The sequence below is a fragment of the Musca autumnalis genome, unplaced genomic scaffold (genome assembly GCF_047663935.1).
Source record: "Musca autumnalis isolate F117 unplaced genomic scaffold, ASM4766393v1 scaffold_3, whole genome shotgun sequence".
In the NCBI taxonomy this organism is placed as follows: Eukaryota; Metazoa; Arthropoda; class Insecta; order Diptera; family Muscidae; genus Musca; species Musca autumnalis.
The window spans coordinates 212,317,658-212,461,836 of NW_027411866.1; the positions used below are offsets into that span (position 1 = coordinate 212,317,658).

At 36.0% G+C, this 144,179-nt stretch overlaps 1 protein-coding gene across 1 annotated transcript; it reads left to right on the plus strand.

Moving 5' to 3' along the window:
* The first annotated feature begins 19,794 nt into the window (after window positions 1-19,794).
* Window positions 19,795-96,422, plus strand: Mco1 (Multicopper oxidase 1). Its single transcript, XM_073976490.1, has 5 exons — window positions 19,795-20,481; window positions 50,728-51,246; window positions 80,793-80,974; window positions 81,047-83,344; window positions 95,801-96,422. Exons 2-5 carry the CDS (start codon window positions 50,844-50,846, stop codon window positions 96,200-96,202), a joined length of 3,285 nt encoding a protein of 1,094 aa, XP_073832591.1. The 5' UTR covers window positions 19,795-20,481; window positions 50,728-50,843; the 3' UTR covers window positions 96,203-96,422.
* The last annotated feature ends 47,757 nt before the right edge of the window (window positions 96,423-144,179 follow it).

The following is a 144,179-nucleotide window of genomic DNA, read 5'->3' on the forward strand; positions in this document are numbered from 1 at the left end:
TAGGTCCATGTTTCAGAGTAGCGCCCATGTAAAGGTATCTCCTGATTTCACCTATATCGAGGGTCTTAACAGCATTTCCAAAAACCATTTGGCTGGAAATTTATATTTTGTATTTTATATTTGGTTTCTTTCGGACTAGAACACCTTCCGGTAAGCGGGCAAATGGCTCCCAAAAGGTTTTTATATGTAGTGCCACAAAAGTTCAAGATGGACATCACTATGTGATTAAATGTTTTATATAAAATTTTTAATCCATAATCATAGCGTGCGATATAATCGTACTATGTATAAGCAATAAGCGAAAAAAGACTTCCTTAAATCGTTTGGATACTTTTCACGCCAAACATTTAAGCAATAATCGTTCAATGCGTTTTCAATGTCGTTTACTTTATTTTCCGAAGTCGTTTGGCTTTTTTCTTCTTCGACATTGCCGCTTGTTTATGAATATTTGCTGCATAACATCTTCATCTTCTTGAATTCCGGGAACAACTTTTATTATCTTTTTTGGTATGGTGAAAATATTCTTTGTATGTAATGGGAGACGCGATAAGCTTAAATAATAGCCGGAAAAGGAATGTGATGTAAAAAAAACAACATCATCACAAGCGTCATTACATCCCCGATCGAAAGCAAAAAAAAGAGGAAAATAAAGTCAAAATCTGTTCAAAGCTTCTTCAAGAGTTTTAATGCTTCTTAAAAAAATACAAGCGCACATACACAGTTATGGCCGATAGCGAGAGAATTTTTCTTCATAATATTTTGTTTAAAGCGAAAAAGTTTTTTTGGTGGATTTTATGAGGTAACCGTTTCGCGTAAGAAACAGATATTAATCGTTGGGTTGGCCTTTACCGACAGCGTTTGTGGTGTTATTGGCGGAATTTTATGGTGGTGGCAATGGGCAAAATAATTCACATTTTTGTTTCTCATCAACCGATAAATGCTTCCGAAAAATTAGACCATTAAATGAGCCATGAAACATAACAGCCAAGATTTCCATAGATTTGTTAATAAAATAATAACGAACAAATAATTTTTTCAAGATTTGAACATTGTCAATAATTAACGAATGGATTATTTATAATTAAAGAACGTCATTATTTTTAACTTGTAGCTAATAATTGTGGAACAAAAAAGATAAAATCATATAAAAAGTATCAGTCGGTAGATAAATACCTTCAGCCTGAGAAAATGCACAAAACCAGGATGGTCGTTCAGACCAAAGATATATTTACAAGTTTAGAAAAAATATGAGAGGTGTCCTTTCTATTCTAGTCGATTTTAATGCCAAATTTGGTAAGGAGATTATCTTTGATCCACTATTCAGTATCCACAGTGAAACATCTGAAAATGAAAAGAGGTTTTTTTGATAGACTTCTCAGATGCAAAAAACATAGCAGCACCAGAAACACATCGACATTCATAAGGGCACGTGGCTAAAACCAGATCAAACAAGTAAAAAAGTATCAGTCGGCTTTGCCGACAGAGATATACACTCAGCCTATCTGAATTTAAACTTGATCTACGGACAGATCGAATGTATGTCTTTTTTGAATTTTGTGGCCTTTTTTAGACATATGAACTTGCCGACAAAAATGTGGATTATGATTAAAGTTCAAAAGTGTTGCGGAGGAGGTACTTGAAGGAATGGACCGACATAGTCCATTATGGAAGTTCATCATATTTTGGGGGTCATATCTTTTCGATTGATATAGCGCCCACTAGTCATTTCAGTGGGCCATCGTATCATTTTTGGACCAGTATGCCAGTAAGCAGTATGCCAGTGACGTAGGGGATGGAATATACCAAGGAACGGTCCTGACCGGTTTTAACATGGCAAAGCCCACGATTTATCTTGGTCCCTCTCTCATCTCACTGACCTCCCCGTGGTGTCACCTGGGGAGCTGCCTTTAACACGCGTTAAAGGTAGTGAACTAACATGTGCCGCGCGTTCAACCATAAGAACGTTAAAAACTTGGGTTTGGGCGCCGGGTTAGTAACCCTCCCCTAGAAAAAACAGCCTACTATGAAAAAACAAAAGAAAAGAAAAACAAATCCCTCTAAAGTTGACGATGTTGACGTTTTAAGGACCATGATCTGCGAATCTGCACCTGGAATGTTCGCACACTTTATAGAGAAGGTGCAGTTTAGGCATTGGCAGATGTACTTGAAAAGTACAAGGCCGACATTACTGCCATACAGGAAATACGATTGAAGGGGAAAGGCGTCACAACAGCACCTAAAGGTGACGCACTGTATTATAGCTGCCATGACACAAAGCATGAGTTTGGATGCGGATTTGTAGTTGGTCGGAGGTTAAAACATCTCGTCTCCAGCTTCACCCCAGTGAATGAAAGACTCGCTGCGAAGAGAAAAATGCGGCATATAGGGCTACTCTACAATCAGTAGCAACGCGTAGCGCACGAGAGAAGCTGAAGAATAATAAGGCAGCAGGAGCCGATGGCTTGCCAGCCGAGCTGTTCAAAACCGGAGGCGACACGCTGATCAGGTGTATGCATCAGCTAGTTAGCACCATCTGGCAGGAAGAACGCGTACCCGACGTTTGGAACGTGAGCATCCTATGTCCATTCCACAAGAAGGGAAATAAGACTGTGTGCTCCAATTACAGGGGCATAAGTCTGTTCCCTATTGCAAGATAGTATGTGGCATATTGTGTGAAAGACTAAAGAATATTGTCAATGAAATTATTGGACCCTATTAGTGCGGCTTTAGACCGTGCAAATCCAGTATGGACCAGATATTTACCTTGAGAAAAATCCTGGAAAAGACCAAGAAATGCAGATCGACAACTTCCATCATTTCGTCGATTATAAAGCAGCCTTCGACAGCCCTATACGTTCAAAGGTGTTCCAAGCCATGTCTGATTTTGGTATTCCTGCAAAGCTCATTCGGATTTGACATCATGGGTCGATCGGTACAAGAAGTAACTGACACCTTTGCAAATGTCGAAAGGGAATCTGCTAAAGTGGGTCTGGCTGTAAACGGCGAGAAGACCAAGACCAATGCGTCCAAAGAGATCGGGCCAACTGTTGACGTTGGTTCCTATAATTTTGAGGTAGTAAAGGACTTCATCTACTTCGGCACCGCCGTAAACACAACCACCAACATCAGATGTGAAATACGAAGAAGAATAGTGTTGGCCAACAGATGCTACTTCGGTCTGAGTAAGCAGTTTAGGAATAAAGACACATCTCGTCAAACGAAAACAACGTTTTACAAAAGACTGATACTACTCGTGCTGATGTATGTTTGCGAAGCCTGGGTACTTGCGTAAGCAGACAAGGCAGTGCTTGGTGTGTTTGAGAAAAAAATTATTCGATCTTTGGACCAATCTGCGCTGACGGTGAATATCGACGTCGTATGAACCACGAGCTGTTTCTGCTATACAACGACATCAATATAGATAAACTTATCGAGATGCAACGATTGCGTTGGCTAGGCCATATCAGAAGAATGAGCGATGATGAACCCGCTAAAAGGGCGTATAAATACGTGCCACATGGCGGTGTACGCAGAATTGGCAGGCCTAAGCTTAGATGGAGCAAACAAGTGGATGAAGAGATAAAAAGGCGCGGTATTCCAGAAAGCGAAGCAGTAAATAGAGAGAATTAGAGATCTTTTCTTAGTTAGGCTTATAGAACAAATGTTCTGAAATGGACCAGCTAACTTAAGTTAAGTTGCCATTTTGGTCGGTGCCGTCAGGGTTTCTTGGAACTTTTAGGCCAATATCTCAGGAAGTGTGGAATAGCGCAAGAAAAGCGAGCCGTAAAGGGAACCTATTGAAAAAAATTTCAAAGCTATCTAAGAGGAGCTCGTAAACTTCACTTTATTCGAATGTTGTGTGGGAAGTACCAGAAGGAGTGGACCGATATAGTCCATATTCGAAACCGATCTATATCTGAAAGGAATAATACGATGTGCAAAGTTTTAGCAAATCAATTGCTCCTTCGAGAGTTATCGTTCACACCATTTTACAGAAAAATTTAGAACTTTTGTGGGGGAGTTACCTGAAGGATTAGACAGATAGGGCCCATCTTCGAACTTAAACTAAGTTTGGACAAAATATTAAATTTGGTTCTAATCGGTTGATCCGTTCGAGGGTTATCGTGCGCACCAGCCGGACAGACAGTCCGACATAGCTAAATCGACTCCAAATTGTCTGAAACGAATTTCGTACAAACATACTTTGGTTCTTAAAAAGTTATTTCAATTAGGCACATTTTTGGTCGTATCAGAGTGTATATACCCTCACTAGCCTAAAGGCTGAGGGTATAAAAAACCATGCAATATATGTTTTTTGCTGTGGTCTTTCTATTCCCTTTTACACTAATTTAGACGATGTTTATGTTGTAAAAATGTCTGTTTGGAAAATATAAAAACTAATCCATTTTTTTTTTAATTTTCGTATTTTTTTTTTTTTGTGAGACACACATTTGTGGAATAAAAAATATTTTGGTCGAAAACGTCCAAAGCTACTTTGCTGTATTCATTTCATCTGGCAAGCTGTTTCTTCAGCTGAGTAACAGAGGTGAACACAAAGAGAATAACAATTAAACACCTGTACTCTTCAGAAAAACGCACTAGTATTTCTCTTACCTGCTCTGTAACACGTTAAAAACATACATAACACTGTTAAAATCATCTCTGCTGTTAACATTTCCTCAATACTTAACATTTTCCAAACTTTACGTTATCATGGCCTTAATCATCATCAAAGTGATCGTGAAAATGAACATGCTTAACTTAACGTTGTTTTTGTTGTTATAGCAATATGCTTCTATTGTTGTTGGTAACGTGTTTGATGTGACTGATTAGTTGGCTGTTTGTTTTTCATGTTAACAACATAATAAACAACAATTATTTGATGTCAGTTTATACAGTCGTCGCTAGTGATAAACACAATGAGGCCTATTAAGCAGTTCATTCAAGCATGAGGTTATCTCACTTTGACATGTAATAGAGGTTTATGGCAGGGAAAAATGTAAACAAATCATTGATCTTAAATACATGGCATTTTTTTTTTTTTTTTTTTGCTTTGACATTGACCCACAAACAATTTAATGATCCCAAAGGTTTGATGGAGTAAATGGAGGAGTAGGCAACGTGCCTAACGTTTTATGTCTCACTTTGATTTCGCTAGTGTTTAATCAATTTATTGATATATCTTTCCAATGTTTTCTACAATGGGGAAATAAATATAAGTGTTTTTGCTCTTGTTTGTTCGTTGCCCCGTGCCTTCTTTTTCTTAAATGACAAATGACTCTGCATATCTGTGAAATTAATTACCCCCGGAATGGTTACACAGCCTATCATCATGATATTATGTAAATATTTTGATTGCCCCAAGTTGATCATGACTTTTATGGCAACCCATTTTTTATCGCCGCACTGCAAACAACCGGTAATACCAATCAGGGAATAGGGAAAAACAAAACCAATACTGTTGGATCTGTTGTGCCATTCTTGTTATCATCGCATTGTTTGACAAGGGCAATTCCATTTGTCAATAATTTCCCGACATGCTAGTTTTTAATTAGAAAAAAACTTGTGGTGTGGAAATGATTTCAACTGGGAAAAATTTAGAAGTGATTCACATGATGGATGAGATATCATTTTTCATTACAGAAGAAATGTTATAAAAAAGTTTTGCTTGTATTTTTTTGTTAGAAGATGGTGAATTTTTCAATCTTCCGCATTTTTACTGTAAATATTGCAATGTAAACTGTAATCATTAACGATCGAATGAGAAGATTTTAAGATAGGAAAATGGTTCCGTGGTGCTTGCTCAGAATTCCGGGTGTAAACACAGTTTTGCAAAAAAAAAAAATAGCTGATCTTTTGGGCGGTATGTTTATGAAGAAATGGCTTTTAATATTGGGATATTTCCCATATAGATGAACTCTTAATACCCTCCACCGTAAATAATTAAGGAACCAGATTTCAGCAATTTCGGTTGGATGATGTGGTTGAAACTTTAAGAAGTAAAAAACCGTTAAGTTCGGCCGGGTGGAACTTTTTATACCCTCCACCATAAAATATACTGAACTAAACTTGAATAATTTTTTTCGTTCCTGTCCACAATTTTAGTTGGAGATATTATTTGACCACCCAAAATTTAGGTATAAGAAGTTAAGTAGCGTTAAGTTTGGCCGGAACGAACTTTTTATACCATGAATTACTCTAAGCTAATATGGAATTATCAGTTTTCTTTCTGTTGCGAAGGTACATATGCCCACAATTGAAGAAGTTACTTGACTAATAGAAACCCTAAATTATAGCTAGTTCGGCTAGGAAACAAATACAATACCTGAAATCGGCAGTACCTTTATATGAGGTTGTAACTTTTGGTGCAGAAGTTTCTTGGTCACTGGGAACCCTAAATGTTAAATTATAGCTAATTCGAGTACCGTTATATTGGGGGCTACACCAAAACGTGAACCGATATAGCCCATCTTCGAACTTGATCTAAGTTCGGACCAATCACACATGTGTACAAAATGTCAGTCGTGTCGCTTATCTCATTCGGAAGATAAGGTGATTACAACAGACGGACATGGCTAAATTGCCTTCGCATTTTTAGGGTCCAAAATCATTATTTTTATGAGTTACAAACGGAATGACAAAGTGTATTCTACTATACTACCTTCATACACGGGCGTATGGTGTTACCGTTCAATTGGTTTATATAACAAGTAAAAAAGTATCAGTCGGCTTTGCCGACAGAGATATACCCTCAGTAGGCAGGGGCGATTTGTATGGAAGGAAAAACCTTAATGGGCCCTTCGCGTTTCTGATTCCTGGGATTGAACTGAGCAAAAAAGTCCACTAGACCAAAGGTTACGGTGAAAATCGAGTCTCCTAAAAAAATAAAACGAAGTGGCCCTAGCGAACTAAAGGCATTTTCTTTGTCCATGGATCCCAACACGATAGAATTTTGCATCAGAACGCTTGAATATTTTTCTAGTCAACTTTTGTAGCACAGTGCCATTTATCGACATTTTCCGAAAAGTTTGCACTTTCTCAAGGCCAAAACTGCCTGAAGGAGCATTCCAATACTTTTGCGATATACTAGAGAGGTCTTAATTATTGTGTTGGCTACAATTTTAGTCTTTGTATTGGATAGTAAATCTCAATGGTTTGGCTGTTATATGCAAAAATATCCAAAAAAAACTTCAAGTTAAAATCGAGAGGCTCGAGTTCAATCCCAGGAATAAGAAACTCGAAGAGCGCATTAAGGTTTTCAAATCGCCCCGGCCTAACCCTCAGCCTGTGTATATTGGAATACTTTTTTCCCAAAAAAAAACATGTATTTCGGGAGTTTTCAAAATTTTGGGCGTATGAACCGATAAAAGTATGGAAAGGATCGACAGATAGGGCTTTTTTTATCACACTAGCCTACGAAAAACATAATATCGCTGTAAACAGGGCCACTAGGAAAACCTTTGATAAAAATGTCCAAAGGATCCTCGAACCACACAAAAATGTTGAACATTTGTATGGGTGGTACCACAAGGATTGGACAGATAGGGCGCAAATTAGAACATAAACTAAGTTTCGACAATATTTAGAGATCCAAAGTTTGGACCAAATCGGTTGCTACGTCTATGAGAAACCGCCGTACCATTTTAGCGAATATTTTCTAACTTTTGTGGGGGAGGTACCGGAAGGAATGAATTTCATCTAATATTCGAAGAAATATTACAATATCCAATGTGTGGACGAACGCAGTACTCGATTCGAGCTCTCCAGCCACTACATATGGTGCCATAGGGGTTTTTTATAACTTTCGGGTTGTTTTCTCAAGAAGTATGGACTTGCCCCTGAAAAACTTTCACTGCCGTAATTGAGGCAGTGAATGCAAGTTGCTTCAACAAAAATCAAAGTGATTCGAGAGCAGGTCTTAAAGTGAATTTTGTATGGGAGGTACCCGAAGGAGTGGACAAATATAGTCAATATATAAAATATGGACCAAATCGGTCACTCCCATCAAGACTTATAGTGCGCACAATTCCAAACATTTTTGAACTTTTGTGGGGGAGGTTCCTGAAGAAGTGGACCGATATGGCTTATCCTAAAACTTAAACTATGTTTGGACAAAATATTACTAAGGCCAAATTTGGACCGAATCGGCAGATCCGTTCCAGAGTTATCTTGCGCTCCAACCACCTCACACGGTGTCATTGGGGTTTTTGCAACTTTCATGCTATTTTCTCAGGAAGTATTATGGACTTGCCTCTAATGAAACTTGTACCATCGTATGGGGGGCAGTAAATACAAGTTGCTAAAACAAAAATCAAAGCGATTCGAGAGCTGCCCTAAACTGAACTTTTCCGAAATTTGGTGTGGGAGGTACCAGAAGGAGTGGACTGATTGAGTCCATATTAAAACCTCCAAATTGTCTGAAACACATTTCGTCCATTATATCGATGAAGCACATTTTGCCCGTATGAAAGTGTATATGCCCTCGTTAGCATAAATGCTGAGGGTATAAACACTGTTAATTAATTTTTATACCCTACACCACACTGTGCTATTATGTCTTTGTGGATTTGTATGTAACATACAAAAGGGAACGAGATATGCCCATAGTTCTTTCTAGGCATATACATAGAATTACTTTCTGAGACGATTTATGCATGTCCGTCAGTCCGTCCGTTCGCAACGTACAGGACGCATTTATTGTCCGATTCAGCTGAAAATTAGGGAATATAAGTTTTTAGCCATAGGAAGAACGCTATTGCTATTGGTGAAAATCGATTCAGATTTGGATACAGTTACCATATATATTTTTCGCCGATTTTACGTATTTACTGATACAAGCTCGCTATATACGTCCGATTTTGATGAAATTCGAAATGTGTGACTGAGTTCGGTCCAGAAATAAATGTGCCAAACTATATCGAAATTGGTTCAGATTTGTATGTAGCTCCCATACATATATATTTTCGCCCGATTTTATGTTTTTGCTGCACAAAACAACCTATATCTGTCCAATTTTTATGAAATGTGGTCTAGTAATAAATGTTCCATATTATATCGAAATCAGTTCAGATTTATATATATCTCCCAAATTTATTTTACCGCCCCGCCGGACTTTGATCCTTTCATTACTGATTTTAATTATATTTTCACGATGCTCTTGAACCAAATTTAAATGGAAGATGAACATCAAAAAACAAAAAAATCGCCGAAGCGCTTTTTAAATTAATCGCGATTCAAGTTGACATTTTTAAGGGTTTTTTAGGTTTTCACGATTATGCTTGGAAACCGCAAGTCCTAACGAAATGGGAGTAAAGAAAATGTTGTAGCTATGAAAATTTTCTCAAGATAGATTTTCATGGCTGCAATATTTTCTTTAGTCCCATTTCGATAGGACTTGCGGTTTCCAAGCAAAATCGTGAAAACCTAAAAAACTTTTAAAAATAAAACCTTGAATCGTGATTTATTTAAAAAACGCTCTGGCGAATTTTTTTTGTTTCTTGATTTTTCTCATCTGTGAACATTGTAGTAACAGAATCCGCAAAAACTTTCCAGGTGTAAGCACTTTCCATTTAAATTTGGTTCAAGAGCATCGTGATTTTATTTTTAATTTTTTAGTAAATAGATTTTACTATTCCGAAAGCTTTCTCCGGACAATCTCCACCGAAACTCCACAACCTATTCCGAGTTTCCGAACAACCTTCTCCGAACTTCCAAACAATCTCCGCCGAAACTCTGAACTTCAACTTGCGCCTTCCACCTTCAACGGAACACCATAACCAAATTATAGCTAATTTAAGCCAAAAAAAAAATGTAGATGAAACAAGTAAAAAAGTATCAGTCGGCTTTGTCGACAGAGATATACCCTCAGCTTATGCGAATTTAAAAATTCATCTACGGACAGATCGAAAATACCCTATCACAATTTTTTGGATATTTGAGCTTACCTACAGAAATGTGGATTCAGATTAAAGTGCAAAAGTGTTGCGGAGGAGGTACTTAATGGAATCGACCGACTTGGTCCTTAATGGAAGTGGATATTATTTTGGGAGTCATATCTTTTCAATAGACCACGCGCACACTATGCATTTCAGTGGGTCATCGTATAACTTTTGGACAAGTATGCCAGGAAGTATGACTTCTCCACAGAAAACATAATATTTCTGTAAACAGGACCACAATGAACAGCATCAGTATAGATTTCCCAAGGATCTTCGAACAGACCCCAAACTAACTGCACTTAGACACAGATGTTAAACTCTTGTGGGGAGGTACCGTAAGAAGAGGACCGATATGGGCCATTGAAAAGTTAAACTAAATTTAGACAAAATATTAGGAGATCCAAAGTTTGGACCAAATTGGTTGCCCCGTTCAAGAGATATCGCGCATACCATTTCAGTGAAATTTTTTTATATATTGGGGGCAGTACCGGAAGTTGTGGACCGGTATTGTATTGACCGCTGTATGTAAGAAGTATGGACCTGTCCCTGAAAAATATATTAGGTGTGGACAAATATAGTCCATATTCAAACCTGATCTATATCTGGAAGATGTATTAGGATGTGTGAAGTATGAACCAAATAGGTGACTCCGTTCAAGAGTTATCGTGAGCACAATTTTTGCGAAAAATTTTGAACTTTTGTGGGGGAGGTACCTGAAGGAGTGGACCGATATGGCATATCTTCAAACTTAAACTAAGTTTAGATAAAATATTTCGAAAGCCAAATTTTAGACCGACTCGGCAGATCCATTCGAGGGTTATCTTGCGCTCCAACCACTACATACGGTGTCATACGGGTTTTTTGCAACTTTCAGACTATTTTCCCAGGAAGTATGGACTTGCCTCTGATGATACTTGTACCGTCGTATAGGGGGCAGTAAATACATGTTGTAGCAACAAAACTCAAAGCGATTGGAGAGAAGGTCTTAAACTGAAATTTTCCGACATTTTGTGTGAAGTCCACTGAGTCCAGATTGGAACCTCATCTAAGTCTGCTAGAAATTTCATGATGAGCAAAGTATTAGTCCCTTCAAGAGTTATCGTGCGCACAAATTTTCTGAACTTTTGTGGGGGAGGTGCCGGAAGGAGTGGACCGATGTAACCATCTTCGAACTTAAACTAAGTTTGGACAAAATATTGTGAAGGCCACATTTTGGACGGAATTGGTTGTTGCATTCGAGAGCCAGATAGCCAGAAATTGTCTGAAACGGATTTCGTCCAAACATACTTGGGGAAATCATGATTTCGATGAGGCACATTTTGCCCGTATGAAAGTGTATATAGAATAAATGCAGGGGGCAAATATGCAAAATACCTGAAATCTGATGAGTCCATAATGATTTTGGTGTATAGTCATGTATTGTCATCCAAATCGGAAAAGTGTGCTAAGTCTCAGTTCGATTGGTCAACTGCAACTGTGTAGAAAATGAGTAAACGGACACCAAATCAAGTTATAACAAGTACAAAAGCGTTAAGTTCGGCCGGGCCGAACTTTTCATACCCTCTACCATAAAATATTCTGAACTAAAATGGAATAATTAGTTTTCATTTCTGTCCCCTACTTCAAGTGGGTACGTTAAAATGTTAAATAATGTACATAAAATGCTTCATTCGGGAGGCACTTTTATATGGTGCTTATATCTAACTATGTATGTTGACAATTTTTGGTGGGATAGAAATTGGGAGGTACCGTAATATAGGGGTTATAATAAAACATGGACCTATTTTTACAGTTATTAATGGGAGCCTTTTATGTCAAATAACTCCTACTTCGGTTAAAAATTGTAGCTAAAATCCTCAAAATACCGAAAAATCGGTACATAAAGTGGGAACTTCAAATGCCATTAACAGCTAGTTCGGAGGTACCCCCATATATGGGATATACGAAAATATGAGCTAAAATAAAAATTTTCGTTGCAGAATTTTTGTTGGCTCTTAAATTTCAAATTACAGAAAGTTCGGCCAAAATATGGACCTACGTTCGGTTAAACATTTTAAGTAAAATCCTCAAAGTACCGAAGATCGGGAGGTATATTGGGGCTATATCCAAACATGGACCTATGTTGAAAATTGTTGATGTAGATGTTTGGTGACCACTACAACCTTCAAATGTCAAATTTCAGTTAGTTCGGTTAAACATTTTAGCTAAAATTGCCAAAATATAAAATAGAAAATGTAGCCAAAAACGTCAAAATACTGTAAATCGGGGGGTACTGTTATATGGGGGCTATACCAAAACTTTGACTGATATAGCCCATCATCGAACTTGACCTGCCTGCAAATAAAAGATGCATTTTCCCACAATTTCAGCGTCCTATCTCCATTTTTGTGGATGCTAGAATGATTACCACAGAGTGACGGACGGACATGCACAGATCGACTCAGAATTTTACCCTGATCAAGAATATATATGGGGATTTCTGAGTGAAATCGGACACTTTCTCAAGATGAGGTTTTTGATTTCCTTTATTTTTTTTCTGTGGTGATGCTGCTTGTTAGCAAAACATATTAGTATATTTTCAGATTTTTCTTGACTAACGGTTCCAGAGATATCGCGCTTGAAAAAGTCAAATTCTGTAAAAACTACATGCAAAGAAATACTCATAACTTCTTTAATATTGGTCCAATTTGAAAAAATCTTTTTTTGTATGTTTTGTTGTTTTATGAGCTTTAAACAAAAAATAGCAAAAAAAAATGCACAGTGGGTTTGGATGCTATTTTCGCGATTTAATATTTAAAATCAATTTTTAAAGATGTTCGAACCCTTCGATATTCTTTAAATTTTTTGTATTAAACTACAAAAATTACAAAAATTTTGAGTCCTATGTGGTAATAGGGTTCGGACGATTACTCTTTTTTTTAATTTTTTAAAATTTGTCAATTAAATTTTTCCTTTATAACTTTGTGCAAAATTTATTATATTATTAAAAAACAAAAATTAAAGGTTTCATTTATAAATATTTGTTTTGATTTTATATTTATGAATTTATCTCAAACATTTTAAAACTGCGTCATTTTTCGATTTTGAAAATGCATCAGCGAAAATTCCATTAAAGCCCACTGTGCATGTTTTTCTATCTTTTTATGATAAACATATAATATATAATGATAAATATGTACTCTTAGCTTCAAAAATACAGGAAATACAAATTTTGGACAAAATTTTTGAGGAAAATTTGTATTGACAAATTTTAAAAAAATTCAGAAAAATTAGTAATCATCCGAACCCCATTACCATAAAGGACTTAAAATTTCTGTATTTAATCTTAGTTTTATACAAAAAATTTAAAGAAAATCGAAGGGGTCGAAAATCTTTAAAAATTGATTTTAAATATTAAATCGCGAAAAAAGCATTCAAGCCCACTGTGCAAACTTTTTTTGCTATTTTTGATTTAATAGCTGATAAAACAACAAAACATACAAAAAAGATTTTTTCAAATTGGACCAATATTAAAGAAGTTATGAGTATTTCTTTGCATGTAGTTTTTACAGAATTTGACTTTTTCAAGGCGCGATATCTCTGGAACCGTTAGTCAAAAAAAAATCTGAAAATGTACTAAAATGCTTTGCTAATAAGCAGCATCACCACAGCAAAAAATAATGGAAATCAAAAACCTCATCTTGAAAAAGTGTACGATTTCACTCAGAAATCCCCATATACTTTATAGGGTCGCAAGTGAATATTTCAATGCGTTACAAACGGAAAAACAAACTTAATATACCCTCCATACTATGGTGGAGGGTTAAAAAAAACACAGTAATAATAAACTAATTACGACTATCCTATCCTAACGAATAAAATAAATTAATATTTGTATCTTTTATTAACATATACGAGTATATGACTTACATTTTGCTTAATTTCAAGAACAACGACTCCAATTTGATTTTTTTTATTGTTGGTCTTTGATATTTTTCCGTTGTATTTACATTTTGATAACCTTCGAAGTGATTTATAAACAACAATAAATAAATGTGGTTACAATAGTTCTAAGAAGAATTCAGGTGTAACTCTATATTAAAGTAATTTAGATTAACGCCATAATAAATTTATTAAATATTTACCATCATTTCATTGAGACCATATTGTTTACATTCTGTTTATGTAGCAAACAGCTGAGTAATTGTTAGATGAAGTTTTCAAATTTTATTTTACAATATCACTAAATGTCGCTTTTTAAAGAGTTACAAAAGCTTTTGCAGGACTGCCAATATCGAAGAGAAAATATATGGATCGCCTTTCTAGGACAAATAACAATCTTAGCTTTATTCTAACAGAAATGCTTTCGCATTTTTGGAATGAAATATAAAGGTACTGCATCAAAAACATCTGTTCTTTGATCATACCTCCACCTCATAAGCTATCTTGTTGTTAACTTTCATCTAACGATGAGAAGAAATAAATAACCTGATCTTCTGAATGTAAAGTAACAACCATAAATTTACCATTTAATAACCAAATGGAATTTTGAATGATAATGTCTTTGAATTGTCGCCGCTGGCTTTAAAATACTGACGTTTCGACAATCATTTGATTTGTTAACACATTATATACATGCTTACAAAATGTTCAGATATTAACTTGTAAAAAAATTAAAATACATAAAAGACAATACAAAATAAAAATATCTCTAAAAAAACAATCTTGTGATTATAAAACTGAATTCCGAAGCTGATTGTGCTGGATAGTATTCAACAATTATGTTCTAATTGTTCGTTCTAGTTATAAACTTAGGGTAAATTAATTTTAAATTTACATTCTTCCACCAAGCGAGGACATCCTTGATTATCATCACTTAAGAGATTTATTTGTACGAGAAAACCATAATATCGCAGTAAACAGCACCATAACTAACAGCATCGGTATCCATTTCCAAAGGATCTTCGAACAGACCTTAAACTGCACGTAGACACAAATGTTGAACTTTTGTGGAGAAGGTACCCTAATGTTCCTCCATTTTAGAAGTTAAACTAAATTTGGACAAAATATTAGGTTTGGACCAAATTTGTTCAAGAGATATCGTGCATACCATTTATGTGAAATTTTTTTAAAAATTTCGGGGCAAGTACCGGAAGTTGGGACCTGTATTGCCTATCTTTGAACTGGAACAATGACAAAATATGATGAAGGCCAAATTTTGGACCAAATCGGGTGATCAGTTCGAGAGTTATCGTTCCACTACATATGGTGCCATAAAGTTTTTTTGCACCTTTCGGGCTGCTCTCTCAAGAAGTATGGACTTGCCCGTGGAAAAAACTTTTACCGTCGTAATTCAGGCTGCGAATTCAAGTTGCTTTAACAAAAATCAAAGTGATATGAGAGTAGGTCTTAAAGTGAACTTAGCCGTAATTTTGTGTGATAGGTACCCGAAGGAGTGGATAAATATAGTCCATACTCGAACCTGATATTTATCTGGTAGATATATTCGGATGTGTAAAGTATGGATCAGATTGGTCACTCCCTTCAAGAGGTATCGTGCGAACAAATTTTCCGAATATTTTTGAACTTTTGTGGGGGAGGTACCTGGAGGAGTGGACCGATATGGTTTATATTCAAACTTAAATTATGTTGCCGAAATTTTGTTTGTGAGGTACCCGAAGGAGTGGGCCGATCGAGTCCATATTGGAACCTCATCTAAGTCTGGTTGAAAATTCACGATGTGCAAAACGTGGACTAAATCGGTTACTCTCTTCAAGAGTTATCGTGCGCACAAATTTTCCGAACATTTTCGAACTTTTGTGCGGGACGTACCGGAAGGAGTGAACCGATATAACCCATAAGTTTGGACAAAATAATGCGAAAGCCAAATTTTGGAATGAATTGGTTGTTCCGTACGAGAGTTATCGTGGGCTCCAGCCAGCAAGCCAGACAGACGGACGGACATTGCTAAATCGACTCCAAATTATCTGAAACAGATTTCGTCCAAACATACTTGGGGTCTAAAACCATTATTTCTATGAGGCACATTTTGCCCGTGTATATACCCTCGTTAGCATAAATGCTGAGGGTATAAAAAACGATAACAGGAGTGGTGAACCTAAATGTATTTGGCCTTGTCCAAACTTAGTTTACGTTCGATGATGCCACATCGGTACACTCCTTTCACTCCTTCATTGTGCCCAAAATAAATCTTGAAGGAAGTAACCGATTTGGCCCATACTTTGCACATCGTGAAATTTCTACCACACATAGATGAGATTTCAATATAGACTCTATCGGTCCACTCCTACAGTTTACCTGCTATCGAATCGCTTTGATTTTAATTGTAACAACTTGCATTAGCTGCAAGTTTAGCTGCCCCATGTTTTTTGAGGGGCAAGTCCGTACTTCCTGAGAAAATAGCCCGAAAATTGTAAATAAACCCCTGTGGCTCGAGCGCACTATAACTCTCGAACTGATCAATCAATTTGGTCCAAACATTGGCCTTCGTTTTATTTTGTCTAAACCTAGTTTAAGTTCGAAGATGGGCAATATCGGTCCACAATTTTCGGTACCTACCCCCCTTAAAAGTGTCACTAAAATGGAACATGCTATATCCGTTGAAGAATGCAATCGATTTGGATCACCTAATACTTTGTAATTTGCTATTTAAGACTCTCTGCAATCTCAAAACATCTTCACCAACAAATTTCGATATAAGTTTGGTACCTCCCTATTTAAGGCATTTTGATAATTATAGAAGAAGCATATGACCGTTGTCCTGCCCATGACATTAAAATTATTCTAGGCGATTTTAATGCCAAAATTGGAAAGGAAAATATCTGTGGCCCAACAGTCGGAAAATGCAGTCTCCACAGTGAAACATCTGACAATGGTATGAGGCTGATAGACTTTGCAGGGCAAAAAACATGGTAGTTAGCAGCACCAGATTTCAACATCCATAAGGGCACCTGGCTGTCTCCAGATCAGAAAACAAGAAATCAAATTGATCACGTTGTGATAGATGGAAGACATTCAACGATCGTGTTGGATGTGCGTACGTTCCGAGTAGCAATCATAGACTGGGACCACTATCTTGTTGCAGCAAATGTACGCATCCGGTTAAACGTAGCAAACAAAGTACGAACAGACACAAAACGAAAGTTTGACATCGGTAATACCGCCCAGTCAAGATGAGGTAAAGAAAGCTATAAATCGGCCGAAAAATAATAAGGCAGTAGAAGCCGATGGCTCACCAGCCGAGCTGTTCAGAACCGGAAGCGGCACGCTGATAAGGTGTATTCATCAGCTAGTCAGCACCATCTGGCAGGAAGAACGAGTATCCGACGATTGGAACCTGAGTATCCTGTGTCTCGTCTACAAGAAAGGAGATATACAGTAGCATACAGTAGCTCTAACTATAGGGACATTAGTCCACTACCTATTGCCTACAAGATCGTGTCAGGGATATTGTGCGAACGACTAAAGCCTACGGCCAACGAGATAATTGGGTCATACCATTGCGGCTTTAGACCTGGCAAGTCCACCATTGACCAGATATTTACCCTGCGGCAAATCCTGGAGAAGACCCAAGGGATGCAGATCGACACCTACTACCTTTTTGTCGATTACAAAGCCGCCTTCGACAGCCCGCTACGTTCAAAAGTATTCCAAGCTTTGTAAAATGACTTTAACTGACACTAGATCCTCAGTTAAAATAGTAAAGAACCTCTCCGAAGAGTTTTGTACCAAAACAGGTTTCAGGCAGGGAGACAGCCTTTCGTGTGATCTCTTCAACATCCTGCTGGAAAAGGTTATACGAGAGATAAACGTCAAAAGAAGTGGCAATCTACATCAATAGTCACATGTTGCTTGCTTATACTGATGCTATAGACATCATGAGATGATCAGTAAAAAAAGTAACTGATACCTTTATGAAGGTCGAAGGAGAATCTGCTGAAGTGGGTCTGGCGGTGAACGGCGGGAAGACGAAGTTGATGGCGTCCATTAAGCTCGGACCAACTGTAGAAGCTGGTTCCTGTAATTTTGAGGTAGTAAAAGACATCGTTTACCTCGGCACCTCCGTTAACACAACAAACGACATCAGTTGTGAAATAAAAAGAAGAATTGTAGTGGCCAACAGATGCTACTTTGTTTTAAGTAAGCAGTTTAAAAACAAAGTCACATCTCGTCAAACAAAAATAATGCTCTACAAAACACAGATACTACCCGTACTGATGTATGGTTCCGAAGCCTGGGTACTTGCGCAAGCAGATATGGCAGTGCTTGATGTGTTTGAGGGAAAAATTCTTCCAAAGATCTAAGGACCAATCTGTGTTGACGGTGAATATTGACGTCGCATAAACCACGAGCTGTATCTGCTATACAACGACATCAATATAGTTAAACGTATCGAGATGCAACGATTGCGTTGGCTAGGCCATATAATAAGAACGAGCGATGATGAACACGCTAAAAGGTCAAGGAATAGATGGCGCAAACAAGTGTATTAGGAGACGAAAAAGCGCTGTATTTCAGAAAGCGAAGCAATCAACAGAGAGAAATGGAGATCTTTCCTTAGTTCGGCCGATGGAACAAATGTTCTATAATGGGCCAGCTAAGTAAGTAAGTAAGTAAGATAATTATATGGACACCGTGGTGCAATGGTAAGTGTAATGTTAATCGCCTTGCATTCATAAGATCTGCCGGACAAAATCATCATACTTTCCAACTGTGGCAAAATACCCCTCAGTGTAATGTACTATTCAAGCCATGTAAAACTTATCTATAAGTCGTGTCGTAAGTCACACCGTTCGGATTCGATGATAAAAAGTGGGTCCGGCCACTTTTTTAATTTGTTCTCATCTGTTTGTTGTCACAAACAACCTTAATGTCCACTTGCTTTGATTTGCAAACCTTCACTTCCATTCATGGTAGAACAAGAAAAGGTAGCAGCAATACCCAGCTGACTGAACTGGGTTGTAGTGTTAGTGTCAAATTCCATTCGACATTTTATGTATTTATTTCTATGTTCGATGTATATTAGGGATATATATTTTTCAAGAACAAATTTATTCATCAGAAAAAAAAACTATTTCCCATAAAGACGGCTTCATATCATTGACATGTAACCTCCTCCAGGTCCAAACGACATGCCGCACACTAAAACACCGCTTATAGAGGCGGTACAATATTTGTTAAAATGCAAATGATTGAAACAGCTTCTCTTTTTTCAATGAATTACCAGCGACCCGAAACATGTTTGCAAGTATTCTACTTTCTGCGAGAAATTATGCATTTAGTGGAATGATATGGAAACATTCAAATTGAAAATCTAACGAGTTTTCATTCATGTTTTCCAAAATATTCAATCAAATGTGAAAAATTATTAGTTTTTAAATTCCAATAATTTATAGACATTTCCTTGTTTTGTTTACATTTACGTTGACACTAAGGTTTACAAACGAAAACAAATTCCTTTGTGGTTGTTGTTCGAGTTGTATTTGTTGTAGTATTAACTTTACCTTGTATTTGTTCTACCATGACTTCCATTTATAATGATAAGAATGACACGTTAATAAAAACTACATCTCAATATTTAACGTTTTTCATTAAATACAATTCATTGACATCACTTAACGTCTTAACAAATGCCGCAAGAAGCAGGTTGTTTACCCATCCATCATAATTAAAAAATTACCGGCTAAAATATTTCTCGCGATCATAACCTTACTCTCTCACTCTCTGTTAACCGAATGCGAAATAAAAACATTACATCCACCTGTTTACATTAAGCAACAGATTACCTAGTGGACTTACTCCACAAAACACAAATGTTTTTTAATGCTCTTTTGCTGCTGTTACACTGTCACTGGTTGGTACTGCTAACCAACAGTACCAACCAGCAGCACGACGATCTGTTGTTGTCGGTCGGTTAACTTCTTTGAATTGGGCCAAAAAGCAATCGTAGTCAGTAAGTTGCAAACAACACGAATGCCAAACAACAATTTTATTAACTGTTTTGATTCGTTTGTTCATTCATATAACCGCGAATGAACTTTGTGATCGTTTAGTCGCGTTCAGAACGTTAAACGCCGAAGTCAAAGCACGGATCTTCAGTAATTTATTTTCGGAAAATTTTAAGGATTTGTTTTGCGAAAAATTTTGAAAAGCAAAAATATTTCAATTAATATGGCAAAATATAATAAATTACAGATGTGAAACGTAATAGAGGTGACAATTGTTATGTGGTTTATGTTTAAAAAATTGAGCATCCAAAATTAAAAACGTCATTTATTTCCAAAAGAAAAAAAGATAAGAAATATCAAACAAAAGATTTGCTTAAATAAACCCAGTTAAAACAATAAAATATTTTTATAATAGCAAAAAAACATTTTATGATAGTCTAATTAAGTGTAAAATACAAAGCAGGAACTACATAACGTAACAGCAGCAAAAGCAACAAGTCATCGTCTTCAAGCCATCACGCTATTTGGCATCTCTTACATTTGCCCCATAATTCTGGTTTTTACTGATTTCAACGAGAGGGAAATCCCCACAAAAGGTAAGCCATTTGTCGAAGGCATGTTAACGTCCTTCACAGTTTTATTATTTTGACAAGTTATTTCTTACGTTCTTTACGATTTATATTTGTAAAGACTTTGTTTGCTTTTGTTCTTTAAATTCCATTTGTAACGTTTGTGATGAAATTCACTTGGAACTTTAAGTAACAACGAAAACCCAAATATGTTTTCTTCTTTTAAGAACAAGTGATGACAATTTTGTTAAGATGCATACATTTTTACGAATTATGTAAATTAATACTTAAAGCAGACACCGCAGATCAATGCCGGCCAAACTTCTCTTAAATAAAGTCATTCGAAGTTCCTGGATATTTATGGAAGAAGAAGAAGTGGCCGCTACTTAGTATGCGGACAGAATATATATAAAACAAGTGAGAAATGCTACAGTCGGGTCGGGGCCGACTATGTGATACCCTACACCACTACCCTTGTTCATAAGCTTTTGACTAATAAAATTCAAAATATTAAAATTGGGATAGCTTAGCGCCTTTGCTCTGAATGTCTTCATTAACACAGGTCAATTTTTTTGAAACACATTTAAGTGCATCGACAGTACAACCCAAATAAAAAATGGAAAAGTGGGATGTATGCCAACCATCAATATGCTTCTTTCTGTGTTAGACCCCCATCAACCCCCAAAATTTCGTGAGGATCCGATCAAAATTTCGTAGTGTGATAGCACAAATATGGAAAAAGGGATGAATTACCGACTATTGCGATATCTCTGTTGTTTGACCACCTATGACAACCTACTTCACATTGTTGTAAAGGTGATATTTTCTACTTTCCTTGCCAGGTTTTGCTTTCGATATACCTCCTACAGAAGGAAGATATTAACATTGAAATAAAACGTTGGCCTTTTTCCAAATATTTTTTTTGTCACATTCCGACCCCTGAATAATATCAGACCATTATCAAAAATCAAAGGTTTTTTTCCTCTGTGGAACCCCCAATAACACCCAAAATTTCGTGACGATCCAATTAAAATTGCGACCTGTAGCGTGATTTCCAAAAAAGTGGAAAAATGGGATGTATTAGCGACTATTGCGATATCTCCGTTATTTGGATACCTACGCCAACCTGCTTTACATCATTGTAATGATGGGATTTTTTACTTTCATTGTCAGACTTTGCTTTTGGAAGGTCCGGAACCAAAGCTGTGATATTCGTCATTATTATTAAAATCGCAAAAATGAAAAGTTGTGTGCGATATCATCGTTGTTTGACCACCTACGACAACCTAGATAACATCGTTGCAAAGGTGATACTTTCTACTTTCATCAGCAGATTTTGCTTTTGATATACCCCTTTTAGAAGCAGAGATATTCGCTTTGAAATAAAACGTTGACTTTTCCTCCAAATAAGTTTTTTGCCCATTACGACCTCTAAATATTATCCGACCATCACCAAAATCAATAGGCTTCTTTCTCTGTATGATCCCCATTAGCCACCAAAATTTCGTGACGATCCGATTAAAATTGCGACCTGTAGCGTGATTACAAAAAAATGAAAAAATGGGATGTAATGCCGACTATTGTGATATCTCCGTTATGTGGCAACCTACGCCAACCTACTTTGCATCACTGTAAAGATGGGATTTTCTACTTTCATAGTCAGACTTTGTTTTTGGAAGATCCCCAACTGAAGCTGTGATATTCGTCATTATTATTAAAACCGCAAAAGTAAAAAAGTTCGGTTCTATTAGCGGCTATTGCGATATATTCGTTGTTTGATCACCTACGATATCCTACTTTACATCATTAGAAAGGCGATATTTTCTACTTTTATCGTCAGGTTGAGCTTTTGGTATACCCAGTATAGAAGCTGAGATATTCGCTTTGGAAAAAAACGTTGTCTTTTTATCCAAGTTTTTTGCCCATTCCGACCCCTAAATATAACCCGACCATCACCAAAATCAATAGGTTTCTTCCCCTCTGGGACCCCCATCAGCATCCAAAATTTCGTGACGATCCGATCAATATTGCGACCTGTAGCGTGGTTACAAGGTTTAGACGGACAGACGGACGAACGGACGACACACATAGCCAGATCGACTCAGCTCGTCGAGACATTCATTTTGGTATGTATAAGTGTAGGTCTACGACCATTATTTCGATGCGTTACAAACCAAAACCAACTTATAATACCCTCCCCACATAGTGGTGTAGGGTATAAAAACAAATAAACAATATTTAATATGGATTTTAAATTATTTAACTTCTATTTAAGTACTGTTCGTGCCACTTAAGTTCAGCCGTATCTCACCCTTACACACCAACAGCAAGCCCAATTTTTTGAGGCATTTTAATTAAGGATTTTTTGTCATCATAAGGTAAACCATTCTTGTAAACAAGTAAACCCAAGTCCAATTTTAGTACTTTTTGTGGCCTATAGTAGGTATTTCCAATACCATTTCAGCCATCAGTTACCCGCATACCAAATTTCAGAATTTCAAAAAAACTCCTTAAAACTCGTTCATGCAATAACAAAATGGTACCAAATTTAGAACTTTGCGTACACCTGGGTATAACCTCAAAAAAAGTACCTCCTTATATCAATCATTTATACCAAATTCGAATCTCATGTCCAGCTCTATCAGTTATTGCCTAACCAATAATAGTAATTTACATATAAATACACATGTATGAATTTCCGAAACCTCCTCCTAAAATTTCAAAAATTCCTGCTAACCCCTTTACACCATAAAAAATTATTTAAAATTATGTACCATTTAGTACTTTTGATAGTATGCATTTCCAAAATCATCTCCATATCTTAACCCCACATACCAATAGTGACTCTAAGAACAAATTTTAGAATTTCCAACTCTGATCCTACACCCGATACAACATTTAGACCGCTCAGGTACTTTTCGTCAATTTATGGTACGTATTTCTTAATACACTAAATTCAGAACTACCTCAATCCTTCACTTTAACAGAAATCTTTATTCCAAATTTCAGGATTCCAGCTTTATCCGTTCGCTCAGATCCAAATTGCACCAAATTAAGTATTTCCGTGCCCATAAGTACGAATTTCCAAAACTACCTTAATCCCACACTCCAGCGGCAATCTTTATTCCAAATTTCAGGATTCCATCTTTATCCGTTCACCCCAATCCAAATCAGGGTTTCGGATTCTAGGTATTTTTGGGTCGACTCCGACTCCAGACCAATTTTTTTCACGAATCCGACTCCGGGTCGACTCCGAGTGTAATTTAATAATGTAATAATTTGAAATTTTTCGTATATTTGGGCCCATATAGGCTAATCTGTTGGGTTTTCCTAACTTATTCTTTAGAAAGAGCATTCGTTCGGATATAATACTCAACTACAGAACATAAATATGAAGTAAAATTAATACCTATATTGTTTCGTCTGAATCTTACTTTAAAAAACGGCAACAAAATACAAGATATAAAGTATTTGTCGGTTTTACCGGTTTTTTTGCAGGAGTATATTCTGGAAGGAACTCTTCCCCTTAAAAAATGTTTAAGCTTTTAAAATATGTGAAAATGAAGGGGCAATACAAAATATAAGTACTACATGCGATAAAAACAATTTATGACCAGGTTTTAAAATGGAAGTAATCCAACATTTTAGAGTGCTTCGAGAGCATTTAGGGGTGACATCCAGTTGAAAGCCAAATAAAAGCCATTTTCATGATTTGTGGTCAAGAAAACTTTTGTGACAGATGTTTTCTTCATCAGAATGAGCATAACATAATCGGCTTTCTGAATTTTTTGTTGAAAAATATTAAGAAGTTTTGTGGCAAATGGCCGTCTATGAAACCCTGTTTGTATACCCTCCACCATAATATGGAGGGTATAATTAACTTTGTCATTCCGTTTGTAACACATCGAAATATAGTAACACCCTATAAAGTATATATATTCTTGATCAGCATAAAATTCTAAGTCGATTTAACTATGTCCGTCTGTTAAAATCAAGATACAGCTCGCAAATTTTAAGATAGAGATCTATAATTTGTTACAGAAGTTTCTATTACTCCTAGGATGGTTGGATTGAAAATGGGCTATATCGGTCCACGTTTTGATATAGAACCATAGAACCGTACCTCCAAACTTTCGGTATTTTGAAGGTTTTAGCCTAATTATCCAACCGAAATGGTTGCGGGTATACAACTTTCCTTCTAAGATTTGTTGGTATAGGTCCATGTCTTCATATAGGCTCCATAGAATGGTACATCCCGATTTTCGGTATTTCCAAGGCTGTTGCCTAAAATGCATGAAATTGAAATTTGGTATTTAGTATTCCATGGGGATATAAAATATTCTAGTAGAGAATTATAAATATATTTTCATGTCATCATATAGCCCCTATAAAATCGTCCTTCTCGATTTTTGGTATTTTTAAGATTGCGCTTCCAATAATCGAAACTGCTGAAATTTGGTATTTAGTCTTCGTTTGGGGTTGTACAACTTTCCACCTAAAATTTGTCGGTATTGCTCCACGGTTTTCGGTATTTTGAAAGTATAAACACATTGTTCAACCGAAATGACTGCAATTTGGTATTTAGTCTTCGTTGTTGTTACAAAACTTTCCTCCAGAAACTTCTCGCTAGAAGTCTTCGTAGAACGGTACTCCCTAATATCGTGATGTTGAAATTATTCTTTGGTAAGGTTACAGAACATTGCAAAAAATCAGACAGTATGGGTCCACGTTGCAGTCTAGCCCCCACATATATTTGTAGCCCCCATTTCTGTTTTTCTTAAAATTTATTTATCGATCGATTTTGTAAAAATATTAGATTTTACGAAAATGGTAGTCAGAAAAAGGCAAAAATTTAATTTTTGGCTTAAAAAGCTGAAGTTTTTGGTCATACATAAAAAGGACAAACAAAATTTGAAAAATAAAATCAATCGATTAATTATTAGATTTTGATGTCCTTATTAATTTTTTTAAAACTAGGATTTTATATAATCTTTTGTAAAAGCTCATCACAATATCATATAAGGATATGAGGTTGTAAAAAATTCATAACCCGTAACGATTTTTGATCAAAATAGAGGTGAAAAGACTAGACTTCAAAGGATAGTAAATATGCTGTAAATCTTCCTCTAACTTAGTATAATATACCGTTTGCTTGTATGTTTTCTTATAGCTTTTTTAAAAAATAAATAATTATTTTTGAAAAAAAAATTTGGTATCCCGAATTTTAATGTGATATTTTTTTATAATGTAAAAGAAAATTTGCCCGGAGTCGGAGTCGAGTTATTTTTTTCGACTCAGACTCCGACTCCGACTCCAGCAAAATTGCTCGACTCCGACTCGTAGACTCCGACTCCGAAACCCTGATCCAAATTGTACCAAATTATGGTACTAGTACTTTCCGTACCCATAAGTACGAATATCGCAAACTACCCGCATATCGCAATCCTAAACTCTGTCAGTAATCCTAATTCCAAATTTCAGGTTTCTAGCTCTATCCGTTCACCCAAATCCAAGTTGTACAAAATTTAGTACCATTTAGTACTTTTCGTACACATAAGTACTAAAACTACCCCATATATCAAACGTACACTTCAACAGTTATCTTAATTCCAAATTTCAAGTTTCCACAATCCGTTATCAATCCGTTCACCCAAATCCAAAGGTGTACTAAATTTAATACTATTTAGTACTTTTCGTACACATAAGTACGAATTTCCAAAACAACCCCCATATCTCAATCCTATACTCCGTTAGTAATCTTAATTCCAAATATCAGGTTTCCTGCTCTATCCTTTCACCCAAATCCAAATTGTACTCAATTTAGTACCATTTAGTACTTTTCGCACATATGAGTACGAATTTCACAAACCATTTCCTTTTATAAACACCACTTCCCAACCTTCATTTCCATACCAAATTCCAAGTTTCTAGCTAAATCCGTTCAAAATATACAATTAGTACTAAATTTAGTACTTTTCGCACACTTAGAGGTCGAATTTCTAAAAACCTTTTGGTACATCTTTCTAACTCTCCATCAATTACCCTCATTCCAAATTTTAGAATTCTAGCTCTTCACGTTTGCATAATAGAAAGGGTATCATATTTAATATATTTTAAAACTTTTCGTACCCTAAGCCAAATTTCCAAAAACCCAGCCTTATCTCAATTACTTACTTACTTAGCTGGCCCATTACAGAACATTTGTTCCTTAGGCCGAACTAAGAAAAGATATCCAATTCTCTCTATTTGTTGCTTCGCACTCTAGAATACCTAGCCTTTTCATCTCTTCACCCACTTGTTTGCGCCAACTTGCCATCGTGGCCGGCCAATTCTGCGTACACCACCAAGCGGTCCGTATTTATACGCCTTTTTAGCGGGTTCATCATCGTTCATTCTTATGATATGACCTAGCCAACGCAATCGATACATCTCGATACGTTTAACAATATTGATGTCGTTGTATAGCGGATACAGCTCGTGGTTCATGCGACGTAGATATTCACCATCAACGCACATTGGTCCGTAGAACTTTCGAAGAATTTTTCTCTCAAACACACCAAACACTGCCATGTCTGCTTGCGCAAGTATCCAGGCTTCGGAGACATATATCAGCACGGGTAGTATCAGTGTTTTGTAGAGCGTTATTTTTGTTTGACGAGATGTGGCTTTGTTTTTAAACTGCTAACTTAAACCAAAGTAGCATCTGTTGGCCAATACAATTCTTCTTTTTATTTCACAACTGATGTCGTTTGTTGTGTTTACGGAGGAGCCGAGGTGGACGAAGTCTTTTACTACCTCAAAATTATAGGAAACAACTTCCACAGTTGGTCCGATCTCAATGGACGCACTGCGCGTCGACACCATCAGCTTGGTCTTCTCGCCGTTTACCGCCAGAGCCACTTTCGCAGATTCTGCTTCGACCTTCTTAAAGGTATCAGTTACTTCTTTTACTGATCGTCCCATGATGTCTATATCATCAGCATAAGCAAGTAATATGTGACTATTGAAGTAGATTGTGCCACTTCTTTTGCCTCTCGTATAACCTTTTCCAACCGGATGTTGAAGAGAACACACGAAAGGCTGTCTCTTTGTCTGAAACCTCTTTTGGTACAAATCTTTCCTATTTTAACGGAGGATCTCGTGTCAGTTAAAGTCATTTTACAAAGCCGGATGAGCTTTGCGGGGTTACCAAATTCAGACATGCGGACTGTCGAAGGCTGCTTTATAATCAACAAAAAGGTGGTAGGTGTCGATCTGCATCTCTTGGGTCTTCTTCAGGATTTGCGGCAGGGTAAATATCTGGTGAACTTGCCAGGTGCCGCATTGGTATGGTCCAATTATCTCGTTGACCATAGGCTTTAGTCGTTCACACAATATCCCTGACACGATCTTGTAGGCAATAGGGAGTAGACTTATTCCCCTATAGTTAGAGCATACAGTCTTATCTCCCTTCTTGTGGACGGGGCACAGGATACTCAGGTTCCAATCGTCTGGTACTCGTTCTTCCTGCCAGATGGTGCTAACTAGCTGATGAATACACCTTATCAGCGTGTCGCCTCCGGTTTTGAACAGCTCGGCTGGTAAGTCATCGGCTCCTGCTGCTCTCTCACCCACAAACTGACAATTGCCGCAAGTAAACTCGCCTAATGTAAATTGGGACTTAGCACACTATCTGTATCAGTTACCAAATTACCCTGCTGGTCTCTACAGGAGGATGTGCCTGTACCAAAGCCATCAGTTTGATGCTTGACTCTTTGGTAGAATTTTCGGACTTCATTCGGTTTTCTGTACATCTCGATTTTTTCACACTCCCGCTTATCCATCTCTCTCTCTTTTTCCTGCGGAAAAGACGTTTCTCCTCTCTCCTTTTCTCCCGATATCTTTTTCGTGCGCTACGCGTTGCTACGGATTGTAAAGTAGCCCTATATGCCGCATTTTTCTCTTCGGTAGCAGCACGACACTCCTGGTCATACCATGGTTTCCTTGGTGGAGGTCTCTGGTATCCAAGTATGGATTTTGCGGCTGTTTGCATGGAGTGGGCAATACTTTGCCATTGCGCTGATATGTTATCGGGATGAGGGGTGCTTTGATTAAGCAATTGGGCCAGTTGAGTGGAATATGCTGTGGCTATCTTTTGTGATTGCAGCTTACCGATGTCCAACTTCCTTGTTGTGTCTGTTCGCAATTTGTTTGTTACATTTTATCTGGTACGTACCTTTGCTGCAACAAAGTAATGGTCCGAGTCTATGTTTGCACCTCGGAACGATCGTACATCCAACACGCTTGATGCATGTCTTCCATCTATCACAACGTGATCAATTTGATTTCTTGTTTTCTGATCTGGAGACAGCCAGGTGCCCTTATGGATGTCAAGATGTTGAAATCTGGTGCTGCTAACTACCATGTTTTTATCGCTGCGAAGTCTATCGGCCTCCTACCATTGTCAGATATTTCACTGTGGAGACGGAATTTTCCGACTGTTGGGCCAAAGATATTCTCCTTTCCTATTTTGGCATTAAAATCGCCTAGTATAATTTTAATGCCATGGGCAGGGCAAAGGTCATTAGTTTCTTCTAAGCGCTCGTAAAATATATCTTTGGTCTGTTCGTCCTTGTCTTCAGTGGGAGCATGAGCGCAAATAAAGCTGATGTTGAAGAATTTTGCTTTTAATCAAATTCCAGCGATTCTTTCATTCACTGGGGTGAAGCTGGAGACCAGATGTTTTAACCGCCGACCAACTAAAAAATCCGCAACCAAACTCATGTTATGTGTCATGGCAGCTATAATACAGTGCGTCACCTTTAGGTGTTGTTGTGACGCTTTTCCCGTTCCATCGTATTTCCTGTATGGCAGTAATGTCGGCCTTGTACTTTTCAAGTACATTTGCCAATGCGTAAACTGCACCTTCTCTATAAAGGGTGCGAACATTCCAGGTGCAGATTCGCATATCATGGTTCTTAAAACGTTTGCAGGGTTCGTCAACTTTAGAGGGGGGTTTTTTCTTTCGTTTTTTCATAGTAGGCGGCTTTTTCTAGGGTAGGGTTACTAACCCGACACCCAAACAGAAGTTTTTAATGTTCTTATGGGTGAACGCGCTGCACACTCACTACCTTTAACGGGTGTTTACGGCAGTTCCCCAGGTGACACCACGGGGAGGTCAGTGTCCACTTGAAATAAAAGAGGGACCAAGATAAATCCTGGGCTTTGACATGTTAAAGCCGGTCAGGACCGTTCCTTGGTATCTTCCATCCCCTACGTCACCCTAAACTATTGAAAAAAAAGGGCCAGTATTCCCTCTTCTACCTTCAGCTTTATTAAGAGATTATCAACCTAAAATATGATACATATCATCAACGACAGTTACTTCTTTACTTGTTATTCCCACCATCAACATGAATGTTGGTTATTATTACAGCAGTTACACTTCAGATTATTTCATTAAAAAGCTATAAGTAGATCTTTAGGTCATTGGCAGCAGCTTAAATTAAAGCTTGTTCTCAGCATAATACGCTGCCTATTCGCAAAGATTTTACTTAGCAACAGGTTGCTAAATGGCAATATACAAACATTCTCTGGTAGTTATGTACACATATGGTTAGAACAGCATTACCGAGAAAACGTGTTTCAATGCACGTACAAAGTACATTATCAATTGGGAAATAAAATGTTGCAATAAGCAATTCACTTGTTTCCTAAAATGTTGTTCAAACACACACACACAAATAACAAACATTGTTATAATTGTTTTTAAATGACGTAGAAATTAAAAACCTATTCGTTGTATTAAAATGATTTTGTCAAACCTGTATTGAATTAATAATATTAAAAATTATTCGCTCGCCATTTGTTCTACCAAAAAAAAGCTCATCATTCTTTCATTAAATAGCATTAAATTCAAAAATCAAGTTAATACATCTTCTTTGCTTGTCCGGTTGTCCGACAATGTCATTAACAAAATGCAAGTAGAGCACCAGCAAAAAAATAAACGAACACCACAAAAAACCCATATTTCTTTTTCACACTTTTTGCCTGCAATAAAAATTGACAGAAGCGACACTTCAACAAGTAGACATAAATTATTTTATAATTTCGGATTTGGTTCATATAGCCAGCCGCCTTGGAACAAAACACGTTTTGTCATTACTTAAAAAAAATATTCGTAGTTCAGACGTTCCTGAAATTATAATTTCTTAATTTTTATTTTCCTCCCTGTCACATGATAAATACCAGGTTTTGAGTTTCTAACACAAGGGCAATAAGACCGTACATTTTTAACTGTTCGATGATAAACTAAGAACACTTTATTCTTTTGCTTTGTCACTGAATTTCAAAAAAAGTTAATTGAATGTTATAAAATGATAGTATGTAGTTTTGTCCCAAATATTATGCAATTGTTTGATTGTCTGTATTTTTTAATAATGGTTTATCACCGAAAAATGTACATATCGGCAAATTCTCAGATATCTTGTTTATCTGAGGATTAGACCAATAAAAATTGCCAGTTTATTTCACGATGCTAAAGCATGCATGGTACGCCTTTTGAGCGCAAAAAGACGACTATATCTTCTTTTATTAAGTGAGAACTAACTCGTTATAACTCTGTAAGATTTAAACGGTGGAACACAAAGCGTTATACAAAGAAGATAACTACAGTCGAACTTCTCTTTAAAGTTCCATTTGGGGGACCGATAAATTACTACGATACAGAGAAAATTATGTAAAAAGTAAATTTCACATACTGTAGTACGACACGTTAAAAATTTTCTAAAAATGCAATATTCTACTAAAATTTTTTATGTATGCAAATTGCTAGAAATGTTAAAAATCTGTATGTATTTAATTTCATATTAAGAACATACCAGACAAGTAAGAAAGTATAAGTCAGCTCTGCTGACGATGATATACCCTCAGCCTCAGACCAGAAACGAAGCAAACACATAATTATTGTGTGCCGTAATTATTGTTATGCCGTATTATATATTTTATATTACGAGTTTGGAATCTGTAATGTTATACCAAATTATTGACAAATACCAAAAATTTTTACAGCGTTTTATTCAACTTGCTTTGGTGTCCGTTTAGTTCAAATCTGGTAACTCATTTTAAACCCAGTTACAGTTGACCAATCGAACTGAAACTTTGTACACTTTTCAGATTTGGATGACAATACATGAATATGAAACCAAATCCAACATGGGTCCATTTTTTTCTATAGCCCCCATATAGCGGTACCACCCGATTTAGTTCAAATCTAGTAACTCATTTTTAACGCAGTTGCAGTTGACCAATCGAACTGAAACTTTGCACACATTTCAGATTTGGATAACAATACATGAATATGTGCCCAATTTTTCCTAAACGTTTACCATCGTAATTGAGGCAGCGAATGCAAGTTGCTTCAACAAAAATCAAAGTGATTCGATAGCAGGTCTTAAAGTGAACTTATCAGAAATTTTGTGTGGGAGGTACCGGATGAGTGGACAAATATAGTCCACATTTTAAGCTGATCTATATCTGGTAGATATATTAGGATGTATGAAGTATGGACCAGTTCGGCCACTCCCTTCAAGAGTTACAGTACGAACAATTTTTCCGAACATTTTTGAACTTTTGTGGGGTTGGTACCTGAAGGAGTAGACCGATATGGCTTATCTTCGGACTTAAACTATGTTTGGACAAAATGTTACTAAGGCCAAATCTTGGACCGAATCGGCAGATCCGTTCGAGAGTTATCTTGCGCTCGAACCACGTCACACGGTGTCATAGGGGTTTTTTTGCAACTTTCAGGCTATTTTCTCAAGAAGTATGGACTTGCCACTGATGAAACTTTTACCGTCGTGTAGGAGGAGGTGAATACAAGTTGCTAAAACAAAAATCAAAGCGATTCGAGAGCAGGTCATAAACTGAACTTATCCGAAATTTTGTGTGGGAGGTACCCGAAAGAGTGTACCGATTGAGTCCATATTGAAACCTTATTTAAGTCTGGTACACGTTTCACGATGGGCAAAGTATGGACCAAATCGGTTACTCCTTTCAAGAGTTATCGTGCGCACAAATTTTCCGAACATTTTCGAACTTTTGTGGGGGAGGTAACGGAAGGAGTGGACCGATATAGCCCATATTCGAACTTAAACTAAGTTTGGGTAAATATTACGAAAGCCAAAATTTGAACCGAATCGGTTTATCTGTTCGATCTAGGACCATTATTTCGATGAGGCACATTTTGCCCGTATGAAAGCGTATAGACCCTCGTTAGCATAAATGCTGAGGGTATAAAAATTGTCATTCCAAATCTGTTTTCGTTACCAACTTTAATCGTTGCGCGCAAAAGATATTACCGTTTTAATTATGCTAATTAGAAAAAATTCTAAAAAATCGCGGCTTAATATAGTAGGCTGTTCTAACCTATTATCGTTAACTGAATTCGCACCCTTTGCGATGATGCAAAAAAATCGAAAAGTTTCAATGGATTCGCAAAAATTTAATTTATTAAATAACTTCACGTATCTACAAACATATTTTTGAAACAATAGCGTTTATACTTACAAAAAATATATATAAAAAAATTATAGCAGCATCCAGACATTGTGAGGAATAAAATGAAACCTAATTCGTGAAGTTTGGAGCTATATTATTCATGTTATTTGCAAAAATACAAAGAAAACTTGACGAAAAAAATAAAAATCATATTATTCTAATTTTATATTTTTATGATTTTATAGGAAAAGTTGAAGAAAACTTGTTTGAGTTCTTCGTCATTTTCGTCCAAACTTCACGCAATAATGAAGATATTCCGTTGCAACAAATTTTTCGCTTATAGTTTTCCTATTGGCAAATATTTTTAGAACATTATATTAAACCACAAAGATTTCCACTTGTGGCATAACATTAAAATAATGTTATATTGAATATTACAACATTTGAAACGCATATAAACCGCGTAATAGTGAAAATAACATGATGCGCATCCGATTTTCCAACACAGCGAATCAATCCCTTTTATTTGGTGTACAGTTTGTGAAATTCTATTTGGCGACCACGATGTAGCGTCTGTTGCATATTAGGGCGCAAAATACAGTTAGATGGTCATGATTTCCACGAAGTTCATTTACATTTTATGCGCATCCGATTTCGATGATAACCTTTAAAAATACATCATTTGATGTCGTTTCCTTGCGATCCATCAAGAACCGTGGATGTAGCATCGCACTTAATTTTTAGAAAAAATCAATTGTATCTCCGGGTTAGCGATAGTTTTGAAATATATGTTTTCGCACATTTTAAACAGGCATATAGCTCTATTTATTTCAGTGGCTACACGCCCGAGTAATCGTAATCGCGAGTACTACAATCTCATAATCAGTTTTTAAACGAGTACAGTTGCGCGTCCCGATTAGAGCAAAAATTCCAAAAACCCAATTTTTCAGTCTTCAAAATGTCAGCATCTGTTTGAGATTGATGGAGTGGTTATATTAAAAAATCTTACATTAGAAACTTCATCTCAGTGTATTCTATAACTTCTTCTTTGAACATTATACTCTACATTGTATTGTAGAGCCACTAATTGAAAATTTACTTAAAAAAACTCGTTTCCTTCAAAGATTTTTCCCTATTTTTATACCCTCAGCATTTATACTAACAAGGGTATATACTAGGCCGGGGCGATTTGTGTGGAAGGAAAAAAACCTTAATGGGCCCTTTGCATTTCCCATTAAGGTTTTCAAATCGCCCCGGCCTAGTATATACACTTTCATACGGGCAAAATGTGCCTCATCGAAATAATGGTTTTAGACCCCAAGTATGTTTGGACGAAATGTGCTTCAGACAATTTGGAGTCGATTTAGCAATGTCCGTCCGTCTGTCTGTCTATCTGTCTGGTTGGTTCGTACGATAACTCTCGAACGGATGAACCGATTTGGTCCAAAATTTGGCTTTCACAATATTTTGTTCAAACTTAGTTAAAGTTCGAAGATGGGTTATATCGGTCCACTCCTTCCGGTACCTCCCCCCCAAAAGTTCGGAAATGTTCGGAAAATTTGTACGCAGGATAACTCTTGAACGAAGTAACCGATTTGGTCCATACTTAGCACATCGTGAAATTTCTACCAAACTTAGATGAGGTTCTAACATTGGAACGCTCCTTCAGGTAGTTATGGCCTCGAGAAGGTGCACATTTTTCGGAAAATATGGATAAACGACACTGTGCTACAAAATGGAACTCAAAGTCAGTGGGTGGAAATTTTCTTTTGGAGATGAAAGCCCTTGGTGAGTGTACTGAGAACCCAAAAGGAAATTTTCACCATAGGTCAAGTTTCCGAGATATTGCGTGATTAATGGTTTAATTTTGGCCCCTTAATTTGTGATCAAATAGCTTTATATCTCTCTAAAGCGTTATTGTAGCTTCATTTTGACATTAAATGTCTTCAGTCAAATCGAATGGTGAATCTTTTTGTAGAATATTCCATCCCTCTAACTCAATTCCTTTCATGTCCTTTTCGTCCTTTATTTTTTGAACCGTAGTAAAAGTACCACAAGGCGAGATTTTACAGCATCCATAAATTCTACAAAAATGTTGTTCAGAAGATTTTAGGTACGGTTCTCATTGATGACCAATCGATATTTCCTCGTTTTCATGGTCCTTTTTGACATTTTACCGGTTTTTGTTCAGAAAACTATGTTTTGTTTTTATGTATATTCGTTATTGGTCTGTGGTGCTTCTGAAATACTTACCATAAATAGCTCTTGTAATGACGAACACGTTAATAACAAATTTTATTGGAGGACAGATCCGGTTATCTAAATTTTTGAACCGGATATTCTGATATTAAAACCGATTTTGGAACCGGTTTTAAGTAACCGATTAACCGTATATTTTTATTTTGTTTTGTTCAATATTTATTTTGAAAAGCTTCGTAACCAACAAAGTTGTAATCAGCTACTTGCTGTCATTTGATTGACAATTTTATTAGCTTTCTAATGATATACATATTCGGTTAATCGGTTACTTAAAACCGGTTCCAAAATCGGTTTTAATATCAGAATATCCGGTTCAAAAATTTAGATAACCGGATCTGTCCTCCAATAAAATTTGTTATTAACGTGTTCGTCATTACAAGAGCTATTTATGGTAAGTATTTCAGAAGCACCACAGACCAATAACGAATATACATAAAAACAAAACATAGTTTTCTGAACAAAAACCGGTAAAATGTCAAAAAGGACCATGAAAACGAGGAAATATCGATTGGTCATCAATGAGAACCGTACCTAAAATCTTCTGAACAACATTTTTGTAGAATATATGGATGCTGTAAAATCTCGCCTTGTGGTACTTTTACTACGGTTCAAAAAATAAAGGACGAAAAGGACATGAAAGGAATTGAGTTAGAGGGATGGAATATTATACAAAAAGATTCACCATTCGATTTGACTGAAGACATTTAATGTCAAAATGAAGCTACAATAACGCTTTAGAGAGATATAAAGCTATTTGATCACAAATTAAGGGGCCAAAATTAAACCATATATCACGCAATATCTCGGAAACTTGACCTATGGTGAAAATTTCCTTTTGGGTTCTCAGTACACTCACCAAGGGCTTTCATCTCCAAAAGAAAATTTCCACCCACTGACTTTGAGTTCCATTTTGTAGCACAGTGTCGTTTATCCATATTTTCCGAAAAATGTGCACCTTCTCGAGGCCATAACTACCTGAAGGAGCGTTCCAATGCTTTTGCGATGTACTAGAAAGTTCTTTACTATTGTCTTGGCTACAATTGTTGTCTTTGTGTTGGATCGAAAATCTCAGTGGTTTGGGTGTTATATGTCAAAATATCCAAAAATCCTTGAAAAAAAACTTCAAGTCAAAATCCGGGGGCTCGATTTTCACCGTAGACATATGGTCTAGTTGACTTTTTTGCTCAGTACAATCCCAAAAATCAGAATCTCCAGGCGCCCGATAACACTTTTTTCCTTCCATACAAATCGCCCCGGCCTAATGTATAGGTTTCCCACATATTTTAAGCATAATTCCATATTATTAAAATTGTTATTGTACCTGCACAAATTGTGTTAAGGAAATCAATATGCCACTTCTTGTTAATCATTAATAATGTCAATATTACAAGCAGCAATCGCAATCAGCAGTAAGTGGCACAAACACTTCATGTTTAGATAGTGCGGATATAAATCAATTTCCTTTTCCTAGAAATTGGCAACAATTGACCACAAATTGTTGTTCATGTGATGTATTCAATCAAAACAGACACAAGACATAAACAAACTCCAACCATGTAATAATCAGATAAAAAAATATTAAATTCATTCACTTGTCTGGCGACTGGGGCTTAAGTGGACTCACAAAACTCCACCTTAATGTCTCACTAAAATTTACAATAAATGTATGTACGAGTATATCTGTTTAAACAAATGGTAGATCAATATGTATGTAACAACTGACAATACATAATAACAACATCATTTAAATTAAATAGCAACAAAACAAAATATAAATGATTCATTTATTTATATTCATTTATTTGCCATTTAATTTGTTCAACATTAACATAAAATTGCATAATTTCAATTCGGTTATTTGTTTGTAATGATGGTTGTTGGTGTTGTTATCGTCGTCGATGTTCATGGTGGTGTTTTTGTTTTCATTTCTTATTGTTATGTTCAACATTTATTTGTTTACATTTCGCTTCGTTGATATTGTTGGTTGGTGTGTTGCTGTTGTTATATTTACATTGTTGCTGCTATATAAATTGTTATTGTTGCTATAACAATGTTTGTAGTTTGTCGTGTGGTTGGTGTTGTTGTTGTTGCTGCTGTTGATTTTCATTAAAGATGCATTGTTATCACCGGCAATTATTACACGTTTCAACGCTTAAATGATACTTTTAAATCTGACATTCGCTTTGTGAATTTTAACACGCATTCTTCATTCAATTCAATTCGATCGTCGGTCATCGTAACAAGTGCTCGTTAACTAGTTAAACATGATTAACTCAAGTGTAGCAGCTACCTTTGAAACGATGACAAATTTGAGGCAGTGAGTGTTCAAGAAGTTGTTGTTGTTGTTTAAAGCAGTATAATTGATTTATAATCATAAATTGTAAATATATTTCACGAGAAGTGTAATATTTTTAGAGGAAATTAGAGTTTAAAGACAGGAAAGCAAAGAAACAAGTAATAAAATATCAAGCAGCAGTGCCGACAGAGATATACCCTCAGCTTCTGGTCTAAAAAAAATAAATAAAGACAATAGGTACTTCTGACTTTTTTTTGAGTTTATGGGCCAATTTCTCAGGAAGTATGGACTTGCCCCTGACAAAAATGTAGTCAATATTCGCACATAATCCGAGTCTTTAAGATATAACATACAACGTTTGACCCAAATCGGTTTCACCCTTCGAGGGTTATTTTAAGTACTACCCAGCTTAGTTGGTCCCGACAGGCTGAAGCGTTTGATCTCAGGAAATATGGACTTGCCAATGCTACAATAACTTGCTGCAAAAAATGTCAAAACGATCCGAGACGAGCTGGTAAACTGAACGTTTTTTTACAAACTTTCTGTAAGAGGTACACGAATGACTACATCGACTTATTCCATATTCAAGCCTGATCTATACCTGGAAGTAATATTACCATATATAATGTTCACGGTGAATCTACTGTAAACAGAAGATGCTAATGCCTTGAAAGTTTTTGCGGATTCTGAAATTACAATGTTCATATGTGTGAAAAATAAAAAACAAACAAAAAATCACTGGACCGCTTTTTAAATAAAACCCGATCAAAACTCAAATTTTTAGGAGCTTTTTAGGTTTTCACGATTTTGCTTGGAAACCGTAAGTTTTATCGAATGGAATTAGAGAAAATGTTGTAGCTGTGAAAATTTTCTACAAGATTGACCTCTAAAATATTTTCGTAGGTTTCACGATTTTGCTTGGAAACCGTAAGTTTTATCGAATGGAATTAGAGAAAATGTTGTAGCTGTGAAAATTTTCTACAAGATTGACCTCTAAAATATTTTCGTAGGTTTTACCATTTTTGAGAAATAGAAGTCCAAATTTAAATGGAAACCGCTTACACCTGAGAAGTTTTTGCGGATTACTTACTTAGCTGGCCCATTACAGAATATTTGTTCCATAGGCCGAACTGAGAAAAGATCTCCAATTCTTTCTATTTGTTGCTTCGTTCTCTGTAATACCGCGCCTTCTCATCTCTTCATTCACTTGTTTGCGCCATCTATTCCTTGGCCTGCCAATTCTGCGTGCACCGGTCCGTATTTATACGCCTTTTCAGCGGGTTTATCATCGCTCATACTTATGATATGGCCTAGCCAACGCAATCGTTGCTTCTCGATACGTTTAACTATACAGATGTCGTTGTATAGCAGATACAGCTCGTGCTTCATGCGACGTCTATATCTTTCGAAGAATTTTTCTCTCAAACACACTAAGCACTGCCATGTCTGCTTGCCAAGTACCCACGCTTCGGAGACATACATCAGCACGGGTAGTATCAGTGTTTTGCAGAGCGTTATTTTGGTTTGACGAGATGAGTCTTTGTTTTTAAACTGTTTACTTAAACCAAAGTAGCATCTGTTAGCCAATACAATTCTTCTTATTATACCCTCAGCATTTATGCTAACATACGGGCAAAATGTGCCTCATTGAAATAATGGTTTTAGACCCCAAGTATGTTTGGACGAAATCCGTTTCAGACAATTTGAAGTTGATTTAGAACCGTCTGTCTGTCTGGCTGGCTGGAGCGCACGATAGCTCTCGAACGGATCAACCGGTTCGGTTACAAATTTGGCTTTCGTAATATTTTGTCCATACTTAGTTTAAGTTCGAAGATGGATTATATCGGCCCACTCCTTCCGGTACCTCCCCCACAAAAGTTCGAAAATGTTCGGAAAATTTGTGTGCACGATAACTCTTGAACGGAGTAACCGATTTGGCCCATACTTTGCACATCGTGAAATTTCTACCAGACTTAGATGAGGTTCCAATATGGTTAATCGGTCCACTTCTTCGGGTACCTCCCACACAAAAATTCGGAAAAGTTCAGTTTTGGAACTGCTCTCGAATCGCTTTGATTTTTGTTGTAACAATAGCTCCTGAGCAAAAAGCCTGAAAATTACAAAAAAAAAACCCTATGACACCGTGGGTAGTGGTGGTTGGAGCGCAAGATAACTCTGGTACGGATCTGCCAAAATGTGGAATTCGTAATATTTTGTGCAAACTTAGTTTAAGTTCGAAGATAAGCCATATCGATCCACTCCTTCAGGTACCTCCCCCACAAAAGTTCAAAAATGTTCGGAAAAATTGTGCGCACGATAACTTTTGATTGGAGTGACCGATTTGTTCCATACTTTACGAATCCTAATATATCTACCAGATATAGATCAGGTTCGAATATGGACTATATATGTACACTCCTTTGGGTATCTATCACACAAAATGAAGACCTGCTCTTGAATCACTTTGATTTTTGTTGAAGCAACTTGCATTTATTATGGTAAAATACGTAAAAGCTCCTATGGTGAACATATGAAGTGGCTGGAGAGCACGGTAACTCTCGAACTGATAAACCGATTTGGTCCAACATTTGGCCTTCGTCATATTTTGTCATAGTTTTAGTTCGAAGATGGGCAATACCGGTCCACAATATTTACAAAAAATTTCACTTAAATGGTATGCACGATATCTCTTGAACAAATTTAGTCCAAACTTTGGATCTCCTAATATTTTTTCAAATTTAGTTTAACTTCAAAAATACCTTAGGGTACATCCCCCACAAAAGTTCAACATTTGTGTCTAAGTGCAGTTTAAGGTCTGTCAAACCGATGCTATTCGTTGTGGTCCTGTTTACAGCGATATTATGTTTTCCGTGGACAAGTCCATGCTCACTGGCAAAGTTATACGATGACGCACTGAAATGATTGGTGGGCGCGATATCTATCGAAAAGATATGGCTCCCAAAATAAGATCCACTTCGTTAATGGATTATGTCGGTCCATTCCTTTAAGCACCTCCTCTGCAACACGTTTGATGTTTAATTTTAATCCGCATTTTCGGCGGCAAGTTCAAGTTTCCAAAAAAAGGCCAAAAAATACTGAAAAGACCCTTAATACATTCGATCTGACCGTAAATGAAAGCTTCAATTCACATAGGCTGAGGGTATATCTCTGTCGGCATAGCCGACTGATACTTTTTTATTTGTTGCATAATAAAATGGAATGAATGTTATTTTAGGCATTTATAGGCAAAGTTCATTCATTCTCACTACAGGAAATCATTTAAAAAAATCAAAAATTCATAACCCTATTGTACACAGCATATATCTGGCAATAACGTTAGACATTTTAAATGGGATTTAAGTTCCTCAGAAATGCTAGCCACTTTCCATTATATTTCGGGCACAAAACCTCTCTGTAAATGAAAAGAATTAGCAGTTTTCATATCATTGAACTAAAAATATAATCTTGTAGCAAACTTTGTTGCGGCATAACCCCTTTTTTCTCTCCTCCCGAACGAAGATGAACTTTTGTATATGCATAAATACAGTTAGACAACAAATGTATTGCAAGACCAAAATTGTAAAAAATTTCATATTAATTGCTCGTTTATGGCAACAAATTGTGTACAAAATAGACAGTTTTTTACAGTCTCTTGCTATTGGTCTCCAAAACAATATTCCGTCAAAAGATGCAAGGTTTACTTGCGATTTATAAAAATTCCGTTAAAAAAATGAACTACTATTTGGGGTGACAATAAAAGTATTGCAAAAATTACCAAATCGATGGTTTTTGGCAGAATTACCAAATGTGTGTTCCTTAATTAGTTGTCTATCCGTCTATCCACTTTGGACATTCATTGGAGCTTTAATGAGCTTAGTTAAACCAAAAATTAAGGCTCGGCATTTTACACTCTAAGGGTACTGGTTCTCCGATTTTTATTAAATCTTGATCTTTCGTTGGAGGACCTTTTTCGAGTTTTATCCATTTAGTAATAATGAAGTCATTCCAATAATATTGACAGAGGAAAGAGAGTTTTGCTGCAGGTCGTTTCATAATACTACACTGATGGTCTATTTTTCCCTATAGTTACCAGAAGTATTTTAATGTTTTCCAAGCCAAAATCGGACTGTTTTGCTTTGTTCCATTATCCGACAATACATATTGAGTCAAATATTCATTCTTTGCATACTTGTCTGAGGCCGATTTGCCATTGTGTATTCTTAATATGGTCCCTTGCGTTTTTTACCTGTATGAAGACCCTCCATGACGGCTTTTATTTTATTTATTATATTAACTAGTAGTAAATACAAAGTTAATAAGAAGGCAGCATTGGCCACTAAGGCCATCAGCTAGACGGCTTTTATTATCACTGAACTTTATCACATTAAGTACTGTTAGTCCATTATTAGCCGCAAAAGTCATACATACTCGTAATACATTATGACTCCAAAAATTTACAAAAAATATTAATTTTATAGTACTGCTTTTCCCGTTGCAATACATTTATTGTCACCTCAAATAGTAAAGGGTGTTTTTTTAAGCTAGATAGAACTTAAAATTGTAAAAAGTAACACAAAAAATTAAATTTTGATTAAACTTTTTTTTATTTGTTTCAGTATACTCTGAAAAATCATCATGAATAGACTCACGCTTGAACAACGCTACGAAATTATCCAAATTTACTTTGAAAATCAGTCGTCGATTCGCGCAACTTATAGACGACTTCGTCATTTGTATGGCGTTCAGCGATGAGGCGCATTTTTGGCTTAACGGGTTTGTTAATAAGCAAAATTGCCGCATATGGAGTGAGACCAATCCACAAGAGACCCTACAGACTCCATTACATCCAGAAAAATGCACCGTATGGTGCGGTTTTCACGCTGGTGGCATCATCGGACCTTATTTCTTCAAAAATGAGGCCGGAGCTCGCGTTACGGTCAATGGAGATCGTTACCGCACCATGATCAATGATTTTTTGTTTGAAAATATGGATGACATTGATCCGGAGGAGATGTGGTTTCAACAGGATGGCGATACGTGCCATACGGCGAACGCAACTATCTACTTATTGAAATCAAAATTTGGCAATAAGTTGATTTCGAGAAGTGGACCTGTAAATTGGCCTCCAAGGTCATGCGATTTGACACCTCTCGATTATTTCCTGTGGGGCTACGTGAAGTCACTGGTGTATGCTGATAAACCAGCAACAATTGATGCCTTGGAGGCCAGCATTGTTCGTGTTATTCGTGACATACGGCCAGGAGTGCTCGAAAAAGTGGCCAAAAATTGGACGTCCAGAATGCACTTCGTCAAGAACAGCCGCGGTGCCCATATGCCCGAAATCATTTTCAAATGTTAAAGTCACGTATAGATCTTTCGAATAAAAAAAAATGATTATAATTTAATTTTTTGTGTTATTTTTTACAGTTTCAAGTTCTATCGGGCTTAAGAAAACACCCTTTAGATAATTCTTATTTTAGTCCGCATTTGTTATAAATCGCAAAAAACCTTTGTATATTTTGACGGAATATTGTTCCGAGAACCAATAGCAAGAATTATGCACAAAAAACCGTATAGTTTTTACATAAGTTGTTACCATAAACAAACAATTAATATGATTTTTTTACAATTTTGGCCTTTGCAATACATTTGTTGTCTAACTGTATGTTATGTTCTATTTATTTATGTTTTAACTATGAAATGACCTTGTCGTCTTGTTTGACACTGAATTTAGATATCTTATTTGCATGTTTGTTCGTTTTTATTATGATCGTCACAGATATTACAGCAACTGTTCAAATAGTTCATTCCCTACGCTATATTAACCGTGATATTTTATTTTCGACAAACAAATAAATAAACATGTATTTTAAATAGTGCTTTATTTTGTATTAAAAGAATTCAAAATTCATATGACGCTCATTTGATGGAATTTCCCATATGTATTACTCGATTATAATAAAATAAAACGTTAATTTTTATCGCTACTGCTCAACAATCACGAATATGATCGAAATGCATAAAATATGGTTTTCCACGAATGTGCATAATAATCTCTTGCTGAAATCAGTGGATTTTTGAAGTGTGATCGAACAATAATTGAAATTACTTGTCATGGAATGCATTTTGGAATATTAATGATGACACGTTTTTGCTTTCATTTAATAATATCTGATCGTTTAGCGAAACAAAAAAAAAAAAAAAATACAAAAATAATTGTTCCCTCAGAAACAAACGTGGCATAAGTATAGATTAAAATTGATGTATTAATAAATATTTCTTAGAGGTTACGGATTTACGTTAAATCAGTATGTATGGATTTAGCAATCAAACTATTTTTAGCAAACGGCACAATATGAGGTGATATTTGAAAGGACTGCATCTGAGATCATGTGAGGTAAGGCTCTATAAATTTCGTACCTTCATAAAGGAGCGCATTCATCCCTGAAAATGATACAAAAAATGGTATGGATATTAGAGCTATAACCAAAAAACACTACGCCATAACCATGTGGAGAATATTGTCCTTATAACGAAAACGCGTGCTAACGCGTGATAACGAAAACACGCGTGCTTGTGTCGTCACAAAATTGGGAAAGAGTTCTTTGTTTCAATACAAAGAAGTAAGAGAATTGCTGGGGGCGAGTGGCCTTGACCAAAACTATAATTTTCTCTGCCTTTCTTCAAAGTAAATCAATTTGAACGACTTCCCACTTTAAAAACTTGTTGTTTTAATACCCTCAGCATTTACGCTAACGAGAGTATAAACACTTTCATATGGGCAAAATGTGCTTCATGAATAATGCTTTTAGACCCCATGTATGTTTGGACGAAATCCGGTTTTGTCAGTCTGGCTGGAGCGATAACTCTCGAACGGATCAACCGATTGGGTCCAAAATGTGGCGTTCATATTATTTTGTCCAAACATAGTTAAAGTGCAATCTAAGGCCTGATCGATTGCAAATTTTTAGACAAAGTACTTCTTTTGACAGCGATATGTCTTTCGTGGGAATGTCTATGCTTCCCGACATATTGTCTTTTATTTAATCTACGGTGACCACCTAAAATGGTACAATCTTTGCGCATCGTAATTGTTCTTGCAAACTTATACCAAATTCGAAGATCGGCCCCTTTTTCTGGTACCTCGCCCAATTTCAGGCGTGTTCGCGGATAAATTTTAAACTTTATGTCATACAGTTCCCGCAGTGCTTATTAGAACCGTGATGTTTGGAAAAACAACCTATACTGGGTTTGCGTCATTTCCTTATGTCACAGGCTGAGGGTACATCAGATGGCGAAGACGACTTGTACTTTTTTTACTTGTTAAAATTTAAAAATAACAAAACTGAGATTAAGCTGCATTACAAACACAAATCTATATAAATAAAAATCAAATGTCGTTCGTTGGCAATGGCATCAGTTGAGAACACGCCCACGTTTACGCCCACATTTTTTAAATCTAATCTTTTCTACAAAAACTACTAAACTGATTTTCCTGAAATTGTCATGGAATGTACAGGCATGTCCCCCGGTGAAAATAGACTACATATTTTGTTGTGTTTCGGAAGGGGCGGGGTACTTCCCCCATACCCAATTTCTTTAAAAATGCTATATTTACAATAATTACGAATGTATCGGTTTGGAAATTAATTTGCGAGACAATTGTGGTTGTGTCTCTGACCTTACCTACTTATTTGGGGACCAAAGACTTGACCGCGTAAATTTTTTAAAATGTGTTACATCTACAAAATTACTGAACCGATTTTCTTGATTTTGAAGGAGGAGGTAATAGCTTAGTTTTCATTAAAAAAATAGCGTTTTAGCGTGTTGTGGAATTCTAGTCAATTCGATCATATACTTAAATTTGACCTAAGGTTTTATTCATGATGCCCACCAGTGCCCACCTCGGGAATAATTTTCCAAAGTAGGTCATGGGTTTAAGATTATTGAGTATTAAAATCAGCTGCCATGGATATATTAGCGTATAACTCTGTTATCTGACCACGTACATTAACATTATTGGCATCAGTGGCAAGATGAAGAAATCTTCTTCCAAATTTGTCTTACGTTGGCGGTACGAGCCTTCCAGGAAGAACGCTGTAAGATCTATATTAAAAATGTTACAAATTTTCAGACAAAAATATTGATTTTTTTAATCCGCTAAATTGGTTGGAATTTATGTTGTTTTGGAGATGGTTTTGTTTCCCCAAGCCTATTTTTGCATCTAAAGATAATCGGGACCTTTGTTCATGTCATTTTGTATTAACAGCAGAAAACTATTTTTAGCGTATAACGCCTCCAGAGGTGAAAGGGGGGAGAATGTTACGCTCGTGGTTTCTTAAAACACTCTTCGCAGCAGCACAAAGCTGTAACCGGCGCATTGGCTTGATTTTTATACTCTAAATATTTTTGGCCACTTTCTCCATACAAGTGGATCCACTGTGCAATGGCTGAAAATTGGTATTTAGTTTTCATTGAAGGTATAAAACTTTCCACCTGAAATTGGTCGCTATAGATCCACGTCTTCATTTGAAGGTTGTGGCCTCAATATCCCACCGAAATGGCCAAAATTTGGTATTCAGACTTCGTTAGCGCAGACATATGTATGGCACCCATAGAATGTTACCAACCGATTTTCGATAAATTGGTGAAATTTAGTGGTTGGTCTTCGTTGGGGGTATACAACTTTTCAACTGAAATATGTTCTAATAGATCCACCTCTTCATATAGCCCCCATAGAACGATCCCTCCCAATGTTCGGTATTTTGAAGGTAAAACGTCCCTTGCAAAAATTAGACTGTATAGGTCCACGTTTTGGTGTAGCACTCATATAAGCCCTCATATACGATTTTTTGAAGATCTTAGTCACATTTTTTACCGAATTAATTGTTAATTGGAATTGTTTAATATGGATCTGGGTCTATCTCCAGTTTTAGGAATGTGGCGGCTTCGATGAGATGTAACCACAAATTTTCTGGAGTTAGCTGAGTGGGTTGGCAGGGCAGTTGAAAAGGTGCAGTATGTTTTGCACGGTATCATCTATCCTTGCACTATAGGAATTCAGACGGCTGCACCAAACTACTCTGGTTTGTCGAGGCAGCTGAAGCTCCTCAGCTGCGATAGATGGAGGACACGACAGTTATTTATGGTATCTGCGACTGCATCCGTGTGAACGCTATTTAAACCTACTTGATAGGCTTGTTGATCTAGGGGTTCTCTCTTGTAACACTGAATCTCCCATCCTAGATGATGCAGATCCCTCCTGACATGCCCAAATGGTCCAGGTGATTAGGATGGATCTCATGGTAACACCCGGGCAAGTACTTCAACGCAAGCATGCAACTGTGTTGCTGAACTTTAGGAATCCTTGTCTTCTCATGTAGATGGATGGCACCCTGTTCGAGTTCTAAGGGTGGCATTCTGACAGATTTGAATATTTGTCCATCGCATTGGATTTATATTCGAGGACCATACTGGCGCCGCATGGCTTACCTTTTCCCTATAACTCAGCTTGTCGCAAACAGGTATGGCATGCGTGGACCACATGAACATGATGATGTGACCCCTAGTATCTTGAGGTAGTTTGTTGTAGAAATCTGCTACCATCAACCATTACATTCAACTCAGTTCTTACCTCTGCCATCCATTTGAGAACTGAGTGGCCGTAAATTTAGTGGCGGATATTTGCATATTCCTCAGTTGAAAAATGTAAAATGGCAAGATCAGTAAAATGGACGTTTAGTAAATCAAGCCGCACTATCACTGTTCTATTTCACGCCTTGATCTGGTTATACCCTCAGTATTTATGCTAACGAGGGCATATGTGCCTCATCGAAATAATGGTTTTAGACCCCAAGTATGTTTGGACGAAATGTGTTTCAGACAATTTGGAGTTGATTTAGCACTGTCCGCCCGTCTGTTTGTCTGGATGGAGAACACGATAACTCTCGAACGGATCAACTGATTCGGTCCAAAATTTGGCATTCGTAATATTTTGCCCAAACTTAGGTTAAGTTCGAAGATGGGCTAGGTCCCCTCCTTCCGGTACCTTCCCCACAAAATTTCGGAAATGTTCGGAAAATTTGTGCGCACGATAACACCTGAAGGGAGCATCCGATTTGGCCAATACTTTGCACATGGTGAAATTTCTACCAGACTAACATGAGGTTCCAATATGGACTCAATCCACTTCTTCGGGTACATCAGGGGCGTGTCCATACTTCCTGAGAAAATAGCCTGAAAGTTACAAAAAAAACCCTATGACACCGTGTGTAGTGGTTGGAGCGCAAGATAATTTTCGAGCGGATTCGATACAAAATGTGCCCTTCGTAATATTTTATGCAAACATAGTTTAAGTTCGAAGATAAGCCATATCAGTCCACTCCTTCAGGTTCCCTCCCCCTACAAAAGGTCAAAAACGTTCAGAAAAATTGTCAACATGATAACTCTGATGGGAGTGACCGATTTGGTCCATACTTTACACATCCAAATATACCTAGCATATACAGATCAGGTTCGAATATGGACAATATTAGTCCACTCCTTCGGGTACATCACACACAAAATTTCGGATAAGTTCACTTTAAGACATGCTATCGAATCACTTTGATTTTTGTTGAAGCCGCCCTTAATTACGACAGTAAACGTTTTTTCAGGGGCAAGTCCATACTTCTTGAGAAAACAGCCCGAAATGTTTAAAAAAAAACCTATGGCACCATATGTTATGACTGGAGAGCTCAAACCGAATACTGCGTTCGTCCACCCTTTGGATAAAATAATAATCCTTCGAATATTAGGTGAAATTCGAAGTTCGAAAATATTCGCTAAAATGGCACGTGCAATTTCTCATAGACACAGCAACCGATTTAGTCCAAACTTTGGATTTCTAAATATTGTCGAAACTTATTTTATGATCAAATTTGTGCCATTTCTGTCCAATCCTTGTGGTACCACCCACACAAATGTTCAACTTTTTTATGTGGTAAAGGGTCTGTTCGAGGATTTTTTGACATTTTTATAGCCTCAGCATTAAGCTAACGAGGTTATATACACTTTCATACGGTCAAAAAGTGCCTCATCGAAATAATGGTTTTAGACCCCAAGTATATTTAGACGAAATGTGTTTCAGACAATTTGTAGTTGATATAGCCTTGCCCGTCCGTTTCTCTATCTGTCTGTCTGGCTGGAGCACACGATAACTCTCGAACGGTCAACCGATTCGGTCCTACATTTGGCGTTCGTAATATTTTGTCCAAACTTAGGTTAAGTTCGAAGATGAGTTAAATCGGTCCACTCCTTCTGGTACCTCCCCTACGAAAGTTCAAAAATGTTCGGATTTTTTTTACGCAAGATAACTATTGATGGTAGTGACCGATTTGGTCCATACTTTACACATTCTAATATATCTAGCATATATAGATCAGGTTCGAATATGGACTATATTTGTCCACTCCTTCGGTTACCTCAAACAGAAAATTTTGGATAAATTCACTTTAAGACCTGCTCTCGAATCACTTTGATTTGTTTTGAAGCAACTTGCATTCGATGCCCTTAATTACGACAGTAAAAGTTTTTTCAGGGGCAAGTCCATACTGCTTGAGAAAACAGCCCGAAAGGTTTAAAAACCCCTATGACACCATATGCTGTGGCTGGAGAGCTCGAACTGAATACTGCGTTCGCCCACACTTTGTATATTGTAATATTACACTCCTTCCGGTACCTCCCCCACAAAAGTACGTGCGATTTCTCATAGACGCAGCAACCGATTTGGTCCATTGTCGAAACTTAGTTTATGATCAAATTTGGGCCATATCTGTCCTATCCTCGTGGTACCACCCACACAAATGTTCAACATTTTGGTGTGGTTAAGGGTCTGTTGGAGGATCCTTTGGACATTTTTAGCGAAGGTTTTCCTAGTGTATTCTAGTGTGATAAAAAAAGCCCTATCTATCGATATCCCCGCACATTTTTGAGCTTTAATCCCCCCTAAATACATAATTTTTTTTAGGAAAAAAAATATTTCAATCCGCACAGGCTGAGGGTATATCTCTGTCGCCAAAGCCTACTGATACTTTTTTACTTGTTGAGTCCTCGACTACTATGTGAGATGCACTGTTGTCGTGCTGTGTTGCATACGGAACCCATGCTGGCGATCGGCAACTGGATAGCTAATTCTGGCACTTTGGAGGACTCTAGGGTCTTGCGGCTCCCTTTATGACTGTACAATTTTTTGGGGCGCAAGTCCATACTTGCTGAAATAATTGCCAAAACGATAAAAAAAACCCCGCCGGCACAAAATTCAAAACAAAAAAAAAAAAAAAACAAAAACCAAAACCAAAACTAGTATGAACGTACAAGTCGGCTTGGTCGACAGAGATATACCCTCAGCCTATGTGAATTTAAACTTTCGCCTACGGACAGATCGAATGTATTTAGGGTCTCAGAATTTTGTGGCTCTTTTCGGACATTTGAGTTTGCCGACAAAAATGTGGATTTGGATTGAAGTTCGAAAGTGTTGCGGAGGAGATACTTAAAGGAATGGACCGACTTGGTTCTTCATGTAAGTGGATCTTATTTTGGAAATCATACCTTTTCGATAGATAGCGCGCTCAGTATGCATTTCATTGGGTCATTGTACAACATTTGGACCAGTATGGGATGTACCGGAAATTGTGGACCGGTATTGCCCATCTTCGAATTGAATCTAAGTTTGGACAAAATATGACTAAGGCCAAATTTTGGACCAAATCGGTTCCTCAGTTCGTAGTACTCTCCAGCCGCTACATATGGTACCGTATGACTTTTTACAACTTTCGGGCTGTTTTCTCAAGAAGTATGGACTTTACTTGTTGAGTCCTCGATTACTATGTGAGATGCGCTGTTATCCTGCTGGCACTAATTCTGGCACTTAGAGGACTCTAGGGTCTTTGCTAAGGGAATTCGGTCTGTACGATTCACCTTTACTGGCATCCTTACCTGGCTTCAACGGATGTTTCCTTACTAGACGTCTCTTTGAGAAAATATGTTTTAAGCGTAAACGTAATAGCAGGAACTACATCAAAGTTTAACTACGTGTATACGTGACTATTTCTACCAATAAATAAAAATACTGGTTCTAAGAATGTTATTGGGAATTCTTAAAAAAACAAATATTTTTATTACTTTGAAATTTGTTGCAATTCTTCAAAATATGATAATTAATATATGATGTTTTGTGTTTTTTTTTTTCTTTATATTTCCAGAGTGTGTCTGTCGTTTGTCTGGCTCTTTTTAACGTAGTGACAAGTCATTTGACGCTCATTTCTGTTGTGTGTGTTTTTTCTGATTTATCTGACTTCGATCGTTTAATTATGTCAGCATGTCTGTGATAAAACAGCGGAATCATTGCAACCAAAAATGCCTCAAGTATTTGTCTACGACTAACAATGGCGTCAATGGTTGGATGTCAGTTCAGCGTAAGATGATCAGTTGGAAAGATTTATGGCTGTTGGTGGTATTTATGTTACTTGTTGTTGTTGGTACTCAGAGCCATGTTGTTGGAGCAGCAACATTGCTGGCAAATGCAACAACAACAACCACAACATTAACATCATTAAATAATGCAAAGTCATCATCTTCATCATCACCATTGCCATTAACTTTAGCCTCTGTATCGTCAGCAGCTGCGCCCGCAGCATCAATGGCATCTCCATTGTCCATATCAACCGCAGTTCCAGAAATTGTGACACCTCTTACAACGCTGGAGAATGAAACAAATATTGGTAAGTATTGTCGTTTGCTATTGTTGTTTTTGTTTTGTTGTTTTTTATTGCATTTCGCTTTCGTTAAAAGACAACGTTAATGCCTTAATTAATGGCGCATTTTCAATTCAAATTAATTTGAATTTTATTGTCTTATTTGTTTTGAGATTTATTTACTTTTGTTTATGTAGTTTCCGATAGTTTTTTTGTTTACTTCTGTTTTTATGAGTTTACATTTTTTGGTTGTTATGGAAAATTACCGGGGAATTTGATTTATAGACAATAGAAATTGTAACAAAAGTATACAACAACGAAACTGCAAGTGATTATAAAGGTTGGTTTTGGCTGGAAGTTTTAGCATAATGAAATTTTTTTAGCCTGGGGGAATTCCCATATTATTGAACGGAATAAAGGCTTTGCAAGTTGGTAGAAAATATGTGCCCTAGGGTTATGACTTTTTTACAACCTCGTATCCCTGTATGATATTTTGATGACTTTTTACCCAAGATTACATAAAATCTTAATTATGAAGTGATTCGATAAAAATATGTAGTTCCGCACAAAAAGCTTTTAAAGTTTTTATTTTTCAGAACTTTTGACAATTTTTTGAAGTCACTTCACCGAGATATTTAACTGAACTGAACAAGGCGTAGGGGCAAACGACACAACCAAAATGGAATAACCGTTTGTTTCTCACTAATTTTATCATTGTATTATATATTATGTATATATGTATACTTTTATATTACATATAACATGATTTCATATATCATAAAATGTAAAAGGAGTTTTTGCAGGACCTTTTTAATATTTAAATGGAAAATAACTTTTTGTCGTTAAAAGGCAAAATGACATTTATTCGTACAACAGGAAATAACTTTTTCAGGATTTTTTTTATTTCATACAATTGTCTCAAAAATTGTTTCGAAGTTATTTGTGCGGATCCTGTTTTATAATAAAATGGAATGAATGTAATTTTAGGCATTAATAGGCGAAAGTCCATTCATTCTCACTACAGGAAATCGTGTTTGAGAAAAAATGTCAAAAAGTCTTAACCCTAATGTGCCCCCTTCAACAATTACAATTATTTTATCAAATTGACCATTTCAACCGAAAAGAATTAAAATTAGTTACTCTGTATTTTAGTTATTTACAACTGTTATTATAATTATGACAAAAATGTAATTATTATTATTGTTTTTTTTTTTTTTCAATTTAATATTTCTAAAATTGAAGTCAACCATAACTTGCGTATTGGAAACAAAACAAAACAGTACTCAACACAAAAAATTAATTTAAATATTTTAATAACAAGCACAGACAACAATAATAACGACTACAAATATCGACTTTATTTAAACACATTTCATATTTGAGTGTTAATTATTTTAATATGCATAATTAATGAGATAATAATAACTCACAAATGGAATGACGTGACAGGGTAATTTCAGTGACAAAAACAAAATTGCCAAATTTCAAAGACAAAAGATTATCTGTAGAACATTCGGAGTATAAAGTTAAGAGATAGACTGTGGTTAATAATCGACTAGACGTGAGAGTTAATCGTTGTATCATAATAGCTTCTTTATTATTTCCGCACGAAAATATATCCACTTAATTATAGTATGCATATACACGTGTAGTGTACTATTAAATGCAGTCTTCTATATTCCAGTTATATAATCAGCAAACGTGAGAATTCGTTTCATGAATGAACTCTTGGGTTATGACATGACTTATTGTGCAGTTTGCAGCTAATTTAGCGTAACTATACCCTCAGTCTTTAAGCTAGAAAGGGTATATACACATTGATAAGATCGGATAAAGTGAATTTTAGGAGCTACTTTCGGAAAGTTTTGGAATTCTTTTAAGTAGGTTGTCCTTGCGGCTCTCTTTCCGACGGTACAATTTTTTTCGGGAGCAAGTCCATGCTTGCTGATGTAATGGCATAAAATCTCCAAGAAATCCTGATGGCACTAACTAAAATGGCAAATCCGCAAGACAATTTTCGCATGGAATTTCGGTTTGGCCTAAACATTGCACATCGTTTTATTTGATATAGTCATGTATCAGGTTGCAATGTGGACTATATCATTCCACTCCTTCGTGTTGCTTTCAAACAAAATTGGGAACAAGTGATGTTTAAGAACTCCTCTCGGATCGTTTTTAATTTTTATACTCTACACCACTATGTTGGGAGGGTATTATAAGTTGGTTTTGGCCAAAAAATTTGTAACGCATCGAAATAATGGTCGTAGACCCATACTTATATATTCCAAAATGAATGTCTCGACGAGCTGAGTCGATCTGGCTATGTGTGTCCGTCCGTCAGTCCGTCCGTCTGTCCGTCTGTCCTTCTAAACTTTGTAATCACGCTACAGGTCGCAATTTTGATCGGATCGTCACGAAATTTTGCATGTTGATGGGGGTCCCGGAGGGGAAGAAGCCTATTGATTTTGGTGATGGTCAGATAATATTTAGTGGTCGGAATGGGCAAACAACTTATGTGGATAAAAAGACAACGTTTTCTTCAAAAGCGAATAACTTAGCTTCTATACGAGGTATACCAAAAGCAGAACCTAGCCATGAAAGTAGAAAATATCGCCTTTCTTATGATGTAAAATAGGTTCTCGTAGGTGATCAAACAACGAATATATCGCAATAGCCGCTAAAAGAACCCAACTTTTTATTTTTGCGATTTTAATAATAATGACGAATATCACAGCTTCGGTTGGGGATCTTCCAAAAACAAAGTCTGACTATGATCTTTACAGGGATGCAAAGTAGGTTGGCGTAGGTGGTCACATGACGGAGATATCGCAATAGTAGGTAATACATCCCATTTTTCCACTTTTTTGGAAATCACGCTACATGTCGCAATTTTAATCGGATCGTCACGAAATTTTGAGGGTTAATGGGGGTCGCACAGACGAAGACGCCTTTTGATTTTGGTGATGGTCGGATAATATTCAGGGTCGGAATGGGCAAAAAACTTATTTGGAGAAAAAGTCAACGTTTTATTTCAAAGCGAATATCTCCGCATCTAAAAGGGGTTTATCAAACGCAAGACCTGCTAATGAAGGTAGAAAATATCACCTTTGCAACGATGTTACATAGGATGTCGTAGGTGGTCAAACAACGAAGATATCGCAAAAGCCGCTAATAGAACACAACTTTTCATTTTTGCGATTTTTTTAATAATGACGAATATCACAGCTTTGGTTCGGGATCTTCCAAAAGCAAAGTCTGACAATGAAAGTAAAAATTCCCATCATTACAATGATGTAAAGCAGGTTGGCGTAGGTATCCAAATAACGGAGATATCGCAATAGTCGGTAATACATCTCATTTTTCCACTTTTTTGGAAATCACGCTACAGGTCGCAATTTTAATTGGATCGTCACGAAATTTTGGGGGTTATTGGGGGTCCCACAGAGGAAAAAATCTTTTGATTTTTGATAATGGTCGGATATTATTCAGGAGTCGGAATGTGACAAAAAAATATTTGGAAGAAAGACCAACGTTTTATTTCAAAGTTAATATCTCCCTTCTGTAGGAGGTATATCGAAAGCAAAACCTGGCAAGGAATGTAGAAAATATCACCTTTACAACAATGTGAAGAAGTAGGTTGTCATAGGTGGTCAAACAACAGAGATATCGCAATAGTCGGTAATGCATCCCTTTTTCCATTTTTGTGCAATCACACTACGAAATTTTGATCGGATCTACACGAAATTTTGGGGGTTGATGGGGGTCTAACAGAGAAAGAAGCCTATAGATGGTTGGCATACATCCCACTTTTCCATTTTTTATTTGGGTTGTACTGTCGATGCACTTAAATGCGTTTCAAAAAAATTGACCTGTTCGAGTTCAACATGAATCAGAAGTTTTCCTACTAAATTATTTTGGTATGTACATATATGTCAATGATTTAATATAGCCCCACATTACGGTACCTATAGCTTCCACGTATTTACAGCATAATTATTGCGTTTGTTTTTTTTTTTTTTTGCCAGATGCTACGTCACCACAGCTGACTGATACTTTCTTACTTGTTTTTTATACCCTCATAATTTGGGCTGACCAAAGTGTGAAATTTCTACCTGACTAGATGAGGTTCCAATATGGACCACTCCTTCGGGAACCTCCCACACAAAATTTACGAAAAGTTCAGTATAGACCTGCTCTCGAATCGCTTTGATTCGATTCTGTCTAAAATTTGGCGTTCATAATATGTTGTCCAAACTTAGTTTAAGTACGAAGATAGACATTATCGGTTCACTTCTTCAAGTACCCCCCCTCCCCCCCCCCACAAAAGTTTGAAAATGTTCGGAAAAATTGAAGGGAGTAACCGATTTGGTCCATACTTTTCGTATCGTAATATCTCTACGAGACATAGATCAGGTTCCAATATGGACTATCTAAGTCCACTTTTTAAAATACTTCCCTCTTAAAATACTTCCCACACAAATTTTTGAATAGTGCAGTTTAAGGCCTGTAGTGGGATTCTGTAACTCATTTTTGCTATTACCGACAAAAATCGGTAAAATTAAATCGGAAAATTATGGCTAAAAACATAAAGAAAAGTTGGCATCACTGTTTGTGTAGGTAGAGGCTAGCGACTACTTTTCATGCATCGTTAACTTACCGAAAAATTTCGATAATTATCGAAATTATAAGCATTTTAATTTTACCGACAATTATCGATAACAGCAAAAATGAGTTACAGAATCTCACTACTGGTCTCAAATCGTTTTGCTTCTTTTTGTAACAACTTGTTTTCGCTGCCTCCATTACGGCAGTACACGTTTTTTCAGGGGAAAGTCCATACTTCCTGAGAAAATAGTCCGAAAGTTTTAAAATAACCTTATGACACCATGTGTTGTGGCTGAAGCGGACGATACCTTCCGAACGGATCAGCGGAATCGATCCAAAATTTAGACTTCGAATCACCTTGGTTTTTGTTGTAACAACTTGTATTGTATTCGCTACTTCATGAGATAATGGCCCAAAAGCTCCAAAAAACCTGCCGGAACCCACATAACTGAGTAGAGGCTTAGGGTATATCTCTTTTGGCCCAAGCCTGATACTTTTTTACTTGTGTACTTATTATCCACATTTTCGCGTAAGATTGGATGTCCTTTCGCATATATGGTTCCCAGTTTTTATACAATTCTCTACACCTGAACGAATTGGCTAAAATTAGGTATTGAGGGTTATCAGAGCTCAAAAAATCTCCACCCACATAACTGAGTAGAGGCTTAGGGTATATCTCTTTTGGCCCAAGCCTGATACTTTTTTACTTGTGTACTTATTATCCACATTTTCGCGTAAGATTGGATGTCCTTTCGCATATATGGTTCCCAGTTTTTATACAATTCTCTACACCTGAACGAATTGGCTAAAATTAGGTATTGAGGGTTATCAGAGCTCAAAAAATCTCCACATACAATTTTGAAAATTAATTATTCCTTAAACGTTTAGAATATTTTTTGTTGGAGGGTACAAAGAGTTCCGCCGTGCCTAATGCTTTTTTACTTGTATGGAGGGTATATTAAGTTTGTCATTCCGTTTGTAACACATCGAACTAATCATTTGCGACCCTATAAAGTATATATATTCTTGATCTGGATAAAATTCTAAGACGATCTAGCCATGTCCGTCTGTCTGTCCGTCTGTCCGTCTGTTGTAATCACTCTAGCGTCCGCAATAATTGAGATAGAGTGCTGAAATTTTGCACCCGAGGGTCTTTTTACCATAGGCAGGTCAAGTTCGAAGATGGACTATATCGGTCCACTCTTTGGTATAGCCCCCATATAACGGTACCTCCGGATTTAAGGTATTTTGACGTTCTTCGCCACATTTGCAGACCGAATTAGCTACAATTTGGCACTTAGGGTTCCTAGTGATCAACAAACTCATATCCCAAAGGATATGGGCATAGGTCAATGTTTTGGTATATTCTCCATATAACGGTACCTCCCGATTTTCGGTATTTTGAGAATTTTAGCTACAATTTTTAGCTGAACTAGCTGTAATTTGCCATATGACGTTCTCAGTGGTCATGAAATATCGTCACCAAACATCGTCAAGATAGGTCAATGTTTTGGAATAGCCCCCATTTAACGGTACCTCCCGATTTTCGGTATTTTGAGAATTTTAGCCACAATTTGTAACCGAACTATCGGCAATTTGACATTTGAGGTTCTCAGTGGTCATGAAATATCTCCACCAAACATCGTCAAAATAGGTCCATGTTTTGGTATAGCCCCCATATATCGGTACCTCTCGATTTTCGGTATTTTGAGAATTTTAGCTACAATTTTTAAACGAACTAGCTGTAATTTGCAATTTGAGGTTCTCAGTGGTCATGAAACATCTCCACGAAACATCGTCAACATAGGTCCATGTTTTGGTATAGCCCCCATATATCGGTACCTCCCGATTTTCGGTATTTTGAGAATTTTAGCTACAATTTTTAAACGAACTAGCTGTAATTTGCAATTTGAGGTTTCCAGTGGCCATGAAACATCTCTACCAAACATCGTCAACATAGGTCCATGTTATGGTATAGCCCCCATATAACGGTATCTCCCGATTTTCGGTATTTTGAGAATTTTTGCTGCAATTTTGAACCGAACTAGATGTAATGATTGGTATTTTGAGAATTTTAGCTACAATTTTGTCTATTTAAAAATAATCGTCAATATACATATGTCCATGTTTTGGTATATCCACCCATATAACTGTACCTCCCGATTTTCGGGAATTTTCAGTGGTCACGAAAAATTCGTCAACATGGGTCCATTTTTGAGGGTCTACATTGTTTTGATGAAACTACCCTCAATTTTACTCTTGAAGTTCCCTGCAGCTATAAAACTTTTCCGCCAAAAATTTAAAGATAGGTTGACTCTTTGATATAGCCCCGTAGGTGGTACCTTACACCTACCTGAACACATTATTTTATATTAGATTAGATAACACTGTGCAACAAAATGGAGGTGAAAGTTTGGGGCACGGAAAATTCCTCTTGGGAAAGAAAGGCCTTGGTGAGTATGTTATGAACCCCGAAGGACAGATCCACCGTGAGTCGAACTTCCGCGTTATGAAGTGATGAAATTTTTGTGGGCCATCAGGAACTACCGTTATATCTTTGTTCAGTATTGATTAAGTGCTCTACAAAAAAAAAACAAAAACAAAGATATAATGCTTACCGGGTCTCTTGTAAAAACTTCATCACGACATAACGCGGAAGTTCGACTCACGGCGCATCTGTCCTTCGGGGTTTTCAATATAAACTCACCAAAGGCTTTCATCTCCAAAAGGAATTATCTCTGCCCCGACATTTGTGTTCACAGTGTAATTTAATCAATAGTGGGAGGCAGTAGGAGTCTATCCATTGTCGAAAAGTTTATTCCATTTTAATTAAGACTATTTTATGGTGGAGGGTATAAAAACTTCGGCCCGGCCGAACTTAACGACCTTTTACTTGTTTTTTTTTGTATTCCACAAGCTTATTTTTTGCCTTTATTGAAAAAAACTCATGAATAGCCTGATAGAAGACTTTACTGACTTCTATAAGATGGCCGTTTTGTCGTTTTAAAAGAAGATTGCTTGTTTTTGTAGGATAGCTTTTTGGTTTGTTGAAGGAAGGTCTACCGGTCTTATATGAAAGGATCTTTTCGTATTTTATGAAAGCTTTTTAATAGTTTATAAACGAATTTTTTGTTATTATCTTGTCTAAAAAGTATTGAACATTTTGGTGGAGAGCGACCCCCATGTGTGCAAAAAAAGTTGTTCGGGGTCAAAGGTATTTTTTTAGCCCACGTTCAGTTTTTTGGAATTTTCTCAAAACCGGTAAGGCTTTGCAAAAACCTGCTAAGGTAGAAGTTGTGGATTAAAAATGGTTTTTATTACTTTAAAAAAGATGTTACCATTCTTGAGATAACGCTATCTAAGGTATCATGTGTTAGGTATTTCTATTAGGCTTCAAGCGATACCGGCTTTATTTTCGGAATATCAGATTTTTTTAGAACAACGAAAAGTCTAAAAAGACAATGAAAAGGTGGAAATATCGATTAGTTGTCTTTGAGAATCTTACCTAAAATCTTCTGATCAAAATTTTTGTAGAATATTTGGTCTTTAAAAAAAATCTCATTTTTGTACTTTTACTGCGGTTTAATAAAAAACGAAAAGAACATGCAAAAAAATGGTTGTTCAGGCCTTTCTTTTTATACCCTCAGCCTTTAGGCTAAAGAGGGTATTTACACTTTGATACGACCAAAAATGTGCCTCATCGAAATAATGGTTTTAGACCCCAAGTATGTTTGTACGATATCCGCTTCAGACAATTTTGAGTAGATCTAGCAATGTCCGTCCGTCTGTCTGTCTGGCTGGTGCGCACGATAACTCTCGAACGGATCAATCGATTCGGTTCAAATTTTGGGTATCGAAATATTTTGTCCAGATTCAATCTAAGTTCGAAGATGGGCCATATGGGTCCACTCCTTCAAGTACCTCCCCCACAAATGTTCAAAAATTGTCGCAAAACTTGTGCGCACGATAACTCTTGTAGGGAATAACCGATTTGGTCCATACATTGCACATCGTGTAATTTCTACCAAACTTAGATGAGGATCCAATATGGACTCAATCGGTCCACTCCTTCGGGTACCTCCCACACAAAATTTCGGAAAAGTTCAGTTTAGGACCTGGTCTCGAATCGGTTTGATTTTTGTTTACGCAAGTTGAATTCGCTGTCCTCTATACCAAGCTGTAAGTTTCATTAGGGGCAAGTCCATACTTCCTGAGAAAATAGCCTGAAAGTTACAAAAAACCCTATGACACCGTGTGTAGTGGTTGGAGCGCAAGATAACTCTCGAACGGATCTGCCGATTCGGTCCAAAATTTGGCTTTCGTAATATTTTGTCCAAACTAAGTTCAAGTTCAAAGATGGATTATATCGGTCCACTCCTTCCGGTACCTCTCCCACAAAAGTTCGAAAATGTTCGAAAAATTTGTGCGTACGATAACTCTTGAAGGGAGTAACCGATTTTGTCCATACTTTGCACATTATGAAATTTCTACCAGACTTAGATGAGGTTCCAATATGGACTCAATCGGAAAATTCCTTCGAGTACCTCCCACACAAAATTTCGGAAAAGTTCAGTTCAGGACCTGCTCTCGAATCGCCTTGGTTTTTGTTGTAACATCTTGTATTCACTGTCCCCCATACGAAAGTACATACAAGTTTCCTCAGTGGCAAGTCCATACTTCCTGAAAAAATAGCCTGAAAGTTGAAAAACAAACCCTATGACACCATGTTCATGGGTGGAAGCGCAAGATAATTCTCTAACGGAAATTTCGATTCCGGCCAAAATTTGGCCTTCGTAATATTGTTTCGAAACTTAGTTTAAGTTCGTAGATAAGCCATATAGGTCCACTCCTTCAGGTACCTACCCCACAAAAGTTCAAATATATTCGGAAAAATTTTGCGCACGATAACTCTTGATGGGAGTGACCGATTTGGTCCATAATTTACACATTCTCATAATATCTACCAGATATAGATAAGGTTCGAATATGGACTATATTTGTCCACTCGATCCCGTACCTCCCACACAAAATTTTGGATAAGTTTACATTAAGACCTGCTAGTAAATCACTTTGATTTTTGTTGAAGCTACTTACATTCACTGCCACAATTCCCATGGTAAAAGTTGTTTCAGGGGCAAGTCCATACTTCTTGAGAAAACAGCCCGAAGGATGTAAAACCCCCTATGACACCCCCATGGTCTATGACGATCCATTCCTTTAAGTACCTTTTCCGCAATATTCTTGAACTTAATCCTAATCAACATTTTTGTCGGTTCATACGACCAAAATTTTGAAACCCCCTAAATACATAAGTTTTTTGTGAAAAAAGTGTTTTAATTTGCACAGGCTGAGGGTATATCTCTGTCGGCAAAGCCGACTGATACTTTTTAACTTGTTTTTTTTTTTTTTTTTTTTTTTTTGATATGCCAGTCAGCGCTGTAAGGCAACGACCCATCAGTTCAACGTTTTGTCTAGTCACACAAGCGCTGGTTTGAATCGATGTGTGAGAGCTCGCATTGTCATGATGTAGAATGATTCGTCTTCTCTTGTTCGTTTTTCGAATTTCTCAGGAGACTACAGGCAAACAAATTCTAGTGTACCACTCAGAATTTACCATCCTACATTTCTCAAGCCGTTTAGTCGCCACACGGTCTGTTTGCCGAAGAAACAATCGACCATTTGCTTTGAAGCGATGATGAAGCGATCCTTTTCATTAAAAATTTCCTTGCACGAATCCACAAGAGCCTTTTTTTAAACGATTGTTCATGTGTTCATGCAATATCAAATGTTAGCTTCTGGAAGAAATGACCAAAGATGTCTCTATCTCACGGTATATTACATGGTGATCTTGCATTATCCGTTCATCCACGGCTGCATTTTTTTCCGGAATCACGGCCGATTTTAGGCTTCACTCACGACTTTCGTGATGACCCTTTATCGACATACAAACATTCAATTTTATCGATACACTCTTGCCGTGATTATCCATGTCGAAAACTTTTGAAAAATAATAATCGGACGAAAATGTTCACAAATAAATTCCATTTTTTGCAAAGTGATTTTTCCATGTCACTGTAAACAACACAATACATGGTCGTATGACAAACGGTCCTGAGTACGTTAAGGCTAAAAACTGCCAAACTTCCAGAAAAAAACAGTAAGGAAAGGATCAAAGTCGGGCGGGACCGTCTAAATGATACCCTACACCACTGTGTATATGTAAAATATATATGGGGATATATATAAATCTGAACTGATTTCTATATAATATGGTTAGGGTGTCCAAAACCGAAACCGGTTAACCGGTTACCCGGTTTTGAGTTACAAAACCGAAACCGGTTTTCGCCAAAAACGTCATTTTCGGTTAACCGAAAAACCGGTTATTTGTGTCGGTTAACCGGTTTTAAAAAAATAGTAATATTTTTAATATTTCATTACAATTGTATTTTTGAAGGTAAACTAAATTAACTAACACAAGGAACGGCAAAGTTTTAAATGTCAGATACCTTTCAATTTGAAAAATAGTTTGTGTAAAATGTAGAGTTGTGCCAATTTAGTTCACTACGCAGTTCCAATGGTCACACCATTTGTATGAAAAATCTGCGTATACATTATATCACACGTTAGTTTTTATGAAGTTACTCATACATTTTTAAACTAATGCAGTGAACTAGGAACTAGAGCTATATTAGCTACTATTTAAAACGAATGTTTGGTCCAAATTAGTCATTATTCAAATAACCGCCGAATTTTCAATAATTTCAAGATAATTTGAGATTTTCAAAGCAAGACGAATCCGAACTTAATAAATTCTTTTGGTACACATTTTATATTTGCTGTCCCCACTTCGAGTTTTATTGTCAAATAACATGAATATTATAAGATAATTATATAATAACGAAGTCGTTATACTTAATTTACCCCTTCCCGCACATTTTTAATCAAATATATATTAATTATGGGCTAATTTGTACCTATTTAACAAAACCGGTTTAAACCGGTTAACCGGTTTTGAAAATTTTTAAAAACCGAAAACCGGGTTTTGAAAAAGTTGAAAATTTCGGTTAACCAAAAACCGTTTTGTTTGGAAAAACCGGTTTTTTGGACACCCTAAATATGGTACACTTATTACTGGACCAAATTCCGTCACACATTCCAAATTTCATCAAAATTGGACAGATGTAGGGTGTTTGGTGCAGCAAACACGTGAAAGCGGGCAAAAATGTATATGGAAGCTATATCCAAATCTTAACCGATTTCGATATAATTTGGCACATTTATTTTTAGACCGAATTCAGTCACACATTCCAAATTTCATTGAAATCGGTCACATATAGCGTCTTTATTGCAGCAAATACGTTAGATCAGCCGAAACTATATATGGGAGCAATATCTAAATCTGAACCGATTTCTATAAAATTTGCACATTTATTTTTCTAGACCGAATTCAGTCACACATTCCAAATTTTATCGAAATTAGACATAAAATCGCTGAAGGGATTTTTAAATAAATCACGGTCAAAATTCACATTTTTAGGCTTATTTTAAGTCTTCGGGATTTTGCTTGGAAACCGCAAGTCCTATCGAAATGGGGCTTAAGAAAATGTTATAGCTGTGGAAACTCTCTAGAAGATTGACCCTTATATTTTTTCCTATGTTTTACAATTTTTGAGATACATATCGCTTAATTACTCATAGAGTGGCATAACTCAAAAAACGCGTTTTCTGAGTTAGCAATTTCGTTTTTGGAGTCTATGAAGCACTGAAACACTTCAAATCAAGCTTGGTCTTCCACAGAAATTTTGCACTGACATCTGGCTACCTTTTTGCAAAATATGGTCGAACTAGTTATTGCAGTTTTTGTATAATAATTTTTCAAGTAGGGAAGTCAAATTTCCATCGCCAACTTAAAACGCGTTTTTCTCGAAACTCGATTTTTATACCCTACACCACTATGTGGGGAGGGTATTATAAGTTGGTTTTGGCCAAAAAGTTTGTAACGCATCGAAATAATGGTCGTAGACCATGAAAACCAAAATGAATGTCTCGACGAGCTGAGTCGATCTGGCTATGTGTGTCCGTCCGTCAGTCCGTCCGTCCGTCTGTCCGTCTGTCCATCTGTCCATCTAAACCTTGTAATCACGCTACAGGTCGCAATTTTGATCGGATCGTCACCAAATTTTGGGTGTTGATGAGGGTCCCGGAGGGGAAGAAGCCTATTGATTTTGGTGATGGTCGGATAATATTCAGGGGTCGGAATGGACAAAAAACTTATTTGGGGAAAAAGTAACGTTTTGTTTCAAAGCTAATATTTTCGCATCTATAATGGGTATATCACAAGCAAAACCTGCTAATGAAAGTAGAAATTATCACCTTTACAACGATGTATAGTAGGTTGTCGTAGGAGGTCAAACAAACAAGAAATCGCAATAGTCGCTAACACAACCCATATTTTTATTTTTGCGATTTGAGTTATAATGACCAATATCACAGCTTTGGTTGGGGATCTTCCACGAGCAAAGCCTGACTATGAAAGAAGTATATCCCACCTTTACAATGATTCAAAGCGGGTTGGCGTAGGTGGCCAAATAACGGAGATATAGCAATAGTCGGTAATACATCCCATTTTTCAATTTTTTTTCAAAATCGCGCTACAGGTCGCAATTTCGATCGGATCGTCACGAAATTTTGGGAGTTAATTGGGGTCCCACAGAGGAAGAACCCTATTGATTTTGATGATGGTCGGATAATATTCAGGGATCGAAACGGGCAATAACTTATTTGGAGAAAAGATCAACATTTTATTTCAAAGCCAATAGCTCTGTTTCTTTAAGAGGTATATCAAAAGCAAAACCTGGCAAGGAAATTAGAAAATATCACCTTTACAACGATGTAGAGTAGGCTGTCGTAGGTGGTCAAACAACAGAGATATCGCAATAGTCGGTAATGCATCCCATTTTCCGATTGTTTTGTAATCACGCTACAGGTCGCAATTTTGATCGGATGGTCACGAATGATGCGAGTCCCACGGAGGAAGAAGCCTATTAAGTTTGGGGATGGTCGGATAATATTCAGGAGTCGGAATAAGTAAAAATCGTATGTGGAGAAAAGTCAATGTTTTTTCTTATACGAATATCTCCGCTTCAGGTAGGAGTATTCCAAAAAGAAAGCACGTCAATGGTAGAAGAAAAGATCTCCTTTATATTGATGCAAAGTATGTTGGCGTAGATGGGCAAACAACCGAGATATCGCAAAAGTCAGTAATATATCCATTTTTTTATTTTTTTGTAAACACGCTACCGGTTGGAATTTTGATCTGATATTCACGAGATTTTGGGGGTAGATGCGGGCCCCACAGAGGAAGAAGCCTATTGATTGTGGTGATAGTCGGATAATATTTAGGGGTCGGAATGGGGAAAAACTCATGTGGAGACAAATTCAAAGTTTTATTCTTTGTGAAAATATCGGCTTCTAGTAGGGGTATTCCAACGCCAAAGCCTGTCAATAGAAGAAGAAAATATTACCTTCATATTGGTGTAAAGTAGGTTGGCGAAGGTGACCAAACAAGGGAGATACCACAATGCATCCAATTCTTCATTTTTTTGCAATCACGCTACAGGTCGCAATTTTCATCGGATGGTCACGAAATTTTGGTTGCTTATGGGGTCCCGAGAAAAAGAGGCGTATTATGTTTGATGGTATTCGGATTATGTTCCCTAAAAGAAATGTTTACCGGTGAAAAGCTTATGCACAGGGGTAGTGGGGTAGGGTAACACATGGTCGGCCACGTCCCGACTATAGCCTTTGCTCACTTGTTTGAGATGTGTCACTATTTGAGTAAATGAGCAATATATAGATGTTCTGGTGGCATTTTCAGCTTTTTTGATAGGTTTTCACTATTTGCTTGAAAACGGTAACCTTTATCGAAATGTGACTAGAGAGAATCTTTTAGATATGCAAATTCTCTACAATATTGGCCTTCGTAATCTTTTCTTAGTTTGTACCATTTTTGAGATATATGTATATGTTTAAGTTGGGAAATTGTAGTCATGACATTGTTTTATAAGGAGGCGATACATCTGACGAATTGTCCCAATTTGAACTTCTATATCTCAATAACGATAAAGCCTACGAAATTATCAAAAAGTTCAATCTTGTAGAAAATTTTCATAGCTACAACACATTCTTTTGTCCCATTTCGGTAGGCCTTGCGGTTTCCAAGCAAAATCGTGAAAACATAAAAAAACCCCTAAAAGTGTCAACGCGGGAGAAAATATACATGGGGGCTATATCCAAATCTGAAGCGATTTCAATATAATTTTACGAAGTTATTTCTAGTCCAAATTTGGTGACATTTTCCAAACTACATCAAAATTGGATAGAATTTGCGTGTTTGGTGAACCAAATACCTCAAATCGGCCGAAAATTCATATGGGGGCTATATCCAAATCTGAACCGATTTTGACCAAAATAAATAGCGTTCGTCCTTGAGCCAAAAAACATATCTTTCCAAATTTTCATGAGAATCTGACAATAAATCCGACATGTACTTTGTTTACAAAAATGCATGGACAGACGGACATGCGTAAATCGAGTCAGAAAGTTATTCTAGGTATATCCCTAAAAGGAACTATGGGTCTATCTCGTTTCCTTTTGCATGTTACACACCAATGCACAAAGACATAATACCCTTTACCACAGTGTGGTTTAGGGTATAAAAATCAAATGGCGACTGGCAACACGCGGTGTTGCCTAGGCAAGGAAGTTTTCGTGCAGCCCTCGTAGATATGAAGCTATTTTCCCAAGCATTATAGGGGGACCATCAAAAAATGCATCACGCCATAACTCTGAAATTTGAGCTATGGCCGATCATTTTGTGTTTCAATATACGTGTTTTCAATATACTCACCAAGGGCTTTTATCTTCAAAAGGATTGATATGATTCTACGAAAATCATCTTCCCAAAGCATCCCTAAATTGTTTATATCGGTCAGAATTTATTCTTCATTAATATTTTCAGAGATAATCCCATAACTGACCTTGAGAAAAGCTAACACAATTACAGATAACAATTATAAAGTGAAAGTTAAAAAACCAAATACAACACATCATTACTAATACAAGCTGTAGACATTGCAGTCACAGCCCAGTAACTACACTTAACTACCCTCAGATATTTTTAAATCACAAAAGTGCCATTACACCTTCAAGCATTGACATCCATCCATGTCGATGAGAAATTAAATTTATATTCCCAGAACGCGTGTGATTTTTTGTTCAAATATTGAATGAATTTGCGGTTTTCACATTAAAATGTTAAGCTAATTACTTGACTAGTTTAATTAAGGTGCAACTCAGAGAACATAAAAACGAAGATCGAGTGAACAGATTGTGAATTGTAGCACGTGTTTTGAAAACGTTATTTTTTATCAAAGCACCGAGATACGATGGAATGCATGTTAAGAACATGGGATACTGATATAAACATGATTATTGCTTAAAACGCCACTTTACAATTTTCATATTGTTAGGCTAAAAAGTATTTGTGGAATTCCATTGTTTAAATGTGTTAGGAAAAACCACATATGATCGATTTTATCCACCTCTACACTCCAACTAATGTGACATGGAATTACCCTAGTTCCGCAAATAAATATTGATGTGGGCTTTACAAAGCCACATAGCACCTCACTGTCATACAAACTATGACAGTTCAATGAATCACGATATCTTTAAATAGAATATGGAACGTTGTTGTTATTTTTTGTTTTGCATTCCCCTTCATTTGGTCAAGTTCAAGGTAGCTTTTGTTTTTGTTGGCTTTACAGCCACGACAGTTGTCAATAATATTGTCATCATAAATTACAACCATCGTTACCATTTTACCAACAATGTTACTACGGTTACTACAACGGTTACTAATATCCTCCCCTCAATGACTTGGTAATTTATTCGACCGATTATAAAGAATGTCTGTTATTATTGTAAGCGTAATTTACAATCCCAGCTGGGCACAAAAAAAGATCGGCAAGTAAAACAAATTGTTTAATGAATTTTTATGTTCTTTATAAATGATAAACCGGTTAGAAATTACAAAAAGTTAATTGCCGGATTTTAAATCGAAGTGAATTGTTGTGTGAAATGTGTTAAACACTTACATACATACGAGCATAGACTTCTGGTCAATACGTATGCAAATAAATTGTTTATTTTTTAAGAATGTATGTGATTTTTTTTTTAAATATACGGGTATGACCAATATTTTGTAAGAATTATATTTTCCATTCTATTTAAATGAAGACTAAACTAGTAAAAAAGAATCAGTCAGTTGTGCGCACGATAACTCTTGAAAGAATTAACCGATTTGGTTCATACTTTGCACAGACTTAGATGATGTTCCAATTTGGACTCAATCGGTCCACTCCTTCGGGTACCTCCCACACAAAATTTCGGAGAAGTTCAGTTTAGGACCTGCTCTCGAATAGCTTTGATTTTTGTTGTAGCAACTTGAATTCACTGCCCCTCATACGACGGTATAAGTTCCATCAGCGGCAAGTGCGTACTTCCTGAGAAAATAGCCTGAAAGTTACTAAAAACCCCAATGACACCGTGTGTAGTGGGTGGAGTGCAAGATAACTCTCGAACGGATCTGCCGATTCGGTCCAAAATGTGGCCTTCGTAATATTTTGTGCAAACTTAGTTTAAGTTCGAAGATAAGCAATATCGGTGCACTACTTCAGGTACCTCGCCCACAAAAGTTAAAAAATATTCGGAAATTGTGCACGATAACTCTCTATGGGAGGGACCGATTTGGTCTATACTTTACACATCCTAATATATCTACCAAATATAGATCAGGTTCGAATATGGACTATATTTGTCCACTCCTTCGGCTACCTCGCATACAAAAGTCTGGATAAATTCACTTTAAGACGTGCTCTCGAATCACTTTGATTTGTGTTGAAGCAACTTGCATTCGCTGCCTCAATTACGACAGCAAAAATTTTTGCAGGGGCAAGTCCATACTTCTGGCGAGCTCGAACCGAATACTGCGTTCGTCCACACTTTGGATATTGTAATATTTCTTCGAATAATAGATGAAATTCGAAGGTGGTGCTTATAGATCCACTCTTTCCGGTACCTCTCCCCCAAAAGTTCGCAAAATATTCGCTAAAATGGTACGCGATTTGGTCCAAACTTTGGATTTCTAAATATTGTCGAAATTTAGTTTATGTTCAAATTTGGGCCTATCTGTCCAATCCTTTTGGTATCACCCACACAAATGTTCAACATTTTTGTTTGTTTAAGTTCGTCTGTTCGAGGATCCTTTTGACATTTTTACCGAATGTTTCCCTAGTGGCCCTGTTTACAGCGATATTATATTTATCGTAGGCTAGTGTGATAAAAAAGCTCTATCTATCGATATCCCCGCAAACTTTTGAGTTTAATCCTACCCATACTTTTGTCGGTTCGTACGCCCAAAATTTTGAAAACCCCTCTAAGTTTTTTTTTGGAATTTTTTTTTCAATCCACACAGGCTGAGGGTATATCTCTGTCGGCAAATCCGACTTATACTTTTTTACTTGTTTTATATTATATATTGTCTGCTCCGTCGGAAAATAAATTTTTCAGGAGGAAAAAACATTCCAGTGCTTTCTGTATTAACGATTTTATTATGGTGGTAAAGACAGTATTTTTCGTTTATTTATTCCGCTTCAATACCTGTGGTTTGTTTGATAAAATTCCGTCGCGTTTGGGAGATAATTGGATGTCTTTGGACTTACGACCTTTTCCTTGTACAGTTTTGTATTTTTGTAGGGACTTACGACCTTTTCCTACAATTTACGGACGTTTTAAAGATAAAATATTTATACTTTACAAAACAATGTGGAAAGGGTAATATTCGTGTAACGTCTTGACGAGATAAAGCCATATAGCTATGTGTGTCCGTCTATCCATTAACAATTGTAATAAAACTCCAGGCCTCAATTTTGAACCAATCGTCACGAAATTTTGTGGAGAGGTCAGGTTCCGACCAGAAGTGACCCCATTAGATGTTGGTTATGATCGAAAATTGTGAAATGGACCAAACCCACAATTTTTACACGTCTTTGTAGCTGTCCTTTAGATCGCAGTAATATTCCGATCGGAGCGAAATTTTAAGAATGGTGATGATATATGATATAACATAGTGATGATATAATAATTAGCGGATTTAATGGACCAAAACTTTTGTGTGAAATCGTATATATAAAAGACAATGTGTGTATGTTTGTATGTTCCGCATAGACTCAGAAACGGGTGAACCTATTTTTTTTTTTTTTTTTTGAAAAATTCAGAGAATATACAAGGAACAACCGAGGTAAAAATAGGCTTTATATTTTTAGAATTTCGGAGGGGGAGGTGGCAGACCCTATTTTTTAAAAAACGCTTTTTTGCAAAAGTTATGAAAGTATCGGTCAGAAAATAAATTTGCGAGGCAACGGTTGTTGAATCACCGACCCTAAGTACTTATTCCATGTAATTTTCTGATTATGCACAGGGATGTCCCTTGGTGGAAGTAGGCCATATATTTTGTTGAATTTCGGAGGAGCGGGATACACCTGTACCCTATTTTTTATATGCGCTATATATAAAACTTACGAACGATTCCGTTTTCCCAATCCTGGGTACATATTTTAGCAATAAGATCCGACCAGAGTAAAATTCTAAGTCGGTATAACCATGACCGTCTGTCCGTTTTTTGAAATTAAGATACAGGTCGCAATTTTTAAGATAGATCTTCGTGATTTGGTATAGAAGTTTCTATTACTTCTAGGATGTTTGGTATTGACGCCTTCATATAGCCCCCATAGAACGGTACCTCCCGATTTCCGGTATTTTGAAGCTGTCTCCTCAATATTCCTCCGAAATGGCTGAAATTTGGTATTTATTCTTCGTTTCGGGTATAAAACTTTCTCCCATAAATTTGTCTATATAGGTCCACGCCTTCATAGAGCCCCATAGAACGGTGCCTCCCGAATTTCGGTATTTTGAAGTTTAGCTACATTGTTTTACCTAAATTGCTGAAATTTATTACTTAGTCTACTTCATAAACGAAAGGAAACTAATTGAAGTAGAATTCAATACAACTCATGGTGGAGGCCTGGCCGAATTTAACGACGTTCTTACTTGTTATTGATATTCACTTGCATATCCCAACTAATTTGCAATGCAAAAAAATTTAATTGACATAATAAAAGGTAACATAAACTGTTTTAAGGGCCAGCAATATGACACGTTGTACTTACGACCTTGTATTTTTGCCTTACGACCTTTTCCTTCAATTAAATTTCATGATTAATTCCGTTAATGTACGTGGTTTCTTAGCTACATTGTAATCCCAAATAGTGACCTTTTTTGTCTTTCCAAGTATTTCTGCCCCAACTCACTGCATCTTTTGTTTTTGTCTGCAAACCATGTAGAATCTTCAGCATGTAATGTCTTCCTGCGTTTAGGAAGTTTATTATCACAGCTTTCAGAATCACCGTGAAAACCATAGGGAACTAGACCCATGACACCATCGTCTAATTCCATTCCAAATTCATACTGCTCTTTGTTAGCAAAAACCATGATGTCTTCTTAGTTTAATAACATTTCAATCAATTATTATTTTAGAATCATTTAATAATATAAACATTGCATTTACCCGCCCGTTAGAAGGGATTACTTTATTGAATTCAGAATACAAACTAATATCGTTATGTGAATAAATGTCCCTAGAGAAACCACAAATTACCAGTTGATAAAGTTAAGTAAGATATACGACAGAAAAAGCAGTCAAAATTTTGATTTTTTTACAAATTGTTCAATACATGAGGTATTTGGACACATACAGCATTCCAATTTGTATCAATGAAAAGGCCAGAAGTCCATCATTCATAATCAGTTCGATTATAGGGGAAAATAGATTTCAAATGTAAATTTTCGTTGCAATATAGAGATTATCACATTTTTGTCCAAAAGTTTGGTCCACAGGCTCCGTCAAATATCATCCGATTATCATCCAAAGGTGTAGGCTAGTTCTTTACATTGTACCCCAACCATGGATGACGTTAAACATTATATCTGAACTACATTAGCTGCAGTATTATTTTAAAGTATACATTTTTCTGTGGACTTACGATCTTTTCGTACTCAAATTTGTACGTTTTGTGGACTTCCGACAAGGGCAAAACGTATAGAAAAACGTGACTTACTACCAATTTCTTTGTATCATACGACGTGTTTTGACTTGTACTATCATTCTGTAACAAAAACGCGATTTCCAAAATAAGTGGACTTACGACCTTTTCCGACGGAGCGGACGATATAACTTTATTTCATATATAATAAAAATTAAAAGTCGTTTGTGCGGGACCTTTTTCAAAGTTAATTTCGAAAGTTATTTTAGTCATTAATAGGCAAAAGGCCATTCATTCGCGCATCAGGAAATTATTTTTTGAAAAAAAAAAATTAATTTTATAGAATTTTTTCAAAATTTTTTTTCAAAGTGGTTTGTGCTGAACTTTTTTTATAATAAAATGGAATAACTGTTATTTTAGGCATTAACAGGAAAAGTTCATTCATTCTTACTACAGGAAATCATTTAAAAAAAATGTCAAAAAGTCATAACCCTAGTGTAAACCAGCCATAGTGTAATCAAAGCCAACCTATCACAAGAGGTTGTAAAAATACATTTCAACGTATCAGTTTAATTTTATTTTTTTAAGAAGCGAAATTGATTGTTTACACAATGCTAACATCCTGAGGAACTCAAAATATTATTTGGTCGAGGATCCTTACATATAGGGCTAGTGAAAACATAATTTGGGCTCAAGGATCAAAATACACAAATTTATGGGGTACTCAATCATTATATATTATTCGATGTAACAGGCAGAGTGTTAAACTCTAATCAATAAAACTTTGGCCTTTAAAATCCATTGAATTGCCCAACACGGTGCTCGTAAATGGAAGTTGCTTACACCTGGAAAGTTTTTGCGGATTCTGAAACTACAATGTTTTGAGATGAGAAAAATCAAAAAAATCGGAATTTTTAAGGGTTTTTTAGGATTTCACGATTTTGCCTGGAGACCGCAAGCCCTATCGAGATGGAACAAAAGAAAATGTAGTAGCTATGAAAATGCTCTACTAGACTGGGTTTTCTAATCTAGTTTTTGGCCACCACCAAAGGACTTTTGTTTTCAAACAAACTTCACATCTATTAGATTTATTACTATCAACTAAAATATGTACTTAATTCTCTTTCGAGTTGAGCTGTTTAGACCTAAGAGGCACATTGAAAAATTAGGAATCCACCGAAGTCCCACACATAATTTTTCAATCTACCTCTTAGGTCTAAAGAGCTCAACTCGAAAGAGAATTAATTAAAATATCACTTTAAAATAATCTTCGCCTTAATAAGGCAAAACAAAAAAATAAAATATTTACAGTTTTGGTCGTAAACTCAACCAAAAATATTTTTATTGTCCTATTTAATCCACGCTCCTACTTTTCGAACAAAAAATTTTAAAAAGATTTGTGATGTTGGTGTAAACAGTAGTTAATTTAATGAATTAACAGTTGGGATGTCAACAATGTAAATCAAATAATAAATTGGCCAAAATGGAGAAGTTTAACCATGTATTCTGAACCATTCCTTTTGTGTACGGTCACATATGTATACTTCAAGGCGGATGGTAAAACAAGTTTGAAACGGTCGATATTAAAATTGAGCCCAAAATGGATGTACATGAAACCCTAACACGTGTATTAATATTAATTTATATTATATAACTACTTTTAATGATTTAAAAGATAACTCCCGAGTGACACTATTTGAAGGACAGAGTCCAATTAAAATGTAAAGTTCTTCATTTAGCATGTTAAAGTCACTCAGATTATATGCTTTGTATATATTCCCTACTAAAAGTGGCCAGTTTTGCTAACATTTTATTCATGTACCTTTGACATTGCATGTCCAAAAATAGCAATCAACTGGATGACAACGTACGTTTATACATCCATGCCAAAATATTTAAACTCATGTTCATTTCTGTGTTCGCTTTCAAACTTTTTGACTAACATCACCATATTACTAACAACAACAATAACAATTATGCAAATTATTACATACAGCGCAAAGGTTTAGCAGTAATAATAACACAGGCACACACTGTAGATATAATTAAATATTTATTTAACAAATTAAATGCATTATTTGAATGTAACCTCACTCACGTGTAACTGGGGAATTAAAAAAATCGTAATCTTAATTGTCTTGTACATGCAGGCACACACATTCATACATACTTCCATTCCACATACAATAAAAATGTTTAAATAAATATTATTTATTAACAACATTTGTTAAAAGACATTGTCTGCCATCTGGCAAAAGTTAGTTGTCAGCCGCCGTTTGTCTGTCCATCAAGCCATTGGCAGTCACATCAAATATTAATCAGATGTTAACGCTACAGCAACAACATCGTTGGCAATTTGTGTTAAATAAGTTCCATTTTAAGAGAAGGTTGTTGCCGGGTATGACAACATTGGCAGTGAACACCTTGTGACATTTCTTTAAGTACTTAAGGTTTATTGTGGTAGTTGTTGTTGCGGTTCACAAATCACCGCAATCAAGTTAATTTAATTATTGGCATTGATGACAATTCGACATTTATTTGAAATGACAAGATTCTAAATACATTAAAATTGGCAATTACATTAATTCGTCAAGTGGAAAGTTAAGTAGATCCGTCTTTAGAAAGCCCTTCGGCATTGAATTGAGAGAAAATAAACGGCTAAGTTTGGTCAGGGCTAAAACCTAAAAAATACCGAAATTCTGGAGGTATGGATGTCATATGAAACCTCCAATTTACCAATTTATTGTCACATATGATAAGTAAAATTTTGTACTTAAAATACAAAGTTTTGGCAACAGATTTAGGCTATATGGAAAATTAATAGCATTTTTTCCAGGAACAGTAAAATGACGTATGGAACATCTAAGAAGACAGAACACCTAAATTCATTTTGATTTCATACATTACCATGTATGTATTGTCTCTAATCGCATGTTTTAAATCATCTTAAAACTATCTCTACCTGCTTTCACTGCGCACCACATCCTATAGACATGTAAGTCCCATGATTTAACATAATGGGCGTAGAACCAAATGACGATCACAAATTATAGGGGATTTTTATAGAATATAAACTTTCCCAACACATTTCTCTGAGCCGTAAATTTAATACGACATAGGAATTTTTATTGGATCAATTTCAAACGAAGGGGAATTTCATAAGATTTATTTTTATAAATATTAAACCAGTATTATGGGGATTTTACTTGTATGTGGATATCCCAATTATTATAACAAACAACAAATTCCACAAATAAAAGCTGTCTCGGCAACTATTATTCGTGACTGCAGGGAATCTCAAGTGTTTGGTTACGGGTAGTTCAGTCGAAAAACGTAGCTAAAACACTCAAAATATGAAAAATCGGGAGGTACCGTTTATTCATATTCCAAGACATGGACATATGTTGAAAATTTTTGGAGAAGTTTTGCGACGCCAGAAAATTTAAAATGTTAAATTCGCGAACTGTTAACATATTCAATATAGCATAACTGGAATTCTTCAAAATTCTGTAACTTTTAAACGGATAGAGATATATTCAAATTTTTTATATAATAATAATTTTTTGTTAGACAGATAACACAATCAGCTTTCAGATGAATTATAAGGGGTCAAATTCGGACCTGTAGTTGAAGAGAAATTCAAGGTGAAAGTTAAACTTTTGAGTTTTTTTTACCATTTTTCATCAAAATAGGAGCGTTTTGTGGTATCCTTGTCTTCCTATGTATTAAAGATGGTCAAACGTCAACAAATAAACTAAAAAAATTAACAAAAAACTAAAAAAAATTCAAAAAAAAAATTGTTAAAAAATGTTTACAACAAATTTAAATTTTTTCAAAAATTAAACAAATACTTCTTGGGTTTTCATAATACTTATCAAAGACATAAATACAACAAAGACATGACAAAATGCATGCAACAAAAAAATGTTTACGAAACTTTGTATATAAACATTACCCTTAACAGGTTGCAGTTAATTCAAAATCGCAACCAAGGAGGAACATTTCATGTAATGCTATCAGAAACGAAATTTATGAATTCAAGGATCTATTCAAGAATAATTCTATGTCAACTGGATCGGTAAATTCGGTTAAATACGTAAAAATGTATAAAAGAAAAAAATGTTATATCACCATATCGTGATATAACATTATGTTAAATTCAAAAGCCATTCACTGAAGAATGATAGCAAACAAAATGTCTTATCTTGTTGTATTTATGTCTTTGTACTTATATAATTCGTACAAAAACTGATATATTCAAAAAAATTTAATTTCTGGCTGTAATTCATATGGGAAACTGTGTAGAAACGAGTAAAAAAGTATCAGTCAGCTTTGCTGACAGAGATATACCCTCAGCCTGTGTATATTGAAACAGCTTTTTCCAAAAAAACGTATGTATTTAGGGGGTTTTAAAAACGTTGGATGTATGAACCGACAAAAATGTTGCTTAGGATTAAAGATCAAAAGTTTTGCGGAGGAGATACTTAAAGGAATGGATCGACATTGACCATTATGAAAGTGGATCTCCAGCCACACTTCGGGCTGTTTACTCATGAAGTGTGGACTTGCCCCTGAAAAAAATTTACCATCGTAATTGAACTTATCCCAAATTTTGTGTGGGAGGTACCCGAAGGGGTAGGTATTGGAAGGAGTGGACCGATATAACCCATCTTCGAACTTTAACTAAGTTTGGACAAAATATTACGAAAGCCAAATTTTAGATCGAGTCGACTGATCCGTTCGGGATTTATCGTGCGCTCCAGCCAGACAGACAGACGGACGGACATTGCTCAATCGACTCCAAATTGTCTGAAACACATTTCGTCCAAACATACTTCGGGTCTAAAACCATTATTTCGATGAGGCACATTTTGCCCGTATGAATGTGTATATGGTAATATTCAAAAAAGTTTTACAATCGTTGAAGTTGAGGTTCACCATTTAATAAGTCGCCAACTGTTAATATATTTTATAAAATATGAATATATTGATATTAGTTGTGTTTTAGTGTTTTAGCCACGATCTCATAATAAGGAACATAACAAATAATTTTCGTGGAAGCTGCGTTGGTGGTAATATAAAATAAATGGGAAAAATGTGTTGAAGTAAACAAGTTTTTTGTGTTCTTTCTTGATTTCTGGCCAAACCACCCAAAACTCAAACCTGTGCTCAAAGATAGAACTAAAGAATACCCCTTGGGCAACATGGTTCTAGTGTACGACTTTTCGATATATACATTGCATCCCCCTAAAATCGATGCTGACATTTTGAAGTTTTGATTTCAGTGCTTTTTAATTTTTGTTTTTTTTTTGTAATTTCATTATTACGCTCTACTACTTATTTCTATTGCTTATCGCAAAAAGCAAATATGTATCACGATGGCAAATTAATTTCCTTGTAATAGTTTTAGCAAAATACTTCAGGTTTTGTATGGAAAATTAGCGAAATAGTAGAATAACTCCCAAAAATATTTCTCCAATTTTTCGAATTAAACCAAAATATATAGTTTTGAAATAAATTTCAACAATAAGTTTTCGTCTTTTGTTGTTGCTGTAATATGCATGCAATGAACCCAATCTTTATAATTTTGGTCTCACATTTGTCTATGCGTTGTCTAGATTCTGTACGTATTTTTAATTTATGTTTTAGAGATTTTTATGGACACTGAATTAGAATAAATAAAATTTACCCCAAGGTTTCTTCATTATTTTTTTATTTTCCGCGAAAATAAAAATAAATTTTTCATATATTTTAGCATCTACGGATAGATATCAAATTCTGTTAACGATTTATGTATACATTTTTTTATTACAACCCAAAGGGAATTTTTAAATATTTTGTCTTTATAAGGAATACTTTTGGGAGCAGCATCCAATTTTGTGAACGCGTACATATGTAATTGAAACCACAATTTTTTTCTTAACGTACATAAGAACCAAAAATCACCGATGTGCTCGGAAAAAAAGTTTAATTTTTTTCAATGGTATTGAAAAGGAAATTTTAAATTTACCTCGTTAGCATAAATGCTGAGGGTATAAAAAACACACATTTTTACCCATATAATTTCAATAAATTGAATAAAGTGTTAAACGGAGAGGAGACTCTCGGGCATCTTTCTGTGCAAACAGAACATTGTTCCATGTTGTTCCACAAAAGTTCTAGTCCACTAAATTTGGAATTTCATAAAATTTAGAATCTTAGGAAAAATAAAATAGCTCATGTTGTGCAAACGCTACGGCAATTTATTGAAACAATTATTAAAGGCCACAAATCTTCCTACCTTACAAAAAACAATGAACACAATATCTGTTATAGTTTTCAAAAAAATAGATGCTTCTTCCCCCAGAAATTTAGTTTTTTACGCGACGGATTTAATAAGCCCTTCCCCAATCGAATCCATCCACTAAACCCGCAGATATAGATACCTTGAAAATTGGAAAATCTGCAAAAATATATTTTAACAAATCCGCGAACAAAACCGCGATTTTCTTTAAAAAATTTAAAATTTTAAAATGACAGGCTTTTTAATTTTCATATTTTTTTAATGGTGATGATCAATTTTACTCTTTTTTTCCTATACTTATAAGTTATCTCAGTAAGCAACTAAGCGTTTGAGCAGAGTACATTAATTATTGTAGTTGGAGAACTCCCAAATATTTTTTTCTAATTTTTGTAATCGAACCAAAAAAATATATTTGGAATAATCGTTTAATAATAAGTTTTTTCTCTCTTGTTGTTACTATAATATGCAATTTATAAAGCCAATGTTTATAATTTTGGTTTCATATTTTTTTTAGGTGTTGTCTTGATTATATAGTTATTTTTAATTTATTTTTTTTTAGGTTTATACCGACTCTGAGGTAGTATAACTTAGATTTTTTCCCACATTTTTGTTTAATTTTTTTGATTTTCCGCGAAAATAAAAACAAATTTTTGCAATTATGGTGCATCTACGGATGGATATCATATGCTGTTTCTGATATATGTATGTATGCATACATTTTCTCAATACAACAAATAAGAAATTTTAAAATATTTTTTCTTTATAAGATAATAAAAACCGCTATAACTTCTGCGAGCATCGGCCAATTTTGTGAACGCGAACAGATTTAAAACAAAATTGTTTTCCTTAATCTCTATACCAAAAATTTATTATTCTTTTTTTTCAAATCGGATTGTGAAGGAAATTTGGTTTTTGCCATATCGATGCCTTACTTCCTCAACTTCGTATCTTAAAAAATACTACTTTTCAGGAGAGACAAAAAACGATTTATCTTTTGATACATAGGTGTTTGGGTATAAGTGTAAAAGACAATTATTAAGGAAATGAGTACGTCTATGCATGTAAATAGGAATAATAGGCTAATCTTTTTCAGTTTAAGCATTAAACGCATTTATTGAGATACGAGTTTGAGGCAGTAAATCAAATCTAATCTTTGGGGCCCATAACAGGAAAAGTGCATGTGATAGCGACAAAAGCCGAGACAGGTATCTCCTCTTTTTTGGTCTTCTATCTCGTGGTACCTCAACCATATACACAATGAGTGACGTCGATAATAAATGTCAATAATCGTCCACTTACCACCATAAAGCGTCCTGATTTTATGGTAACTATTGGGTAGGCATTGGGAACCACCGTGTTGCAGTGGTAAGCACGTCCGCATTGCACTCAGATGATCTGCGGTTTAATCCCTGACCCGAACATCAACATTTTCGGCAGTGGCAAATCCCCTCAGTGAAATGTCGGTTTACATTTCCTCAGTATTTCAGTCAACTTCACTAAAAAGTGGTGTCGTAAGACATGCCGTTCGAACTCGTCGATTGGAAGTAGGTCCCACATCATTTAGCCAATATTAATCGGGGTATTGTGGAAACATATGTATGTATTCCAATTTTATCCGTTCACTCAATTTTCCGCTCAGAATTCTACCTCTACTCTTCACCTAATACGAAAGGTACATTTTTTGTGCATTTTAGTACTTTTCTCTTACGAACACACCTACACTTCAAAAGTAACCATCACTCAGACTTTTAAGATTCTAGATGTATCCGCTTCGCCTCGACGTTGATTACGAGTGAGTCACTCAAATGGTACACATTTTAGTACATTTTAATACTTTTCGTAAACCTTCTACAACGAATTTTCAAAAATACAGCCAAATCGACCACATAAGCCTCAAGACGAACCCTCACCCAAAAATTAACTTCCGCCGTTTCGCCTGAGGCATTGATTGTCAGTCACGCATCATTGCTTAGGTATTAAGATACGAGTTTGAGGCAGTTATGAACATAGGAGTGAAAAAGATACGAGGATATGTTTATTATTATTTAAAGAACTGCGACAACATATTGAGATAATAACATATTGAGAAATAGCCACTGACAAAAAACAACAACAACAATTCCAAACCAAACACAATAATTATGCCTATATAACAAATATTGATTTTGTATCAAGAGTTTGCTTTAAAATATGTATGTACCGTAATGTTGGGCTATACAAAATCACTGAAATATACCAAATATTTTTAGTAACCAAACTTCTTCATAAAGGACTCGAAATACGTTAAACTAAGTTTGGAGGAAAGTTTTGAAAAAGTTTTAGAGTTATATTGTTCAATAGTCATTTTAGTATGTGCCGGCAGGGTTTTGGAGCTTTTCTGTTGAAATCATATCTTTGTTGATAGAGGAGTCTACCCTTGCCCCTTAGATGAAGTTCGCAGCAAATAGTCATGATTTAAATATGTCATGTTTCCAGTTCCTAATAATATACATTAACATGAAAACCATCTCGTCTATTTTCAGCTATCATCACCAATAATTTGTGCAATGTGACCATTGATACTGCTAAAGCATTTAAAACTCTGGGTTCCATTTGGATAAACCCCGATGATCCGTGTTCTTTATATAAATGTGAGCTAAATAAATTGGGGACTCCACATGTGGTGGCCAAAAAGGATAATTGCGGAGAATTTTATTGTGACATTGTAAGTAAGATAAGATAATAAGATAATTCTCAGCCATAGTTCTCTAATGTTTCGATTTCTACTACTTTTCAGGATTCTGAGGTGCGTCCAAAGAACGGCACCTGCTGTGGTGAGTGTGTGCGAACCAAATGTCGTTTTGACAATCAAGTCTATGAGATTGGTAGCACATGGCACAACAATGTCGATTGCACCCTGCTTGAATGTGGCCAACTGCCCAATGGAGAACCCATAATAAATGCCTATCAAAAAACCTGCCCAGAGCTGCCTAAAAATTGTCCAGCGGATTTGATTTATGTGGAAAACTGTTGTCAATATTGTAGAGAGGCTAGGCAGGCCCCACCAGTGGCGTCCGTTGATGTGGAAAATGAGGATATATGGACTGAGGAATATTATCGCAATCATCCATGTGCCAGAGAATGTAAGGTGGGAGAGGCACCACGTACCTGTCACTATACCTTTGTGGTGGAATGGTATGAAACTCTGTCCAAAGCTTGTTATGATTGCCCCAAGAATGTGAGTGATTGCACGAGACCTCATTGTATAGCTGGAGATGGTATAACACGTTCCGTGACGGTGGTAAATCGTATGATGCCGGGTCCTCAAATAGAAGTGTGTCTCAATGACACAATTGTGGTGGATGTAAAGAATCATTTGTTGGGTGAAAGCACCACTATACACTGGCATGGTCTGCATATGAAAAACACACCCTATATGGATGGAGTGCCGCATGTTACCCAATGTCCCATATCACCACATTCAACGTTCCGCTACACCTTTTGGGCTGATAATGTGGGCACACACTTTTGGCATTCTCACACGGGAATGCAAAGAGGTGATGGAGTGTTTGGAGCTCTAATTATCAAACGACCACGTAATGAAGATCCCCATGGTCATTTGTATGATTTTGATTTGAGTGAACATACCATGATTGTCCAAGATTGGGTTCATGTACCGGGTGTCAGCATGTTTGCCTCACATCACCACTCAAATGGTGATAATAAGCCACTGAATTTGCTCTTGAATGGTAAGGGGAGGTACTACAAGGCCATTTGGCAGGCTATAAAGGCAAATAGTAGGTCTGTAAGTGTTGACGAAGTCAAGGAGACCCTTGGGAACGCAACTACCGAAAAACCTTTGGGAAAACTTGGAGACCCAATAAAATCATCTCCCATAACAATTACCGAAACTCCCTTGGAAACAAATGAAACGGAATATAATCCCAACCCACCTTTGGATAACGATGTTGTTCTGTTACATCCCTCCAACGATCCGAGCATCAATAAATTAAGAATTCAACAAAATGAAATATCAAGAACGGCACGCCTGGCCAAAGCTACAAATGAGACCAAAGAAGAACTCACCAAAGAAGAAGAAGAAAAGCAAGATGAAGTAATCACCCATATCCCCCAAAACCCCAAAGTCCGCCACTTATCAAAACGGGCTTTGGATGGGGAAATACCCCTAGACTTCATACCCCTGCAGCAATACAATGTTACCCAAGGTTTCCGCTATCGTTTTCGGGTGATAAATGCCGAATTCCTAAATTGTCCCATACAAATTTCCATTGACAATCACACCCTAACTGCCATTAGTTCAGATGGTTATGATTTTGAGGCCTTGGAGGTTGGTTCCATAGTAACCTATGCTGGAGAACGTTTTGATTTTATTGTCAATGCCAATCAGGCGGTGGGAAACTATTGGATACGTCTCAAGGGTCTGATGGATTGTGATGAGCGTTTTACCTCTGCCTTCCAAGTGGGAATTTTACATTATGACAAGGCCCCCCAAACAGAACCTCAAGGAGATTTAGGTTATCAACATCAACCTCAGGGCATAGAACTAAATGCCATGAACCAAGGTTCCGGTCACATTGATTCTCTAACCATTGCAGAAGTAAATGGTTTACCAGTTTATGATAGAATTCCCGGCATTGATCGTGATGCCTTAAAACCAGTGGCAGATTACAAATTTTTCGTCTATTATGATTTCTATCGCAAGGATAATCCGGAGTTCCATCCTCAACAGTATTATGGCATGGGTGCCAATTTAAGTAATTCCAATTTAGTTTTTACTCCACAACTAAATCACATATCAATGAAATTCCCTGCGGTAGCATTGTTAGCCGAACGGAATAATGTGGATGATTCGTTGTTTTGTAACGAGACAAGTTTGCTCGAGCAAGGTATAGATTGCCGTAAGGAGTTTTGTAAATGTCATCATGTTCTACAGGTGCCACGCAATGCCATTGTTGAGTTCATTATTATCGATGAAGGTGTCACCTACGATGCTAATCACCCCTTCCATTTGCATGGTAATGCTTTTCGTGTTGTCGGCATGGAACGTTTGGCCGCCAACGTGACTGTGGAAATGGTAAGTATTGAAATCGTAATATTTTGTTAAAGGTATATTTCCATACTCGTCCCAGGTGTGGTGAGGTTTAAGCGAGTAGCCACTGTGATTATATTTAAGGAAGATAAAGAAGAAAGGTACCTGGAAGGAGAAGAGAAAATAAAATTTTAATAAGGGTGGAGTTTTATAAATATTTTTGTGAGACCATTAACAGCGTTGATTTTTAAAAAATATTGTTTGGAAGAACATTAATAGCGTGGATTTTTTTAAAATTTGTTGTAATGGCCGCCACAAATCGTGAGTTTTTTAAATTATGTTAAAGAGACCATCACTATTTAAAAACATTCTTGTGGGGCCATGACAAGGCGTGGATTTTTTATACCCTCCACCATAGGATGGGGGTATATTAAGTTTGTCACTACGTTTGTAACTACTCGAAACAATCATTGTAGACCCCACAAACTATAAATATTCTTGATCAGCGTGCAATTCTACATCGATATAGCCATGTCCGTCCGTCTGTCCGTCTGTGGAAATCACTCTAGCGTCCGAACGGATTGACGTAGGTGGATGAAATTTTGGGAAAATCTATTATATGTACGTAGGACTTTTGGTATTGAAAGCGGGTTATGTAGGTCCACGCTTTCGTGTAGCCGCCATACAAAATGACGCATGACGCGTCGTCGTTTTAAGGAATTTTTAAGATATTTGTCCCATTTTACCACCGAATTGGTTGTAAATTGGTATTTTGTGTCTCCAGAGGCCAAAAAACATTCCTACGAAAGTTGGTTTATAAAGGTCCATGTTTTGGTATAGCCCCCATATAACGCCCCATATAAAGTACGCGTCATTTTAATATATTTTAAATGTTTTAGTCCCATTTGACAACAGAATCGGTTATAACTTTGTATTTTGTGTTTCCAGAGGCTAAGAAACATTTCCACCGTAAAGTGTTTATATAGGACCACGTTTTTATATAGACCCCTTAGGACGATATCTCACGATTTTCGGTATTTTGAAGGTTTTGGCCTCATTTGCACACCGAGATGGCTGAAATTTGGTATTTAGTCTTCGTTTGGGGTATAAAACTTTCCCCAGACATTTTTAGGTATAGGTCCACGCCATCATATAGCCCCCATAGAACGGTACCTTCCGAATTTCGGTATTTTTAAGGTTGTGGCCACATTAATCCACCGAAATGGCTGAAATTTGTGGTGGAGGGTATAAAAAGTTCGGCCCGAACGAACTTAACGCATAACGAATATATTATTTTTTCTATCGTGAATTTAAAACAATATACATTGTTTAATAGGTGGATTTTTTAAAAAAAATATTCTTAATTTTTTTAAGGCACGGTTTATTTAAAAAAATATATTTCTAGGTGTGGTTTATTTAAAAAAAATTAAAGCGAGTATTTTTATACAATATTTTAGTCGGGAATTTTTCTAAAAAAAAATTTTAAGACTTGGATTTTTTAAACATTTTTAGGCATGAATTTAAAAAAATGTAAGGTGTGGAATTTTAAAAAATTTTAAAGCATGGATTTTTTTAAATTCTTAAGCCGTCGATTCTTTAAAAAAAAATGTGGTGGCACTTACTACAAGCAGTAACTGTGCTATCAAAAATAAAAAAAAAAATATTAAGTAGGCTAAGAATTATTCCTATGTGAAAAATGTAAACAAAAATATTTTCATAGAATAAAATTTCTTGCGACGAAACAAAATTCCACACGCTAGTTGGGCCCATGGAAAGCAACATCCTAAGTCACGTGAGCCATGTTTTGGAGAATCCCCCAGCGAAGGACAAATATGAGACGCTCAAGAAGACATTGCTGAACGAATTTATGGAATCGGAAGAAAAGAGGCTACGACAATTATTGGAAAACGTATGTATTGGTGACAAAAGGCCCTTCGGATTGTTGAGAGAAATGCGAGAAGTGGTAAGCGGAAAAGTGTCTAAAGAGCTTTTGAAGACATTGTGGGTTCAACGCCTACTTCAAACAACAAGAGTTATATTGTCGGTGAGCGAAGATAGAATTGATAAATTAGCAATGATGACAGATAAAATCCATGACCAATCGGATGCTGCTGGTGTAGTCAACGCTGCTGCAACAAGCGACAATGATCGATTGCAATTTCTTGAAGGGCAAGTATCGGAACTTTTAAAAAAGGTCGAGAGTTTGACAGTTAAAGGAAATATTAGAAACAAAATGAATTATGGCCGCTCAAGAAGCAATTCCCGGGCAAGATCCTCAGTTATACCACCGACGAGTGAAGATAAAAAGTGTCCACGGAAATCATTTGTGTTGTATGCAGCAAATAATACGAAAATACGAACGTATGGAACAAAAGTTGTAAATTGCAACATTGGTCTTCGACGAAAATTTCTCTGGTCTTTTATTGTTGCTGATGTCGCACAGCCAATAATTGGGCCAGACTTTTTGAAACATTTTGGACTTCTTGTAGATGTTAAAAATAATCAGCTTATTGATTCAACGACGAACCTTAAAGTGCCCGGTTATTGTTCCAGGGATCAGAATTTAACGCTGAAGGATGTTCCAGGAAAGTATAATTCTATTTTTTCCGAATTTGTTGATGTCACGACACCGAGTATCAAGTTATCCCCGGTTAAACATCATATTGATACGAAAGGACCAGTAGTTTCCGTTAAGGCACGGATATTATATCCTGAAAAACTCAAAATCGCTAAAGATGAATTCGATTACATGATGCAGTTGGGAATATGCAGATTATCAGCAAGTCCTTGGGCGAGCCCAAAGGAGACGGCATGTGGCGCCCCTGTGGACATTATCGTTCTCTTAACAAAATAACTGTTCCTGACCGTTACCCTGTAGCGAATATCCAGGACTTCGGATATATGCTGGCTGGTAATAAAGTATTTTCCAAAATTGATTTGGTCAAATCGTACTTTCAGATTCCTGCAGCTAAGGAAGACGCCCCAAAGACTGCGATAATTACGCCCTTTGGATTATTTGAATTTACGTGTATGCGCAAACATTTCAACGCTTTATTAATGAGGTTTTACGAGGACTTGACTTCTGTTTCGCTTATATTGATGATATACTTGTGGCGTCTGAAAATGAAGAACACAAAACTCATCTCCAGCAAATATTCACCCGGTTACAAGAATATGGCGTAACTATCAACAGTGAAAAAAGCGAATTTGGCAAGAGTTCTCTTGAATTTTTGGGATACTGGTCTTATTCCAAGTCCAGAACGAGTATCTGCAATTCTCCAGTATAAACTGCCACAAACAGTTAACAAATTAAGTCGGTTAAGTTCTTGGGAATGATAAATTTTTATTGACGTTTTATTCCGAAAGCCGCTCAAGCTCAAGCAACGTTAAATGCCGTAAAAAGTGGCCAAAAGAAAAACGATATAACGCCAATAATTTGGACCCTGTAATTACGCAAATCATTTGAAGAATGCAAGAACCAGCTTGCAAACGCTGCGATTTTGGCATGTCCTGTTGAATCCGCCGAAACATCTTTATGGGTAGACGCGTCTGATACTGGTGTGGGAGCTGTTCTCCAACAACTGATAGATGGTGAATGGAAACCTCTCGGATTCTACTCCAAGAAATTATCTGAGACGCAAACACGTTATAGTGCTTATCATCACGAACTTTTGGCGGCACACTCAGGAGTTAAGTATTTCCAACATTTTCTTGTAGGACGTCAATTTTGCATATACACTGATCATAAACCGCTTACATTTCCTTTTAATCAACGTCAAGATAAAGCAGCTCCTCGTCAACTACGTCACTTAGATTTTATCGGACAGCATACTGTAGATATTCGCCATGTACCTGGAAAAGATAATATCACGACAGATGCTTTATCACGGCTCAACGCAATATCGTTTCCAACTTCCTTGAATTATTCAGATCTAACGGAAGATCAAGCGAAAGACGAAGAACTCAAATGTTTGGTTACACGAGCAGTACCATCAAATTTAGAGCTGAAAACATTTGAAATTCCTACATCGAAGAAAGAAATCGTTTGTGATGTATCAACATCTAAAGCAAGACCGTACATCACACCTCGTTTCCGAAAACAAGTATTCGACATGATACACAACATGTCACATCCCGGCTCAAAATCCTCAATTAAGATGATATCGGATAGGTTTGTATGGCCAAATATGCGGAAATAAATTTCAAATTGAGCTAGGTCATGTTTAGTGCCAGCAAGTAAAGGTTGGACGCCATATAAAAAGTGCTGTTGGTAAATTTCCTATTCCAGACGAGCGATTTAAGGTAGTAAGCATTGATATAATTGGACCTCTTCCACCGTCGGAAGGGTATAGATACTGCCTAACATGTATTGATAGATTTACGAGATGGGTCGAGGCTATTCCTTTACAAGACATAACAGCTGAATCTGTTGCAAAAGCATTTTTAGTGGATGAATATCTAGGTTTGGAGTGCCTTCTCAAGTAGTGACAGATCAAGGTCGACAGTTCGAATCTGCACTGTTCCGAGAATTTTCAAAATTGATTGGAGTTCGTGTCACTGATACTACGCCTTACCACCCGCAATCCAATGGTCAAATTGAACGTTGGCATCGAACACTTAAATCGTCTATAATGTTTCACGCAATGCAAAGTAATGTTGGGATTACGTGCATCTGTTAACCACGATTTGAACGTTTCGCCTGCAGCTTCAGTTTATGGAATGGAGATTACGTTGCCTGGTGAATTTGTTATGGGATCAAGAACCACGAAAATAACTTCAGATTGGGTTACGCAATTCAAAGCTGATACGAGTAAGCAACGAAGGTCCACCATCATGGCAATTCTAAAGTTTATGAACCGGAAGCATTAAAACAAGCAAAATTTGTTTTCATCAGAAATTATTCTGTACGAACTGCATTGCAACCTCCCTAAACCGGACCATTCCCTGTTATATCCAAAGGGGAGAAAACTTTTTTGGTCGACGTAAATGGGAAGCAACAAATTATATCGATTGATCGCCTAAAACCAGCATCATGACGACATTCCAGCGGACGAGTCACCGCCACTTGCTGCTGCACCTGACATTCAAACTCGAGTGCTAAGATTTGGAAGAACTGTACGAATAAATACCTAACGTTGTCACTGGGGGAAGAGTATTGTGGTAGCACTTACTACAAGCAGTAACTGTGCTATCAAAAATAAAAAAAATATTAAGTAGGCTAAGAATTATTCCAATGTGAAAAATGTAAACAAAAATATTTTCATTAAATGAAATTTAGTTTTGTATTTAAAATTGAAAAGAACACTCATATCCATACAACAAATTTCTTAACGCGTGTATATTTAAAAAAAATAATAATAAGCGTGAATTGAAAGAAAATATATATTTAAAAATGTTGGGTTTTTAAAAAATATTTTGAAGACGTGGATTTAATAAAACACATATATTTAAAAAAATTTACGTGGATATTTTAGACAATTTTAGGCGTAAAAAATTTAAACAAAAATTTAAGACGTGGATACTTTAAACAATTTTAGGCTAGAATTTTTTAAAAAATACTTTAAGACGTGGACAAACATTTCTAGGCGTGAATTAAAAAAAAAAAATAATTTTTATGGCATGTATTTTTAAAAAATATTTTAAAGTGGATTAAATCCATATTTTAAACAATTTCTTAGGCGTGGATTTCAAAAAATATTTTAAGACATGGACATTTTAAACAATTTTTTAGGCGTGGATTTAAGACGATGATTTAAAAAATATATATGGTAACATGGGGCGCCTTCGCCACGTTTTTGTTCAAAATGTTCTCATACCGTTTTTTCGAATATTATTTTTGGTACAAATATTAGCGTATCTTGACTATAAGTTTTGATATATAAGTGGTTATAATTTTGTTTTTAAAATATTATTTTTGAGAATTTACAAAATTTCTAAAAAGTGGCGAAGCCTCCCCACCCATGGGGTAGCTTCGCCACCGATATTGAACATTCTCCAACGGACTCTAAAACTGTAATTTACGATACTTCTTCCTTAAATATCAATATTATGCAAAAAAGGAACATGTTTTCTATTGAATAATCAAAAATTATTCTAAGATTCACAAATAGTAACCGATTCTAGCGGTTAATTGAAATAGGTTGCTTGAATTTAGGTACAAAAATCATAATATTACCAAAACAAGATACGTCTATGATACTTTTTGATGCTAACATCACATTATAGTGTGGTATATCTATGGCATAAAGAATTGAATTTAAACGTGACAAATTTCTGACATTAACCCACCACACCCCTATCGTGGCGTAGGCGCCCCACCCCCAGCATATCTCATAATATGAATATATTGACATTTGTTATTGTTTTTTACATGCAAATTATTGGCATTTCTATTCTTCAATAGTTGTCTTCTAACGATATAAAATATGTTTTTGATATCCCAAAAGGTAAAGAAGATATCACAAAAAGCATCAACCATAATTATTTTTCCCAATACCCTCAAAACACAAAACCGCGTGCGTCCGCTATCATACTTATGACACAACTGCCAACTTTTGGGAGATGATAGATCTTCATTAAACTCACAATTTTGCCTTTAACGGATTTTTTCTAGCACTTGTATTTTGCGAGAAAATTGGCGATGGCGTACCCGCCCCAGTGGCGAAGGCGCCCCATGTTACCATATTTTAAGACGTGGCTATTTTAAACAATTTTGTAGGCCTTGATTTAAAAGAACATATTTAAAAATGTTTAGTTTTCACAAAAAAATTTAAAGTCGTCGATTTAAAAAATATTTTAAGATGTGGATATTTTATACATTATTTAGGGGCGGATTTAAAAAAAAATGTTAAATAATGCAGAGTTTTCACAAAAATATTTTAACGTGGATTAAAAAAAAACAATATTTGAAGACTTGGGTATTTTAAACCTTTTTTAGGCGTGGATTTAAAAAAAATACTTGATGACGTGGATATTTTAAACAATTATTTAGGCGTGGATTTAATAAAAATATTTTAAGTCTTGGAAATGTTAAACAATTTTTGACGGGGATTTCAAAAATATTTAAAAATGTAGATTTTTCACAAAAATATTTTAAAGACGTAGTTTAAAAAAAAATTAGGAAAAAATGTTTCGCATTGATTTCGTTAAAATATTTTTCAACGTACACTAGAAAGTAATATAGGTGTGGAACGAAATGGTTAAAAAATGTTTCGACCTGGATTTTTTCAATATTTTGTAAGGCATCCGCGGCTCAGATTTTTGTGCAAATATTTTGTAATTACAAAAAAAAGACATTTTTATAAATATATTTTTGGGTGGATATTATAAACATTTCTAGACGTGAATTTAAAAATGCATTTTTAAAAAAAAATGCATTTTTTAAAAAAAATATTTTTAAGTGTATTAAATACATATTTTAAAAAATTTCTTAGGCGTGGATTAAAAAAAAATGTAAGACGTGGACATATTACCCAATTAAAAATGTGGAGTTTTCACAAAAATATTTTGAAGACGATGATTTAAAAAATATATATTTTAAGACGTGGCTATTTTAAACAATTTTGTAGGCGTGGATTAGAAAACATTATTTAAAAATGTTTAGCTTTCACAAAAATATTTTGAAGACGATTATTTAAAAAATGTACAGTTTAAGACGTGGCTATTTTTAACAACTTTGTAGGCGTGGAACATTATTTAAAAAATGTTTAGTTTTCACAAAAATATTTTAAAGTCGTAGATTTAAAAAAAAAATATTTTAAGAGGTGGATATTTTAAACAATTATTTAGGCGTGGATTAAAAAAATATTAAGTAATGAGAGTTTAGAGTTTTCACAAAAATATTTGAAAGACGTTGATTTAAAAAAATATTTTAAGTCTTGAGTATTTTAAACCATTTTTTTGCGTGGATTTAAAAAAATACTTGATGACGTGGATATTTTAAACAATTATTTAGGCGTGGATTTATTAAAAATATTTTAAGTCTTTCATAACATTTTTTAGGGTGGATTTTATAAGAATATTTTAAGACGTGGATATTTTAAAAAAAAAATTTGGCGGGGATTTAAAAAATATTTAAAAAAAAAATTTTTCACAAAAATAGTTTAAAGACGTAGATAAAAAAAATTAGTAAAAAATGTTTCGGATTGATTTCGTTAAAAAATTTTACAACGTACACTAAAAAGAACGAAATGGTTAAAAAATGTTTCGACCTGGATTTTTTAAATATTTTGTAAGGCATCACACGGCTCAGATTTTTTTGCAAATATTTTGGATTTGAAAAAATATTGATAAAATTTTTAATATATGGAATATTTAAAAAAATATATTTTAAGAGTGAACTTCTTGATTTTTTTTAATATATTTTGAAGGCCTCGATTTTTCAAAAGATATTTTTATGGCTCGATTTGATAAATAAAATTATATTTTGGCGTAGATTAAAAAATACCTTATTTTTTGTAAATTAGAATTTTTGATATTATTTTTAAGTTTTAAAAAATACGTTAGAAAAAATTTTTTAAATCCTTAATCATGGATTTTTGAAAAAATATTTTTGAGCCCTCTATTTTAAAATTTTTAAATTTTTTTTATTTAAAAAAGTATTTTTAATATGTTAATTTGTATATTATTTTTTTTTTTTGAGATTTGATTTAAGGAATAATAAAATAATATTTTTTCAGGCGTAAAATTGTTGAATTACTTTTAAAATGTGGATTTTTTATTAAAAAATAATTAATGTACAGATTTTTAATTTTGAAGACGTGAGGCGCGAGGCGAGAACATTTTAAAAAAGTATTTTTGGAAATGGGCTCCCACTATTTGCGTGGATTAAAAAAAGTATTTTATGAAGTGGATTAAAAATTATTTTTTGGCATGGATTAAAAAACTATTTAAGGAAGTGGATTGAAAAAAATATTTTGGTGTGCATTTAAAAATAGAATTCTGGGACGACGATATTTATATTAAGTTTGTCACTACGTTTGTAACTACTCGAAATAATAATTGTAGACCCCACAAACTATATATATTCTTGATCAGCGTGCAATTCTACATCGATATAGCAATGTCCGTCTGTCTGTCTGTGCGTCTGTCCGTCTGTGGAAATCACTCTAGCGACCGAACGGATTGACGTAGGTGGATGAAATTTTGGGAAAATCTATTATTTGTACCTAGGACTTTTGGTATTGAAAGTGGGCTATTTAGGTCCACGCTTTAGTATAGCCCCCATACAAAATGACGCGTGACGCGTCGTCGTTTTAAGGAATTTTTAAGATATTTGTCCCATTTTACCACCGAATTGGTTGTAATTTGGTATTTTGTGTCTCCAGAGGCCAAAAAACATTCCTACCAAAGTTGGTTTATATAGGTTCACGTTTTGGTATAGCCCCCATATAACGCCCCATATAAAGTACGCGTCATTATACCCTACACCACTATGTGGGGAGGGTATTATAAGTTGGTTTTGGCCAAAAAGTTTGTAACACATCGAAATAATGGTCGTAGACCCATACTTATGTATACCAAAATGAATGTCTCGACGAGCTGAGTCGATCTGGCTATGTGTGTCCGTCCGTCAGTCCGTCCGTCCGTCCGTCTGTCCGTCTGTCCGTCTGTCCATCTAAACCTTGTAATCACGCTACAGGTCGCAATTTTGATCGGATCGTCACGAAATTTTGGACGTTGATGGGGGTCCCGGAGGGGAAGAAGCCTATTGATTTTGGTGATGGTCGGATAATATTTAGGGGTCGGAATGGGCAAAAAACTTATGTTGATAAAAAGACAACGTTTTTTTCCAAAGCGAATATCTCAGCTTCTATACGGGATATACCAAAAGCAAAACCTGACAATAAAAGTAGAAAATATCACCTTTCTAACGATGTAAAGTAGGTTCTCGTAGGTGATCAAAAAACGAAGATATCACAATAGTCGCAAATAAAACCCAAATTTTCATTTTTGCGATTTTAATTATATTGACGATTATCACAGCTTTGGTTGGGGACTTTCCAAAAGCAAAGCCTGGCTATGAAAGTAGAAGATCCCATCTTTACAATGATGTAAACTAGGTCGGCGTAGGTGACCAACTAACGGAGATTTCGCAATAGTCGGTAATACATCCCATTTTTCCACTTTTTTGGAAATCACGCTACAGGTCGCAATTTTGATCGGATCGTCACGAAATTTTGAGGGTTAATGGGGGTCACACAGATGAAGAAGCCTATTGATTTTGGTGGTGGTCGGATAATATTTAAGCGTCGTAATGGGCAAAAAACGTATTTGGAGAAAAAGACAACGTTTTTTCCTAAGCGAATATCTCAGCTTCAATATGGGGTATACCAAAAGCAGAACCTGGCCATGAAAGTAGAAAATATCGCCTTTCTAATGATGTAAAGTAGGTTCTCGTTGGTGATCAAACAACGAATATATCGCAATAGCCGCTAATAGAACCCAACTTTTTATTTTTGCGATTTTAGTAATAATGACGAATATCACAGCTTCAGTTGGGGATCTTCCAAAAACAAAGTACGACTATGAAAGTAGAAAATCCCATCTTTACAGTGATGCAAAGTAGGTAGGCGTAGGTGGCCACATAACGGAGATATCACAATAGTCGGCAATACATCCCATTTTTTCATTTTTTTGTAATCACGCTACAGGTCGCAATTTTGATCGGATCGTCAAGAAATTTTGGGGGTTAATGGGGATCCTACAGAGAAAGAAGCCTATTGATTTCGGTGATGGTCGGATAATATTCAGGGGTCGGAATGGGACAAAAACTTATTTGGAGAAAAAGTCAACGTTTTATTTCAAAGCGAATATCTCCGCTTCTAAAAGGGTTATATCAAAAGCAAAACCTGCTCATGAAAGTAGAAAATATCACCTTTGCAACGATGTTACGTAGGTTGTCGTAGGTGGTCAAACAATGAAGATATCGCAATAGCCGCTAATAGAACACAACTTTTCATTTTTGCGATTTTAATAATAATGACGAATATCACAGCTTCAGTTGGGGATCTTCCAAAAACAAAGTACGACTATGAAAGTAGAAAATCCCATCTTTACAGTGATGCAAAGTAGGTAGGCGTAGGTATCCAAATAACGGAAATTTTGATCGGATCCTCACGAAATTTTGGGGGTTGATGGGGGTCTAAGAGAGAAAGAAGCCTATTGATCGTTGGCATACATCCCACTTTTCCATTTTTTATTTGGGTTGTACTGTCGATGTACTTAATGAAGACATTCAGAGCAAAGGCGCTAAGCTATCCAAATTTTAATATTTTGAATTTTATTAGTCAAAAGCTTATGAACAGGGGTAGTGGTGTAGGGTATCACATAGTCGGCCCCAACCCGACTATAGCCTTGGCTCACTTGTTTTAATATATTTTGAATGTATTAGTCCCATTTGACAACAGAATCGGTTGCAACTTTGTATTTTGTGTTTCCAGAGGCTAAGAAATATTTCGACCATAAAATGTTTATATAGATCCACGTTTTGATATAGCCTCCATAGGACCATATCTCCCGATTTTCGGTATTTTGAAGGTTTTGGCCTCATTGTCACACCGAGATGGGTGAAATTTGTTATTTACTCTTCGTTGGGGATATAAAACTCCCCCCCCTCAGAAATTTGTAGGTATAGGTCCGCGCCATCATATAGCCCCCATAGAACGGTAACTTCCGATTTTCGGTATTTTGGAGGTTGTGGCCACATTAGTCCACCGAAATGGCTGAAATTTGTGGTGGAGGGTATAAAAAGTTCGGCCTGACCGAACTTAACGCTTTTCCCACTTGTTTAAACTTGGATTTCTTAAAAATTTAAGCGTATACTTGTTTAAGAATATTCTTAGATCATTTGGGCCATTAATAAGCGTGGACGTTTAAAATAATATTTTTATGACCAATAATAAGCATGGATTTTTAAGAATATTTTAATGACCATTAATAAGCATAGATTTTTAAGAATATTTTTGCTACCATTAATAATCGGGGATTTTTCAAGAATATTTTTGTGACCATTAATAATCGCGCTTTTTATGAATATTTTTCGAGACCATTAATAATCTTGGATTCTTTAAGAATATTTTTGCGACCATTAAAAAGCATGGATTTTTAAGAATTTTTTGCGACCGTTAATAAGCGTGGATTATTAAGAATATTTTTGTGGCCATTAATATTTCATGATTTTTAATGAATATTTTTCGCGACCATTCATAAGCGTGGATTTAATAAAATTTTTTGTGACCAATAATAAAAGTTCATTTTTAAGAATATTTTTCGCGACCCTTAATGAGCGTAAATTATTTAAGATTTTTTTTTGCGACCATTAATAACCGTGGGTGTTTTAAGATTTTTTTTGCGATCATTAATAAGCCTGGATATTTTAATAATATTTTTTTTTTTTTTTTGGGACTAATAAAAAAAGTATATTTAATAAAATGCTGAACAATTTTACTTTTTTATTGAGAATTATTAATTCCTCAATCTGTTTTTCTCTTCCAATTTCAGATCAAAGAGTTGGATCGTTTTAATTTGCTAAAGCGGAATCTAGTGCGGCCACCAGTTAAGGACACCGTTACCGTGCCAGATGGTGGTTATACAATTGTACGCTTCGAGGCGTACAATCCCGGATTCTGGCTATTCCATTGTCATATCGAATTTCATGCAGAAATTGGTATGGCTTTGATACTGAAAGTCGGTGATAATGATGAAATGTTACCGGTACCGAAGAGATTCCCCACTTGCCATGATTATGTGCCACAATCTATGGATGATGAAAAAGATATTGACGAAAATACGCCAACAACACCGGCATCCATGGCTGGTTCCGAAAATGCAGGAACTATGAAGCGAATATCATGGCATGCCATTTCAATTGCAATTGTTTTAATTATAACGCTTGTAAAATAGTATGTATTTCCGTTACGGACCTTTTAAGATAAAACTGTGATTTTTTAAGTAGTTGTTTTAAGTATTTGTATATATTAACAACAAAAAAATAATAATTGTATTTATAATATTTTTATGATTAACAAAATATGTTCATATATAATTGATAAAATGTTATAATTATTTATAGATGCTATAATAAAGAATTAGTAATAAACCCAATGAACGTAAATAAACAAAACGATTCCCGTACCAATCACACAAAGCCACAAACTTTTCAGCATGTCTGAATCGTTTCATTCTCATAACCAAAACAAAACCACAAACTTTTCAATGTAAAAAGATGGAAACCGTACGATTGATGAAATGTAACTTTGGCTATGCTTTGCCGATTTGTTTCATTCACCACCGAAACAAAAAGAATTTTTGGGAAACGTTTGCGTGCGTTATGGTCAATTACACACTCAGGCACACACACACATGTGATTGCTCAACAACCCTTTAAACTAACAACAACATACCACAGTGAATATTTTATCAACCACCAAACGTTTTTGATTTATTCACATGTGTTTAGTACTATTTAGTTTTCTATTTGCTCTTGTGGAGTTGAGTGCTTTTCGTTTTGTTCGCACTCACGAATGTAAACAAAACGAAACTAAACAGCAAACTCCGCCAGCGTGGGTTATGTTTCGTTTTGTATTGTTCCTATGGAAAATACGAAACGAGACGATTGGAAATGTTATTTAAAGTATTTTTACGTACGCTGAACCTATTTATTATATTAAAGAAAATTTAAAAACTATGAATTAAAAGCTTTCTTTGAAATTTAATATCTACAGGAATTCATCCATAACTATTGCAGTTTTCTTCGGTAAACAACGGAATCCATTGAATAAAAACATATTTTTTCTTAACCCTTTAATAATGTTGATATCCGAATAAGAACATATTATTTCACTGCTAGACCGGTCGTCCATTTGCGTTTCTTTTACGGCGTTTTCCTGAAGCAACGTATCAGATTTTTATTGAAGGAAATATTCATTATATTTCATTTGTAGTTGTCGTCTGTTTCTGCATCTTTTATATTCATGCCGTTCATTATTATTTCTTTTATTTATATCCATCCGGTATTAATGCGATTTTCATTAGCCAAGTTGATACACTCGAGGAAAGTGATAGGCAAGTTTATTGCGTTTAAAGTCAAAGAAACTACGCTTAAACTTGCTGCTGCCTTTACTTTTTTAACACACACAGAACACGCAAAAAAAAAAAACAAATAATAAACAATTTCCAGTTATTCCTGTTAGAATTCGGTCCGCAAATTCCCTCTTAATATCCTCCACCATAGTATGGAGGGTATATAAAATTTTAGTGAAGATTTGACGATTTTCTTGACGATTTCCGATCAAAAACTGTCGACAACGCTGTATAGACCCCATATAACAGACCAGACCGATTTGAGATACTTTGAGGTCTTTAACAACTTTTTACCTGAAATATCTCTTCAAACAATTGTCAACATAGGTTCTTGTTTTGGTATAGACCCCCTATAACGGTACCATCCGATTTTGGTACTGTGTAGGATTTTAGCTACTTTTTTGACCGAACTACCTGCAATTTGACATTCTCAGTGGTCACGCATAAGGTAAATGTTTTGGTGCCGATATGCGTTCTAGAAAGATTCATTCAGGTTCCCAGCGGTTACAAAACTTCTCCAGTAAAAGTCGCCAACTTGGGTCCATGTTTTGGTATAGCTCCTATATAAAGGTAACTTCTGATTTGTTATACCTTCCGCCATATTACGGAGGGTATAATGAAATGTGTCTTTCCGTTTGTAACACATCGAAATAATCATCGGAGACCCCATAAAGTAAGATTTTATGTATTTTGAATGTTGTGGCAACAATTATCCACCAAAATGGCTGCAATTTAGTATTTGGTCCTCATTTGGGGTAATAAACGCCTTCATATAGCCCCTATAGAACGTACCTCTCGATTTTGGGTGTTTTGAAGGTTGTGGCCTTAATATTCCTCAGAAATGGCTGAAATTTTGTATTTGGTCTTCGTTGGGGATATAAAACATCCCCCAGAAACTTGTATGTACAGGCCCACGCCATAGTATAGCCCCCATAGAACGGTACCTCCCGATATTCGGTATTTTGAATGCTGTGGCAACAATTATCCACCGAAATGGCTGCAATTTAGTATTTGGTCTTCATTTGGGATAATAAACGTTCCATAAGAAATTTTTCGGTATAGGTCCACGCCTTCATATAGTCCCCACAGAACGTACCTCCCGATTTTGGGTGTTTTGAAGGTTGTGGCCTCAATATTCCTCAGAAATGGCTGAAATTTGGTATTAAGTCTTTACTGGGGAATAAAACTTTTCCCTAGAAACTTGTCGGTACAGGCCCATGCCTTAGTATATCCCCCATAGAACAGTACCTCCCTATTTCCGGTATTTTGAAGGTTGTGGCCTCAATATTCCACCGCAATGGCTGAAATTTGGTACTTGGTCTTCATTTGGGGTATTAAACGTTCCATATAAAGTTTGTCGGTATAGATCCACGCCTTCATATAGCCCCCACAGAAATGTACCACGCGATTTTCGGAATTTTGAAGGTTTTAGCCTCATTATCGCAGCGACATGGCTTACATTTGGTGCTTCGTCTTCGTTGGGAGTATAAAACTTTCTGCGAAAAAGTTGTCGGTATAGATCCACGCGTTCATATAGCCCCCACAGAACGGTACCTCCCGATTTTCGGTATTTTAAAGGTTGTGTCCTCAATATTCCTCAGAAATGGCTGAAATTTTGTACTTTGCCTTCATTGGGGGTATACACCTTTCTCCCAGAAATTTGTCTTTATAGGTCCACGCCTTCATATAGCCTCCATAGAACGGTACCTCCCGACTTTCGGTATTAAAAGTTATGGCCACAAAAATCCACCGAAATGGCAGAAATTTGGAAATTGGTCTTCGTTTGGGGTATTAAGTGTTCCATATAAAATTTGTCGGTATAGGTCCACGCCTTCAAATAATCCCCATAGAACGTACCTCCCGATGTGTTTTGAAAGTTGTGCGAAATGGCTGAAATTTGGAAGTTAGTCTTCGTTGGGGGTATAAAACTTTCCCCCAGAATCTTGTCGGTACAGGCACACGCCTTAGTATAGCCCCCATAGACTAGTACAACCAGATTTTCGGTATTTTAAAGGTTTTAGCCTCAGTATCACAGCGAAATGGCTAAAATTTGGTACTTCTTCGTTTGGGGGGTATAAAACTTTCTGCCAGAAATTTGTCGGTATAGATCCAGGCCTTCATATAGCCCCCTTAGAACGGTACCTTCCGATTTTCTATCAGCCACCAAAATGGCTGAGATTTGTTATTTAGTTTTTGTTGGAGGTAAAAGCCTTTCTGACTGCTTCGTCTTTGACAGAGGCTCTTCAGACATATCGGCTGTGGAGCGGCTTCGCGGTCATCGAACTTTTTCTTCTTTCCAATCCCGTCGCGGGAAAACCCGATGAAAAACTCTATTTTTACTACAAGTGTTAACCAAACTATCTCTAATTGACCATATTAGGTTCCTAGAGGTCATAACAACTCTGCCCAAAAAATTGTCTATGACATACGTAATAGGTTAAATGTCTACACAGCTGCTCAGTGCAGTTCTTCTATCTGAGGAATATGATCATATCCGCCTCTAAGTCCACTGCCACACTGTTCACCACTTGGATGGTAGAAATGATGCTCCCACTCAACATAATGGTCGATGGTGTCATGATTCCGACCACTAACTACTCCAAAATATTGGGTGTAACGTTCGATAGCTTGTTTAAGTCGTTCGCTCAAGCCACCACTATTTGCGATTATATCAGAAGTAGGAACAAGGTCCTCAAGTCGCTGGCCGGCAGCACTTACGGCGCTGATAAAAAACAACCTTGTTGACCTCTTACAAAGCAATAAGCCGCTCTGTGGTAAGCTATGCGGCGCCAGCCTGGCACGCAAATGTTAGCGATACGCAGTGGAAGAATATTCAAACCTGACAGAATGCCGCCCAGAGTACGGAAACAGGGTGCTTCCTCTTGACACCAGTGGATCATCTTTATGGGGAGACGAAGGTTTTACCGGCGCAACAACAAAACAGGATGTTGTCGATGTAGTATCTGCTTGACTGTTATCGCAGTGAGCGTGCCTGTCACGATTTAATAGACTGATTTCCCCTACCCAAGCGCGTCAGGATAAATTTTCATGATCTAGGGTATAAAGGTAAGGTATAAACGAGAAACTCTAGACCAGCGATCCTATCAGGCAGGTTTAGATAGCATTTACACTGATGCAGTCGCACAGGCAGTGTAGAGATACAGTGTGAATGCCGCACTTGGGGACCACTCCCATCCATCGCAGCAGAAGATTGCCAACTGTCAAGACAAACACGAATGGTTTTAGCCCGGTTATGATCCAGACGATGTAGCCCCCTCAATTCGTATCGGGCCCAAATTGATGACACATTATCCAACACATGCCCGTCATGTGGATTTGGGAGCACACGACGCGCTGCATTTATTTAGCTGCCCATCTAATCCCACTCAGCTGTCTCCTTATTGTTTATGGACGCAACCAGTCTAAGTTGCCGAAATTTTTAAGCATGGATGCAGAGGAACCTGAAACTGATAACTTAAATAATATGCAATCGAACACATCGTTGCTAGTAGAGTTGTGCCAAAGGAACTATATGGAACTATCTAGTTCACTTCGCAGTTCCTATGGCCTACATTTTTTCTTTGAATAAACTGTGTATACTTCATATCACGCGTTATGTTTCATGATGTTACCCATACGTTTTGCAACTAGGAACTAGATTACCCAACTCTAGTTGCTACAACAACAACAATGGTAATCCAAACATAATTCTAACCCAGTGATGCTTTTCTTTGCAAAGACAGTGAAATTTTGGGTGTGTATAGGCATCAGCCTGGGTTTTTGGAAATTTGGACTAGACGGGTACGAAAAGTACTCAAAGTTACTATATATGGTACCCTTCGTATTAAGCAAACGGGAAGAACTAGAATTTTGAAATTTGGAATTAGGGTCACTGATAGAGAGCTAGAAAGATGTAACAAAGGGCTTTTGGAATATCGACCTATAAGTGCACGAAAAGTACTTAAAGTTACTAAATTTAGTACCAATTGTATATATTCAACGAATATAGCTAGAATCTTCAAATTTCGTATTGGAATCAAGGTTGGGAAGTGGCGTTGATACAAGAAAATGGTTCGGGAAATTTTATTTATGTAGTAAATGGTACTAAATTTGGTACAATTTGCATTTGGATGAACGGATAGAGCTCGAAATTTGGAATTAAGATTGCTGTTGGAGTGTAGGATAGATGATGTATGGAGGTAGTTTTGGAAATTCGTACTTATGTGTACGAAAAATACAAAATGGTACTACATTTGGTACAAATTGGATTTGGCTGAACGGACAGAGCGGGAAACCTAAAATTTGGAGCTAAGATTGCTGTTGGAGTGTATGATAGATATATGGAGGTAGTTTTGGAAATTCGAACTTATGTATACGAAAAGTACTGAATGGTACTATGTTTGTATGTTTGGTACCAATTGTTTGAACTGTTGTAGCTAGAATTTTGAAATTTGGTATGGGAAACAAGGTTGGGATGTGGTGTTAACACAAGGAAATGGTTTTGGAAATTCGTACTTATGTGTACGAGAAGTACAAAATGGTACTTAATTTGGTACAGTTTGGATTTGGTGAACGGATAAATCGGGAATCCTGAAATTTGGAATTACGATTACTGATGGAGTGAAGGATTGAGGAAGCTTTGGAAATTCGTACTTATGGGCACGAAGAGTACTTAATAGAACTTAGATTTGGGTGAACGGATAGAGCTGCATTCCTCCAATTTGGAATTAAAATTACTGTTGGACTGCAGGATTGAGGTAGTTTTGGAAATTCGTACCTATGCGTACGGAAAGTACTAAATGGTACTAAATTTGGTACAATTTGAATTTGGGTAAACGAATAGAGCTGCAATCCTGAAATTTATAAATTAAAGTACTTTTAGAGTGAAGGATTGAGGAAGTCTTGAAGAATCGAACTTATGAGTACGAAAAGTACTAAATTTGGTACAATTTGGATTTTGGTGAACAGATTACTTTTGATGTGTACGATTGAGACAGTTTTGGAAATTCGTACTTATGGGTACGGAAATTACAAAATGGTACTAAATTTGGTACAATTAAGATTTGGGTGAATGGATAGAGCTGGAATCCTGAAATGTGGAATTATGATTACTGTTGGAGCGTAGGATTGAGGCAGTTTTGGAAATTCGTACTTATGGTACGGAAGGTACTAAATTTGGTACAATTAGGATTTGGGTGAAGGGATAGAGCTGGAATCCCGAAATGTGGAATTAGGATTACTGTTGGAGTGTAGGACTAAGGGGGTTGTGGAAATTCATACTTATGGGTACGAAATCTACTAAATGGTACTAAATTTGGTACAATTTGGATTTGGGTGAAAAGATAGCGCTGGAATCCTGAAATTGGAATTACGATTACAGTTGGAGTGTAGGATTGAGGAAGTTTTGCGAAGTTCTTACCTATGGGTACGAAAGGTACTAAATGGCACTACATTTGGTACAATTTGGTTTTGGGTGAACATATAGCGCTGGTGTCATGAAATTTTAATATATGATTACTGTCGGCCTGTACGAAAGAGATATACCCTCAGCCTGTGTGGATTGAAATACTTTTTTCCCAAAAAACAACATATGTATTTAGGGGATTTTTCAAAATTTTGAACGTATAAACCGACAAAAGTATGAATTGGATTAAAGGTCAACAATTTGCGGGGATATCGATAGATAGAGCTTTCTTATCACACTAGCCTACGAAAAACATAATATCACTGTAAACAGGGCCACTAGGAAAACCTTCGGTAAAAGTGACCAACGGATCCTGGAACAGACCCTTAACCACACAAAAATGTTGAACATTTGTGTATGTGGTACCACAAGGATTGGACAGATAGTGCCCAAATTTGATCATAAACTAAGTTTCGACAATATTTAGAAATCCAAAGTTTGGCCCAAATCGGTTGCTACGTCTATGAGAAATCGCGTGTACCATTTTGGCGAATATTTTTGAAGTTTTGTGGGGGCGGTACCGGAAGGAGTAGACCTATAAGCACCACCTTCGAATTTTATCTAATATTCGAAGAAATATGTGGACGAACGCAGTATTCGGTTCGAGCTCTCCAGCCACCACATATGGTGCCATAGTGGTTTTTTACAACTTTTGGGCTATTTGCTCAAGAAGTATGGACTTGCCTCTGAAAAAAACTTTTACTGTCGTAATTGGGCAGCGAATGCAAGTGGCTTCAACAAAAATAAGTGATTCGAGAGCAGGTCTTAAAGTTAATTTATCCAAACTTTTGTGTGGGAGGTACCCGAAGGAGTGGACCGATTGAGTTCATATTAGAGTATCTCCTCAGTCCGCTAGAAATTTCGCGATATGCAAAGTATGGACCAAATCGGTTAATTCATTCAAGAGTTATCGTGCGCACAAATTTACCGAACCTTTGTGGGGGAGGTACCGGAAGGAGTGGACCGGTATAACCCAGCTTCGAACATAAACTAAGTTTGGACAAAATATTGCGAAAGCCAAATTTTGGACCAAATCGGTTCATCCGTTCGAGAGTTATCGTGCGCACCAGCCAGCCAGGCAGACAGACGGATGGACATTGCTAAATCGACTCCAAATTGCCTGAAACACATTTCGTCCATACATAATTGGGATCTAAAACCATTATTTCGATGAGGAACATTTTGCCCATATGAAAGTGTATGTATATACCCTCGTTAGCATAAATGCTGGGGGTATAAAAATGTGCCGTTCATTGTCCATTAATCGGTCAAAAAAAAATTAAGGAAAATTCTCTTTGAATTTGAATACAAAATTTTCATGTATTCAATAAACTCACAATAAAATATGAAGACTGAACACCAAATTTCTGTAATTTTGGGTGGATAATGTGGCTAAAACCTTAAAAACCCGAAAATTGGGCGGTACCGTTCCACCGGGGATATCAAAACGTGAACCAATACCAACAATTCCCTGTAAAAATATTTCGCAAGACCTGGCGAAGACTTAATACCAAATATCAGATGCATTGGCTGTTTAATGTGGCTAAAACTTTGAAAATGCCGAAAATCGGCCGATACCGTTCTATTGGAGCTATATCAAAACGTGGACCTATGTACATAATTTTTATCAGAAAAGTTTTTTGGTCCATTGGGAACCCTCAATTCAAAATTTCGGCGTATTTGGCCGTGAAACATATGTAAAATCTTCAAAATTCCGAAAATCGGGAGGTACCGTTATATGGGGTCTATATCAAAACGTGGACCTATGTCCATAATTTTTATCGGAAAAGTTTTTTTGTAAAGTGAAAACCCCGCATCTCAAAATTCAACCGATTTGGTTGAAAAGTTTAGCTAAAATATTCAAAATACCGAAACATTAAGAAGTACCGTTGCATGGGGACTATCCCAAGACGTTGTCAGTGATCTATAAGTATTTATACCAAAATTCATTTGCCAACGCAATTCCTTTAAATTTGGCCACCGTTTATTTGAACTCGCAACATAGTGCAGCGTTTTTTTGAGGTTATGCGCCATTATCTCAGGAACTATGGACTTGCCCTCAAAAAATTACATTGACGTAACGGGGGCCGCACGAACATCCTGTTACAAAAAATTTCATAACGATTCGTGAGGTGTCACTAAACTGCACTTATTTCAAATTTTGTGTGGGAGGTACCTGAAGGAGTGGACCGATATAATCCATATTCGAACCTGATGTATGCCTACATGTAGTATTACCATTTGCAAAGTTTGGTTCAATTCGGTTACTCCCTTCGAGAGTTATCGTGCGCTTAAGTTTTGCGACAATTTTTGAACATTTGTGGGGAGGTACCTGAAGGAGTGGACCTATATGGCCCATTTTCGAACTTAAATCAAATCTGGACATCGATACCCAAAATTTGACCCAAATCGATTGATCCGCTCGAGAGTTATCGTGCGCACCAGCCAGCCACACAGACAGACGGAAGGACATTGCTAGATCTACTCAAAATTGTCTGAAACGGATATCGTACAAACATACTTGGGGTCTAAAACCATTATTTCGATGAGGCACATTTTTGGTCGTATCAAAGTGTATATACCCTCTTTAGCCTAAAGGCTGAGGGTATAATTACACTATGCAACACGGAAATTATTAACCACATTCTGGCACCGCAGCGTGATAATACATCAAAAAAGAGAACACACGTGTCCCGCCGTTTATTCCTATCTCAACAACTTTCGCGGTTATAGGTCTCCAAAATTTTGAGGCTTTGATGTTAAAAGGGGTCATTTTGTATGGACTATATCTTCCATACCGTTAGTAAATTTGAATTCATCTCAGAGGCAAAGTTGCAGTGTGTAGTTGTGTAAAGTTCATATGTTTTAGAAAGTAGTTTACTGAGAACTTCTGAAATTTGTTTTGAGGGCCGCTTATGGCTGAAATGGTATAGGAAATACCTACTATAAGGCTACGAAAATGGTACTAAAATTGGTCTTGGATTTTTTTACAAAAACGTTTCACCTTCTGAGGACAGAAAGTCCTTAATTAAAATGCCACAAACTGGAAAAAAATATATTTATTAAAATTGGTATTATTTTTATTATTATGACATGTTTATAAAGGTATAACTTATTATAAACATAGTCAATTTACAAAGATCTACATTTCTGTTATTTGCTATATATTTTAATCGATCGATTGATAAGTTAGTTTCAGTGGTTAGTGTTCTTCTCCATGTTGTTTTCGACCTGCCCTTTTACCGTCGGCCCTGAGGATTCCAGTATAGTGCTGAGTGGGAGATTTAATTTCTGCTTTTTCTTAGAGTGTGGGCGAGCCATCCATACTTTCGTTGTGTTATTGCAGAATTTATTTCCTGTTGATTTGTTATGCTCCAGAGTCGTTCATTTGATATAGTTTGTGGCCACCATATTTTTAGTATATTGCGAAGACATCGGTTTATGAATACTTGAAGTTTATTTGTAATTATAGCAGTGGTGAGTCACATCTCAGATCCATACAGTACCGTAGATTTTACACATGCATTGAAAATATTAATTGTTGTTTTCAAATTTAGTGTCTCACTTGGTCTATTCTAATGCGGTTATCTACACGCAGAGAAAAAAATATGATTGATCCAACAATATTCGAAGAGCAAAATATGTATTGTTAAGATATTGTTAAATTCCAAATGTAGTACTGTGATTCCAACAATTGGGTTTTGTTAAATCCAAAAATAGTTTTTGTCAACTGGACAATAGTTCTCTCTTTTCTTCGACAATTTTTTTTCTCTTCTCTCGCAATTCGATGCCGTGTTGAAAAAAACAATTATGGTGAGTTTTATTTGTATGACATGATGCCTTTATCTTTGTTTTTGTGTGTATGTATACCAACAATGAGACTCTTGTTTTTATTTTTTTCTGTTTTGTTTCATTCTTCATTGTGCTTTGAGGTTTGGTGTTATACAGGAGTTTGTTATGGTGTTTAATTATTCCTTATGTTGTGGAGGGTGCTTGTGGCTTTTTGTTTGCAGCAAATCATGTATTGTGTTCATCAATGATTGCAATATTATACGCGACATTTATATCCATGTTATGTGAAAAGCGTATATGAGAAGTATATACACTCAAATCAAAAATTTCTGGGCTGGTTTTCTGGGTTGACAATACTTTTTGTAAACAAAATTAGATTATGATAGTTCCTACAATCGGTATTGTTAACGATTTTTACAATATTGCGGAAAATCGAAAGTTGTTTTTGTTTTCTATGTTTGGAACAAAAGATGGTATTTTTGGATTTGGATTACAATGTTTGAACAAAACAAATACATTTTTGGAACCAAAACAAATATTTTTGTTCCAACAAAAGCGGCAAATATTTTTTCTCTGCGTATACGTCCTCCGCCGTACCTCTTGTTGTTGATAAAATGCTACCCAGATATTCAAAACGTTCCACATTTTGTACTTCTTCGCCATACATATATCTAAAACGGGCTATTATTATTGGATTTTTTCCTCATGGTACTTTTATTGCCCAACTTTCAGTGACTCTTGTGATAGCTGGTTTATTTTTTTGCATATCTGAGTATGTTGTTGTAAGTAGAACAGCATCGTCTACATACTCCAGGTCCCCGAGTTTATTGTACATATTACAGTTTAGACCAGACGGCGTTAAGTCTAGCTTTTCAAATTCTGCATCAAGAACAGTGACAAATAATAATGGCGATAGAGTGCAACCATGTCGTACTCCATTAGTTGTAAACCAGTAAGGAAAGGATCAAAGTCGGGCGGGGCCGACTATATAATACCCTACACCACTGTGAATATGTAAAATATAAATCGGAGCTATATCCAGATCTTAACCGATTTTGATATAATTTGGCACATTTATTTCCAGACCGAATTTAGTCACACATGCCAAATATCATTGAAATCGGACTTATATATCGTGTTTGGAGCTGAAAATACACGAAATCGGCCGAAAATATATATGGGTGCTATATCCAAATCTGAACCGATTTCGATATAATTTGGCACATTTATTTCTAGACTGAATTCGGTAACACATTCCAAATTTCATCGAAATCGGAAATATATAGCGTGTTTGGTACAGAAAATACGTGAAATCGGCCGAAAATATATATGGGTGCAATATCCAAATCGGAACCGATTTCGATATAATTTGGCACACTTATTTCTAGACCGAATTCAGTCAAACATTCCAAATTTCATCAAAATCGGACGTATATAGCGTGTTTGGTGCAGCAAATACGTGAAATCGGGCGAACATATATATGGGAGCTATATCCAAATCTGAACCGATTTCGATATAATTTGGCTCAATTTAAGTGACGAAATTTCGTGGCCACTGGGAACCACATATTTACATATACATATTTCAGCTAGTTCAAGCAAAAAATGTGGCTAAGACCCCTAAAATACCTTAAATTGGGAGGTATCGTTATATGGGAACTATACCGAACCGTGGACCTATCTTGACAATTTTTAGTGGAGCAATTTCGCGGCCATTGAGAACCTCAAATGTAAAATGTCAGCTAGTTTGGGCAAAAACGGTGGCTAAGATCCATAAAATACCTTAAATCGGGAGGTATCGTTATATGGGGACTATACCGAACCGTGGACCTATCTTGACAATTTTTTGTGGAGCAATTTCGCGGCCACTGGGAACCTCAAATGTAAAATTTCAGCAGGTTTGGGCAACAAATGCGGCTAAGATCCTTAAAATACCTTAAATCAGGAGGTACCGTTATATGGTACCATCTTCGAACTTGATCTTCCGACGGCTAAAAAAATGGTATTCCCAAATTTTCAGCGAAATCGGTCAACAAATGCGACCTATATGTTGCGAACGGACGGACGAACGGACGGACATGCATAAATCGACTCATAAAGTGATTCTATGTATATCCCTAGAAGGAACTATGGGTCTATCTCGCTTCCTTTTGTATGTTACATACAAATGCACTAACACATAATACCCCTTACCACATAGTGGTGTAGGGTATAAAAATGCTTCGCTGAGGTCTCCTTCGTGCAGCACTCTGGAAGTCGTGTCATTATAGCTGTTTTCTATAAGTTTCACTATTTTTGTGGGTATTCCTTCAGCTAATAGTCAACTCCATATGTATTTTCTATTAAGGGCGTCGAACGCTTTTTCATAGTCTACGAACGCTAGATATAGGCTTGCATTATATTCCATAGATTGTTCTATAATAATTCTTGTTGTGCAGATATGGTCGATACATGAGTTCCCTGCTCGAAAGCCAGCTAGATTTTTTCTCAAAATTTTTTTCAATGGATCGGCTATTTCATTTAATATGATTTTGTTGATATTTGCAGTATTAATGTCAGTAAGTATATGCCTCTCCAGTTGCCACACTTTGTTCTGTTTTCCTTCTTAGGGAGTTTCACTATAAACGATTCTTTCCAGTCTTGTGTGATATTTTCCTCTTCCCATATCTGCCAGAATAATTGGTGCAGTTTTTCAGCCATTATGTTGCTACAGACTTTAAAACATTATACCGGGATAACATCGCTACCTGGAGCTTTACCGAGTTTTAAACTATTAATAGCGTCTTCTATTTCAGCAACTGAACGATTTTCTGTTTTTACCCCTGTATTCGTCGGATGTATTTTAGAGATGTCGAATTGTTCATCATGGCTTTGGCTGATGTTCAAAGTTTTTTCAAAATGTCTTTTTCAAACTTTTATTTCGTATTTCTTGTAATTGTATAAAGTTCTTTTGAGTTCCCTTTTTTAGCTGCCGTTTGAGCCTCCTTTCCAAATTTTCAGTGTTCGTCATTTCCATATTAAATATTTTTTATTAGTTGCTTATATCCTTTCCGCATACGAAGTAGCGGACACTTTGCTAGTCCATTATATACGAAAAGTTATTTTGAATTATCTGACAACCACGACATTTTTGCTTGAGTGTAACTGAATATCACACTGTTCCATGGTTAATTTTTGTTAACAAAAGTTTATCTTTCTTTGCATCACTTGAAAAAACAACACGAAGAATAACGCTTCGAAAAGATAACGAAATAAAAACAGCAACAGAAGCAGCAGCAGCAAATAAAGAATATTTTCATATTGTCAACGTTTAATTAGTATTCATTATTTGCACTTTTGTTCGTGTGAGAACGTGTATTTGTATGTACGTATGTTGTTGATAAAAAACCCAACAGTCGACTACATTCCCATCCAAATGTAGATCTCACGAAATAACAGCGATAATCAAGTACATAAAAGAAGATGAATTTTGCGTAAAATACACTCTATTAATTTGTTGGCGGGTGCGGATAAGGCGGTATCATAGCTCTCCGTCTATTGGAAAATCCGAAGCTGCAAACTTTTTCATACCTCAACTCTGTTTGTCACAGTCTTAATAAAAACATCTTTGGGTATATATGTATGGGTGTATGTGTGTTTGACACCCACAAACCAACCAAGCAAAAGATTTACACACTTGCACAGCTGTAGATTTAACAGAGGATATAAGTAGCTCAACTTCCGACACCATACTGTCATGTTTATTGCGATGGCGACGACGATGATGATGCGGATGATGACGACTGTGTCGTTGATTGTGACGGCCGTAATGTTGTGATTGTTATTAAGATGACGTTTCGCTCATTGTCACATCCGTTTTTGTGATGCGCGAACATATTTTTGATGTTGTTATCGCGGGGAACATGCTTTGCTTTGTTGTTGCTTTTGATACGATGAACTTTACACACACAGCTGGGTTACAAATGCGATGACTTAATGTGGTTCATAAACGGAGGGCCTTACCTCGCTTACCAAACAAATAAGGATATATTTTTATTTATTCTGACTTGATGGGAGTCCAACGATATGTCAACATTTAAGAGAAATTAATAACAATGTTGCTATACACTCCACGTCAGTAGAAATTTTGACTTTTTAAATGGTTTTATTTAGTTCACCCCGTTTGTTTTATTATTTATTCTTGGGTCAAATTTAGTAATTCAAATTTCACCCTCTTCATGTCAACCGATTAATCTAAAATTTTGTATACACTTTGGATTTTTGTGACAATACAATTATGTTTATTCATTATCATTATAAATTCAAGATGGCCGCCGCTACAAAATGGCGGATAACGTAGGTTTTATCAATCCCATCAATATGGGTATCAAATGAAAGGTCTCAACAAGTAGAATACAATTTACTATGCAAAATTGTCTATGATGGCCGCCGCTACCAAATGGCTGATAACAATTTTTTATCAATCCCACCAATATGGGTATCAAACAAGAAGAATACAGTGCACTATACAACCTCAATATTTAAGATGGGCGCAGCCACTAAATGGCGTATAATTAAGATTTAAATTTAGAAATTGAATCTGTAATTTAGGTATCTGATTAATCCAGCCTGAATCCACCACCCAAGTCAAGATTTTTTATCGTGTTGAGGACTATGTGGCGTTAGGGTGGCTAAAAATGATACGTCGTTAGCGGTACACCACCCAAGTTAAAGTGAAAGGTTAAAACGCGCCGAGAACTGTATGGCATTAGGGTGGATAAAAATGGTATGTCGTTAGAGTTTTACCCTCAAGACTCAGGCGCATCTTGTTGTCAATAGCCTTGCCCCTTTATTGGACCTCTGGGGGGTCGACCGTTTAAATGTCCATTACTCGTGGGAACAAAATGGTAAAAAAATATATAAAACATACAAACACAAATAAAACAGAAACTGCAACACAACGTAAACGAAGGCTTCAAAAAGCGAAAGAAAAGTATAAAGCAAAACGAGCTAAAGAAACTGAAGGCGATAGAAATAGTCGATTACAGAAACGACGGGAACAATTAGCGTCAAAAACACCTGAGCAATATGAGGCCAGGTTAAAAAAAGCAACGTCAGCGATATACACAAACGACGGCGTCAGAAACGCCTGAAGAATATGAAGCCAGGTTAACAAAGCAACGTGAGCGATACACGCAGATGATAGCGTCAGAAACGCCTGAAGAATATGAAGTCAGGTTAAAAAAACAACGGGAGCGATACACACATATGTGTGTTGCCTTTAATACTATCATGGGCTTCTACAATATATAAAATGCAGGCCAGCACTGGATCATGCAGTCGTATACTTAGTTGCGAAACTGTTTGAAGAAGGTCAAGCCTACGTGGCTCTTAGTAGAGTAAGGTCTTTGCAGGGACTACGTATAGAGGAGTTGGACTGCAATAAACTAACGGGCAAGAAACCTTGCAATACTGAAGCACTAAATGAATTAAACAGAATGCAAAATAAAAACTAAAAACTAGAAAATAAAAATAGGTAAAAAAACTTTTAAAGTTAAACGGTTTTATGTTAAACATACATTGCAATGTTTAAGATAAATGCACTAAAAACAAAAAATAATAAAATAGATACAGTCGTGGGAATTATAAACATATGCATAGACTAGACTAAAATAAAACCGTGCGGCACGTCAATTGTCTACAATCGTTGATTAAAATGTTTGTTTTATAATGTTACACTATAATTAGGCAGTTGTTCAACCGACAACGATGGACGTGTGATAAGTAGAGCTAGAATGTGGAAACAAGCTAGCAAACTCGATTATAAGCGAGTTTTAGGGTTTCATAGTGGTGAGCGAGTAGTACTTTGTCGATTAAAGACAAACTACGAGCAGTGAAACGATTCCTCGCCAGCCAGCAGTGTGAATGTCCAACGATAAACTAGTTGAAACATCTCTTTTATTTACATGGAGCAAGAAAATAGTAAGTAATTTCCTCACCGTCTGCGGGCGAACTGCCTAACGACGAATTAAACGATTCTTCTATCGCACATTAAGTCGATAATTTGTAGACAATTGACGTGCCCCACGGTTTTATTTTATTTTAGTCTAGTCTATGCATATGTTTATAATTCCCACGACTGTATCTATTTTATTATTTTTTGGTTTTTAGTGCATTTATCTTAAACATTGCAATGTATGTTTAACATAAAACCGTTTAACTTAAAAAGTTTTTTTACCTATTTTTATTTCATACTTATTTTGAAAATGTTCCATCTTTTCAGCATCCGAAGCACTCGATTGTATCCGTCGAGATTGTCTGTGTCATATTCTATCTTATTGTGAAGAAATATGACATAGCTGCGCGACTCTTATTGATATTCCAAGATGTTTCTATTATCTGTCAATTTAAACCCGTTTACGCTGTTATTTCTGCGTCCGCGGAATTATTTATATGGCTTTATTGGTGAAAAATGATTAGAAAGCCCCACTTTATCGACTGAAAGAAAATTCGGCGTTAATAGCCCAACAATTCACGAAAATAAAATGACTGTTCTATCCTGATGACCGAAATTAAATGGCTATTTTCCATAGTACTATTGGAAAAATGATCAGAAAATCATTTCGCGAAAGCCTAGAAACATAATTTTTTCTGTGTTTGATACGGAACATCATAGGCTTTAAATCCCTACAGGATTAAAAACGTAGATTCATTCGCTTCGGGATAAATAAGCTAACATTAACAGAAATTTAGGTGTTCTATTCTACTGACGTGGAGTGTATGTAATATCAAAATGTAGAAAACCTTTATTCAAAAAATGTTGCTTAATGCGCACGTTTTGACATGACCCCTATATAACAGTTAATCTTTTTGAAACATTTTAATTTAGACCTTTTTGTTTTCAGGGGTAAAACCCTTATTGGAAGCCAATAGCTGCATAGATCTACATTTTCAAATGTACTTCTAAAATGTTCAGAATTATTTAAATAAAAGACAAGTTTGTTTTGATTTCAGTGCATTATTTTGAAGTCGCCTCGCATTTACATGAAAACAATAGTACACTATTGAGTACAATTTTTAAAATCCACGGTATTACATGTAGAAACCTTTCATACATTTTAAAGGCGGATTTTCCCATAAACATTCTAATCCAATCTCAACACTGATCCCCATAACAAAATACATTCGGCGGTTCACTCAATAACAGTGCTTCAATATTTAGTACTATTTAATACTTGTAGTACACTTATTTTACTACCACTTCAAACAGTGAACCTGACAAATAAATAATAAATCAGAATTCCGCTTCTATTCCTTAGCCTAATTTCAAATTTATTGCACTTTCGTACACTAATTATACAATTCTTGCTTCACCCAGCACCAAACTTAGTACCATTTTGTAATGTTCGTATTAAAAACACCAACTCAATGATTAAGCCCTTAGCGACCTCCATACCTAATATCAGAATTTGTATGTATTTCAAAAACTCATTATATAAACAGCAACATAGACCATAATACAAAAATTCGAAATGTCAGCTATATCCCTTTATGCAACATCAAAACTTTACCGCATTTAGTACTTATAATAGGTACAAGTTTCCAAAATTACATTCCTATATCCAAAACTATATACCTACTGCGATACTCGTATACAGCTCTACCTGTTCTCCCAAAAATAATTATAGCAGTATTTAGTACTTTTCGTATACATAACTGCAAATTTCCAATACCTCCTGCATATCTATGCAAAGATCGTATGTATATATTATCCTGCATACCATCCCAGCAAACCTATCGTATCGGCATCGTAACGAAATCGGAACAAAATTCAGACGCTACGTCCAATGTCGGATCCGAAATCGTAACGATATCTTAACGAAAGTTGTATGAAGTGGTTGACATAATTTCCGAACGAAATGTCGGAGCGAAATCGGATGGATTTCGGTTCGATTGCGAAACGAAATCTGAAGAAAATCCTTGGGAAATTCGGAAGGGAAACTTATTTCCGACATTCGGTCCGAAATCGGTACGAAATCTGAACTATTTCCCCTCCGAAAAATCGTTTAGAAATCGTAACGAAATCTAAACGATTTAGCATCCGAAATTGTTCAGACGTGTCGGACATCCGACATTTGGTTTGCTGGGATTTTAGTGAAAGTTTGTAAATATTGGGGGGTGTACCGGAAGTTGTGGACGAATGCCAAATTTTGAACTAAATCGGTTGATCAATTCGACAGTTATCGTGTTCTCCAGCCACTGCCTACGATGCCATGGGGTTTTTTTACACATTTCGGGCTGTTTTCTCACGAAATGTGGACCAGCTTTTGAAAAAAAAAAAACTTTTTTCAATGGAGGCTGCGAATGCAAGTATCTTCACCAAAAATCAAAGCAAATCGAGAGCAGGTCTTAAAGTGAACTTTTGTGTGGGAGTTATCCGAAAGAGTGGATAAATATAGTACATATTCGAACATGATCTATATCTGGTAGATATAGATCATGTTGTGTAAAGTATGGACCAAATCGGTCACTCCCTTCAATAGTTATAGTATCCACAAATATTCCCAACATTTTCAATCTTTTGTGGGAGAGGTACCGGAAGGAGTGGACCGATATAACCCATCTTCGAACTTAAACTAAGTTTGGACAAAATATTACGAAGGCCAAATTTTGAAACTAATCGGCAGATCCGTTCGAGAGTTACCTTGCGCTTCAACCACTACACACAGTGTCACAGGGGCTGTTTGCACCTTTCTGACTATTTTCTCTGGAAGTATGGACTCGCCCCTGATGAAACTTGTTCCGTCGTATGGGGGGGCAGTGAATACAAGTTGTTACAAAGGCGATTCTATAGCAGGTCCTATTACGAAATGTTGTATGTGAGGTACCCGAAGGAGTGGACCGATTGAGTCCATATTAAAACCTCATCTAAGTCCGATAGAAATTTTACCATGTGCAAAGTATGGACCAAATCGATTACTCCCTTTAAAAGTTATCGTATACACAAATATTCTGAAATGAGGTACCGGAAGGAGTGGACCGATATAACCCACTTTCGAACTTAAACTAAGTTTGGACAAAATATTACGAAAGCCAACTTTTGGACCGAATCGGCCAGACAAACAGACAGACGGACGGACGGTCAGTGCTAAATCAACTTCAAATTGTCCTCAACGGATTTCGTCCACACATACTTGGGGTCTAAACCCATTATTTCGATGAGGCACATATTGCCCGTATAACAGAGTATATCGGCCTTTTTGTAGAAAATTTACTTCTGTTGAAACTGAGGTATAGGGTATTGTATCTCGCGAATTGTTGTAATATACCATAACTTTTGAACGCATTTAGGTAAAATAAACTGTTTTAGCACGATTCACCGATGGATTTCTTAAAATTATAATTTGAGCGGAAGCTGTGGTCATATTAATGTAAAAAAATAGAAAAAAATCATTGAAGGAAACGAGTTTTTTTAAGTCAATTTTCAATTAGTGGCTTTAAAATACAATGTAGAGTATAATGTTCAAAGAAGAAGTTAAAGAATACACTTCAGAGATGAAGTTTCTAATGTATGATTTTTTAATATAACCACCGCATCAATCTCAAACGGATGCTGACATTTTGAAGACTGAAAAATTGGGTTTTTTGAATTTTTGCTCTAATCGGAACGCGCAACTGTACTCGTTTAAAAACTGTTTATGAGATTGTGGTACTCGTGATTACGCATTTTTTGATGTATAACTCGGGCGTGTAGCCTTCAAAGGTTCACAACAATCTCAGTTTAAAGTCGAAATTTTTGTGCGTATTTTTTTTTTAAAAAACAAGTTTTTTGGATTCAAAACTTACAAATGCCTTTCGATTTCAGTGGAAACCCGCGTGAATTTAGTTTTTTTACGTTCTGAATCTAACAAGCCTTTGCGCGTCTAAATCCATCCACTAGATCGGCGGATATGATACCCCTCAAATTTCGAAAATATGCAAAAAATATTTTTGAAAATATCGCGTATTAAGACGCGTTTTAGATGTGTTATTCCTACTTAGATAAATAGAGCGAAACGCATATTTAAAATGTGCGAAAACAGATATTGAAAAACGTTCGCGAATCCGGAGATATAATAGATTTTTTCTAAAAACTGAGTGCGATGCTACATCCACGGTTCTTGATGGATCGCATTGAAATGACATAGGATGATGTATTTTTTAATGGTGATCATTGAAATCGGATGCGCATAAAATGCAAATGTACTTCGTGGAAATTATGGGCATTTTACTGTTTTTTGCACCCTAACATGCAACTGATGCTACATCGTGGTCGTCAAATGGAATTTCACAAAGTGTATATCAAATAAGAGGGATTGATTCGCTGTTTTGGAAAATCGGATGCGCATCTTGTGATTTCCACTATTACGCGGTTTCTATGCGTTTCAAATGTTGTAATATTCAATATAACATTATTTTAATGTTATGCCACAATTGGAATTCCTTGTGATTTAATATAATGTTCTAAAAATATTCGCCAATAGGAAAACTATAATTGAAAAAGTTGTTGCAACGGAATATCTTCATTATTGCGTGAAATTTGGACGAAATGACGAAGAACTCAATCATTTTTTCTTCAACATTTCCTATAAAACCATAAAAAAATAAAATTAGAATAACATAATTTTTATTTTTTTCGTCACATTTTCATTGTATTTTTGCAAATAACACGAATACTATAGCTTCAAACTTCACGACTTAGGTTTCATTTTATTCCTCACAATGTCTGGATGCTGCTATAATTTTTTTATATATTTTTTTGTAAGTATAAGCGCTATTGTTTCAAAAATATGTTTTTAAATACGTGAAATTATTTAACAAATTTAATTTTTCGCGAATCCATTGAAACTTTTTGAATTATTTTTTGCATATTCTCAAAGGGTACGAATTCAGTTAACGACAATTGGATATAACAGCTTACTATATTAAGCCGCGATTTTTTTAGAATTTTTTCTAATTATCATAATTAAAACGGTCATATCTTTTGCGCGCAACAATCAAAGTTGGTAACGAAAACAGATATGGAATGACGATTTTTTTCTTAATCTATGTACCAAAAATCATAGATGTAGCATCAAAATTTTTTTTTGATTTTTTTGAAATGGAAAAGACGATTTTAGAAATTTTTGCTGATATACTCGTTAGCATAAAAGCTGAGGGTATAGAAACCACAACATATACATTTTAGAAGGTTTTTGATTTTTATATCATTACGGAAATGAGTGGATCATCATCTACGAACCATTTGCAGTATTTCCTGTAGACAGGATATGTATATGTAACAAAATTATTACAAAATCCGTCTTATATTGTTGACTTTATCTATCAGGAATGATCTATAATGTGTCTAAAATATTATGTAAAGTTTTCATAGCTACACTACAAGTTTTTATCTTCTCCCCATATGAAGTATAGAATAAAGAGTAACGTCCATCGTTTAGTCCAAAAAAGTTTTTTTTTGTACAAATAGGAATCCTTAACTAAAGCGATGTCTACTTGAGTTCATGTAAGGGAGAGAAGAAGTTCGACAGTCGCCGCTTTGCAGATTTATTTACACCACGCTAAGACCATGCTGCCTACGTTCTTCAAAGTGACTCCGGGATGCGGAACCGAAGCTACCCAAACCTGAAGTACAGCTCTCCCTTGCAGTACTTCTTCAAGATGGATAAAATTACGACGTGCAAAGGTTGGTTTCGTTGGTTACGGTAGGATTTCAAGATCTTAGGGAGCTTCTTTTGTATTTGACCTATGTGCATCGGAATGATACCTAGGTGGAATCCTACAAACCCTAGAACATCAGACCCATTATCGATTTTCCAATTCTAGGGTTTTGGCTTTTCCCGGTTTTTATAATTTTTAAACACGAGAGTGGATCAATATTTCCGTCATTTTTTTATCTTCCCATAGTAACTTATATGAAATACAATATTTTCATAGAGTTGCCGGCTCAAAAATGGATGACTAGGGGCTTTTTGAGCCAATTTCATAGGAAGTATGGATTTGTCCCTAAAAAATACCGTTTTAACCAGGGGCGCACACAAAACATATTGCCAAACATTTAAAAGAGATAGTGTGGGAGATTTCACCCTTCGACGGTTATTATAGGACTTCCCAATGTAGTTGGTATCGGCAGGCTTTTTGAGATTTTGTGACTTTACCTCAGCAAGAGTGGACTTGCCCTCCCAACAAAAGTTCCGCCGTCGTAACAGGGCCTTCAAGTAGAATTTATTGGAAAGAATTTCGAAACGATTCGAGATGAGCTGCGCATTTCCTAAATTTTGTGTTGGAGGTGCCCGAAGGGCTGGACCGATATAATCCATATTCCAATCTGATACATGACTAGACTAAATAACTCGATATGCAAAGTTAGAACCAATAAGAAACTTCCTGCGGAAGATATCTTAAAAATTTGTACCGTCGTGATGGGGCCCGTAAAGACAAATTGCTGAAAGAAATTCAAATCGAACCGAGAGGAGCTCTAAAACTTCACTTTTTCCGAATTTTGTGTGGAACCCGTTCTACGCCTGGAACTAATATTACCATATGCAAAATTACGACCGATTCGGTTATTCCCTTCGAGAGTTATCGTGCGCACCATTTATGCGATAATTGTTGAACTTTTGTGGGGAAGGTACCGGAAGTATGGTCCATCTTCGAACTTAAACTAAGTTTGTAAAATCTATTCCAATTCTGATTCTATGCTATAAAAGTGACGAGCATAGTTTATTCATTAATTTAATATTAGTTGTGATAAATGTGAAAAGATATTTCCCGATTTCCCGGGAAATATGATTTTGTTTCCCGGGAAAATCTCGTAACCAAAAAACCGAAAATTCCCGGAAATTTCCGGTGCGGGATTTCCCTACCCAAAACCATATTCAATTCTCTTCCTCAGGGCCCTCTGAACACCACGCCTTGTCCCCTCAGCAAGGCACAGAATCGCACAAGAAAAACATATGTATGAATGCGAAACGAACACACAATTTGGCCCATTGTTGAACACAAATTTTCTCTGTAGGTTGTAATAAATTCCATTTGATTCATACCAAAAATCCACGCATTTAACCCGAACAAACAGAAATCCAAAACCAGTGCACCCCCACACGCCAATAAGAAGAGGACAAACTGTTTCATTTGAGGAAAATTTCAAAAACATATTTCCCTTGAAATGACAACGACGGGGTATTATACGTTGTGTGTGTGTGCGCCCCCGAAAAGGAGGTTGCAAGTATCCGGATGATGATGTTTTGTTTCATTTGTCACTCACTCACAGTCGGATGGATAGATGGATGGATATCAGTCATAGTCAGCCTGTGGAGATTTCAACAATTTGAATGTTCCTTTGTCTGTAAGCAATGGCCTTGCTGTGTGTGTGGGAGTGGGGGTGTGTGCTTATGTGATTTTTATATCTGTGTGTATTTATTTAAATATGCAAATTGTTATTGTTTGCCTTTGTCCTTTGTCCTTTTGCATCGCTTTCCCTTTGTTTGTTATTTATAACACCCCATATACGCTTCATGTGATACAATTTTTATTACGTTTTCTCTGAATTGCATTTGTCTTTTGTTGTGGCCAAAATAATTTTCTTATTATCAGGACAATTGTTTTTGGCTTTAATGAAGGTATTTTGTTTGGCATAATTAAAGGATGATTTGTGTTTACATTGAAAGGGAGATTATTGTTATAATAATTATGAAAGGGATGTGTGGTGGTATTCCTGGAAATTTAGGCGGTATTTAAAATGTGTATAGCTTGATACTTTTTGTAAAAACAATTTATTTGACCACTGACGACAACCAGTTTGGTACTGCAAGGCCCTTCTTTGATTATTCATATTCACTCCTATTGGATAAGAATACATCTGATAGAAAAAGAAATAATGTGACTAAAACCTTCGAAATTCACAAAAGCTGGAGGTACCGTTCTATGATGGCTATAATAAAACGTGGATCTACCCATACCTTTCTACAGATATATCCTCAAAAAATTACCCATTTGGGTAGGATATCGCTGCTTAAACCTTGAAGTACCGAACATCGTTCTATGGGACTATTTCAAAACTTAGACATCAACTGACATATTACATAGGGAAAGTCTTCGGCGTGGTAAAATGGGGAGCGATATAGCCCATTTTTAATACCAAATGTAATTGAAACTTCTTTACCAAATGTACCTTAGTATGTATAGTCCGGTCAAAATAGACATTGAAATAGCAAAAATTCCCACAAAGCTGAATTTTGGTAGAGAGCTAGAGTTTGCCATTAGAAGCAACGTCCTAAAAGTCCCCGTCGATCCCATGTGTGCAAAAAAAAATTATTCGGGGTCAAAGATCAAATTTTAAGGGTTTTTTGGTTTTCGGATTTATTTTTTTGATAACGGTTGACCTAATCAAAAAGTGACTAAAGTAAATATTGTAGACAGAAAAATTATCTACAAGTTTGACCTTTATAATTTTTTTCCTAGAAGGAACCATTCTTGAGATATAGCTGTTCTAAAAAACACATGATTTTTATGCACTTATAAGGGAAATATGCACATATTCAGACGAACCGGCTAAAATAAGCGAAGTAATCGGGTCTGTCCCCCAAAAATATTTATATTTTCTTGAAGAGCGAGAGCTATCTTCTAAAAAAAAAATCCAACAAAATCGGAGCTTGTTTAGTAGAGTTATTCAATGTTAGACTCATTTTATGCAAAAATAGCCCATTTAACCCACATGTGTAATCGAAAGCCCAAAGGTAACGACCCCAACGAAAACTCTCCGATTTTTTTTCAAGTTTTGTCCGAAGGTAAGGTTTGTTGTGCTGATTACGGAAATGTATAATTTTCAACGGTTGCGGATCCGGTTCGCCGGTTATTCGACCCGAAAGGCCAAATTTAAAAACCGGGATAGACCCGGATCTACTGAACCGATTCCTGCAAAGTGGATATCGTCTGAAAGCTTACGGAAGTATCTACCACATAGTGTCGTTACTTTAACCGGTTCGCCTCATAATGTACTTACGCGGCTAATTTTTTATTTGACCTTTAGATCGCGATATCTCGAAAATGGTAAGTATTTTTTAAGTATCATAAAGACCACTCTTGTAGACAATTATTGAATCTATAACTTTTACTTTAGCCGGCTTTTGTTAAGTCTTACCGTTTTTGAGAAAAATTAAAAAAACTGAATAATGCCTCCAAAACTGACGTTTGACCCCGAATAACTTGTTTTGCACACATGGGATCGATGGGGACTTTTAGGACGTTGCTTCTAATAGCTAACCCTAGCTCTCCAGCTTTGTGGGAATTTTTGATATTTCCCCTTATACGCATGTCTATTTTGACCGGACTAGTATGTATCTTAGTATTTATTATCTATTATTTATTATTTATTACTAGCTGACCCGGATCCGCGTTGCTGCCCAATTGTTTGGGTAAACCATAGTAAATTAAAGACATATTTATTTATCTAATGTTTGTACACATGGTAGAACAAATATAAGGTAAAGTAAATACTACAACAAATACAACTCAACAACAACCACATAGAAATTTGTTTTTGTTTGTAACGCTAGTGTCAAAAGTGCATGTAAACAAAATAAGGAAATGTGTATAAATTACACTGTGCAGCAGCATTTTTGGGGGGTGGAAAATTTCTTTTGGAGATGAAAGCGCTTAATGAGTATACCAAGAACCCAAAAGGAAATTTTCGCAATAGGTCAAGCTTCTGAGATATCGCGCGATGAAGTTTTTGATTTTTTCCCTATAATACTTGGGAAAATAGCTCCATATCTCTGTTTGTCGTTGTTGTAGCTTCGTCTTTAGGTGACATGTCTTCAGTGAAATCGTTTGCAAATCTTTTTGTAGAACATTTCATTCTTCTAACTCAATGTCTTTCATGTCCTTTTCGTCCTTTATTTTTTGAACCGTAGTGAAAGTACCACAAGGTGAAATTTTTCAGCATCCAAATATTCTACAAAAATGTTGCTAAGAAGATTTTAGGTACGGTTCTCTTTGACAACTAATCGATTTTGTCCCGTTTTCATTGTAATTTTTGACATTTATTCGGACTTGGTTGAGAATTAAACTATGTTTTGTTTTTCTGTATATTCGTTATTTGTTATGTTTAGGTATGTAGACATAACAATTGGTTATTGCTTATGTAGACATCTGGGGTGCTTCTGAAATATTTACCATAAATAGATCTTGTAATGGGGAACACGTTAATAACAAATTTTCTTGGAGGATAGATCCGGTTATCTCAATTTTTGAACCGGATATTCCGACATTAAAACCGGTTTTTGAACCGGACTTAAGTAACCGATTAAACTTATATGTATACCAACAAAAAAAAAGCTTATAGAGTTGTCAATCAAATTAAATTAATTCGCTTAAGAAAACTTTGTTAGTTACAGTTCTAGAACAAAAAACCCGTTTTCTTAAACCGTTTTTAAGGAAAAATATCAGTACGCGCAAATATGGAGATCAAATGCTGGGGGTGAAAAATTCATTTTGGCGATGAATGTCGATGAAGATAATGTGATGAACCCGGAAGGACAGTTCTGCCGTAGGTCAAACTTCTGAGTTATAGCGAAATTAATTCTTTCTTGACAAATTAAATTGACGATTATTGAATTGCCTTTCAAATGGATTTTCAAGTCATCATCATACAATAAGAATTCCGTATGTTCAAACCAACTCAATATCAATGCCAAATATGTTGGGCAGTAGGCCCGTTTAATAGCAAACCATTGTCTCATATTCATAAATTTTTACGAACTTTTACTATTAAAAAATGAATGCATAAATTATACAGTTTGTTTAATAAACAAGATATAGAAATAGTGTGAAATACCTTAGCAATATCCATATATATTGCTTCCAATTGTAACCTGAAGCAGAAGACGACAGAGAGTATTCTGATTTGTCCGAATCGTAAAAAAATTTACTTAAAACTTATCAAGTTCCAAGAGAATCTATATGGGACAACATCTTCGTGTACCTCCCTCTCAAAAGTTAAACAAAAGTGCTGTCTAATTGTTGATCGAGGATCATTTGGACATTTTGACCAAAGGTACTGCTTTTGGTCTTGTTTACAGTGATATTATATTTTTTCGTGTTTTTTTGACATAATGGTCCAAAAGCTCTAAATTTACTGTGACCAAAATGGACTATGTTGGTCCGTTTCCTTAAGTACCTTCTCCACAAAAGTTCAACATTTTTGCGCCTTCAAATTTATTAGCAAAATAAAAACATTTCATCCATTATCGTTAAGATATATTACGCAAAAGCTTTGATATTTTTTGGCAGTTTATACGTCCAAACAATTGTGAAACTCCCTTTTTGAAAACTGATTTTTGTTGTGTAGCCGGTATACGATCTCTTTTCACACTAGCCCGAAATTAAAAATCACTAATTTGTATGAATTCGTTTCAAAATGTGTACAAGTTATGACAAATATAAAACACTTTTGGGCACAAGTGGTCAATCAGCATGAGCAGGGGGTCCGGTTGATAAATTTGCTTATTATTAGCCAATAAATATGTGGGGTTCTATAAGAATCTATTGTTACACTGTGCAGCAGCATTTTTGGGGGGTGGAAATTCAATATGTAGATGAAAGCCCTTGATGAATATACTAAGAACCCAAAAAAAATTTTCGCCATAGGTCAAGTTTCGGAGATATCGCGCGATGAAGTTTTTGATTTTTTCCCTATAATACTTGGGAAAATAGTTCCATATCTCTTTTTGGCGTTGTTGTAGCTTCGGTTTGAGGTGACATGTCTGCAGTCAAATCGATTGGCGAATCTTTTTGTAGAACATTTCATTCTTCTAACTCAATGCCTTTCATGTCCTTTTCGTCCTTTATTTCTTGAACCGTAGTGAAAGTACCACAAGACGAGATTTTTCAGCATCCAAATATTCTACAAAAATGTTGTTCAGAATCGATTTTGTCCCGTTTTCATTGTCATTTTTGATAGTTATTCGGACTTGGTTCGAAATTAAACTATGTTTTGTTTTTCTGTATATTCGTTATTTGTTATGTATAGGTATGTAGATATAACAATTGGTTATTGCTTATGTAGACATTTGGTGTGCTTCTAAAATATTTACTACAAATACCTCGTGTAATGATGAACACGTTAATAACAAATTTTCTTGGAGGATAGATCCGGTTATCTTAGTTTTTGAACCGGATATTCCGACATTAAAACCGATATTTGAACCGGTTTTAAGTAACCGATTAAACTTATATGTATACCATTAAAAAGCTTATAGAGATGTCAATTAAATTGAATTAATTCGCTTATGAAAAATTTGCTAGTTGCAGTTCTAGAAAAAAAACCGCTGTCTTAAACCGTTTTTAAAGAATAATATCAGTACACGCAAATATGGAGATCAAAGGCTGGGGGGTGAAAAATTCTTTTTGGCGATGAATGTCGATGAAGATAATATGATGAACCCGGAAGAACAGTTTTGCCATATGTCAAACTTCTCAGTTATAGCGAAGTGAATTCTTTCTAGACAAACTATACATACCTACATGACAAAAACCCTAACGGAATTTGATCACGCCATAATTCAGAAGTTTGACCTACGGCAAAACTGTTCTTCCGGGTTCATCATCCCCCCCCCGCCCCAGCCTTTGATCTCCATATTTGCGCGTACTGATATTTTACCTTAATACGGTTTAAGAAAACGGTTTTTTTGTTCTAGAACTGCAACCAGCAAATTTTTCATAAGCGAATTAATTTAATTTGATTGAAAACACTATAAGCTTTTTAATGGTATACATATAAGTTTAATAGGTTACTTAAACCCGGTTCAAAAGTAGGTTTTAATGTTGGAATATCCAGTTCAAAAATTGAGAAAACCGGATCGGTTCTCCATGAAAATCTGTTATTAACGTGTTCTTCATTACAGGCGCATTTTGTGGTAAATATTTCTGAAGCACCGCAGATGTCTACGTATGCAATAACCAATTGGTATGTCTACATACCAATTAATAACCAATGTCGAATATACAGAAAAACCAAACATAGTTTTTTTTGAACCTAGTAGTCCGAGTAAACATCAAAAAGGACAGTGAAAACGGCACAACATTGATTAGTTGTCAAAGAGAACCGTACCTAAAATCTTCTGAGCAAAATTTTTGTAGAATATTTGGATTCTGAAAAATGTCATCTTGTGGTACTTTTACTACGGTTCAAGAAATAAAGGACGAAAAGGACATGAAAGGCATTGAGATAGAAGAATGAAACGTTCTACAAAAATATTCGCCAATCGAATTGACTGAAGACATGTCACCTCAAAACGAAGCTGCAACAACGCCCCACAGAGATATGGAGCTATTAGTCCAAGTACTATAGGGAAAAAATTAAAAATTTATCGCGCGATATCTCAGAAACTTGACCTATGGCGAAAATTTCCTTTTGTGTTCTTAGTATACTCATCAAGGGCTTTCATCTCCAAGAGAAATTTTCCACCCCCCAGACTTTGAGTTCCATTTTGTGTCACAGTGTTATTTGAATTTAAAAAAACTAATAATTTTTCAAATTTGATTGAATATTTTGGAAAACATAAATGAAAATTCGTTACATTTTCAATTTGTATGTTTCCACATCATTCCACTAAATGCATAATTTCTCGCAGAAAGTAGAATTCTTGCAAAAATGTTTGGGGTCGCTGGAAATTCATTGAAAAAGGAGAAGCTGGTTCAATCTTTTGTTTTTGAAATCAAAGAAGCACATGTTTATTAGGGCTTTATTTTTTTCAAATTTTACAAAATACCTCACATATTAACAAACGTTGTACCCCCTCTATAAGCGGTGTTTTATTGTGCGGCTCGTCCTTCGGACTTGGAGGAGGTTACATATCATTGATATGAAGAAGTCTTTCTGGGAAATAGTTATTTTCGGAATGATATATTTTTTCCTCAAAAATATATATCCTTAATGTACATCGAAATAGAAATAAATATGTATATTAAATGTCGTATGGAAGTTGACACTAACGTTACAACCGAGTTCAGTCAGCTGTGTATTGCTGTTACCTTTTATTGTTCTACCATGCATTTGGGTAGGATATCGCTGCTAAAAACTTGAAGTACCGAACATCGGACGGTATCGTTCCATGGGGACTATTTCAAACCTGAGACATCAACTGACATAGGGAAAGTCTTCGGCGTGATAAAAGGGGGAGCGAACAGCCCATTTTTAATACCAAATGTAATTGAAACTTCTTTAACAAATGTATCTTAGTGTGTATCTGTATGTATGTATCTTAGTATTTATTATATATTACTTAATATTTATTACTAGCTGACCCGGGTCCGCGTTGCTGGCCAATTGTTTGGGTAAACCATAGTAAATTACCTACATATTTATTTATCTAATGTTTTTACCTCTAGATCTGCGATGTCTAGATCTGTAGATGTAGATCTGTTATGTTCAGATTGTGACAAAAAAAAATGCCTTTAAAAAGATGGAGGGTATAATTAAATTTGTGATTCCATTTGTAACACATCGAAACATTGGTCGGAGATTCTACAAGGTATATATTTTTAAGGAACATACAAATATAACGATGTCCGTCTGTATATTAAAATCGCAATATTTAACACAGAGCTTTATAATTTGGTGCAAAATTTGCGATTACGATTCTTGGTATTGAAAATGGGTTATAGCGGTCCATATTTTGATATGGATTTTTGGCATCCTAACAAAATATGAAAGAGGCGAACGACTCATTCAATTCTGTCAAGAATTCAAGATGAAGATAGCAAATACACTTTTCACTCTACCGCCAAGAAAGCTCTACACTTGGAAATCTCCACAAGACAGAATTGGCAACATCATTAGAAACCAAATAGACTTCATTCTTATCAACAGGCGACACTGCTCATCAATAAGGAAGGCCACAACATATCCGAGTGCTGATGTACCATCTGATCATAACCTTTTAATGGCAAAGATACGCATAAAACTAAAAACTCATACTAAAAAGGCACAAAGTAAAAAACTTGACTTAGGAAAACTTCAAAACCAAACACTAAAATCGGATGTATGTACAAGAATAAATACAGAGCTGAATAATGTCGACAGCGAAGATATAGAAAATATATGGAATAATGTAAAGAATACTATAAACTCAATAGCCAGAAACACCCTAGGCAATTTTATAAAACCAAAGACCAAAAATTGGATGACTCAAGAAATCCTGCAGCTAATGGATGAAAGAAGAGCATTTAAAAATAAAGATTACGAAAAGTACTGGGAACTAAATAGAGAAATTCAAAGGGAGATACGTAACGCAAAAAATAATCACCTAAATACTCAATGTCAGGAAATTGAAAGACTTATGAGCCTACATGACGATTTCAACCTGCATAAGAAATTGAAAGAAGCATCTGGACAATATAGGAATACAAATCCATCTATCCTTTTCAATAACAACAATGAACCGGTCTTTGAAATTGCAGAGAAGAAACATATCTGGAAAGAATATATCCAAACACTATTTAAGGATGATAACAGATCAAGCTACGTTAACAATGCACCAGATTATATGACAGGAAACAGCATCACAAATAATGAAGTAGAATCAACAATAAAATCCCTTCGAGATGGAAAAGCTACAGGGCCTGATGAAATTCCAGTTGAATTATTAAAAATGCTAAATAACAGCAACATTGAGCTACTGACAAAACTGTTTAACTACATCTACGATACTGGAATATACCCACAGGATTGGCTAAAATCCACCTTCATAACAATACCAAAAAAACCCCATGCCAAAAAATGCAATGACTATCGTCTCATTAGTTTAATGAGTCACGCTCTTAAAATTTTTCTTAAAATTATCCATAAGAGAATATATGAGAAATGTGAAAAGGAAATGGGAGAAACTCAATTTGGTTTTAAGGAAGGAAAGGGAACCCGTGAGGCTTTATTCTGCATACAAATACTCGTTCAAAAATGTAGAAATGTCCACAAAGACGTATTTTTATGCTTTATAGATTACGAAAAAGCATTCGACACTGTGCAGCATGATAAGCTCATGGAAATTCTCACAGCAATTGGAATCGATGAGAAAGAGATAAGGTGTATTAAAAGCTTGTACTGGCACCAGACTGCCCAAGTCAACATAAATGGAGATTTATCTGAAGATGTAGCAATATCTAAAGGAGTTCGACAAGGATGCATTTTATCCCCACTACTCTTCAATATTTACTCCCAACAAATTTTTCACGAAGCAGTAGATGGCATCCAAGAAGGTATATTGATAAACAACAATTACATAAATAATATCAGATATGCTGATGACACTACATTAATATCCGACAGCATATCAGGCCTACAAAATCTTGTTGATAGACTAACATCAAGTAGTGAGTTGTATGGTCTAAAAATAAACACCCTCAAAACAAAATTTATGATAATAAGTAAGAACAACGCTCACAACGAGTTGATTTTAAAAATACAAAATTTCCATATTGAGAGGGTACAAAGTTTCAAATATCTGGGAGTTTTGCTAAATGATCAATGGGACTACTCAAAAGAAATCAAATGTCGCATAGAAATGGCAAGAGATGCATTTCATAAATATAAAAAAGTTCTAATAAGCCATGATATAAATGTTGCAACAAAATCTCGTTTAATAAAAGCGTATATATGGCCAGTCTTGTTATATTCAGTCGAAGTGTGGACGTTAAAAGCGGCAGATATCAAACGACTCGAAGCATTTGAGATGTGGGTGTACCGTCGAGCACTAAAAATACCATGGGTCCTGCATGTATCAAATACTGAAGTATTGCGAAGAATGAATACAACAAGAGAATTATTAAACAACATAAAGAAACGGAAAACGGCATATCTAGGGCACATTATGCGAAACCGTAAATACATCATTCTCCAGGAAATACTACAAGCAAACATAGAAGGAAGACGTACCAGAGGAAGAAAAGAGACGTCATGGATACAAAATATCCAACAATGGACAGAATTCCAGAACGCCGAAAATTTAATAAGCATAGCGAGAAATAGAGATATATTTTCCTATTTTGTTAATAATTTATAAACACATAAACATGTAATTTTTTTGACAATTGTAATATGATCGCTAACATTCGAAAATCGAATAAGCAATAAAGAAGAAGAAGAACAAAATAGCCGATTCGGTCCAAAATTTGGCTTTCGTAATATTTTGTCCAAACTTAGTTTAAGTTCGAAGATGGGTTATATCGGAGGTACCGGACCTCCCCACAAAAGTTCGAAAATGTTCGGAAAATTTGTGCGCACGATAACTCCTGAAGGAAGTAACCGATTTGGTCCATACTTCGCACATCCTGAACTTTCTACCAGATTTAGATGAGGTTCTAATAGGGACTCAATCAGTCCACTCCTTTGGGTACATCCCACACAAAATTTCAGAAAAATTCAGTTTAGGAAATGCTCTTGAATCGCTTTGATCTTTGTTGTGGCAAATTGTATTCACAGCCTCCCATACGACGGTACAAGTTTCATAAGGGGCAATACCATACTTCCTGATAAAATAGCATGAAAGGTACGAAAAACCCCTATTACACTGTGTGTAGTGGTTGAAACGCAAGATAACTCTCGAACGGATCTGCCGATTAGGTCAGAAATGTGGCCATCGTAATAATTTGTCCAAACTTAGTATAAGTTCGAAGATAAGCCATATCGCTTCACTCCTTCAGGTACCTCCCCTAGTATGTAAAAATGTTCGGAAAAATTGTGAGCACGATAACTCTTGATGGGAGTGACACATCCTCATATATCCACCAGGTCCAGATTGATTTTTGTTCGCTGCCTCAATTACGACAGTAAAAGTTTTTTTCAGGGACAAGTCCATACTTCTTGAGAAAAAAGCCCGAAAAAACACCCTATGGCACCATATATAGTACCTGGAGAGCTCGAACCGAATACTGCGTTCGACCACACTTTGGATATTGTAATCTATCTTCGAATATTAGATGAAATTCGAAGGTGGTGCTTATAGCTCCACTCCTTCCGGTACCTCCGCCACAAAAGTTCGAAAATATTCGCTAAAATGGTACACGCGTTATCTCATAGACGTAGTAACCGATTTGGTCCAAACTTTGGACCTCTAAATATTGTGGAAACTTAGTTAATGTTCAAATTTGTGCCCTATAAGTCCAACCCTTGGGGTACCACCCACACAAATGTTCAACATTTTTGTGTGGTTAAAGGTATGTTCGAGGATCCTTTGGACATTTTTACCGAAGGGTTTCCTTGTGGTCCTGTTTACAGCAATATTATATTTTTCGTAGAATAGTGTCATAAGGAATTCCCTATCTATCGACATTCCCGCAAATTTTTGAGCTTTTATCCTATCCATACTTTGGTCAGTTCATACAGCCAAAATTTTGAAAACCCCTCTAAATACATTTTTTTTTTTTTTTTGTTGAAGAAAGTACTTGGCAGCAAACTTACCACAACTCTCTTTCAATTCCCTGAAGATGATTGGAGGTTCCAATCGAAATATTGGAAAATAAAGAAATTTAAAATCAGAACATCAGATTTTTATTTAAAAAGCCTGCAGGCAAACAATCCTTAACCCGCATGAATTATTAAATTTGTTATTGATGGATTGACTACTTTGGTCAATATTGGGATATTATGTGATTCTTACCATTTTAAAAACTCCCACCGTAGATCCATTTTGAAAAACACTCCCTGAGATATAATCTGGTGGCACGTTTGGTGTAGGGACTATTGAAAAATTAATTACGCTCAAAATCGATGCATCAAAACCTCTTAACGCCACGGCATTATGATTATACTGCCACACTTCAATTGGTAGAAATTTTTCACTTTCTTGGGAAATAAGTTATCGTAGGAAATGATCTGATGATCTCCTCCCCCTGTTGATACAATGTTGAGTACTAGAACTGGTCTTACATTTGAACAATGTACTTTTGTAAAAGGAAAATAAGTGAAAATCTGAACATCTCTTGGGCCCGGAACTAAAATAATCACATCCAAAACGTAGACATTAAATAAATGTTTAAACATTTCTTCCATTACGGCAAGTTGTTGCCAACGATGACCATTATTGAGAACAATAATAAATTTCGTAAATGTGGTTTGAATATTTTTTAAGGATTTTGAATATTCTATGGAACGTTCTAAGTCCAAGCTGGAAATAAAACCACAGATTTTTTGTTATATATTCTAATTTAAATAAATCAATTTTAAAATAAAAAGTCACTGATATTGAAAGCAAAACAACTTACCGTACATCCTCCACGCCTTGCGCTACTATGAGTCGAACACTCAACAGACGGACGGACATGGTTATATCGACTTAGAAGTTTACTCTGATCAAGAATATATACATATATACGTTATTGGGTCTCCGATGCTAAAAACGGAATGACAAATTTAATTATACCCTCCATATTATGATGGAGAGTATAAAAATGCATGTGTATACCCATATTGCTTTGATGCATTGACATTTTTGTATGGTTCACCAAAGTGGCAGTCGTTATGCATAAAACATATCGTGTAGAAGCGGCGTTATGGGATATGGTGATATACTTGTCTAGGTTGGATAGTCATCACAGCTGGGTGGCTTCGAACTAATGGTTCACGTCCAATCTTCGTCGGGTAGAGATGATATTGTCTTGGCGAGGACACTAAAATTTGTACTGTTCCTAAAGGTATAACAGTTGGTTCGATGGTGATCGGATGGCAGATGTCGGCTAGGCCTACCAAACTATCGATAGTCCGACTATCGTTTTGATTGCTCTCGTAAAACAAAGGTTATATCGGCCAACAAAACAAGTTATTTGGGTTACCTACCTCGAATTGTTTAAAACAAAGTTGCTTCTGAGTATGATATAAACAGAGCTTTACGTCAGTGATCAAAAGATCGTCCGATAGTTTTCTAGCTCTAGTGTCGACTCCCTAGTATTCGATTTGCAGTAGTAGTGGTTAGGTTGTTGACTCGATTAGAGCAGGCTTGCTGATGGTACTAGGCTAGGTTTAGTTGGAATGATGTAGATGACACTTTGCTTGGTCCCGTCGCTTTGATGGTTGTCGGCATGGGATGGTTGAGTTGTAGTTAGGTTGGTGTTGACGGCACTCGGCTTGATGATACACGGCTTTGTGTAGTCGTGTTGAAGCGATCGGTGTAATAGCCTTGCTTTAGTCGCCTAGATTTTTCTCAAATTGGTAGACGTCAAGTTGGGAACCGGATTGACCCGGAACCATAGAATTTCGGCCCACGGCTGCAAACCCAGCATCAAACCTATGCTTCTACGTAGGTTTCATGCTGCTACAACAACAACATAGAAAGATAATTGACCACCAGAAGTGTACCTAAAAGACCTGGGAACAAATGACTAATTATACACTCAGCCTTTAGGCTAATGAGGATATACACACTTTGATACGACGAAAACGTACCTGCTTTATCGGAATAAAGGTTTTCAGACCCCAACTTTCTTTGGAAAAAATCCGTATACACTTTGATATAGCGAAAACGTACCTGCCTTATCAATATAAAGGTTTTCAGACCTTTCTTTGGACAAAATCTGTTTCCGACAATTTGGGGTCGATTTCGCAATGTCCTTTCGTCTGTCTGGCTGGAGCACACGAAAAGTCTCAAGCGGGTCAGCCAATTCGGTCCAAAATTTGTCCAAACTTAGTTTAAGTGCGAAAATGGGTCATATCGGTTCACTCCATCGGATACCTCCCCCACAAAAGTTCAAGATTTTTCGCTAAAAGGCAATCACCGATATCGTCCATATTATGCACATCGTAATATTTCTACAAGACATAGATCAAGTTCGAATATGAATTATATAGGTCCACTCCTTCGAGTACCTCCAACACAATATTTCTGAAAAGTGCATTTTAACAGCTGCTCTCGAATTTTATTATTTTTGCAACCACTTGTATTCGCGGTATACGTTTTTTTCAGGGGCAAGTCCATACTTCCTTAAAAAATGATTCAAAAGCTGTATAAACCCTGTGACACCAAGTGTAGTGGCTGGAGCACATGTTAACTTTCTAACAGATGAACCGATTTGCTCGGTCCATTTCTTCAGGAACCTCTCTCACAAAATAACTCTCGAAGCCCATAACCGAGTCCATACTTTGCACATCGTTATATTTCTGCGAATCTTAGATAAAGTTCGAATACTGTTGTTGTAAAATGTCAATACCAAACAAAGTTTATATCAATGCCACTTTTTGTTTATTATTCGCACATTATTGATTAACATTAAGATTTATGTGTGCACAGAATAGCCATAATATAATATCCATTTTGGCAATACTTCAGGGAATATCGTATTGAATTACACATTAGACGAACGCGATGTTGTAAAATGCTACAACCTACAATTGATATTTCAAATCAGAATATTAAAGGCTTACAACGAAAACTGTTCATTAAATGAAAGCAAACGGAAATATGAATTATTTACTACCATTTATACTGATGGTCATGCTGACCGGTATTGGATGTGAAGGCCGCCAGTCAAATATAAAATTGCTGAGTGTTACCTTACAAAACATTTTTAATGGTGCATTGAAACCAAACGGAATAACGGTGAATATTATATCAAACTTTTCTAAGAATAAATTTCAAGAATTCAATATGGATTTAATGGAGAATGTCGTCGCAAGCATCAATGCTATAGGCCAAAATTATATACCAATTGTTTTGAATGCCAAGCCAAATTCAATGATGGAAGACAGCTTAAGTGTGAGGCTGGTGATGGCATATGGATATGAGGATGTTAGGTAAGTGCAATAAATAATAAAACAACTAATAAAAAAACAAGTAAGAAAGCCGACAGAGATACATATACCCCCAAGTCTATGTGAATTGAAACTTTCATCTATGGACAGATCGAGTACCGGCTACACAACCGTAAGCCTTTCCCCAAAAATTGCTTATTTAGGGAATTTTCCGAATTTTGGGGTAATTTTTGGACATTTGATATTGCCAACAAAAATATGGATTTGGATTAAAGCTCAAAGGTATTGCGAAGCAGGTACTTGATGGAATGGACCGAAGTTGTCCATTTTGGAGGTGGATCTTCGGAAGAGTTATTCCTTTCGATAGATATCGCGTCCACCATTATGTCGGGAAACGAGGACTTGGACTAATATCACTGTAAACAGGAGCGCAATACGTACCTTCGGTAAAAGATTTACAAAGGATCATCGAACAGACCTTAAACTGCACTTAAACAAAAATGTTGAAATTTTGTCAGGTATGCACAAGAAGGAGTGCACCGATATTGCCAATTTTCGAACTTAAGCTAAGCTTGGACAAAATATTACGAGATCCCAATTGTGGACCAAATCGGTTGCTCCGTTCAACAGATATCGCAAGTACCATTTTACCAAAATTTTTTTGAACTTTTGTGGGGGAGGTACCGAAAGGAGTGGACAGAAAGAAACCATCTTCGAACGTTGTTTGGATCAACGCAGTATCCGGTTCGAAAGTTGTCGTGCACTCCAAGTATGGAGTTGTCCTAAAACAATTAAAAAAGTGTCAGTCGGCTTTGCCGAGATATATGTATATACCCTCAGCCAATGTGAAGTGAAACTTTCACCTACGGACAGATCGAATGTATTTAAGGTCTCTTCTGAATTTTGTGGCCCTTTTTGGGCATTTGAACTTGGCGACAAAAATGTGGATTAGGAATTAACTGCACTAAGACACAAAAGTTAAACTAAATTTTGACAAAATATTAGGAGATCCAAAGTTGGGACCAAATTGGTTGCCCCATTCAAGTGATATCGTCCTAGCATTTTAGTGACATTTTTTAAATATTGGGGAGAAGTACCGGAAGTTGCGGACCGGTGACGAAGACCAAATGTTGGACCTAATCGGTTGAAAAGTTCGAGAGTTATCGTTCTCTCCGACCGCCACATATGGTGACATAGGGTTTTTTACACCTTTCGGGCTGTTTTCCCAATAAATATGGACTCGCCCCTGAAAAAACGTTTACCGTCTGATGGAGGTAGCGAATGCAAATCGCTTCAACACAAATCAAAGTGATTCGAGTGCAGCTCTTAAAGTGAACTTATCAGAAATTTTGTGTGAGAGGTACCAGAAGGAGGAGGCAAATATAGTGCATATTCGAACCTGATCTATATCTGGTAGATATATTAGGATGTGCAAAGTATGGATTACATCGGTCACTCCCTTCAAAAGTTATCGCGCGCACAATTTTTCCGAACATTTTTCAACTTTTGTGGGGGAGGTACCTGAAGGAGTGGCTTATCATCGAATTTAAACTATGTTTGGACAAAATTTTACGAAGGCCAAATTTTGGACCGAATCTGCAGATCCGTTCGAGAGTTATCTTTTAGGCTATTTTCTCAGGAAGTATGGACTTGCCCCTGATGAAACTTGTACCGTCGTATGGGGGGCAGTGAATACAAGTTGCTGCAACAAAAACCAAAGTTTGTTAGAAATATAACGATGTGCTAAGTATGGACCAAGTGCGCACAAATTTTCCGAAAATTTTCGAACTTTTGTGGGGGAGGTACCAGAAGGAGTGGACCGATATAACCCATCTTCGAACTTAAACTAAGTTTGGACAAAATATTGCGATAGCCAACTTTTGGACCAAATCGGTTCATCCGTTCGAGAGTTATCGTGCGCACCAACCAGACAGAAACACGGACGGACATTGCTAAATCGACCCCAAATTGTCTGAAGCGCATTTCGTCCAAACATACTTGGGGTCTATGGAGTGGATCGATATAGTACATATTCGAACCTGATCTATGTCTAGTACAAATATTACGATGTGCAAAGTATGGACCAAATTGATTACTACCTTATCGTGCGCAGCATTTTACAGAAACATTTGGGACTTTTGGGGGGAGGTATCCGAAGGAGTGGAGCGATATGGTCCATCTTCGAATATGAACTAAGTTTGAGCAAAATGTTACGTGACTTTCTCAGGAAGTATGGATTTGCCCAAAAATGTGTACCAGCGTAATAGAGGCTTCGACTGCAACCAGTTGCAAAAAAATCAAAACGAATATTAAACAGCACTGAACTGAAATTTTGTGTGGGAAGTACACACTCGAAGGAGTGGAGCGACATGATTCATCTTCGAACTTAAACTAAGTTTGTGCAAAATATTACAAAGTGCAAAAGTTGGTTCGAATCGGTTGATCCTTTCAAAAGTTATCGTACGCACCAGTCAGATAGACAGATGGACGGACATTGCTAAATCGACTCCAAATTGTCTGGCCATTTGCGACTTGTTAGAACTATTGATGTGACAAATTGTCCTACCATCCAAACCAAAAGTGCCATCTTAAGTTTCATCGTCTCACTGACTAATCGCGTTGTTGCATGGCGAAAAAATGATCCTTAAGATATCAATCGAACTTTTGTGACTTATTTGAACTAACGATGTAACCAAACTGTCCTCTGTGACTATCTAAAACCTACCAACGAGAGATCTTCCTTCGTACCTCTCAATTACTAACGGCGTTGTTGAGTGATGAAAAATTGGAGCGCCAATCGGCTTCCTTTGACTAGTTTCGATGATTAACTACGTTGTTGAGTGACGAAAATTATTGGCAAAAGATACCAATCGGTCCTCTGCGGCTTACTAGCTCTATCGCCAAGAAATCTATGAATAACACTGTGCAACACGAAAATTATTAACCATATTCTGACACCGCAGCGTGATAGAACACCAAAAATGAGAAGACACGTGTCTCGCCGTTTTTCCCTATCTCATTAACTTTGGCGGTTATAGGCCTCCAAAGTTTTGATGCTTTGATGTAAAAAGGGTCATTTAGTCAGGACTATATCTTCGAAACCATTAGGAAATTTGAATTTATCTCGGAGGCAAAGTTGTAGCTCTTGTCTTAAAGAACAAAAATTGTGAACACATATAATCCATCAAGCTTCATCTGCAAGGTCAAAATCGCCATGGTCAAATTTCTTTTAAAATTTTTAAAAGTTTTGTTATACAGATTCAAACCGATCAAAATTGAAGCAAACAACCAACTACAAAAATGTACCTGAGATCTCAATAAACATCTTTCTAGAATATACGAACACTGTAGAAACGGATCTTAATAGTCAAAATAGCAAAACAATTGCGATTTTTATCCCCTTTTCTTCGATTCTGCTCCATAGATATTAAACCGCTCATAATTCAAGAAACAATCAACCACAATATTGTAGCAAAGGCATCAATAAACATCTTTCTGGAATATGCGAAATGTCTATGAACGCTTCTTAATGGTAAAAATAGCAAAAATGTTTTGAAAATATCCCATTTTTATACTTTTTCTCCGACTCTGGTCCAAAGATACGCAACCGCCCAAAAATTAAGGATACAGTCAACTACAAAAATGTACCTTAGATTTCAACAAACAAGTTTCTAGAACACATGAAGATTCTAGGAATGATTCTTAGGGCTGAAATTCACGAACAATTAAATTTTTTAACATTCCCCCTACTCAGGTTTGGAAATAACAAACTGTTAAAAACTCAAGGAAATTTGAAAGTTTGACCTATGGCAGAACTGTCCTTCCGGGTTCATCACATTATCTTCATCGACATTCATCGCCAAAAAGAAATGTTCACCCCCAGCCTTTGATCTCCATATTTGAGCGTACTGATATTTTTCCTTAAAAACGGTTTAAGAAAACGGGTTTTTTGTTCGAGAGATGTAACAAACAAAGTTTTTATAAGCTAATTAATTTAATTTGATTGACAACTCTATAAGCTTTTTAATGGTATACATATAAGTTTAATCGGTTACTTAAGTCCGGTTCAAAAACCGGTTTTAATGTCGGAATATCCGGTTCAAAAATTGAGATAACCGGATCTATCCTCCAAGAAAATTTGTTATTAACGTGTTCCCCATTACAAGATCTATTTATGGTAAATATTTCAGAAGCACCCCAGATGTCTACATAAGCAATAACCAATTGTTATGTCTACATACCTAAACATAACAAATAACGAATATACAGAAAAACAAAACATAGTTTAATTCTCAACCAAGTCCGAATAAATGCCAAAAATGACAATGAAAACGGGACAAATTCGATTAGTTGTCAAAGAGAACCGTACCTAAAATTTTCTGAGCAACATTTTGTAGAATATTTGGATGCTGAAAAATCTCATCTTGTGGTACTTTCACTACGGTTCAAGAAATAAAGGACGAAAAGGACATGAAAGGCATTGAGTTAGAAGAATCAAATCTTCTACAAAAAGATTCGCCAATCGATTTCACTGAAGACATGTCACCTCAAAACGAATCTACAACAACGACAAACAGAGATATGGAGCTATTTTCCCAAGTATTATAGGGAAAAAATCAAAAACTTCATCGCGCGATATCTCAGAAACTTGACCTATGGCGAAAATTTCCTTTTGGGTTCTTGGTATACTCATCAAGGGCTTTCATCTCCAAAAGAAATTTTCCACCCCCCAAAAATGCTGCTGCACAGTGTAATAGTTCGATAGTCTTAACCCAGATAAAGCCAATGGTCGTTTAAACGCCACAAAAAATGGTTGCAAAAATTGGCGCAAAACTCTGTTTTTTCAAATATTTTTGTGGTTTTTTTTTTGCATTTTGTTATAGTATTGTCTGTTATCTGTAATTTCACGCTGATAACGCTTCATTTTACCTACGCATTTCCACGAAATTGGCCAAAAACATAAGGTATTAAAAAAAACGACTATTTATTTTTTAATCAAAAATGTTGGAATCATATAAAGTCAGGGATTTGTTAGGAATATATTAAGAGTATTTTCTCAATCAAAAACCAAGGGATTGACATGTAAGGATACACCTATATTACCCTCCAAAGTTTTTGGAAAAAATCTCAAAAATATAATTTTCATAAAAAATTTTAAGTTTTCGCGCAAAAAAAAAAAATCTCGGCGCTAAGTGGGTTAATGAAATTGAAATATAATGAATATAAAAAATGGAATATCTCAAGTAAATCATTTTAAAAAGCGACTGAGTGCAAACAAAAATCAAATAATTTTATTCTAGAAAGTTAGCTTTTATTACTTAAAAATACACAAAAAACATCTTAAAACTTCAAATAAATTTTGCTGGGTAACGCCAATAATCGAGAAGTTGTACACCCCAAATATTTCGAAGTAATGTCGGAAAATTTATATGTCCAAAAATGGAGACAAAATTCGGAAACTTCCTGGCTTTACAATTTACAGAACAAAAATTGGCTATGTAGTCCGTATTCTATATGCCTATATATGTAGGCAAACCCGACTGCTACTTTTTCTTGTTTTCCAGAAATCAAAAATTATGATTTTTGATAACTTTGCCTTCGCTGTGCCGATAGAAGTGATTGGTTGTTGGAAACCATTAATGTATCAGAAGGAGTTTTTCGACTCAACCTATTTTTTCGGGATATAGCTTAGTTGGCTTTCATTGACTCTATCACTTCTGGTAAAATAGTAAAGCTTTGGTGTTTTTTCTTAAAATAATAAAAAAACTTTTTTAATGGCACGGAAATTAGTGTGTAATATATGCACTTTAAAGAAGAAACGGCGTTATGTTCGGGTCAAACTGTTTATATCCTCCAAACACAGTATATATCTATTCGACATATTCGCACGTTTTGCATGGAAGTTCTTTCACCAAACGGATTTCCAAAATCCATATTAGTGACGATATTTTTAAAACTTATGCTAATAGCCACAACAACACAACACATAGTCGTACTCGTATGTCAAACTTAGGCTAAACACTGACAAACTTTCCAAAAAAATGTCAAATGACGTTTGGGAACACTGCGTGTTGCCTAGAGCAGAATGTTTTTAGTGCCCCTCGTTCATAAAATCAGCAAAAAACCCTTTAAAATAGCTTTACGTAACGATACATAACATTCTTAATTTTCATGATTTTTGGTCAATGACCGTTTTTACATCAAAGTATCAAACTTTTGGAGGCCTATAACCGCCAAAGTTGATGAGATAGTGAAAAACGGCGAGACACGTGTCTTCTCATTTTTGGTGTTCTATCACACTGTGGAGTCAGAATATGGTTAATAAAACATAACTCAAAAAATTACACACAGTGTAAGTGACCAAGCGGTCGTATGTAACTAACTCAAAGAAGAGAATCTGCCATTCTCTTGATGAATATCCTCGTAAAGAAATTAAATTCTCGAAGAACCCAATCGACCTTCTCAAATTCTTGCTAAATGTTATTGCTTGTTGCGGTAACCAGTCCTATTTAGAGTATTTTAGTTATATTTTTGATCGAACTACCTATAATTTGACAATTGAGATTTCCAGTGATCACAAAACTTCTCTCAGCATAGGTCCATGTTTTACAGCGTTCATAAAACGGTACAACCCGATTTTGGTTGGTTTAAAGAGCTTAGATATATTTGCTGACCGAACTATCTGCAATACAACATTTGAGGTTCCCAGTAGTCACAAAATTCTCCCCGCAAAATTGACTACATAGATCCATGTTTTGGCATAGCCCCTTATTTAATGGTACATCAAGATTTTGCGTATTTTATATATATATATATATATATATATATATATATATATATATATATATATATATATATTCATTTAAACTCCTATAAGGAGCATAGCCCCCATATAACAATACCTTCCGAATTTGTGTATTTTGAGGATTTTACTAGATTTGTTGACGAACTATTTGTAATTTGACATTTAAAGTTCCTAGTGGTCACAAAACTTCTCCACCAAAAATTTCCATAACATCTAATTCTATTGTTTTTTAAGAGGTTGTCCTTGTGGTCCCCTTTACGATGGTACAAGGTTTGTCGGGAGCAAGTCCATATTTGCAAAGATAATGGCATATAAGCTCCAGGAAGCCCTAACGGCAACAACTAAAATAACAAATCTGCAAGATAACTCTCGAAGAGTGCAATCGATATGGTCCAAAATTTGCACATCGTATTATTCTTAACAGATATAGATCGGGTTCGAATATGGACTATATTGGTCCCCTTCTTCGGTCACCTCCCATACACAATTTGGAAAAAGTGCAGTTTAAAAGTTCATTTCGGATCGTTTTGATTTTCCAAATAGTTCTTTTTGCGGGCCCTGTTACGATGGCACAATATTTTTCGGGGCCAAGTATGGACTTCCTGAGATAATGGTCCAGAATATCTAAAAAAAGCCTGCTGGTACCAACTAAATTGGGTAGTACGTAAGATAACCCTCGAAAGGAGAAACCGATTTGGTCCAAACGTTGTACATCGAGTTATTTTTTATGTTAGAATATCGACTACAGTGGGCCACTCTTTCGGGTACCTCCCACACAAAGTTTACAAAGAGTGCAGTTTAAGCACTGGTTAAAACGGTAACATTTTTTCCGTGGGCAAATCCATACCTCCTGAGAAATTGGCCCAAAAACTTCGTCGTTTAAGTTCGAGGTTGAGGGTATATCTCTGTCGCCACAGCAGATTGACACTTTCTTACTTGTTCTGACCTAATGTATTCGTGTTATCCATGGTCATTTAGTACTTCCATCTAAAATTGCGGACAGGAAGGACAACTAATTAACCCTTTTTGTCAAAATATTTAATTGTGGAAGCTATAAAGCTTTCGGCCCGGCCGAACTTAACGATTTTTTCTTGTTCCAATAATTAATAACACTGTGACACAAACTGGAAGTCAATGTCTGTGCGGTGGAAAATTCCTTTTGGAGATGAACGCCCTTGGTGAGCATACTAAGAATCCAAAAGGAAATTTTAGCCATAGGTCAAGTTTCTGAGATATCGCGTGATGAATTTTTTGAATTTTCCCCTATAACGCTTGAGAAAATAGCTTTATATCTCAGTTTGGCGTTATTATAGCTTCGTTTTGAGATTACTTGTCTTAAATCAAATCGAATGCCGAATATTAGTTTAGAATATGTTAACCTTGTAACTCAATTCATTCCATGTTCTTTACACCCTTTCTTGAACCATAGTGAAAGAACCACAAGATGGGATTTTACACCTTCTAAAGATTCTACAAAAATGTCCATTATAAACTTTTAGGTGTGGTTCTCATTTATAGCTAATCGATATTGTCCCGTTTTCATGGTCCTTTTAGACATTTACCCTGTTTTTTTTCAGAAAAAAAGAGGAAAATTCAGAAAAATCATCACGCGATATCTCAGATACTTGACCTATGGCGAAAATTTCCTTTTGGGGTCTTAATATACTCACCAAGGGATTTCATCTGCACAAAAACCTTGTTGCCCAGTGTAATATTTGTTAATATATATTTGTTTTATTTTACAGCTCGGATTTGGAAAATTCGGTGCAATTACTTCGTTCTCGGCAATCAATTTATACTACAGCTACAAAATACATTATTATTCTTAACAATCCTCAGAATGAACAATCCTCATGGAATGAATTCATTGACATGGAAAGGATATTTCAAATACTATATAATGCCTATGTTTTGGATGTGATTATTATAATTCCCCGTTTCCACGAAGTTCAAATATTCACTTATTTTCCTTTCCAATCAGAATATTTTTGCTCCAGCGTAAAACCTGTATTAATGTTAACATTTAAAGACGACCACGAAAAACAACAACTTATCACCTACGATGATATATTTCCCCCAAAAACAACAAATTTCCAGCAATGTCCAATAAAAGTGGTTATCTGGAACACACCACCATATATCGAAATTTTACAAGATTCATCAGATGAAATATCACTAAAAGGTTTTGATGCATCTATTCTCAATATCCTTTCGGAAGCATTGAATTTTTCTGTGGTCCATATACCCAATGATCCGCCAAATTATATTTCCGGAGTTGTCTATCCCAATGGAACAGCTGTGGGTGTTTTCAAAATGGTAAGTATGAGTCATAAATGACAGTTTAAGTGGAAGTTGGAAGTTACAGTTCGAAGAGAAAGGGGTCGAGAAGTAGCCACGTGCCCTACTGGATGTAAAATGCAGGCCACCTTATTTGTAATATATGAATTTCGTGTCTTTAACAAAAATCCCTTGACTCTTTTAATCACTGATGTGATTAGTTGTAGCATCCTTTCCGAAATCTTAATTACCAACAATATTTTTATACCCTTCACCACTGGAACGTACTCAGGATTTCATTTCGGGGGGCCACCTTGACCAAAAATCATGAAATTTAAAAACGTTGTGTAGCGTGATGTAAAGCTATTTAAAAGGTTTTTTTAGGTAATTTTATATGCAATATCGACACAAATTGTATAAATTCAATAGAGTGCACAGTATTTTAGATGTAAGTTTGAAAGTTGGAACAGAGTATACTATATTAGTCCTTGGACCATATCAAACAACGTTCGGTATAGTCCCCATACCAAGGTTCCGCCCAGTATTTTCAAGATTAAAGCCAAATTCTCCAACAGCATTGACGGAATAACTAAAAAATCTTTCAAATGAATATAATCCATACAGGTTTCCAGTTTGGTATATCCCAGAATTTTCAACCACATTACCTCTTATTTGGCAATTTGGGTTATATGGTAATATGGAT

Coding starts and splice junctions, on each gene's coding strand:
- Mco1 (XM_073976490.1), top strand. CDS start 50,844: ATGTCTGTGATAAAACAGCGGAATCATTGCAACCAAAAATGCCTCAAG. Junction 51,247..80,792: donor GGAGAATGAAACAAATATTG/GTAAGTATTGTC, acceptor GTCTATTTTCAG/CTATCATCACCAATAATTTG. Junction 80,975..81,046: donor GAGAATTTTATTGTGACATT/GTAAGTAAGATA, acceptor ACTACTTTTCAG/GATTCTGAGGTGCGTCCAAA.